A 144,179-nucleotide genomic window follows, 5' to 3' on the forward strand; every position below is an offset into this window, starting at 1 on the left:
TTGAACCAGTAGATGAGTATTGCCTTTCTTCCCTCCCAAACGAAGGGGATGATGCCAAGCGTAGTTAGGCCAGCAATGCGTACTGTTTTAGTCCTATTTCCAATGGTATTCTCCTTCCTCTACCTAAGGAAGAAATGGGCTCCCATATGTGATAAAAGCCTGTCTATAAAATGAAGCATCATATTCTTGCATTGTATCATAATAATGTGTATGTAATTAATTTGTATATGTGATGTGAACGATGATAAGTTAGAACAAACCAACAAACTGTAATAAGAGAACCCACTTAATGAAAATTTTATGACATTTTAAAACTTAAGAAATTTATGTTCATTGTATAAGCAATGAATGGAATGTCAGCCATAGGTATAAGCTATATTGATGTAACTCAATCCTTGTATGAATTTGCATTGGAAACCAAAATCCATGTGGAGAAATGAACTTGAAAGACAAGCAATTTATACAATGTTTTGGATGGCTATATGTGTCTTTCAACAAGTGGATGATCAAGTGTGGTGACATTGACATGCGCGTTCAGCGAAATAATTTCTGAATATCATGGCTCACAACGCTTAATACATTAATAAGTGAACTATAGTTGTTCAAGCCAGTACTTACCTCCTCGATGGATGCCGTTGCCCAGGGTTCTCTCTGCTGAAAATGCAAGTATGACGGTTAATAATCATGCCCGGGCCATAAAAAGGGAGATCTTCTGCCACAGTGTCAGATTTTGAACAATAAGCACCCACCCACTGCACCCAGAATGAAGACAAATGCCACGGCAATTCTTTAAAAATGTGGTACTCAGGTGAAATATAAAAACCAACACTAAGAAAAGGAGTGCATGCACGTGTGATGGTAGCAAGTAACATGTTGACCATTAGCGACTGGTTCTTAGCCGCCAAATCTTCCAGAGCGCAAGTGCGAAACCCTGCAGCGAGGCCAAAGCAAACTGACCATTTTTATCCATGTGCTATATTCAAATATGTAATGGACTATAACATATGTATATAAACTTTTAATTTCTTGTAGAACTTGTAACATACATAGGATAACCTGACATATACATTCCGTTAACACTTTCGCTGCGGCATTGGTGCACGCGAGTAACCCTCCAGTACGGGCCGATAACGCTCGAGTGCGGGCTGGTAACACACTGAAATGGCAGGTACTGCTCAGAGCCAACGCTCCTAAGCACACCTGGGCTACAGGCTGACGTCAGGACCTTGTAAGATCTGTAGGATCATGTTCTATACTAACTTAATGATGACACCTTAGATGCTTTACTTCAAATAAGCTTCGACTGAATTGTGGTCATGTTTTAAAGTCTGTTTGCTGTCTGACACCTATAGGGGTCACAGGCGTCATTCAAATGTTCGTGATTTGTTGATAATGTAACAAAAAATACAATTTAAACAAGCAACAAATCCACCGCATTCAGGAAAAATTTGGATTCCAAAATGCAAATTCTAATGAAGGGAAAAAAAGGAAACTGGATTCATTTGAAATTATATCTACTTCAAATGTGCATTTTAAAGATTGACTGATAGAGGTCTTCAGTTTAGTAGTGGAACTGTCACGAAGCAGATTCAAAAGCTGTGCTTCCACGCTATCATCACTCTGCAATTCTTCTGAAGCCTCTAAATGACGATCTCCGTGGTTTGCCTCGTCCTCACTACACAGAAAATCACTGTCGTTTAGTACACTAAGTAACTGTTCCTCTGTCAATTTAATACTTTTCCTGCTCCTTTTCACATTGGAAGGACCATGTGTCGGATCACTAGCCGACATTACGAACAATATACGCTCGATAACTGACCACACAAAACAAAAGTTTACACGCTTTGATGCTAGCTTAGACGCTGCAACTAGACTGAATAATCAGACAATGAGTGCGGACGCTTACAAGTGTCAGCCGCACTGGCTCGTGGCTTTTTGTGACGCTCATAAGCGTCAGCCGCAGCGAAAGTGTTAAATATAAGAGAAGTCATCAAATAAAGTGCATTGACCCAGATCGGCAAATGTAAATGTGTACAATCAAAAAACACTGTACGTCTCTATACCATGTCAATGTAGTGTGGGGGGCAATTGTGTAGGTACACAGTGAAAAACCCTCCGGATACAGTAAAGTTAAAATTTATTAGAAACAAAAATTTAACACCGATCGACCAAAAGTATTGGCAAAGATATTAATTACAAATACACAGTACGGCACAGACAAATTAAAAAAAGAAACCCTCATTCATTTTTCTTTATGCATGACTTTGTTCCTCACTCTCTCATATGTAGAAGTTTCCGTTAAGATGTGCGGTTCGGAGTATGAGGGGTTACGAATGTTTCGTATCGTAAATGTTGTGAAATAAGAGAAGATTTGATATCAGTATGAAGTATTTTTTATTGAACTGAAGTGGAACCACGTAAGGAGGATTTTCTTATTTTTGACACACGCTGGTGTCTGCTGCCTGCATCTACAATTGAAATGTAAGTGAGGGAGTCTGATTAGCCAAAAATTGTACAAACACGACATTTCTAATAATGCAATTGTAATATAGTTTAATTTTTTTCACATGTCTTGTTTATGGTAAGTAGCATTCTATCTTTTCCTACATTGTTAATTTAAAATTAGGACAAGTCAGAATTTATGTTGACATTCGCCTCCATTCTGTTTACATCACAGTTATAATAATGTCTTTATACTAATTTATACTAATTTTCACTGATCCGTACGTTTGTTTTCCAATTTCCTCTAGCAATTCAGGTCATTAATTTTTCCTTTGCTTGCTGAGTGTCGCTCAGTTTTTGCAGCAACAAGTCCATGTGAAATACTGGTAAAATATGCACTAATTGCCATCAGATGATTTGAGTTTCCTTTAGGAGATAATTTTATTCAGACCACTGTGAATTGTCACATATCCCAATGTCTAACCTACCAAGCTGTTAACAGTTTAGTTTTTTGCGTGTTCTGTGGATACTTTTAGCTACAACTCACCATGATGTCTCGGTAGATTTACAAGTAAGATGCACTTTCGCTGTGAGAACAGGTGCATACTGGCCATTTACACAACTGATTTTATCTTACTCTACATCATAGTTTCATTAATGTAAGTGACCCTCAGAGGTACTATTTTCTCAGAAATTCAGCTATGGAGTAACAGTCATCAATAAGAAATTATTTCAGCTTTAAAAAAAACTTTATTTGCTGACATCTTTAGTTCACACGGAAGGTGCTCAAATAATTTCATGACTGCATACTTTTCTCCTTTCTTTGCAACAGCTGAGTTGTGGCTAGCAAACGTGATTTTTATTCCTAGTGTGATATTTATGAATACTGTGTTATTTTCAGGTTTGCCTCATTCTTCACAAATAAGTTCATAATACAGCACATGTATTGTGAGGCTGTTAGTACACCCAATTTTTTAAACAGTTGCACGCAAAACATTTCGTGATGCACACTGTATATTCATACAACATGATCATGAGCAATGAATACTTTGTGTCTATAATTGCAATAGCCTCAGAGAAAAAATCCATACAACATCAGGGCCTAAGTGCTCAAAGTAAGCTAATTTCCTAATGCTTTCATCAACAAAATTAGCTATTACACATACAAGAAACATTGCTTAGCTCTAGTGTTTGAGAATCTATTATACATGATATCCAATTCAAGTTTTGATCAATTTGCACACCAAGGAACTTTGAAAAATCCGTAGGTCGCCATTGTTGTTAATACATTTATCCCACTGTGAGGCAACGCTGCCAACACATTCATAAAGAAATGCTGGTGGTTGCCTACAGAGGTGTACTCTAAGGCAAATTCTTCATCCGAAGCAAACTGAGGGCCACGAATGTCTTCCTTCAAGGCTTCAAAAATATGTGGCGGTATCAGGACCATATGGAAGGTGTGTACGGGCCTTCCAGTTAAATTTCTGTATAATACTCTAAACAACCTTGGCACATGTAGGCAGGCGAAGGTTGTCTAGACTCCGATGCAAAAGTTTCGTTGGGAACCCCTTACAAATTTTCCATAAAGCCCCGACCTCCCCTAATTCCATGTCTGTGGTTTTGGGCCCTGAGGAAAGGTATTCATGGCTGTCCATTTGCTTCAAATAAAGAGGTGCATGCCTGGGTACTATCATGGTTCTGTAGGCAACACAATATTTTTCCATGAAGGCACTGATTGTCTTGTCTCACAGTGGGATGAATGTATTAACAGTTTTGAAATAATAAGCAGTTTACTAACTTTTTCCACCTGTCTTGTTTTCATTTGACTGTCATTTATGTATTTCCTTTCCCCCTTTGTTGTATTGTTATTGATGATATATCTTACCTTGTACAAAACTGAATGAACCCTTTTCTAAGTTAATTGACTGACCAGTTACAGAGAATCAATGAATATTTGCATGCCCTGAAATTGGTGAAAGTACTTTATCTACTGGAGACGAAGTTCTTAGAGAGGCGGACATGTATAGTGGAAAAAACATATTTTACTATTTGTGTAGGTACGAATTTTTCAAGGAAATACAGAGTTAAGGATGGGTAAGGGAGATAGTAATTCCCATTATGAGGAAGATAGGCAGAACCTTACGTGAGACAAAGTGGTCTTGAACATCATGAATATTACACGTGAGATAAATGTTGATGTGAGACAAAAACTGGAGATCTGTAAGTGCAACGTGCAGACTACTAATTAAGGAATTCAAGGGAAAGACAGTAATAAGAAGTCATCAGAGAAGCTGCATTGGATTTAAATTACTCAAGTGTTCAAGATTACCAATGGCATGCAAGTGATATATTAATTAATGGCGTCGGGTAGACCGCTCGCCTGGTGCAAGCCTTTCGATTTGACGCCACTTCGGCGACTTGCGCGTTGATGGGGACAAAATAATGATGATGATGATTAGGACAACACAACACCCAGTCCCTGAGCGGAGAAAATCTCCAACCCAGCTGGGAATCGAACCCGGGCGCTTAGGATTGACAGTCTGTCGCGCTGACCACTCAGCTACTGGGAACAGACATGCAAGTGATGAGAAACAGTAACTGACCTACAAAGTGTCGTATAAATATTAGTAATTTTCAGCATGAGATTTCTGGAATTGCACGAACACAAGTGAAATAGTAATGCAAAGCAGCGACTAGTCCAAGTGCTACCTGCAGCATTATTAGTTTTTAGCTGTTGTCTTAATAAAGAGTGATCACAACTACAAGTGTCATCATCAGAAAATACAAACCACGTGCATCCAACCAACTGTGAATCAGGTTGTGTTAAAACTGAAACACGGACATAGGGTTGGTACAAGACATATGACCACAGCACTTAACCTTCGCTTGTCAATCTGTAACTATTTCACTCCCAAATTGAATTTGGACTGCTACTCATGGTCAAAATATCGTGAGAGGTGGTGGAAACTTTACAAGTGCAGCTCATCTGAACAAGTTACCGTTGGGAATACAGAACATCAGTCAATATAATGCACTTAGACTTCATCACAGCAAAATTCATTCAGCTCTCAAAAGTCTGGAACCAGTTCTACGGTACATTAGTTATATTCTATAGGACCCCATGGACAGGAATCTCTGGGATGTAAAAAGAAATCGAAGTTGTATACCTTATTGAATGGTAATACACTGTAAGAACTTAGTTATGAAAAATATAATCATCAGACAGTTTGTATGCACTGACATTTCAAAGTCTCTGACAGACTTCTCTATATATTCTACATTTATGTGCACCCAAATCTCTTCTTATATCTTGGAATCAATCACAGAACTTGGCCCATCTATGCTGCCTTTCATTTTAATCTGTCATAATCATTACATCTACCATTACAGTCCATTCCCTGATGCATATGTTTGTTTTCCTGTCTCTGTTAGTAATTCCAAACTTCTCCCTCAACTGTTCATTCAGCATTTCTCAGTTTTTAAACAGTTCCCACAGTAAAAGTCCAAATCACATATCATATATAAAAACTGCCAGTATATACAGATTGTAAACTTTTATTTTCCATCCAAAGGTTAGTTTTATAAACTTTCTTTATTTTCACTAAATGAAAATCAATTGTAGTTGGGCACAACACTTAGCCAAGTGAACTGATGGTAGATCTAGATCAACATCTACATCTGGACGGATACTCTTCAAGCCACCTTGAAGTACATAGCAGTGGGAACCCTGTATCACTACTTGTCACTCCCTTTCCTGTTACACTAATAGAGTGAGGAAAAAACAAATGTCAGCATGCTTCCATATGAGCCCTAATTTCTCATATCTTACCTTTGTGGTCCTTATGCATGACATGTGTTGGCGGCAAAAGAATCATTTGGCAGTCAGTTTCAAATTCCGGTTCTCTAAATTTTCACAATAGTCTTTCCCTTAAAAAAATGCCACCTTCCCTCCAGGCATTCCCATTTGAGTTCCCCAAGCACCCTTATGTTTTGTTTGAACCTACCGGTAACAGATCTAGTAGCCCTCCTCTGAACTGCTTAGATGTCTTGCTTCAATCCGACCTGGTATGGATCCCAAACACTCGAGGAGTACTCCAGAATAAGTCACACCAGCATCCTTCATGCAGTCTCCTTTACAGGTGAACCACTCTTTTCTAAAATTTCCCCAATAAACTAAAGTCAACCATTTGTCTTCCGTACCACAGTTTTCACATGCTTGTTCCATCTCTTATCACTTAGCGATGATATGCTCAGATATTTAAATGACTTGACTGTCAAGCTGGAAACTAGTAATACTGTATTCAAACATTTAATCATCCACATTGACTTACATTTTTCCACATTTAGGGCTAGCTGCCATTCTTCACACCAAATGGAAATTTTGTCCAAGTCGTCTTGAGTCTTCCTAGTCACTCAACTTTGACAACTTACAGTACACCACAGCATCATCAACAAACAACTGCAGACTGCCGCCCATCCTTCCTGCCAAATCATTTATGTATATAGAGAACACTGGTCCTATCACAGTTCCCTGAGGCACTCCTAATGTTACCCTTGTCTCTGATGAACACTCGCTATTGAGGACAACATACTGGGTTCCATTATTTAAGAAGTCTTCGACCCACTCACATATCTGCCTGAACTTATTCCATATGCTCATACCTTCATTAACAGCCTGCAATGGGGTACCATGACAAATGCTTTCCAGAAATATAGAACCTGCCTTTTGCCCAACATCCATAGTTCTCAGTATATAATGTGAGAAAAGGGCAAGCCAAGTTTCGAACGAGCGATGCTTTCTAAAACCACGTTGATTCGTGCATATAAGCTTCTTAGCTTCAAGAAAGTTTATTGTACTCAAACTAAGAACGTGTTCAAGGATTCTGCAGCAAACAGAAGTCCGGGATATTGGTCTGTAATTTTGCGTGTCCATTCTTTTACCTGAACTTTTTTCCAGCTGCATGAGACTTTGTGCTGGGTGAGAGATTTATGATAAATGCAAGCTAGGTAAGGTGCCAATACTATAGAGAAGTCTTTGTAAAATCAAACTGGGATTCCTTCCGGACCTGGTTATTTATTTGTTTTCAAATCTTCAAGTAGCTTCTTTATTCCAGGTATGCTTAATTTCAATGTCATCCATAAGGGAGTCTGTCCAATGGTCAAATGACTGCATGTTTGTATGGTTCTCTTGCATTAACCAACGAAGAACTTTGCTGGCTCCCATGATGTAAAGACCGAAGGTGGCAACCTAACTGAAAGCAAGCAGATGACAGAAAATTTGCAGGAACAAGACTGTAACGTTGTAAGTGGTCTGCAAGATGTTATGTGAAGAACGTGTGTGTACGTAAATGTATACAATAGAACTTTTGCAAATACCCAATATGGCCTAAGCTGTTTACCTTTTTTCCTTCCATTAATTGATAGCTTGACTCTAGTTCATTGATCAGGAGTTATGTTAATTATTTGACCATTCTGATTTGTGATAGCAAAATATTAATAAATGTTTACATGTGCTGAAGTATTGCACACTAAATTATAATTCAGTTTCAATAAGTCTTCCATATGAGAAAAAAATGTTTTGAAGTTCTTTTTCTTCTTCTAATTTCAATGGGAGTGTTAGAATTATAGCAGAGAAAATAGATAAAATTGTGTACACCCATATCTGTATCTTTTTTGTTTAATATATTATAAAGATTAATATTTTTCTAAAGTTTTTGCAAATTATCTTTGTGTCTGAGATCAAGATGGGCCATGTATGTATGTGACAAAATCTCACTTACAGTTATATATTTTACAAGACTTTATTTTGTTTTGGAAAGGTGAAAATTATATTATTACATTCCTAGGATCTATCAGCTACAGTCATTCGAATGTAAAATATGTGTCAGTGTATGGGAATTTTACATTATCTACAAATATATACTCCATCAGCACACACAATTACTCATCTGTGAAACATTCTTTCCTTCCTCTACATAATATGGACGAGTTTCAGTTCAATGTACAATCAATTAACAAAAGGTAACTCTCATATTATAGAATACCGTGATACAGTGTTATTGTATAAATAATAACAAAGTTTTAAAAACAGCTTCTTCAGTGGTTTTTATTCAAATCTTATGCATTATGACTTCACTTCATTTAAACTCTCACATGTGTGTCTACACACACACACACACACACACACACACACACACACACACACACACACACACACACACACACACAAAAGCCACAAGTGTGGCCTTCTAAAATAAAAAGTAAATACATTTAAATCTTCACATTTTTACACACACAACCACATTCGTGTTTCCTGCAAATGTACAGTTTTGTAAACCTGAATTACTTCCATTGCAATCATAATTTATTTTACACAAACTGCATTCTAAGAGTTAGTTTTCAGGTTTTTGAGAATCCACTTGCAAGTTACTGTTTCAAACAGTCTTTTGTATTTTATGCAACATAATTGTACTGATTAGGATTGTCCTTATCACGCTCCATGTAGTCTCTGTCAATTAAAGATTCAATACGTTTCTTCAGATCAGCAGGCTGAAAAGAAACAACAAGATGTGAGATCTTTGTTTACCACCGCATACTTACAGGAAAGAAAGAAAAATTTAATTAAACAGATCCATGAATGTTTATTGATAATGGCCTCTTGAAAAGAAGTGTTGTTTTTCAATTACTCTGATTACAAGGTATTTTTAAAGATAATATGTCTATAAATCAATTTACTTTGCAAAAAAAATTTTTTTTGAATCTGTTTCTGAACAAGGCATTAACAATCTTGCAGATCCTGAGTGATAGCTGATAAAAGAACCTTGTTCCAGGGTGTGTTACCCCCCAGAGATGTCCTAAAAGTACATATTTTCCTACACGTACATATATGATAGAATGAATATTATGTTCATATTCTTTATCAGGTATCACTATACAGGTTTCTGTTGGTTGCCATAATAATCCTTGAGTGTAAGTATTCACAAGTGATCATCCAAGAAAGAAGTAGCTAAAAATCTGCGCTTGAGCAATTCTTGAGCATTGCTCATAGTCTGAGGCCTTTAGCAGGTGGATTAATACAGAAAATTCAATTACAAGCTGCATGTGTTGTTACAGATTTGCAGAGATGCTCATCCAAATCCAGAGAGAAATGCTACAAGAGAAGTTTCATTTTAAGCCCATACGTTCCAAAAACAAAAGGACTACCTATTTCATCCCGCATACAACTTACAACATGAACCATGAAGAGAGAGAGAGAGAGAGAGAGAGAGAGAGAGAGAGAGAGAGAGAGAGAGAGAGAGAGAGAAATTTGAGATCATACAGAGTAACCAACTGTATTTCCACGCATCATTCATAACTGAACAGGAAATTATAGTGGTTTCCAAAGTAACCAAACACTGTAAAATGGATTGCAGAGGTTATGATAAATATTTGTGTAAAATGTCCTTTCATTAACCATGCAAAACATTCCAACTGTCTGCTTTTGTATTATTAAAAAAACGTTATCTATTCTCTGTGTTTCCAGAGATTATTAATTCACTATACGGAAGGAAAGCGAATTTCTGCTTGATCTAAATTTCCCTAATTTGCTATTTTTGGGTAATAACTTTGTTAATTCATAAAAGGCCCATTTAATTTATGTGTTGTTCTTAAATTAAAAAGACCTTAAAACACTGAATAGCACAAAATACTCTAATACTTAATGCCTGAACACTGTGTGCAGAATATTAGGATCTCTGGGTAATTTGTGCAGTTGTTTGAACTATGTCTGTAACTGAGGCACTTCCTTTTAGATTCTGTAATATCCAGAGAATATTTTAATAACTGGAGCTTATCCACACAAATTCCCAATGCTTTCTTGTCTCTACGTGTGGAAGTTAAGTATCCTCCTCTTTATTCTAAAAGCCTGCCCATATTTTCGTGAAACATTCAAGACATATTTATGTTTGATATATCTTTCATATCTTGGCTTGTCGCATACTTTCAGTAATAATGATAGTGTTTGGTAACTGTCTCTTCTTCACCCTAAATAATATGGTCATAGGAAAATATAGCATTTGGAACCATACTGCGTAGTTTACGTGTCATTTGTGTGCCAAATTTTCATTACAAACTGGGATACCTGTGCTTTTTTTTTCCTATAGTGGTCAGACAGAAGACCTAGTGTCAATAACATTTCATATTTAGAAGAAATGCGTTGATACTTGAGTTGCTAACTTAAACGCATTACCTTATTAAAAGTTCAAAAAGAACCCAATCCTGCAAAAACAACAGCAAGCCCAATTACTTAAAAACTTCATATTTTTGTGTGATGTTTTCTGAAAGAGAATGGATCAAATATAAATAAACCTTTGTAAATTCTGTCTTTTCATCATGTCCAAGTTGTAGGCAAGGTTACATAAGGAGGGATACACAGCAGGGCAAGTGGAACAGCCATTCTACAACCAGCATCTACTGTTACGAAGAGAGAGGACAGCAACTCATGAAAATAAATTTTCTCATGAACAAGAATATTAGTACAATTGAAAATCATAGTTAAGCTCACAGTTTGAAGAAATCACTTTTTATGAGATTGGGAAAAGTATAACAAGGTGATCAATTTTTCTAAAGTTACCTGCACAATGTAGCAATGGCACATTTGTGAAATGGTTACTCAGTAAAAACACACTTTAAAATTGCAATTATTTGCCAAAACACATTACATACTAGGTAATTTAGATAAATAAACATTGCAAGCCTGCAGCAATTTTTTTATACTTACAATGATCCCAGCATAATTAGACTTTTAGTTTTTTAAGCTGTGAGCGACACATTACAAAACTGATGTGTAAACAGTCAACTAAAATTTAACACGTTTATAAAAAAATACATATGTAATTTATTTGGCAGCATTTACCTTCACTGGGAACTTTAGCTGATTGTATAACTCACTGATGAGCAAATTATGGCTGAGTGTTTTTCGCATCTTCATTATCCTAACAATAGCAGCATCAATCTGATATTGTCTGTCCTGGAAAACACGTTCTTCTGTGGCCTTCTGTTCTTCAGTCTGCAAAAGGCAACATTTGAGATCAGTTTCTTCTTACCAAATAGTAAATATCACACACAAGCTACATTTATGATATTATTCACCATTTATTTACAGCAAATTCTAGCATTCGTACTAAAACAGAAATGCCAATTTCCATCATCACAGTTTTATCTTTCTCATGCAAATTACCCACATTCTATTTTATTACAGGAATTATAAGTAAAATCAATTACAGAGATGTGAAGAAAGTCTTTTTGAGGACAGCTAGTTGGTGGCAAAACACAGGTCTGGCTGGTAATATACTATCAAATTTCTTTGTCAAAGATTTTATCAAAGATGTGATCAAATATTCGTCAAATATATTTGACAAAGATCTTTGACGTAGCGCTAAAAAAAGGGTATTACTCTGTGATCATATTTTTCGTCAAAGTTCAAGATAGCTGACAACAACTAGTTATTGACCACAGCAGTTGCATGTACCACAATTGCACTGTGTGCACATGCAGAAGAGAAGCTAGGGGGAAAAGTCGTACATCAATTACTTAAGAATGGATGAGCACACATTTCTGGATGTGCTCAGTGATGTGTATCCTCTTATCACAAAGCACAATACTCATTTAAGAACTGCTATATCTGCAGAAGACAGGCTCACTGTAACACTCCTTGCTACAGGAGAGAGAGGTTAGGTTAGGTTAGGTTAGGTTAGGTCAGGCCAGGTCAGATCTCCAATCATTAATTTTGTATTCAGGATGCCTCATCAGTTTCGTACATCACTATTAATTTTGTAGTTGTAGGTACACACTAATTGTATTTACTGGCAATGTTTATAAAAACACTACAGATGACAGAATGCTGCAGCGATGCTAGCACTCCATGTGGTAATATGTCACATTGCAGTGAACAGAAGACGAGCGACTTCTTTGAACAAATCTACAGTCTACAGCGAGGCCCTAGATTTGATAAAATATTTGATGTTATTTGACAAAGTTCCCTATTACACCATCAAATTTCTTTGACAAAGATATTGGACAAAGAAATTTGATAGTGTAATACTGGCCTCACCACTGCATGCTTCTGGCCTGGAGGAGGAAATGTGACTTTTCAGGGTCAAGGCAGGGAAATCAATGTAAGTCTTAGCTCTCTTTTTCCTTATCTCAATAAATGCCTATTGCTCTCAAGAAGCCTTCACCAAAAATTTGGAAGCAAGTTTCAGCTAGGCACCCTCCAACTTCCATCACCGCTTTAATTCAAACAATTACCTTTATCATTAAATCACTAGTAATTGCACTAAGATGGCTACCCTCTCAAAAAAATCCCGTAAACAATTTCAGAATATTTGAGTTGATATTAGAATTATTTGTGAATAGTGCCAATCTTAGAATATATACTGAAACAACCTGGTGATGATACCTTTTATTTCCCTCTAGGATGTACAAACAACTCAACCATGTTACTGTTGTCACAATTCTTTTTAGTGAGAGAAGGAGATGAAAGTAAGGTTGAAGGAAATGATGCTGTTCAGGGTACAAACATAAAAGTCTCCTAGATTTCATGGTCAGAAAGAGACAACAGGACAAGATCTGAGAAAAATAACTAATTAAAATATCAGCAAATATTTTACTTGCACATTCTACTGTCTTCCATGACTCCGTGTCAAGAGCAATCTTACTATTTTTTCCTGAGTAGTTCCTTTTCTCTCAATATCATTATAAGCAATACACAGAGTTAAAGAGGCTGATAAATGACAGCAAGTTCCAATACAAAATAATATGGCAGATTTTAATACTAAAGTAACACAAAAACTACAAATTATTATTTAGTGAGGAACCTCAGATTTTACACTAGAAATGACAGCAATCTTAAGTCAGTAGTTTTCGTCAAGAAGGACATATATTCTATAAACATTATCCAGAAGAAACCAAAGAGAGAATGGACACAGAAATGATCTCACTAGACATGAAGTACAAATTGTACATTATGAGAATTTGTACATGCTGGTGAGCAAAAAACAACCACCAGCTTAATAACATGTTGGCCCACCTCTGAAACACAATACAGCAACCATTCTATGAGATATGTATCTGATTAATTAGTGGTAGGTTTCTGGAGATATGTGGCGCCACATCTCTACAATATGTCATACAATTTCTGTAAATTACAGGCCAGTAGTTTGCAGCAATGGAGCTGGAACTCAACAGCATGCCAGATGCACTACACTGGATTCAGATTAAGAAAATCTGGTGGCAAAGACATCAGCACGAGTTCACTATCAAGTTCTTCAAACAAATGTAGCAAGTCTTTCGTCTTGTGACAAGGACATTTATCCTATAGAAATATGCCATTTGCCTTTATGAAAGTCATCAGTTTGAAGGGACGCAGGTGTTCTGCAGTAATGTTCACATAGTCCACAGATGTCGTGGTGCCTTCAATTACTATTCCAGCTCAAGTGGAGGTCCAGATGAAAGTAACACTTATTATAATACTGCTCGCACTGGCCTGAACCTGTGGCAATTTTGAGTTGAGAAAGTAATAAGTGCAAGCTCATCACTTCAACAGAGTGTTTATTTATGTAACTAAAAAATCAGACAGTCAACAGTATTTTTAAAAAAAATAGGTACGAAAATAAGTGCTCAGGACACCAATGTACAATATGCTGATCTTCCACATAGTGTATGTTTTGAGCTACCATTTGCTTGTATGGTGGCATATCTAGGAGCAACCATCGATCTAACATAACAATAAACTATGTTTACTTGACCAGAAGATGCATTTTCACTGATACACAATCCAAATTTGATGATCCTGTGCCCACTGCAATCATAACTGACGATGTCATCAGATGAACATAAAAAGATGTATGGGTTGTCAGCTGAGGAGCCCCACATTCAATAAAGTGTGCTGACCAATATGCTCCACAACCCTTGTGCCGACACCAGCAATGAACTATTGTCAGATGCGCCCTGATTGCTGCCTATCTTGCTTTACAGAGTGAACAAACCTCCGACATCCACATCTTGTGATGACTCATGGATGTCCAACACCTTGCTGTCTATTTGTGGTTTCATCATCTTTCAACCACAGTCTGAGCTGCTGCTTCACAGCCTGAGCCATATTGATCCTTCCCACCAACACCAGCTTTTCTGAATTGCACAGGTGAGAACTTTCCCTGCAATATATCCTACTTTCCCATAACCCTCCTGGCCTTAACCTTCGTTAGTCATTGTCCTCTCCCATCCAGCCCCTTCCCTGTTTCCATTCCAGCACTACACAGCCATCATCCTCCATTGCACACAGTCTTTTTACTTCTCTCCTATTCTGCTATTCCCCCCACCCCAATCCCTCCCCACCGCTCCACTCCCTCCATCCCAGACTGCACACAGCTGCCCTGCCATCTTTCCACCTCATCCTTCCACCCTCCCCAACAGCACGACACCGTCTGCCACACCTACCATACTATCTGTCCCCCTCCCCACCCCTGCATTCTCCTTACCCCCACCTAGTCACCACTCCCATCATGCACTGGTGCTGTGCTCGCAGTGTTGCCTCAGTTGCCTGAGACCGCAGTTGTGAGTGTGAGTTGCATTTACGTGAATGTGTATGCGTGTGTTTGCCGTCTAATTATAACGAAGGCCTTATGGGCTGAAATCTATATTTGTCACAGTCTTTTTGTTGCGGCTATCTGCGACTCAGCATCTCTGCTATATGGTGAGTAGCAACTTTCCTTTTCACAATATTGTTACATTCCATCCTGGATTTTCCACTGTTTGATTTCAACCACATTCCATAGGTGCTCACAACATTAGCTCAGGAACAACCGACTAGCTTTGCTGTTTCCGAGAAATATCATTACTGGGACCAAGCTATAAAAATTTGTCCTCAGTCCAAGTCTCTTGTATGTCAGTGGATTTTCCCATTTGTCTCTGGCAACTTGCATACTTTCCTTTCCATGTCACATGTTTGCAATGTCACCAAGTGGTACTCAGTCTAGTGGTAGATAGTGGTCACAATTCTTTGGCTTATTACTGTATACAAAGAGGAGGATATACCAGATTAAAATAAGAAAAAAAGCTTAGCATCTTAGAAAATCAATTTTATGTATAAAAAAGTAAGAATTAAGAGAGGTACTTATATAATGGCCCCCACAAACCATGGGCCTCGCAGTCGGCGGGGAGGCTTGCATGCCTCTTCGATATGTACCGTAGGTGCAACCACAAGCTGAAAGCAAGGGAGGAACTACAGCCGTAATTTTACCTGAGGGCATGCAGCACTACTGCACGGTCAAATGACGATGGCATCCTCTTGGGTAAAATATTCCTGAGGTAAAATAGTTCCCCCAAGCAGAGACTACCCAGGAAGATGATGATGTTGTTGTTGTTGTTGTTGTTGTTGTTGTTATGTGAAACAAAAGTAGCATTCTATGGATGAGAGCATGGAATGCCAGAGCTCTTAATCAAGCAGGTAGATTAGAAAATTTAAAAATGGAGATGGATAGGTTAAAGTTACAGGGTGTTTCAAAACTGACCGGTATATTTGAAATGGCAATAAAAACTAAACGGGCAGCGATAGAAATACACCGTTTGTTGCAATATGCTTGGGACAACAGTACATTTTCAGGCGGACAAACTTTCGAAATTACAGTAGTTACAATTTTCAACAACAGATGGCGCTGCGGTCTGGGAAACTCTATAGTACGATATTTTCCACATATCCACCATGCGTAGCAATAATATGGCGTAGTCTCTGAATGAAATTACCCGAAACCTTCGACAACGTGTCTGGCGGAATGGCTTCACATGCAGATGAGATGTACTGCTTCAGCTGTTCAATTGTTTCTGGATTCTGGCGGTACACCTGGTCTTTCAAGTGTCCCCACAGAAAGAAGTCACAGGGGTTCACGTCTGGCGAATGGGGAGGCCATCCACGCCACCTCCTGCATGTTTCGGATAGCCCAAAGCAATCACACGATCATCGAAATATTCATTCAGGAAATTAAAGACGTCGGCCGTGCGATGTGGCCGGGCACCATCTTGCATAAACCACAAGGTGTTCGCAGTGTCGTCTAAGGCAGTTTGTACCGCAACAAATTCACGAAGAATGTCCAGATAGCGTGATGCATTAATCGTTTCTGATCTGAAAAATGGGCCAATGATTCCATTGGAAGAAATGGCGGCCCAGACCAGTACTTTTTGAGGATGCAGGGACGATGGGACTGCAACATGGGGCTTTTCGGTTCCCCATATGCGCCAGTTCTGTTTATTGACAAAGCCGTCCAGGTAAAAATAAGCTTCATCAGTAAACCAAATGCTGCCCACATGCATATCGCCGTCATCAATCCTGTGCACTATATCGTTAGCGAATGTCTCTCGTGCAGCAATGGTAGCGGCACTGAGGGGTTGCTGCGTTTGAATTTTGTATGGATAGAGGTGTAAACTCTGGCGCATGAGACGATACTTGGACGTTGGCGTCATTTGGACCGCAGCTGCAACACGGCGAACGGAAACCCGAGGCCACTGTTGGATCACCTGCTGCACTAGCTGCGCGTTGCCCTCTGTGGTTGCCGTAAGCGGTCGCCCTACCTTTCCAGCACGTTCATCCATCACGTTCCCAGTCCATTGAAATTTTTCAAAGAGATCCTTTATTGTATCGCTTTTCGGTCCTTTGGTTACATTAAACCTCTGTTGAAATCTTCATCTTGTTGCAACAACACTGTGTTCTAGGCGGTGGAATTCCAACACCAGAAAAATCGTCTGTTCTAAGGAATAAACCATGTTGTCCACAGCACACTTGCACGTTGTGAACAGCACACGCTTACAGCAGAAAGACGATGTACAGAATGGCGCACCCACAGACTGCGTTGTCTTCTATATCTTTCACATCACTTGCAGCGCAATCTGTTGTTGAAAATTGTAACTACTGTAATTTCAAAAGTTTGTCCGCCTGAAAACGTACTGTTGTCCCAAGCATATTGCAACAAACGGTGTATTTCTATCGCTGCTCGTTTAGTTTTTATTGCCTTTTCAAATATACCGGTCATTTTTGAAACACCCTGTAGATACAGTGGGAGTTAATGAGTTTCAGTGGTAGGAGGAACAGGACCTCAGGTCAGCTGAATTAAGGGTAATAAATACAAAATCATACAGGGGTAATGCAGGAGTATGTTTAACAATGAATAAGAAAATAGGAATGTGAAGAATCTACTATGAACAGCATACTGAATGTATTACTGTAACCAAGACAGACACAAAGCCCACACTCGCCACAGTAAGAGTAGGAAAAGGGACAGAAGGAAAAATAGGAAGTGAATATGGACTGGGGGAAAGGAATGAAAGATGAAGCCACCTGGTAGAATTTTGAACAGAGCATAATTTAATCGTCACTAACACTTGGTTTAAGAGTAACGAACGAGGGTAGTACATGTGGCAGAGACCTGGAAACACTGGTAGGTTTCAGAATGATTATATAATGGTGAGACAGAGATTTTGGAACCAGATTTTAAACTGTAAGACATTTCTAGGGGCAGATGTGAACTCTGACCAGTTTACTGGTTATGAGCTGTAGATTAAAACTGAAGAATTTGCAAAATAGTAGGAATTTAAGGAGATGGGAACCGAATAAACTGAAAGAACAGAGGGTTGTAGAGTGTTTCAGGAGCAGTATTGTAGAGTGATTGTCAAGAACAGGGGAAAGGAATACGGTAGAAGAAGAATGGGTAGCTTTGAGAGATGAAATAGTGAAGGCAGCAGAGGATCAAGTAGATAAAAAGATGAGGACTATTAGAAATCCTTGGGTAACACAGAGATACTGAATTTAATAGATGAATGAGAAAATATAAAACTGTGGTGAATTAAGCAGGTGAAACAGAATATAAACATTTAAAAAATGAGAGTGACAGGAAGAGCAAAATGGCTAGCAGGGATGGGTAAGAGACAAATGTAGGGATTTCGAAGCACATATCACTAGGGGAAAGAAAGAGACTGCCTACAGGAGTGTTTAAGAGGCTTCTGGAGATATGAAAACCACCTGTATGAATATCATGAGCTCAGATGGAGAACCAGTACAACGCAAAGAAGGGAAAGCTGAAAGGTGGAAGGAGTATATAGAGGATCTATACAGGGGAAATGTACTTGAAGGCAATATTATAGCAATGAAAGAGGACACAGATGAAGGTAAGATGGGACATATGATACTGCATGAAGAATTTGACAAAGCATTGAAAGACCTAAATCAAAACAAGGTCCTAGGAGTATACAACATTCCGTTAGAACTACTGTATTGGTAGCCTTTGGAGAGCCAGCCATGACAATACTCTTCTATTTGCTAAATAACATGTATGAGACAGGTGAAATTCCTCCATACTTCAAGAAGATTCCTATTCCGAAGAAAGTAGTCGCTGACAAGTGTGAAATTTACTGAACTGCCATTTAAAGAATCATGGTTGCAAAATACTATCATGAATTCTTCACAGAAGAGTGGAAAAACTGTTAGAAGCCGACCTTGGGGAAGATCAGTTTGGATTCCGGAGAAATGCAGGAACATGCAAGGCAATACTGACTCTCCGACTTCTCATACAGAAGATACCTTAAGGAAAGGCAAACCTACGTTTATAGCATTTTAGACCCAGCGAAAGCCTTTGACAATGTTGACTGGAATACTCTCTTTGAAATTCTGAAGGTAGCAGGGAGCAGAAGGCTATTTACAACTTGTACAGAAACCGGATGGCATATATAAGAGTCGAGGGGTGTGAAAAGAGAGGCAGTGGTTGAGAAGTGAATGAGAGAGGGTTGAAGACTATCCCTGATGTTATACAATCTGTACATTGAACAAGCAGTACTGGAAACCAAGTAAGAATTTGCAGTAGTAATGAAAGATCAGGGAGAAGAAAGAAAGATTATGAGGTTTACCGACATTGTAATTATGTTGGGGACAGCAAGTATGTGGAAGAGCGATTGAATGGAATGGGCAGTGTCTTGGAAGGAGGATATAACATGAACATCACAAAAGCAAAAGAGGATAATGGAAAGTTGTTGAATCAAATCATGGTGATGCCAAAAGAATCAGATTAGGAAATGAGATACTTAAAGTAGAAGATGAGTTTTGCTATTTGGTCTGCAAAATAACTGATGATGGACAAACAAAAGGGTATATAAAATGCAGACTGGCAATGGCAAGAAAAGCATTTCTAAAGAAGAGAAATTTGTTGACATCGAGTATAGCTTTAAGTGTCATTTCTGAGAGTATTTGTATGGAATGTAGACATGCATGAAAGTGGAACTTGGACAATAACTAGTTTAGAGAAGAATAAAATAGAAGCTTTTGAAATGTGGTGCTACACTAGAATGCTGAAGATTAGATGAGCTGATCACGTAACTAATGAGGGGATATTGTACAGAATAGGGCAGAAAGGCAACCTGTGGCACAACCTGACTAGAAGAAGGTATTGGCTGGTAGGACACATTCTGTGATGTCAAGGGATTACCAGTTTAGTGCTGGAGGGAAGTGTGGGGGGTAACAATCACAGAGGGAGACCAAAAGACTAATACACTAAGAAGATTCACAAGGATGTACGTTGCAGTAGTTACTCAGGGATGAAGAGGCTTGCACATGGTAGAGTAGTATGGACAGCTGCATCAAACCAGTCTTCAGTCTAAAGACCACAACAACACAACTTTTAGAAACAGTTAAAGACGTTATAGCAATGGAAAACCCAGGGTCGAATGTAACAATGATATTTGCTAAAGATGATGTAGGTAAGAAGTGAACAAAAGAACATCCAACAGATTGGAGCGGAAGATACAATTATGAAGATAATGAATACGAAATGGAGTTAGGTGGGATGTGCACCAAACAAATGGATTGGCAACATACCAATGAAGTTTTTTTGGTTTCCAACAGATAATAAAAAACAATTAATTTGGAAAAATATACTTTCATGTCATTGCAACTCATCTGATTTCATCCCCAATGATCCATTTATTTCATTTTGGTGTATTTAATTCATTTTATTTACACCACCTGTGGCAGGGTAGGATACTGTCCTCCATCGATTATGTACCCCAGTGGTACTATTGTCACATAATTTGTATCAGAACCTCTGGTAGTTGGGTTCAGAAATTGTAAGTAGAAATATCAGTAATAAAGAAAGTTAGCATCAGGTTTGGAGGCAGGCACTGATAGTGCAATGGTTAAATCTACTGCTTGCAGAAAGCAGACAGTTTGGTTTGAGTCTCAGTCTGGCACAGATTTTCAGTTCTCATATACCTTACACTGCAGGTTCAGCATATCTGAATGGTTAGCACTGGTGCTGTTTCATGTCACTTTATATTTTGATGATTTGACTACAATTGATTCAGTCATTACAATTCCGTCTCTTTAATTCATTTAACATTTATCATTTGCTTGAAATTTTCCCCTATTCTTTAACAGTTATCTCAGTCTGTTTCATATGTTCATTTACTTTTCACTTTTCACACCTGCAACTATTGGTGTTTGCCTAATAATCTTTCTAAAATAATTGCCCGTTTTCCGTATAGCCACATCATCTTCATTTTCTAAAATACTGAGGATTTTGTTTAATTTCATCCCATGTATATCCCAATTCTTCAAGAAGTGCTCATAAGCTATTGGTGACTTCGTAGTGGTGTAGATTGTGTAGAAGTTGAGGCAATCATATGACACACTCACTTACCTTAGTCACATGACTTATGAGTTAGGTGCGAGTCAGTTGGGTGGATAGAATTAGTGCAGTATAGTGGGTCAACATAGAGACATAACAGAATGCCAGAAAGGTGGTGGTGTATTTGGATGTGCACATGATCAGATCATGAATGAAGCTGCCCAATTTGTTTGTGTACCATTCACTCACAAGTCATATAACAAAGTCGTTAAAAGATCGGAACTGACTGGGGATGGCAAAGTTTCACACCTTTTCAATGACAGTTTCAGACCCAACAGCAATTGGTTCTGTCAGTGGAAAGCTGGTCCACCTCAAGGAGATTCTTAGAGAACAGCGTGAATGGAACTGCCTGCACCTTACAAGTGGTTAATAAAACTACACATCATCAACAGGCCAAACAACATAAAAAATGGACAATAGCAGTCTGGAGATGTGCAGTTTGGCCTGATGAGCCACAATTTTTCCTCTTTACAAATGATGCAAGGCAATGACTGCACCAATGGCTCAATGAGACATTTAATATGCTGTGCATGGAGGTTATACTTCAGGTCAAAGATGGTTCTGTGATGTTTTGTGGGACATGTATCATACCTGTACTTTGTCCCAATCATTCAGCTTACCATAAACATGAAGTTGGAAGTTTATTTTAACATTCTTTGTCACAAAGTGTTGAACTTTCTCCTACATCCTCAGCATGACTATGCTGTGCACACTCCTATCTTCCAAGACAACAACTGTGTTCAAAGGGCTGCAAGCATATGTTCCAGTTTGAAGAACACTCAGGTGTCCTATTGCACTTTCACTGGCCCACTAAATCACCAAATCTCAATATCAGTCTGTGCATGACAGTACATGGTACCACTAAAAATTACCATTTTTTCAGGGCTTATATCACGGATTCTACTGATCACAGAGATAAAGGGTCAAGTGTTTTGGACAGTTTTTGACCTGGCGGTCACTTGTGTACCTATCAGAAGAACGGGCTTACTGTAGGTACCGTACAGTACAGTACAGGGTCAACATTCAAATATTACACACTTCCTCCATCACAGGCATGTTGAGCAAATCAGATGGATATTTTGCACTAGTCGTGGTCTACAGCAGACCTCAAGTGGTTTATAAAAGAACCAACTGTTCTTGGGCAGTTCCTTCGAAAACCCCAAAAAACTGAAGTAAATACATTAATTGTCAAAACTTTACTGATGAACAAAATTCATTATATACAAGCAGCACACACTGCTGTAACTTGGAAAAGAAGGGAACCAGCTAAAATATGCTCCTGTCAGAGCACCAAACAGGCAAATGTGCTCCTCTTTAAAGCACTGATGGAAAAAAGTGAGGAACCAGTTGTCTAAATTTTCATGTTGTGCTGAAAGATAGCAGCAGTGAGACAGTGACAGGAGAAGGGGGAGAGGAATAGAGCTGGCCTAATAAAATGAGAAAATGGCAGTGGGAGACAAAGAGAGAGGAGATACTGATGATCAGTGAGAGAGAGTGGCATGAAAAAAGAGGGGTGGATAGAGGTAGAAGCAGCAGAAGCAAAAGAAAGAGAAACTGTGAAAATGAAAGATGAAAGAGAGAGAGAGATGAAGAGATGAGTTGAGACAATATATAGGTTTGGGGGGGGGGGGGGGGGGAGGTCTCAATAATTAAGCCTATACCTGATTTTCCTCTTTAGTCTGTAATGAAATGTACGTCCTTACTTTAATTCCATTTGGACTTCATTTTTCCACTGTCTCTCTGATTACCTTACCACGTCCATTTTCATATTATTTGACTACTATTGAACGCCTATACACCTTTAACTAGTTCCTGAACTTTTAGTGCTACTATGACATATGTTAATTATTTTTTGAATGATGCTGCCGCCATTTGACTGTAATAATTTTTATTTTATTCTTATATGATCTGGATTTTGGCCTTAGGCCATTTTCAAGTACAAAAACTTATTTGTATGTCATAATACATCAGACTGGTATGAGGTACAAGCCCTTGTCAAAACAGCATATCTGGTCATATGGGCCAGATTTGCCATTATTAGAAGTGAGAACATCACTAAAATGCATAAATATATTGACGACTTTCATTTCTGGACCCCATAGCATATCTGTTACATGAAACAGCTAACCAATAATACTTGTTTAGCGTTCTCATATCACATCTGAGTTATAGAGAGCAGAAATGAGAATCTGCAATATACTTTGGTGTTTTAGAGATATTCCCACTTTACTAATGAAAGATCTGGCCTATATGACCAAATATGCTATTTCAACAAGGATTTATTTCATACCAGTCTGGCATCTTTTGACATATTAATAAGCTTTTATACTCGAAAATGGCCTAATGTTGGACTCTCTATGATATAACAATAAAATAATAGTTATTAATCAAATGGCAGCAGCACCATTAAAAAATTTACCATGACTGTCGTTCCAGCAAAATAATAATAATAATAATAATAATAATAATAATAATAATAATAAACATCAGACTCATGGGGCCACATGAGTCAATGATTAAGGTTCTCCACCCCAGTTAATTTCCTGCAATCCTCTTCCAGTTGTCACCGAATTCAGCAGTTGAAAGGCCTTTTTCACTATCCTCTCTTCTTAAATCTTCATATACGTCTTATGCCATCTGGTCCACATCCAGAGAAAAATTTTACCATTAGTTTTTTTCGTTCTAGCCATTTGGTCAACCCAGCTCTATGGTACTGCTTCAACCATCTCTACTATGTTGGACTGCTTCATGGTGGAAAACTGTCCACTCTTCAGATTCACTGTCTCTAATAAGACCATAGTTTTTCTTGAGGATCCACCTCTCAAACATGAAAAGCTGTTTTAGTTCTTATGTTTCTCAAGTGTGACATTGATACAGAACAAGAGAGTATGTAAGTCTTCCAGATTCTCATCTTGAGCCCTGTTAACACACTCCAGAAGAGTTCAGTAGTTAGCCATGCATCTATTATCAAGCAGGATTCTAATTTTAATCTCTGCTTCACTTGATCTGTTTCTGACAGTACGGTTCCTCATATTTAAAATTATTTTCCCATTTATATTTATCGTCATGATTTTTTGTCATTGCATTCCTCAAATTTCTTCCCATCTGTTAGCAGATTAATTTGCTGGCACTATCTGACGAACGATAAGATTTGTTACACGCATATTTACAAGCTAAAAACCGTTACACGAACTTTTGCGCAATACAATTTTACAGAATAAAAACACACATCTTCCTTGGTTATCAACAGCAGTGCAAAAGATTATTTAAGGAGTGAGGCATAGTTTCTAAATTCTCACTCTATCACCATGTACTGTGCTTTTAAAGTATTAACTTTTAACTCAGTCTTGCTACTGCTGTTGATAGATCAGTGTACAAAATCACTAAAATATCATCAGCATAAGCTAATGAGTGTGCAAAAACTTGGAAGCCTGGAACAACATAATTACTTACAAGGGGACTTACAGATTGACAATCTGCTATTTTCTTTATACTCATAGCATTTAAAGTGCAGTGCTCAGACATTAATTTTCAAAAAAGAACCCTCACAAAAATTCAGGAAAAGAAAGAAAGAACATTGTGAAGTAACTAGTTCAAATCTCACTAGTAGCAACTTTATTTACTCCATTTAAATTTCATATATGTTAACAAATGGAAATATTTAATCACAGTTCTTTAATAAAGATAATATCTTTTTATTTTTAATTATTAATCGTATGAAAAATGTGTGTGTTCGCAATTAATTCAAATTTTGTATAAGAATGAGGAACATTGAACAGAAAGTGAAATAAGATTTTATTTGTTACTGAACAGTATTATTACTGTACAAAATCTTTTTCCTCTAACAATATGGCACTTTGCATGTCTGTACCAAATTTTAATTAACTTTCATACAACCAGTAATTAAAAATAAAAAGATGTTATATTAAAAATTACAATTTAATATCTATTGATTAACATTTCCATTTTATAATTAATATATAATTTAAATAACAGTAACAAAGAAGTTGTTAATAACAAGAATCTGACTGACTTAATGATTACCAGACCTGTACATTATGCATTCAGTAAGCTACTGGCAATTATGTCAATGAGGTCAAAATTTTATCTGCTTAGAATGTATTCCAGAATATTCATGTATGTTTTTTTTTTTTTTTTTTTTAGAAATACGTTGTACTATTTTAGGAAATTCACATATGGGCACTGACCTCCAAATCATGTAAGAATGTAGGGAACGGAAGGGGGCAAAAAAGCCCGCAAGGTTCCCTTGTTGGTTTAATCTTCACTTCTGTATCTGACACACTCAACTTACGAGAAACTCTGGAATATCTTGGTACTAGTGTGTGGGTATTTTAGGCAAGAGGTCTATCCGTGGCCTTTAGATGCTCAGATAATTTTTCATGCTCTATAGACATTCTTTAGCTGTCATACTGGTAAGAGTGGGAAGGAGGTGCACAGGCTCATGAAAGTCCTCTTGTTCTTCTTCAACTAGAGCTCTAACAAACCTCATTTTTCTCTTCTCAAAGTAGCTAGAGCTCTCCTCACTGCAACTGTGTTTGTGTCCTTTTGCCTTTCACTTTCCGTGTTTCCTTTTTTATCTTTACCTTACTTTACTGAACCACATTCGATTTAGGTTTACTTGTTTTAATGTAATTTTTGTAATATATCTTCGTAAGAGTCCAGATATTTTTTAAATCAAACAATGGAAAATCCAGGATGGAATGTAATATTATGAAAAGGAAGTTGCTACTTGCCATACAGCAGAGATGCTAAATCGCAAACAGGCACAACAAAAAGACTGTCACAAATATAGCTTTCGGCCAATAAGGCATTCGTCAAAATTAGATGATAGACAGATACATTACACAAACACAACACATACACTCGACTGCAGTCTCATGCAACTGAGGCCACATTGGGAGTAGCAGCACCAGTGTACGATGCTGCTCGCAGTGTGGCCTCAGTTGCCTGAGACTGCAGTCATGTGTGTGTGTGTGTGTGTGTGTGTGTCGTATAATTTTGACAATTGCCTTTCTGGCCAAAAGCCACCATTTGGTGAATAGCAACTTTCCAGATATTTTTAGGTTTTCATAATTTGTACTGTAGCTAATTTAGGTATCAAAATGATTTGCCTAATTTATTCTAAATGTGCCTTATATCTTCTTGTACAATAACTTATCACAGTTAAATTCGTAACTTCTGAACCACCTTCAGTTCCCACTGAACACTCAAATAGGTGGTGACTAGAAAATCAGAGCTACATTCCACACCTGTTTCTGATGCTGACTTTACATTTTGTAACCAGTTTTTGTTTTGTTATTCAATGGCAATGTGATCAATCTGATTAATTGTTCTCCCATCTGAAGAGATTCATGTTTATTTGCAGAATATTATCCTATCACAAATATACTGTACCAATGATAACATGCTTTTTGAGGTGCCAAAATAAATTTAACTTATACCACTCTCATTAGTTTCATCTTTCCTTCTTTTCTGACTGTACCTACAAAAATAGGTTCTCACCACCAATTTTTGCACACACACACACACATCTCCCATTATTATTATTATTATTATTATTATTATTATTATTATTATTACCTTGTAATAAAAAGTGTCTTTAATAATGCCGTTGCTTTCTTGAGTAGAAACATAAAAATTTTTGTTTACCCAGTTTAAAAAAAAAAGGTATTCTAGTATTTATAGATCTAAAATCCAATATTTACTTCCCACATGCGATTTTCTGATGATGATCCATGAAACAAAACTGAGTTTTCTATTTCTACTAAATCCATTTGAGATCATCTTATCACTATAGTAGTGTGCATGTAAGAAGGTGGTTATGTGATGCATTCTGTGCAGAGACAGATGGCATGTGCCCTGTCTCATACCCCACAGTTCAGCGCCATTGCCTACCCCGATAAATGGCAACACTAGGGCGACTGCTACACTGGGTTTCTGCTTCCGACTCTCTCATGTAGAATTTATATGCTCGGAAAACTGTAAATGACCCTTCTTAACATAATACTTCTTGTGTTTACTTTATGCCCCCATAATAAATGCTACAGTGGTTAAGCAACCTCAGCGTACCTAAACTAATGTGAAAATCAATGCTATATGTTGTACATGCAACCCAAAGTGCTCGCTATGGGAGGATGTGGCAGAGTGATGCTACTGACTGGAGCATCACGTGGTACACAGTGCACACAACTAAAGATTTAGCACATATTTATCAACTTCTCTTGTCAAACTCACTAATGCTCTGAGCTATCAACAAAGATATTCAATTCATGAAAATACAACACAACTGGATAGATGAAAAAAACTCTACTCATCAAGTGGTGTGGGGAAAAAAACACATCTACACTCCTGGAAATGGAAAAAAGAACACATTGACACCGGTGTGTCAGACCCACCATACTTGCTCCGGACACTGCGAGAGGGCTGTATAAGCAATGATCACACTCACGGCACAGCGGACACACCAGGAACCGCGGTGTTGGCCGTTGAATGGCGCTAGCTGCGCAGCATTTGTGCACCGCCGCCGTCAGTGTCAGCCAGTTTGCCGTGGCATACGGAGCTCCATCGCAGTCTTTAACACTGGTAGCATGCCGCGACAGCGTGGACGTGAACCGTATGTGCAGTTGACGGACTTTGAGCGAGGGCGTATAGTGGGCATGCGGGAGGCCGGGTGGACGTACCGCTGAATTGCTCAACACGTGGGGCGTGAGGTCTCCACAGTACATCGATGTTGTCGCCAGTGGTCGGCGGAAGGTGCACGTGTCCGTCGACCTGGGACCGGACCGCAGCGACGCACGGATGCACGCCAAGACCGTAGGATCCTACGCAGTGCCGTAGGGGACCACACCGCCACTTCCCAGCAAATTAGGGACACTGTTGCTCCTGGGGTATCGGCGAGGACCATTCGCAACCGTCTCCATGAAGCTGGGCTACGGTCCCGCACACCGTTAGGCCGTCTTCCGCTCACGCCCCAACATCGTGCAGCCCGCCTCCAGTGGTGTCGCGACAGGCGTGAATGGAGGGACGAATGGAGACGTGTCGTCTTCAGCGATGAGAGTCTCTTCTGCTTGGTACCAATGATGGTCGTATGCGTGTTTGGCACTGTGCAGGTGAGCGCCACAATCAGGACCACATACGACCAAGGCACACAGGGCCAACACCCGGCATCATGGTGTGGGGAGCGATCTCCTACACTGGCCGTACTCCACTGGTGATCGTCGAGGGGACACTGAATAGTGCACAGTACATCCAAACCGTCATCGAACCCATCGTTCTACCATTCCTAGACCGGCAAGGGAACTTGCTGTTCCAACAGGACAATGCATGTCCGCATGTATCCCGTGCCACCCAACGTGCTCTAGAAGGTGTAAGTCAACTACCCTGGCCAGCAAGATCTCCGGATCTGTCCCCCATTGAGCATGTTTGGGACTGGATGAAGCGTCATCTCACGCGGTCTGCACGTCCAGCACGAACGCTGGTCCAACTGAGGCGCCAGGTGGAAATGGCATGGCAAGCCGTTCCACAGGACTACATCCAGCATCTCTACGATCGTCTCCATGGGAGAATAGCAGCCTGCATTGCTGCGAAAGGTGGATATACACTGTACTAGTGCCGACATTGTGCATGCTCTGTTGCCTGTGTCTATGTGCCTGTGGTTCTGTCAGTGTGATCATGTGATGTATCTGACCCCAGGAATGTGTCAATAAAGTTTCCCCTTCCTGGGACAATGAATTCATGGTGTTCTTATTTCAATTGCCAGGAGTGTATATGAGGATATTTATTGTTAGAGTGTCAGAATTTGGTGACAATATACATCAAATGTATTGTCCATGTCTTATTTTTCTATGCAGTCCCCATCATGTTCTATGGTGATATGTCAATGTTGTGGAAGGGCATGTATTCCCTGCTGGTAAAAGCTCATCATGTAGGCGTAGCAATGTTTTCACTGCATGACTGACAGTCTCTTCAAAGTGTGTTCCCCATAGAGAATCTTTAAGCGGCCCAAAGAGATGGATGTCTGAGGGTACCAGGTCTGGGCAGTAGAGTGGATGAGGCAATGATGTCCAACCCAATTTGGCAATGTGTTCCCGGGTTTTCAGACTTGTGTGTGGGCGTGCATTATCATGTTGGAGCAAGATTTCTGCTCAATTCTTATCCAATCGAACACGTTGGAAATGGCTCTTGGATTTATTTAGAGTCTTCATGTATGCCTCTGAATTGATGGTTGACTCTCATGGCATCACATCAATGAGAATGACACCATCACAATCCCAGGAGCCTGGCACCACGACTTTTTTGGCAGAAGGGGTTGTCTTGAATTTCTTCTTCTGTAGTAAAAGAGGACGATGCCACTCCATGGACTGCCTTTTTGTTTCCAGCGCAAAGTGGTGCACCCAGTTTTCATCCCCTGTAATGATCCGTGACAGAAAGGAGTCTCCATCGGTCTCAAAATGTTCCAACAATTCAGATGAAAAGGCCTTTGTTTGAATCTTGTGGTCTACTGTGAGCATTCATGAAACCCATCGTGAGCACCACTTTGAATATCCGAAAGTCTTTGTCATTGCACACACACTTCCAATGCTGACTGACAACTGTAGAGCCAATTGTTGGGTTGTGATGTGCTGGTCGGCATGAATAATGGCATCCGCACGACTCAGCATGTCTGGAGCAGTGGCTGTGACAGGACATCCCGAGTGTGGCTGATCATGGAGCTCTGTCTCTGCATTTCCTGGGGCTGTAACTTTCTTTACCTATCACCCAACTGTACTCCCATCAACTGCAGAATCACATATTAATGTTTTTTTTTTAAGGGGCAATACTTATTGCATGATCCTCGTAAGTTATGGAAATGTGCAAGCTTCCAGAGCCAATTCTTCCTCCTCCAGGCAGTAGAGGAAGGAAGAGAGATGAAGGAAAAGGACTGGAGAGGTATTTTCCATAATTTGCCCCATTTCCTAAACCTCATCAGGCCTTTTCCTTCATCTCTCTTCCTTCCGCTTCAACCCCTCTCTCAGAAGAAGGAGCCACTGGCTCTGGAAGCTTGCACATTTTCTTAACTTTGTGTGTCCTGTTGTCACTAGAGAGTAGATTTTTTTATATATCATGCTATATCAGAAAAGCTCTGATTGGTGAAAGTTTCTTACGCTTTAGGTTTCTGACTACAGCCTAGATGGCTGTCCATCACATTACTTGTGTTGGTATCCTACATTACATTCTAAACTCATAGGTCCTAGTATAAAATTGGTATCATCATGGAGGGCATATATTTGTGTTCAAGAGTTTTAATCTCCTGTATCAGTTGCTGTCAACAGGCTGGGAGCCTTACCTATCACTTGTTTATTCTTTAAGTTCCTTCTCCTCACATGTGAGCAGGTAACTGTCTATACAAGGCAGTATGGGACAGCACTTTGATAGTATCACTTATTCAACATGTCACTGGACTTTGTGGTATTTTTTAGAAGTTACCCTGGCTCAAATGAATATCCCAACACACTCGTGATGGTGCTGCCTCAGTTCTGGGCTGCCAATTAGGGTTCCCCTTGTTCCTAACTAACCACAATATCTGTCTTACACTTAATTTTTGAATAGATTACTGCAGTAAGTTCAATAGGTTCTGATGTTCTATGAGAAGTGTACCAACTGTGTTAAGATTTTAATCACAACCCATTATTCGATACTTTCAAATATTTGACAATGAGCACTGCACTTTTACCATTTTTTCCTATACTGGCTCATCTGAAAACAAATTTGCATATTGTGACAAGGCAAATAAAACATTAATAATGAATATTAGAAGAAACAAAGGGTGTAACAGATAAAACTTGGGTGTACTATATCCAACTGCTTCAAATTCAAGAGTGCGTATCTCTCAGTGATGGTGTCGCATTATGTTGGCGAGATAAGAACTTTAATAGTTGAAGTAGTAATACTGTAAAAAATTAATCAAGCTACTACACTTTCTTCTGTGGTTCCTCTTTAAGGCCCCTCCCACACTACAAACATTATCATCAAGATTTGTATACACATAGTTATAATCGGTCTACATATAACGATTTAATGAATACAATCTGATTCACTTACAGTTTCCTTCATCTGAATCTGATTGATTTTTATTCGGAAAAGTTTGTTGGAGAAATCCTTGTTGAACTGGAACTTATCAGTGTCTTCCACATCTCGTCCTCTTGGTTGTTTCTGCAGTACTCGCGCTTTACCACATGCCAGGGACTGCAACGTCCGACGCAGCTCAATATCCTGAACAAACAAATTGAAGTCGGGACACTTTAATTCACTACTGCATTTATTTTACGGATAAATGTGATGTTTAAACTAATTTTAATTTTATCACTATCCATATTCAGTAAACAGAGAGACAGCTATGTATAATTAAGAAAATAAAAGTTACTCTGAATTATAGCATACAGAACAGAGCCTTGATGCTAAACCATAACACTGAAATAATGTAAGAGTGACATTTGTTAGTAACCTCATGTGAAATTAATAAAAACCTGGACTTTCTTTCCATTGTTTGAGGTCAACTGAAGGAACATTAGTCTGAGAGAAATACATTTGTTTCACATTATCTGCAGCTAGTCAGTATGAGTTGTTCCAGATATACTCAAAGTTAGTCTAAGACAGAAAATATTGTGAGGAAAATAAAAAGGTCAATCAAAGATTTGAAGAATAATAAAAATTTCTACCTGCCAGAACACTTACTTTTACATATATCTTTCAGTTGTCTACAACAGTTCCTTCTCTCAAACAATTTAGTGAGGACTGCATTACAAACGTTACGTAGATACCGTCTCCTTCAATGACCCAAACCAATGAATTGTTGTTTTGTTGTGGTAGGACAAGACACCACACTCACCTTACTTCAAATGTTGAATGTCTTATTCCCAGTTTAGATAGTATGGTGTACCTGAATTGCAAAACTTTCCCTCCCGTGTAAGACATTAAAGATGGCTGCTCGTCTATTTCCAAGAGTACAATGAATATGCTAGCACATCTATTCAACTGTACAAGACATGAAACCCAAATCCTTAAAAGTGGACGCTGTTGGAGACACAGACCAACTTCCATCGTGAAGAAAATTTGACAAACCAGTAAAAGACTATAGTGAAGAGAGAGTCCCCACTTTGAAATTGACAAAACAATCATGGAAATTTTTACGTTCCACTTCTATAGGCTGACAGCAAATGAATTCTATGTACATCACAACAATGGAGGCCTATCCACTACCTCAAATAGCTGAAACATCAAAAAATAGATACAAGTATGGCACACTGAAAGTACTGGCTGGGAGCATAATGTCAATTCTGCAAATGGTCATGTTCTTTAGTTTTAAACTGCCATTTAGAAGCATTTTGTTCCATCTTTGATTGTAAAAAACATGCTGCTACCACAGAATCACTTCCACTATGGCCAACACCAAAGTAACATTATACCAAAACAAAGACCCTGTCACTGTTCAACACTGCTGTATGGTATCAGTGCTTAGTATTTGTTTGTAGAGAGGGCTTCCATTTTCCTCGGGTATATTCCTATTCTTTTTTAAGACTCACAACGGAACCATCACGCTGAAATATGCTGTATTTTTTCCACTGTTACAAAACTGCAAAAATGTCTCTATGCAAAATTTTAGCTGTCACATGACCTGGAAGTTACTCAAAACATTTTTCGCATGGTTTCTGCAGCTGAAACTATCTGGCACACAGCCCTGAAATCTCACATTGCCCTGAAATCTCACATTGCACTACACTCTTAGCATTGCTTCCAATGGCTTATGAGGTGAGTGTAGAATCACTGACTAATAACAGCTATTAAAACTAATTACATACCCATAAAGAGAAAAACTTATCTTTTATTCGTAGTGTTCCTTCTCAATTTGTAAGGGGTTGGTTGGTTGGTTGTTTTGGGGAAGGAGACCAGACAGCGAGGTCATTGGTCTCATCGGATTAGGGAAGGACGGGGAAGGAAGTTGGCCGTGCCCTTTGAAAGGAAACATCCCGGCATTTGCCTGGAGCGGTTTAGGGAAATCACGGAAAACCTAAACCAGGATGGCCGGACGCAGGATTGAACCGTCGTCCTCCCGAATGTGAGTCCAGTGTCTAACCACTTTTTTAAGGAGAACATATAAATAAATACAAGGTTACCGACATGTCAAAATTAATTTTATTCCGTGTAACTACTATAAAAATGTGTAATATTTCAAACACAATTATTTGTCCATCACGAACACATACTAGTGTTTGCAAATTGAGAATATGGTCACAATGGAAGATAGGAAACTGCAATGAGTTGCCCATAAAAATTTTCTTTGGGATTGATAATGATACAGAATCTTTTTGATCTAATGAAGAGTCTACACAGAGAAGGAATTTGTTACACCAAGTGAAAGAAAAGTCTGATACACAAAAAATGTAATGTTTCCGTCTCCCAGACTCTGATGAATCTACCACAAGGTCATCTGTTCAGAACATTGCTCTTTCCGTATATGCCTGAAACTTTCAATCATTTCTTGAAGAAAAACATATAACACAGGTAACAACTAACCATACAGACAGATTATGGGCATTATCGGAAACTGCAGATGTGTTGGACTGCTGAATGTGTCCCTTTAGTACCACTTCTTTTTCAAAACCATACTGATTAAAAACTATATACAAAAGATTCACAACAACTAGTGATCTCATCCTTTGAATTTCCAACAAAATCTTCGAAGTTCAGCCACTCTGTTAGTTCCCCTTCTTTGTAAGGAGCAGAATATGAAAATCAGGTGGATGTCGAAACAGCTTCCTTACACCCAGCATTTAGTTATCTTGCAGCCCATAAAGAGCTGTACTCCACAGGAGCCATAACCCCAACCTCTGCTGCTAAGAGTTAACTAGCATTACAAGCCACAGCCCTAAGTCTACTACCTGTTTAAAAACTTCTTGTCTGAACTGGTCATCATCCATGTTTTGCTTCCATGCATGGCTACACTCCATACAAATACTTTCAGAAAAGTCTTCCTGACACTTAAATCTATGTTTGATGTTAACACATTTTTATTCTTCAGAAATACTTTTCTGGTCACTTCCAGTCTACATTTTATATGCTCCTTATTTCAGCCACCATCAGTTATTTTGCTGCCCAAATAGCAAAACTCTTCTACTACTTTAAGTGTTTTGCTTTCTAATCAAATTCTCCCAGCATAATCTGATTTAATTCAACTAATTTCATTATCCTTGTTTTGCTTTTGTTGATGTTCATCTTATATCCTCCTTTCAAGACACTGTCCATTCTGTTCAACTGTTCTCTTCCATGTCCTTTGCTGTCTCCAACAGAATAAAAATGTCATCAACAAATCTGAAGTTTTTATTTCTCCTCCCTGAACTTTAATCCTTTTGCACTGCATTTTGCATTGCATCCAGCCTGTCCTACCAGCTGAGAGAGGCGATGTACTGTGCGCCTTGCCAGCGGACCTCTGACTCAGCCCTATGATTGTTGCAGGTTTCAGCCACTGTCGGCTAATCGCTCTTTCAGTGCGCATAGAACCACTCTTCGATAACATTCTTCATAAAAATGGTATCACACTGTAAAGTCACAGTGATTGCTATATTTTATAACCACGAAAGAGAACTTTAAATCAAACTGATCTTTCTGTTAGAAGTTTATCCTAGTCTGAGAAAAAGTTAGTTTGGAGAAACAGTAAGAACGCTTTTTACTTGTGATTCAACAATTCTGTACTGTGAGATTTACACTAGAAACATAAGTGCTGATAACCTATAAAAACTCATTAATATTGGACCAATAACTTTATATCTATAAAGTTTTAAAATGAATAATTACTAGCAAAGATACCCAAAATTCAGATAGTTTGCTGTTCCACATGGCAGCGAGTTGCTGAGAAACTGCACATATTTTTCTGCAATGCTTGCCTTCTGTGTCATTTGAGGAGTGATTCTGTAGGATAATTCATCCGCTTTCACATTTTATTTGTTTGTGTCAAATGCACTTTAGATTAGGAAGTCAATTTAGAGTTACTTATGTGTGCTGTTTTCTGTTCCATGCAGCCATGATAGTTGCTGAGATACTGCAACTGTTTTGACACACTGTTCATCTTTTGAAAGCTCTGATACATCAGTTCTGTAGGACAATTCATGCCCTTTCACATTATAAATAATTATATCATGTACATCAGGAATTCAAATTACTGTTACTTGACCATTTGTGCAATTTTCTGTTCAGCTCAGACATTTGCTGAGAAACTTATTTGAAACTTCCGATACTGTAGTTTTGTAGGGTTATTCAGGCCCTTTCAAATTATGTACTCTTATGTTTGTATCATGCATACTACGAGATTAAAAAGTCAGTTTACATTTACTTGGCTGTCGAGAGTTACTGAGAAAATATAATTATTCTGCTACATTTTTCGCTTTTTGAAAGAGTCATATGTCAGTTCCGTAGAATAATTCATGGCCTGCAGATTATATATGTTTCTATTTTTTGTCTTGTGTACTTTAGGAAATCAAATTGTGTCTATTCAATTGACTCATAAGCAGAAATGAACCAGGAGCAGATGAAAGCTGTAGCACTTTCCGGCATTACAAAGAAGAGCAGGTAACAATGGCATTGGCAGGAATGTTGAAATGTGTACGTCAGCAAGTCGTCGTCCTATTGTGCATGTTTACCTGCCTCCGTGCTCAACCGTTAGGCCTTCCTGCATACCAAGTTTAAATGAATGCCCTTGGCCATCTGGCCATTATACATGCTGGGCATACATGTACACTGTAGCTGTCTAGCACTCAACCTACTGGGCATATACGTATGCCCGCAGCTGTGAAAGGGTTAATCCCTGCTCCAAATTTTAATTTTGTTTCCTTTACTGGTTGCTCAGTTACAGTCCCCTCTCAACCACTGCTTCCCTTTCGTGCTCCTTAACTTGTACAACTGCTGTCTGGGTGTTGTAAATATCCTTTCACTCCCTGTATTTTACCCATTTCAGAATTTCAAAGAGAATATTCGAGTCAACATTGTCTAAAACTTTCTTTAAGTTTACAAAAGCTATAAACAAACATCTACATCTACATCCATGCTCCGCAAGCCACCTGACGGTGTGTGGCAGAGGGTACCCTGAGTACCTCTATCGGTTCTCCCTTCTATTCCAGTCTCGTATTGTTCGTGGAAAGAAGGATTGTCGGTATGCTTCCGTGTGGGCTCTAATCTCTCTGATTTTATCCTCATGGTCTCTTCACAAGATATACATAGGAGGGAGCAATATACTGCTTGACTCTTTGGTGAAGATATGTTCTCGAAACTTTAACAAAAGCCCATACCGAGCTACTGAGCATCTCTCCTGCAGAGTCTTCTACTGCAGTTTATCTATCATCTCCGTAACGCTTTCGCAGTTACTAAATGATCCTGTAACGAAGCGCGCTGCTCTCCGTTGGATCTTCTCTATCTCTTCTATCAACCCTATCTAGTACGGATCTCACACTGCTGAGCAGTATTCAAGCAGTGGGCGAACAAGCGTACCGTAACCTACCTCCTTTGTTTTCGGATTGCATTTCCTTAGGTTTCTTCCAATGAATCTCAGTCTGGCATCTGCTTTACTGACAACCAACTTTATATGATCATTTCATTTTAAATCACTCCTAATGCGTACTCCCAGATAATTTATGGAATTAACTGCTTCCAGTTGCTGACCTGCTATTTCGTAGCTAAATGATAAGGGATCTATCTTTCTATGTATTCGCAGCACATTACACATGTCTACATTGAGATTCAATTGCCATTCCCTGCACCATGCGTCAATTCGCTGCAGTTCCTCCTGCATTTCAGTATAATTTTCCATTGTTACAACCTCTCGATACACCACAGCATCATCTGCAAAAAGCCTCAGTGAACTACTGATGTCATCCACCAGGTCATTTATGTATATTGTGAATAGCAACGGTCCTATGACACTCCCCTGCGGCACACCTGAAATCACTCTTACTTCGGAAGACTTCTCTCCATTGAGAATGACATGCTGCGTTCTGTTATCTAGGAACTCCTCAATCCAATCACACAATTGGTCTGATAGTCCATATGCTCTTACTTTGTTTATTAAACGACTGTGGGGAACTGTATCGAACGCCTTGCGGAAGTCAAGAAACACGGCACCTACCTGTAAACCCGTGTCTATGGCCCTCTGAGTCTCGTGGACGAATAGCGCGAGCTGTGTTTCACACGATCGTCTTTTTCGAAACCTATGCTGAGCTGATTCCTACAGAGCAGATTTCTAGTCTCCAGAAAAGTCATTACTCTAACACAATACGTGTTCCAAAATTCTACAACTGATAGACGTTAGAGATATAGGTCTATAGTTCTGCACATCTGTTCGATGTCCCTTCTTGAAAACGGGGATGACCTGTGCCCTTTTCCAATTCTTTGGAATGCTATGCTCTTCTAGAGACCTATGGTACACCGCTGCAAGAATGGGGGCAAGTTCCTTCGCGTACTCTGTGTAAAATCAAACTGGTATCCCATCAGGTCCAACGGCCTTTCCTCTTTTGAGCGATTTTAATTGTTTCTCTATCCCTCTGTCGTCTACTTCGATATCTACCATTTTGTCATCTGTGCGACAATCTAGAGAAGGAACTACAGTGTAGTCTTCCTCTGTGAAACAGCTTTGAAAAAAGACATTTAGTATTTCGGCCTTTAGTCTGTCATCCTCTGTTTCACTACCATTTTGGTCACAGAGTGTCTGGACATTTTGTTTTGATCCACCTACCACTTTGACATAAGACCAAAATTTCTTAGGATTTTCTGCCAAGTCAGTACATTGAACGCCTCTCGCATAGCCCTCCTCACACTACATTTCGCTACGCGTAATTTTTTTTTGTCTGCAAGGCTTTGGCTATGTTTATGTTTGCTGTGAAGCTCCCTTTGCTTCCGCAGCAGTTTTCTAACTCGGTTGTTGTACCACGGTGGCTCTTTTCCATCTCTTACGGTCTTGCTTGGCACATACTCATCTAACGCATATTGTACGATGGTTTCTAGCTTTGAGCATTGATACTCAACACTATCTGTACTTGAGACAAAACTTTTGTGTTGAGCCGTCAAGTACTCTGTAATCTGCTTTTTGTCACATTTGCTAAACAGAAAAATCTTCCTACCTTTTTTAATATTTCTATTTACGGCTGAAATAATCGATGCAGTAACCACTTTATGATTGCCGATTCCCTGTTCTGCGTTAACTGTTTCAAATAGTTCGGGTCTGTTTGTCACCAGGAGGTCTAATATGTTATAGCCACGAGTTGGTTCTCTGTTGAACTGCTCAAGGTAGTTTTCAGATAAAGCACTTAATAAAATTTCACTGGATTCTTTGTCCCTGCCACCCGTTATTAACATTTGAGTCTCCCAGTCTATATCAAGCAAATTAAAATCTCCACCCAGAACTATGACATGGTGAGGAAATCTACTCGAAATATTTTCCAAATTATCCTTCAGGTGCTCAGCCACAACAGCTCCTGAGCCCGGGGGCCTTTAGAGACATCCAATTATCATGTCTGTGCCTACTTTAACCGTGACCTTCACCCAAATCATTTCATATTTCGGATCTCCGTCAATTTCCTTCGATAATATTGCACTTCTTGTCGCTATAAACATGCCTCCCCCTTCACTGTCCAGCCTGTCTCTGCGGTATACATTCCCATCTGAGTTTAGGATTTCATTACTGTTTACGTCTGGTTTCATCCAACTTTCTGTCCCTAGTACTATATGGGCATTGTGACCGTTTATTAATGAGAGCAGTTCTGGAACCTTTCTATAGACACTCCTGCAGTTTACTATTAGCACATTACTATTATTATTCCCTGTTGCATTTTGCCTACTCCTACCTTGCCGCATCTCAGGAGGCGTCTTGTCGGGCTTAGGGAGTGAATTCTCTAACCTAAAAAACCCCATGTGCACTCCACACGTACTCCGCCACCCTTGTAGCCGCTTCTGGCGTGTAGTGCACGCCTGACCTATTCAGGGGGACCCTACATTTCTCCACCCGATAGCGGAGGTCGAGAAATTTGCACCCCAGATCTCCGCAGAATCGTCTGAGCCTCTAGTTTAAGCCTTCCACAATTGCTTTTCCTTAACCTATAATCTAAGATAAGTCATAGGGTCAGTACTGTCTCTTGGGTTCCTACATTTCTCTGGAATCTACACTTATCTTCCCTGGGCTTGGCTTCAACCAGTTTCTCCATTCTTCTATAAAGTATCTGTGTTTGTATTTGCAGACCATGACTTATTCTTTTGGACAGCTCCATACTCATAGCCTATATCTACAAACTGTGCTCAGAATATACAAACTTTCAAGCAATATTACTTCTGTTAATGTAAAGGACTTTTGTTCCAAGGACATTTTTTCTCACGGTGTACAGTAGTGTGTAATGTAGAATACAAATATGATTTTTTTCATAGTAGAGTTTAAAAATTTAGATGGAACATCTCACCTCGATACCAGTTGCCACTTTCAGCTCATCAAATGAAAGCTCATCTGATTCATTGAAGAGAAGTAAGACTAAGGCTTGGAAAAGTGATACCATCAGTTCTTTCTTGCCCTGGAAAAAAAAAGTATTTATAAGAGAACAAGCTCATACATTGTTCTGGGACAATTAAAGTGCTGAAGATAAATATACAAACCTGTGTGAATGAAGCTTTCAGAACGCAGTGTCCTAAAGTAGGCTGCCACTGTAGCTTGCGCCCACTGTGCTTACCGAGATAAAATTTGTTAAAAATATTCTGATATTGTATCATCTCTACCGGCAAGTTAACATCCAACACGGGGTATGTTGGCCAATAACCCATAGTCAGAATATTCACAGTCAAATCAATATTGGCTAGTTGAGGATAACGTAAATTCCCCATATGCTGAAAATGATATGCACATCATTACAGATCTATTTTTTAAACACTACAAGATCTGTTAGAAAAGTAGCTGACCTTATTTATTTGCGATAGACTTGAATGTGGTGTGCTTGCATGTGCTGATCTTGAACCTTCCTGCATATAAGTGAATTTTTACCTGCCTGTCAATAGCATCAGTTGCTAGGAAGCAGAGGTTGAGTGAGGTGGTATGTTGTGCTTGCGTCGGTGTTTTTCACTGCAAGGGAAAGGAAAGAACGCCCAGAGCAGCGATACTGCATAAATTTTTTCTAGAAACTGGGCAACAGCCGGGTGGAAACCATTCCGAAAATTAAGATGGCTTTTGGTGACAGTGCTATGAGAATTACACAGATTACGGAGTGGTACAACTGGTTTGAAGACGACTTTACATTGGTGGAGAGCGAGCCACACTCCAGTCAGCCACAAATGTCCCGAAATGACTGGGTCACTGCCAAAATGAACATTGTGGTGGCGTGGGACTGTCATGTGACTCTAAGAGAAGTTGTGGAAGAGATGGGTATTGGCACATTCCACTGCTGCCGAATATTTGGCTATGAAGAGATTGTCAGTGAAATTCTTGCCAAAGCTGCTGACGGCGGAGCAAAAGCAACTTCGTGTTAAAGTCTCACAGGACATGCTGGTCTCCACAAACAGTGATCCTGACTTTGTTAACACCATGATCATTCCTCGTCACCAAGACCAAAGAGAGCCTCCTAAGCACGCAATGATATCAGAGTGATGCTGACTGCTTTCTCTGACTCCTGTGGTGTGGTACACAATGAGTATGCACCACAGGATCAAACAATCACCAAAGAGTATTACAAGACCAGATTCATGTGCTTCTACAGGTTTCTTACTCTTCTGATTTGGCCGCCTGTGACTTCTGGCTGTTCACAAAACACAAGATGCCATTGAAAGGAACATTAATTCAGACAAGAGGAGACATCACGGTAGCAATGACAGCTGTGCTAAACTCCATTCCAATAGAGGCTTTTTTGGCATGCTTCCAACAATGGCAGCACTGCTGGGAAAAGTGTATGGAGTCCAGAGGGAACTTCTATGAGGATGATCAGGTGTCAGAACTCCAGGTAAGCAACTCCCCCCCCTCCCGACCACCAAAGGTGGGATACTTTTCTAACAGACCTTGTATATTTGTATCTAGACTTTGTCCATAATACGTGTACATAATGATCCATAATTGTTTACAATACACAATATATTAAAACTCTCTGATGAATGGTGGTTGAGTAACCAACCCCTAATTTTCAGATTAGCTACAGCCGCCAAGGCTATGTTCTGAATGGCCTCAAAGTGAGCCTGCTCCCTCTCCTCAGAGAATAGTCAAACTGCAACCCCCACCTCCCATTATCGAAAATCATATTTTGGGCTTCTGCTGCTAACTGGTGCTCTGTGCAGGGGTATATCTTCCCATATCCTAGGTACAGCCTGAGTAGTTAATTTATTATGAATTTAGTATTGATACCTATTAAAGATTCTCTGTACAGGACGCTGGCATTCTAAATGTTTGCTCAATAGTACTGTCTTAGTATAGCATTCAGTAAACAATGTAAATGAAATTCTTACAATTCTAATAAAAAATCCCACATATTACAGAACATAATTTGTCAAGTGTTGGCTTTTGAGTGCCGAACAGTCATCCCCCACCATATATTCACTATATGCTATACAATAAACTGAGGTATTTAATAATTATACTTAACAAAATTTATCTCCTCTTTTGTTCACTGAGATGAAACTTACAAGTTTAATGATGCCAATATAAATTGAGATGTCATGCACTGGTGTGCAGAAAATTTTTGATTGCTTTATATCAAGCAAATAATAGCACATCATTAATGTGAGAGAGTAATTCAAGAAGACAAACCTTCCAAAGAAGCATACCTGCTTGAAAGCAACATTGATATCCTTACTGAGCTCCATGTCTTTGAACATGCCTTCCAGTTTAGAAGTAAAACCACCACCGCATTCCTGTTTCAGTTTAGAAAGCATGCTCTTCTCCGCATCCACACTAGCTGACTTCCCAACTAGTAATCGTTTAGCTAAATCCTGCAGAGCAAAACATCTTTATTTATACCATATATCATAACTGTAATATAAAGCTATTTGTCATGTAATATTACTGAAGAAAAAAATATGTATTGTTTCACTGTGAAGGTAACTAGACACATTCTATAAAATATTTTAACATTCTTCTACCATGCATAATGAACCAATTATTCCATATTTCCTCAGGGGGTCTCTGAATTCATCATCAAGTGCATTTATCTAACCTGTTTTAGAAAACTACACCTCATGTATGCCAACTGCACATAATCATATGGTGTGCAGTCGGAGAAAGGGGTATCTGGTACATAATTCAAGCTGAATTACTTGAGAACTGTGGGTCATGGGAGACTTGCCGTACAGTCGTTCCTTCTCATCCTGTAAGGTAAGTCTCCACTGACCCGCAATTCTGGGTGACTTTCTCAAAATCTACCCCTTTTCCTAGATCTCTCCAGTCCTTTTCCTCCACCCTTCTTCCCTCCCCTTCAACCCTTCTGCCTGAAGAAAAAGCCACTGGCTCCGAAAGCTTGCCTATCACAACAGTCTTATGTGTGTGTTTTGCCACCGCTTGGTGAGTAGATTGTTTTATCCATCCAATTAAATAATTTTATCAATAATTGATTGTTTTCATTGTTGGACTACTTGAGAGATGCACGAGAACACAGTGGTGGAGGAACAACTGCAAATTTACCTTTCAAACTTGGTAGACATTTTTGACAGTCCCAACAAATGAGTGGTTATACGGGTACCATCTAACAGTAAATGTCAATTTTTCAGTGTAACACACTTCAAAACTCTCATTGGTCCTGAAGAAAATTGTGACAATTCTCTGTGAAGGTTTAAGTCGTCAAACTCCTCAGTTTTCTTCTAGACTGTAATGGGTGTGGGAATACCTGTTGACTTACAAGTTTCATACTTAAAAACAATGATACTTTTTTCTATAGCTGAGAGACCTCAGATTTCTGAAATGTGTCTTTGGATTAAATTTATCTCTGTGGTTTCCGACAACATTGGAATAACGTGGCCTGATGAGAACAACCATAAACCAACATGCAAGCAATTTCTAGTAAAAACTCTCAATTAGATGAAAAGGCCAATTTATCTCCACATGAAAGAATGTCTCACTGCAATGTAAAGGTTACCTAGTAACATTTTGTTTTAAAGTTTTTGTCCTCCAGTCATTTCACAAAACTGAAGACATGTTAAACATCTAAATAAATGCTATTCTATTCTATTCAACATTATTACTTGGAGGTGCAAGCCTATAATTGATTTTAACAGGGAAAAAAATTATATAAAGCTGGATTATCTTGCTAAATCCAGGAATCACACAAACACACTCACCTTTTTATAAAAGGCTTCAAATACATCTTTTCCATGAATGAAACGAAACAACACCATGATTTTATCCAACAGTCTTTCCAGCTCTTCTTCAGTTGATTCTTTGTTGCCAGCACGAAGCTTTGAATCCACAAATTTGGCTGAAAAATGTAAGATGGAACTGTAGCAATATTTAGGACATATATGTAATTAGCACAAAAGTAACTTTTTATTATCTGAGTTAACCTAATACTAGGAGCTTCAAATGCCACAGTTTGTCCAGTAAAAACAATGTGACTGATTTTAAGAGTTTCCCATGGACAAAGAAAATATGCAGTGTAAGGTATGAGATTTGGAGTACTGTTGTGATAAGGATTGAAACCCTTGCATGTTTATCAGTGCATTGAGGATGCAATGTTCATGAACCTATGGCAGTACCAGCTGAATCTGCAGCAACAGCAGCACAATCAGGAGAAACACCAGTTTCTGACCTGCAGAAAAAGCCAATGAAGTACACAGGTAAATGGGACAATATTCGGCATGTAACAGTGACATCACCAGTTGCTACACTTGTGTTAACATCATCTATGTTTCTAGCTTTTGACGAGAGAAAGCCTGGAATACCTATCTGGAACAGTTTTTGCTGTTTACCCAATGCTAGTGATCAACAAGCATTGCATTTTTCTTCTGGTAAACATATTTATAAAATATAAATTACGGCCACTCTTTGCTCAGCAGCTTGTTGCTTGATGACTTGTGCAGTTTGTTGTCCTCAAATTTTAAGATGCAACCACATATACTGGCTGCTAGTGGGAGCGTAATGGACATATTGGAGATGGGTGTGCTGTGGGGTGGGGTGGGAGAGGGGAGGGGAGGGTAGAAAAGGAGAAGGGGGGTAGGAGGTGTGGGGAAAAAGGGAAGGAGAGACATGAATAATTAGTTTGGGTACGATGTGCATGTGAACTGGTAAAATTTTGGGTCACACTCAATATTTTGAGGAACAGAAATACAGAGCAAGTGAGAAAGTCCTTACTGGACAAGAATAAGCAGAAATTATCAGTCAACAGTGCAAGGCAATCTAAACAACCAGAATGTCATGGTAAGTGATGATTTCAGTATAGAGGTATGTACTTTATCATTATATGAAGTTAAAAAAAAGTGGAAGAGGAAGACGAAGATCAAAAGCTTCTGAAGTTGCCGGTGCAAAAAATGAATGAGTCCAAGTTAGTATAGTGGAGAAGCAGGTATTTGATATGTTAGTATAAGGAGTACAGTTTCGTGTAGTAGCAGTTGTCCCATATTTATATACAAGTGTGACACTAACTAAGTAAGGATTGATTGATAAGCAATGTAGCAACATTATCTCTCAGGTTTTCTCAGCATTGAGCTCACTAACACACATTTGGATGTAGATGCAGGGACGATCCTTGATGAAGAGCTAAACTTCATGCCAACTCCAAAAATGTTACAAATAGCAGATTACATCAGCTATGTCGAGTATGTCACATCATCTTTCCTGCCAGAAGCAACAGATGAGGTTTGTCATGAAAACTGTAGAGCACTTACGTAGGTGCTAATGCTGATGTCCAATCTCTCGAAGCAAGAACAAGTAACACTGAGAACTCTGTGGGAGGACAAGGAACCTAATTCTGCCAGCCTACAAGCACAACACTATGGTCCTAATGTCGTTTGTGGACTGCAATAAGATTTTCAATATTTTGAATGACACTGCACACAGATAGGTAGATGTTGATCCTACGAGTCTTAGAATAGCGGTGCCACCACAACTATATGGTCTTCCTAAGGTACATTATGGTTTCTCTCTCATCACGAGAGTTTCACTTTCTGATTTCTTGGAACTATTTGGAGAAAATTTTAATGATTATTTCACAGAATTTTTGAGACCTGTTCTGATGTCAACCCATTTCCTGTTCAACATAAAATATTATGAATAAACACATGGCATGACAATAGTTGTGGAGAATCTGTATGTGAATAACTTTGCTTCAAAGGCACTAGAATCAGTCAAATTGAAACCAACAAGTTTCTATCAGCACATGGCCATTTGTTTGTGGTGTGGCCACGTGGATCAGAAAAACTTGAATGCAAATGTAGCATGCATTACTTGGATCACATTACCACAACAATCGAAGAGAGGGGCAAGCAACATACTGTCTGAAATAACCAAGCAACCTGGTTGCCACAGAGTGCTGCATTGAATATCATCATGAAATGAAATACGAGGAGACCAGTATCATGTTCCACACGACAAATTTCTGGGACAGTGTAATTAATGATTCCAATGAAATAAAGACGTCAGAAAGTTTAATGAAGAGGGACTAAGGTTTCATTTTAAACAAAGCTTCTGACCAGGTGCTCCTATTATTAAAATCACACCAGCCATTACCATTTTCCAGCTCTGGCGGATGTAAGAGAATTTGCAGTTAACGGAATGCCAATGTAGGCTCTGAAAAAACAAGAGTACCAAATGGCATAGTGGTCGCCGAGACTCAAACTCGGCTATAAATAGTGGTGCAAGACCAACAAAAGCCCAGTCTGATTGGAGTTCGGGCAGTGACAATAAATAACAGCGAAACATGCTGCACGGCTGGGTTGATCATCGAAATACTGTGCATAAAAGTGAAACAACTCAGCAGAACACCTGGAAGCACACAATTAATTCAGCAATAACTGGTTTTGAAGATGCCCTGCAAGAGCAAAGGAAGAATGGAATGAGAATATGAAGAGGAGGATGTGCACAAAATGCAGAAGTAAAAGGTTCAACAAGATACAAAGAAGACACACTCAGGGACATTAATGCTACAGAAAAATGAGACTAAAGGAAATATTTAGCTTGAGAGCAGAGAGTTAAGTACCATTAAACAAAAAATGCCAACAACACACTTCCATCATATATGGGGGTAAAGTTATAAATTCAAAGTGTTCAATTTTCCTTGAAAAAACATGTGACAATTTTAGGTAAATGTTGACATATTACTGAGAGAAAGTACAGAAGAATATTATCTTCTGTGTCGTCGATATTTTGATGGTTGCTAAGAGATTGAAAGAGAACAGCAGTATTTTGACCAAAGCTTTAGAAACATGTACTACCACTAACAGTTAGAAAAGTCTGAAATGTGCTAAAGGAGAGGTAATTCTGGATTCATAACAACAGTGAATGGGATTGTACACAGAAAATGAAATGCTATAAATATATTTCCGAAGCCAGCAAACAAAAAGTCTGGTGAATACTTCCTTTCTCTGGCTTGTGTAGATTTTATGGCAAAATTGTGAAAAACTCGGGTGACTGATGGACCATCCATGAATAACAGAACAAAGAAATATACTCCATGGTTATGGAGTGAAAACTTTCAGAACTTTCTGAAGTCATATATCCAGATTGGAAAAGGGAGACGCACATCAACAAGTTTTGCACGCATCTTATTATCAAAGATTGGAGAGTGCGTCGGGGCACATTCAATAGCTCAGAAATCAGCATTGTCAATGTACGTGCCCTTGGGTGTTTGCAGTGCTACGCTTGCCAGGAAAGAAAGTGAATGTGTATGGACCAATGGCTACATAATGTATTAACAGTTATTTGTTGACACTAGTCTTACAGAAATTTAAGATTAAAGTACATTATTGATGAGCAGATAAGTATTGAAGACATAATCATGAGTGAAACTTCCTGGCAGGTTAAAACTGTGTGCCCGACCGAGACTCTAACTCGGGGCCTTTGCCTTTCGTGGGCAAGTGCTCTACCATCTGAGCTACTGAAGCACGACTCACGCCCGGTACTCACAGCTTTACTTCTGCCAGTACCTCGTCTCCTACCTTCCAAACTTTACAGAAGCTCTCCTGCGAACCTTGCAGAACTAGCACTCCTGAAAGAAAGGATACTGCGGAAACATGGCTTCTTCTACAAGGTTCGCAGGAGAGCTTCTGTAAAGTTTGGAAGGTAGCAGACGAGACACTGGCAGAAGTAAAGTTGTGAGTACCGGGCGTGAGTCGTGCTTCGGTAGCTCAGATTGTAGAGCACTTGCCAGCGAAAGGCAAAGGTCCCGAGTTCGAGTCTTGGTCGGTCACACAGTTTTAATCTGCCACGAAGTTTCATATCAGTGCACACTCCGCTGCAGAGTGAAAATCTCATTCTGGAGATAATCATGATTACTTGTAGGACTGGATAAGATGGTACCCGCCGAAATACACACACATGAAATGAAAGGTGTAAGAACGAGTGTGCAAAAAGTGAAAGACAATACTTCTACATGTGTGCTGTAAGCAAGGACTACAATTTATTTCATGTAACGTCGGTGTGTTACTCACATTTACAGAAAAACTCTGCAAACCACTGGAAAGTGTATGACAGAGGATGCTTAGTGTGGTACCACATAGTAGGGTTACTACTAATTCCAATCGCATATGGATTGACGGACAAAGGGCTGCTTAAATGCGTCTGTGAGTGCTGAAATTAGTCTAGTTTTTCTCTTCATGGTCCTTACAAGAGTGGAAGAAGTGGGCCGAATACTACCCCTACGTTCTCCCTTAATAGTGGCTCTTGAAATTTGGTGCAGGATTGAAAGAACAATTTGTGTCTCTCTTCAACGATCTGCCAATTTATGTAAAATAAGGGAAAGGCAATTGCTCACGTATAGCAGACCAAATGCTTGGTGCACAGAAACAGGTAACAGGAAAAAATACTCAAACTAGCTTTCAAGCTCTTGCTCTTTCCATTGTTAAGTACACACACTCATACATAAGGCCACACAGACATCCTAAATGTAGTTCCACAAAATTTTGGGAGAACTGGTGGATATCTGTAACTTCATGCCACAATATTTTGGTGCAGAGTCTTCTGGCCATCTTCAGGTGATACTGGCAAAAACTCGTGGAGCTCTGGTATTCTAGGCCCTGCCAGCACATGTGTGGTGGATTCACTTGGTGTTGCACCTGCACTTCTTGAGCACATTTGATTCTGCTGTGTCGCACACTCTCCGTGGTGAAAACTCACCGTATCAATGTCAATTCGATTGTCTTTCCATGGTTCCTTTTTCAATGACTGGATTCCATGCGGAATTCAACAGAAAACCGCCATCAGAGTTAATAAGAGACTCACTGTCAGACAGTGGTATTTCCATGGATTCATTAATAACAGAGCTCCAAAAGTTAGACATGTGGACCACAATTTTTGTCTCATTGCAATTCATTACATGACCCGTGGAAATACAATGTTCGCCGATGGCAGACTTACGAGGCTGAAGGAGGCGAGTATACCGCTGATGATGTACAATGTGAACCTGCACAGTACGCGTCATTTCCCCCATATAAGATTTGCCTCATTTGCACGGAATCCTGTAAACACCTGCCTTGTGCAGCTCTAGATCGACTTTGACAGCTCTCAACAGTGACAGAATTTTTGCAGGAGGGTGAAAGATTGCTCCTAATTTATATATTTTTTAAATTCTGCCTATTTGCACTGAAATACTACCAACATATGGTAAACAGGCAGTTGTTTTAAAGGCCTCTTCCTCTTATTTGCTCTGTCTATTATAGGTCTGCAGCACTCTCTCCACTTGCTGGGACGAATACCTATTCTTCAGAAATACAGTTTACAGGCACTGTAGTTCCACTTGCAAACTATCAGCATCAGAGATAATATGAGCTCGGTGAATCAAGATCTTCAGAACACCCACTGTTTGTGCCGGATGGTAGCAACTAGCAGCTTGCAAATAAAGGTCTGTATGAGTGGGCTTTCTATATACTGAATGACCAAGTCTGTCAATGCTCTTACATTGCACTAAGATGTCTAAAAACAACAAGCAACCCTTCTTCTCCAACTCCATAGTAAATTCCATGTTTTCATGTATGGAGTTCAAATTTTGTAGGAAAACTAGCAGACAATCCAAACCATGAGGCCAAACTACAAAAGGCCAAAATACAGTTGGTTTAAGAAGACCACACCATGGTTCAGGTCGAAAAAAATCAATTATCAGTTTTCATCATATTTCAATAGATTAAGGTTTTATTTAAGCACTCTGAAAAGGATTTTGCTGAAAAAATTTTTTTCAAGCATTTAAAGAGCATTTTCCTACCACGTGTGTTTATGTGCCACGTCCACTTTTCTGCATATATTTTAGATCTTTATATCCCCTACATTGCAAATTAGGGTTAGGCAGGGTGTGGTTCCCATAAAAGCGGCTGAATCAAGTGCTCGCTCCTCAAAATCTTCGATAAAAAGAGTGGCCACATCCTAAATGTACATTTCTGCAGTTGCGGAGGGAGGCAGCATCGTGGAAAATCTGTTTGTGTGTGTGTACATTTTTGCTAGAGAAACAGCACCATTATTGTTATAACTGGCCAGTTTAGGTTTTTCAACATTTAACTAGTACATTAGGTAAATGTCACATAGTGGAAGCTGCAGCTACCAGCTGGAAAGCACAGATGTTTTGATAATGTGTGATAGCAACAACTTACATTATTAACCAAATAAATTCATTTAGAAATGGGGACAGTCAATAAGGCAGCATGGTTCCTGAAGGAGACCACACACTGACTTCAGATGAAGTGAAGATCACAGTTACTTGTGCAAGTTGCAATGTACACAGTACAGAATGGATGGAGAACTGACGCTGTGAAACATCTATGGACTTGGGGCAATCCAAAATTAACAATAAACTGTTACATAGAGCTTGTGATGTGAATGTTAACTCAATGCCTGAGTGAGAACAGCAATGTGCTGTGTAATGAACATTTTCAGTTAACATTTTTGTATTGTTTCTCTGAACAATGGAGCAACGGAAAAATAAAGCCAAACAATGGAAAATACAGGATGGAATCCGATAATATTATGAAGAAGATAGTTGCTACTCATCATATAGTGGAGATGCACAGATAGGCACAACAAAAACACCGTCACAAAATAAGCTTTCAGCCAACAAGCACTTTGTCAGAAACAGACAACACAACCACGTGCGAACACACACAATCACAGTCTCTGGCCGCTGAAGCCAAGCTACAAGCAGGAGCAGGAGCAGGAGCAGGAGCAGGAGCAGCAGCAGCAGGAACAGGAGCAGCAGCAGCAGCAGCAGCAGCGCATGATAGGTGAATAACTGGGAGAGGGTAAGGAGGTAGCTGCAGGGGGGGGGGGGGGGGGAGAGGGAGGGACAGAAGGGTAGGGGGGGGGGGGGGATGGTGAAGTGCTGCCGGAGAATGTGCAGGGATGGAGATGGAGCTAGGGCACCTAGGTGGAGTTGGGAGGTTAGATGGAGGACGGGGGAGAAAGGAGAGGTTACGGAAAAGGAGAGAAGTAAAAAGACTGGGTGTGTTGGTGGAATAAGATGCTGTGTAGTGCTGGGATGGTAACGGGCTAGATGAGTGATGAAAATGACTAATAAAAGTTGAGGCCAGAAGGGTTACAGGAAAGTATAGTATATTGCAGGGAGAGTTCCCACCTGTGCAATTCAGGAAAGTTGGTGTTGTTGCGAAGGATCCATGTGCCACAGGCTGTGAAGCAGTCACTGAAATGAAGAATGTCATGTTGGGTGGCGTGCTCAGCAACATGGTGCTCCATGTGGCCATTCATGTGGATAGACAGCTTGTTGGTTGTCATGTCCTCATAAAATGAAGCACAGTGGTTGCAGCTTAGCTCGTAGATCACATGACTCGTTTCACAGGTAGCCCTGCCTTTAATGGATAGAAGACGATTCGGACCGGAATGGAGCAGCTGGTGGTGGGATGATGTATGGGACAGGTTTTGCATTCAAGTCTATTACAGGGATATGAGCCATGAGGTAAGGGGTTTAGAGCAGGAATTGTGTAGGGCTGGATGAGTACATTGTGTACGTTGAGTGGACGGCAGAATACCACTGTGGGAGGGATAGTGGGCTAGACACTTTTCATATCGAGGCACACCAAGTGAGAGTCAAAACCTGGTGGAGAATGTAACTCAGTGGCTCCAGTCCTGGGTGGTATTGAGTTATGAGGCAAATGCTGCTCTGTTGCTGGACAGTGAGACTTTGGGTGGTGGTGGTGGTGGTGGTGGTTGGTGACTGGAAAGATGAGGCATGGTAGATTTGTTTTGTACAATGTTGAGAGGATAATTATGGTCTGTAAAGGCTTCAGCGAGACCCTCAGTATATTTTGAGAGGGACTGCTTGTCACTGCAGATGCGGCGGTCATTGGTGGCTAGGTTATATGGAAGGGACTTCATGGTATGGAACGGGCAGCAGCTGTCGAAGTGGAAGTATTGCTGATGGCTAGTAGGTTTGATATGGAAAGAGGTACTGATGTAGCCATCTTTGATGTGGAGGTCTAGAAAGGTGGTTCGTTGGGTTGAGTAGGACTGATGTCACACAATCTTGTATCTCATCATGCGACCCCCCCCCCCCCCCCCCCCCCTCTGTTCTATCCCGTCAGTTCACACCTACAAATTTGACCCCATCCAGTCACATCTGCCATCCCCCTTCTTCACACTTATCCACCCTCAGACCTACAACCCAATAGAAAAATATTTTTCTATTTATATTTTTTCTTTGACCTCACTGAGACTTAAAGCCAATTTTAGTGGCTTTTCACCTTTGTATTCCCTATGATTTCGTCTTGTTTCCCCTTATTTCAGCCATTTCAAACTTTTCATGATTTTGCTCATGTTTTGATGTATTTTTGCCAATTTTTTCGGATGTAATTTATGTTATTTTCATATTTTTTTGCGTTTTTTCCGCTAAAATGGATCCTTGCTCCTTCCATCTGCATCAATACAGGAATGTTTCCTTATCCCTAGCCAGAATCCAGTCCCACATACTTTTCCTGCATTGTTGCTTGGCTCGAGGAATTCCCTCCCAACTCCCCAGATGGTCTTACCATCAAATTAATCATATCCGGGTGCCAACCTTCCTTCCACAATGACCTCCATCTGTTCAGATTCTGCCAATCCTTAGCCCTCACCAACATAGTTCTGCAAAACCATATCAATCAAGTCCAAACCTCCATCCATAAGATTCTCCTGCTATGCAATCCCAAATCCCTGGACCTTTAACATACATTGAAACACCTTCTCTCCATGAACTACAGGAACATGCACAATGCCAACTCAAAAAATTCTTCAACCTGCTTACTTCCTATTCCTGTCTTGGAGTACCATTGTCCACCACCACTACGACAAACTCCAAACCTCCTCCCCCCCCCACATACCCTCGTAGCTGACAAGCCCCATCTCGCAGACATACTACATTTACCCAACCACACAAAACTCCCATCACCACAAAGAATCCAGAAACTAAACAGACCTCACCGGGAAACAGCATCTTGACAAAGCACTGTCCTTCTGGGTGGAGAGGCTTGCATATCCCCATGAAGCTGATGGCTATGCTGAAGGTAGAGGACCTACTGTCGGAAAGGCCTCAGCCGATGGATCAAACTAAGAGCGTCCCACAATGTCCCATCTTCCCTATCCACTCCTAGTCCTACCCAACTCCCTGACCCGACCCAAGGTGTGATGCAATCCACACCGAGGGGTGTGTGGCATGTGGGAAGATGTGTTGCAAATCTAGCCTCAGGGATACTGGGCGACCTCCATGAGTAAGTAGCGTTACACTGTGTGGGGTATTCGTGGTGTGGACCTTGTAGACTCCCAAATCTTGTGGGACCAATATAGACACGACTAAGAAAAACGTAGAAAAACATACTGAGGGAAAAATTGAGACATCAGATATCCAAACATCGGGGTCAGTGCTGATGGAAGGCATTTCCACTACTGAATCAGGGTCTAGACCCAAGTCAGAAGAGGGACCTAGATCGGAGGCTTGTCTGGGGACCAGAGGAGGAAACTACTCAGGGAACAGAGGGAAAGGAAGGGAAAGAATGGCATCCAAAAGACAAGTGGAGGGAATTAAAGGGACTTGAACCTAAGACACCCAGGAAGAAACTGTCTCAGGTTGAAGGGGATACACAGACCCACACTACATCAAAGACAGGTAGCAAGCAAATAAGGGAGGAAGCAAAGACTCCCTTCTCCCTGGATAAGCGAGCCCAGAAAAAAATGGGCAAGAAACAGGGAAACAGACCTATAGCACTGCAATCTCTGTTTTCAGGATGGCAGTTATTCAGGAAGGCTTTCCACTGGTGGCCATCAACTCGCAGCAGGAGGAATCGGTACAGATGGCCCTCTTTGAAGAGATTTCTTTTTGGGGGGCGGGGGGGGGGGGGGGGGGGGGGGCAATTCTGGCCCAGTGCCCAACTTCAGGAGGGTCTATCCAGATTGTTGTGCTCTCATTTTTGTCTGTGAGGAGGTGCACATGGCGGAATGGCTCAAGGACAAGGTTTCCATAACATCCCCATAGTAAGATGCGAAGCTGCTGGTTAAGACAGCAGCGGAGCTTCTTAAGGCTGCAAAGATATCAATATGGGTACCAAAGATACAGATTAATCTGCAGCACAGTAAAAAGGCCTCTGCTGCCCTGAGTCGCTGCCTGGGGAGGCAGGATGTGGATGTGGCCCTGATACAAGAACCCTATTTATATAAAGGGGGTGTATTGGGCCTCGGTGGCACTGGAAGCACGTTGATTTATGCAAAAAATCAAAGAAATTACGGAACATGCATCTATGTAAGAAATGGCATCTCTTTCATGCCAATGATGGATTTCTGCTCTAGGGACTTCGTGACCATTAAAATGCAGTAATAGGAGGAAGGTATCTGGAGGAAAATTATTTTGGCCTCAGCATACCTTCCTTACAAAGACAGCTCTCCTCCTCCCTTTGAGGTGAGGAGACTGGTAGAGACTTGGCATTGGCAAGGTGACCAACTGCTGGTGGGTTGCAACACCAATGATCACAACCTAGTTCGGGGCAGCAAGAACACCAACAGTAGAGGTGAGTACCTTCTTGAATTTCTTTTAGCTAACAACTTAGAGGTCCTGAATAGGGGCAATGAACCTACATTCAGGTATAGTAGAAGGGAAGAAGTAATTGACACAACCTTTAGTTCCAAGATGATGGGCACTTATGTCGAACAATGGCATGTCGTGTTGGAGCCATCCTCATCAGACCACATGTACATTAAATTCAAGGTTGAAATGGGAATCAGACAGACCATGACCTATAGGAATCCCAGGAAAACAGACTGGGAGACGTATTGGAGGGACCTTGATGTAGGGTTATCGCAAATTAAAACCTCGATAAAGAATCCAATAGAATTTGAGGAAGTAGCAGAAGCTGTTACCTCTGCCATAGTGACCTCATATCAGGACAACTGCACAATCACCAAGAAGTGCACAAATAGGAGTGTGCCCTGGTGGAATAACAACTTGGAAATGCTAAGAAAACAGGTACGGAGACTGTTTAATATTACGAGACGTAAAGGACAATGGGCAAAATATCGTGAGGCCCCTGTCAACTACAACCTTGCAATCAGACAAGCAAAGGAGGGTTCCTGGAAGTCACTCTGTGAGGAAGTGGAGAGCACAGCTGCTAAGCCAGACTTCACAGGATCCTCATTAGAGTACCAACCAATCCAGGAGGTATGTTGAGGAAGGAGGATGGGGAATATACCAAGATAGCACACGAGACATGAACTGCTCCTCAAAATTCGCTTTCCTCAACATGCTCTGCCGGACAACACAGACCAAAATGTGATCCTGGAGAGACAATGGTTCTCAAGGCATTCGAAGAGAGGACTGGGAATGGGCCAAGGAGTGTGTGAACTATAATAAAATCCAATGGGCAGTGGGAACACTCCAACTGTTCAAGTCACCTGACCTTGATGGAATTTTTCCACCTCTCCTGCTACAGGCTGGAGAGAATCTCATAAGAGTCCTATGCAGGCTACTCAGGGTTAGCCTAGCAGTAGGAATCATTCCCAATGCTTGGAGAACTGATCATAAAAAGGCTAAGGTTATGAAACCCAGTCTGCTCTCCTTCATTTTCAGAGCAATGGAAAATCTGTTTAATGCATACGTTGGGGAGAGGAGGCTAAGAAGAGCCCCTCTACATTCAAACCAACATGTATATCAACCAGTTAAATCATTTAAGGCAGCTCTCCACCAGCTCGTCAGGAAGGTGGAAAAAGCACTTCACTATCAATAAATAGCCCTCTGCATCTTCCTGGATATCGAGGGGGCCTTCAGTAACACGACCTTCAATTTCATGGTAAGGGCAGTAGAGGTGCATGACCTGGGGACCACTATATGCAGGTGGACCAGGGCCATGCTTAGTAGAAGCAAGATAGAGCTACCATGATGAAAAGATGGTAATTAACGCCACTAGAGGCTGCCCACAAGGAGTTTTGTCCCTTCTATTGTGGAATTTAGTGGTGAACGAGCTCATTGAGGAATTAAATTCCAGACAATGCTTCTGCCAAGGATATGCAGATGACCTTGTCATAGTAATACTTGGCAAATTTACTGACAAAGTTATAAATATGTCACAAGGAGGATTGGATATTGTGCAAGACAGGTGCATTAAACAGGATCTAAGGGTTAATCCTAAGAAGACTCTTGTGGTACTATTTACGAAGAGACATATTCAACACTTAAGTTGGAATCTAAAACTCTTTGATGAAATTCTACCTGTGAAGGGGATAGTGAAATATCCAGGGGTAACCTTAGATGAGAAGCTAATGTGGACCCCTCACATTAAGAGTATCTGCTCCAAAGCAAAAAGTACTCTAGTGAGTATTAGAAGTGCTTGTGGCAGAAACTGGGGCCTAAGCCCCAGAGGTATGCACTGGTTATACACCACAGTGGTCAGACCTAGGATTTCCTATAGGGCCGTAGTGTGGTGGAAGAAGGTAGAATAGCGGGTTGCAGCTAATGAGTTTGCTAAGGTGCAGAGATTGGCCTTCTTAGGCATAACAGGCAGAATTAGCAGCACACCAACTGCTGGAAGGGAAGCCATGCTGGGCATGCTCCACTACACATTTGGGTCAAGGTGGAGGCAGCAGCTGGGGCACACAGACTTAAAAGTGGCAAAAACTGGGTTTCATTCGGATATCCAGAATCACACACTAAGATAGTGAGTGAGGTAAATATAGGAATGGCTGGGGAAACACCTGCTGACTATATAATAGCTCCCAACTGCTTCGACAAGCCTTACAATATAAGAATTTGAAGAAGGGAGTAGTGGGAAAAAAAAGTTCGACACTGTACGGGGGACATCATTTGGTTCACTCAAAAATGGCTCTGAGGACTATGGGTCTTAACTTCTGAGATCGTCAGTCCCCTAGAATGTAGAACTACTTAAACCTAACTAACCTAAGGACATCACACACACCCATGCCTGAGGCAGGATTCGAACCTGCGACTGTAGCGGTCGCATGATTCCATTTGGTTCACTGATGGGTCGAAAATAGACTTAAGGCATTGGGGCAGGGGAGTACGGGGTTCATCCAAGTCTGGAGGGCATCATCTCTCTAAGAAAACTGGCCTCCATATTTCAAGCCGAAATTACTGCAATCAAGGCATGTGTGGAGAACATGTGTAGGTGCTACAAGGCTCATAGCATCTACATCTATTCAGACAGACAGGCAGCCCTGAAATCATTGGCAGCTCCTGCAACACCCGCATTAACTTTCCAGAATTTTTAACCATGATCCTAGCATCACAATCATTCCCCAGATCCACCAACATGCAAACTAACCTCACATCTGCAGAACCCAACCACCCAGGATGCTCAATTGTGGCTGGTTACTGTATCCCCACTCAGATAATCTCTGCTCTCATAGACAAACACGTTCAGTCTATTACCCAGAATCTACCTTCCTGCATAAAAGATACCAATCATTTCCTCCATCGACTCTCCAAATTTTTGTTCCTTTAACACACTGTGCCCTACTCGCCACTATTGATGTCACCTCCCTTTACACTAACATCCCTAATGCCCATGCCCTTATCACTACTAAACACTCCCTTTCCCAATGCCTGATGGATTCCAAATTAACAACCTCCTTCCTAGTCACCATGACCTACTATATCCTCACCCGCAGTTACTTCTCCTTTGAAGGCATTACCTATAAACAAATCCAGGGTACGGCTATGGGCACCTGCTGACACCATCCTATGCCAATCTATTTATGGGCATGCCAATCTATTTATGGGCATGCCAATCTATTTATGGGCCATCTAGAAGAATCCTTCCTAAACACCCAGAATCCTAAACCGCTCACCTGGTTCACATTCATTGATGACATCTTTGTGATATGGATCGATGGTGTGGACACCCTATTCATGTTCCTCCAGAACCTCAACACCTTCTCCCCCATTCGCTTCATCTGGTCCTACTCAAACCATTATGCTACCTTCCTAGATGTTGACCTCCACCTGAAAGATGGCAATATCAGTACCTCCGTCCATATCCAACCTACTAACCACCAGCAGTACTTCCACTTTGACGAACGGTCACTCCAACATACACAGAGGGTCTCACCGAGACCTTTACGGATCGTAATTATCCTCCCAACCTTGTAGAAAAACAAATCTCCTGTGCCTTATCTTTCCAGTCTCAACATATGGCCACAGAGCAGTTTTCCCCTCATAACTCAATGCCACCCAGGACTGGAGCAACTGAATTACATTCATCACCAGAGTTTCTACTGCCTCTCATCATGCTCTGAAATCAGAAATGTCTTGCTCACTATCCTTCCCATCCCTCCCACAGTGGTATTCTACCATACACCGAACCTACATAATATACTCGCCAATCCCTACACAGCCCCTGCTCCCAACCCCTTACCTCATGGCTCATATCCCTGTAATACACTTAGATGCAAGACCTGTCCCATACATCATCCCACCACCAGCTACTCCAATCCGATCACAAACATCTTCTATCTATTAAAGGCAGGGCTACCTATGAAACAAGTCATGTAATCTACAAGTTAAGCTACAACCACTGTACAGCATTCTATGAGGGCATGATAACCAAAAAGCTGTCTATCCGCATGAATGAACACCAACAAACTGTAGCCGAGAAACAAGTAGACCACCCTGCTGCTAAGCCCATCACCCAACACGACATTCTTCATTTCAATGACAGCTTCACAGCCTCTGCCATAAGGATCTTTCCCAGCAACAGTTGCTTTTCTTATAGCACAGGTGGGAACTCTCCCTGCAATATACACTATGTACCTGTAACCCTCCTGGCCTCAACTTTTATTAGTCATTGTCCTCACCCATCTAGCCCATTCACTGTTCTCCTTCCAGCACTACATAGCCCTTTGTTGCACTAACACATCCAGCTTTTAACTACTCCTACACCATGTTTCCATGTTTCACTTACTGATAAACACCATGTTTCAACACAATAAGTTCACAACAATGCCCTGACAGCTGAATGACCAGTTCCGAAAATTGTTGCTGGACAATTAAGTTTGCTTGGCGAAGCAGAGCAACTGATCAAAAAGAACAATAAATACTAAGAAATTATAACTATTAACAGATTGCTACAACTAGCTGATCACGAAAAAAGCTTCCTCATGAACTATTTAACTTATCAATACATGAATAATTGACAGACAAGCCATTAAGTAATTCATGATGTAAATACCTATAAGTTCTGCTGGTTTATTTGCTCGTTGATTAATGAAGTGTTCAAATGCTTCCTTAAGACTGTTGGCAAACTTTTCATTTTTCTGGAAGCAATAATTAACAATGTTGTCCATTTTATCCTTAAAATCGAGTAGCTCTTGCACCATTGTTTTGTCCTTCTCTGGATCAATGACAATTGTTCTTCCCTTTTTCTGCAATAAAATTTTCACATTTAATCCAAAAAATTATCAAACATATATGTTGAAAGTATGAGTAACAAAAAATAAAGATTCTGTGATGAGGACAAGCAACAATTGTCACGACAAATTCAATAGCCACACTTGGAAATAAAAATCATTTTTGAGCTTACAGTAAAAGCATGGGGAGGTGACTAATATTAGGGTACGCCATCAGGAAGTATTGGACCACAAAGCCCTCTTCTCTTTCTCTGCTGCTGATAATGTCTCTCTCCTGATCCACTGCTGGCTTTCCAGTATTATCTACACCATCTCTTCCAGTCTTTTACTTTTTTTAAAGAGATATTTATAAACATTAGCAAAGGCTACTCATTCTCAAATTATTTCATCTACATAATACATATTGATTAATTTACAAGACCAGTGGGTTTATATTTATTCACTTTACCTTATTTGAGAAGTTGGTGTACAATACTGGGAAGTCCTAATAGAAGGAATTTAAATAATGGAAGGTGAAAAGGTTATTACACTCTGTATAACTGTGCTGAGCAGTTGGCACGCATAAAAACAACACTGGTATGGTCACTTTGCTTTCAATGTCTTTGCATTGCCCCAATGCAGCTCTCCAATTCTACACGTATCTGTGAAGTATCTAAAAAGCCCTCTGCAACTGGTAATGCACTCACAGAAGGCCATCTGTGTTCTTCCACATTTAACTTCAATCATAACAGAAGGAAAGAGAAAGAGAGAGCGCTTGCTTCACCACATTTCACTATGCTTATTACCTCACATGCTTCTGATTATATTTGCTATCATTACGGAGATCACTTTTCCATCCTGGATTTACCACTGAGACTTCAACATGAATATTAGGACACAATGAAGAAAGTAGGGAATTGTACATGCAATTGAGTGATCACCAAAAAATCTTGAAAAATATTATGTCAACACGGTTGCATCAACAATACAATCATACTTCAAGAAAAATGTAATAATTCAAATTCCACAGAAGGCAGATGCTGAACGATGTGAATATTGGTAAACTGTGATGATTGCAAAATACTGATATTAATTGTTTACAGAAGAATGGAAAACTGCTAGAAACCAACCTCAGAGAAGATCAGTTTGGGTTTGAGAGAAATGTAGGAACATTCAAGGCAATACTGACCCAGAGACTTGTCTTAGAACTTACATTAAAGAAAGTCAAATCTACACCTATAGCCTTTGTAGATTTAGAGAAAACTTTTGCCAATGCTGACCACAATACACTCAGATTCTGAAGGGATCATGAAAAGTACACTTTGGTTGAGAAGAGAGTGAGATAAGAAAGTGACGTATCCCTCGTGTTATTTAGTCTATACATCAAGCAATAAAGGAAATCAAATAAAGGAAATCAATCAGAAATTTATAAAGCAAATTTGAGTTTAGGCATATCCTGTGCGGTTTGTCAATGCTATTGCAATTCTGTCAGAGACAGCAAAGGACTTGGAAGATCAATTGAATGCAAAGATAGCAAAAAAAGAGTGATTGTCAGATGAACATCAACAAAAGCAAAACAAAGGTATTGGAATGTATTCTAATAAAATGAGGCCACGATGAGAGAATTAAGATCCAGAAAGGACACTAAAAGTAGACAATGAGTTTTGCTGTTTGGGCAGCAAAATAACTAATGACAGCAAAAGTAGACAATGAGTTTTGCTGTTTGGGCAGCAAAATAACTAATGACAGCAAAAGTAGAGAGGCTGGCAACGGGAAGAATTGCGTTTCTGAAAAAGATGAATTTGATAATATCTAAAAGAAAATTAACTGTAAGGAAGTCTTTTCCTGAAGACATTTGTCTCACGTATAGCCTTGTTTGGAAGTGAAATGTGGACAATAAGCAGTTCAAGAGAATAAAAGCTTTTAAAATGTGGTGGCAGAGAAGAATGCTTAAGGTTAGGTACGTAGATCAATAAAAGAGGAGGAGGTGGTACTGAATTAAACTGGGAGGGGGGGGGGGAGGGGGGAGGGGAGTATTGCACAACTTGTCCAAAAGAAATGAATGTAGGTTGCTGTAGTTATTTAGAGATGAAGAGTCTTGCACAGGATAAACCTGTGTGCTGAGCTGATCAAACCAGTCTTCACCACCAAAACCGTTGCCCCATTTACCTAATTAAACGATTCTAAAAGAAAATCAAGAGTTAAAATCAACTTTTGGCTCTGAAACACATCAGGTTTTCTTTGTACACTCCATTCTATAAGTTACTTTTTTCTTTCTTGTGTGTGTACTGGGTAGGGAGGGGGGTTTCGATTCACAGATTAACAGAAGCTTTTAAGCACAAGGAGCTGGTCGAGAAATGCTCTTTATTTTGTGGAATGAACAATATGATGCAAATTTACGCAATCCTGCTCCTGCATTCAACAGTGTATCAAGACAAATAATTTATTTATTTTAATGGCCACCATGATGCAAGAATACATTGAAAGGACAAAAATGTGGTAACATAGGACAGATTAACCATATTAAAAGCATGTTAACAGCTGAAACTATGTGGGATGCTAATTTCAGTGAGATGTTTATATTTCAGGGTCTCGTAAATTTGTCAGTAATCATCACCTGTAATTTGTTACACAACAAGACCACAGCCTGATGTCACTTGAACAAAAAATTGAGACGAATTGTAAATAAAACCACAAAAGGAAAAAATGCATTAATTCCTAGCAAATTGTAGCTGCCAGCTGAGATGGTTCCTTGTTCACCAACATCCAAGAATTTTGAATTGTCAAAAAATCCTTACCCTATCTCAGAAAACTTAACATTAACAGAGGCTTTTCAAAAACCTTTATTTACTGGTACAATCACAAGATAGTTCAGAGAATTAGCTACTTTTAGCCAAGTTTGGTCATATTCTTATCCATAAAACAAAATAAAATAAGAGTGTTATTCTAGTTTCTAAAATCAATAAAAAAAGACACACCATGAAGGAATTATCTGAATAGGATGGAAATCTGTAGATCTGATGTACGTACATAGACAAGCAAACGATTACAATTTCAGAAAAAATTGATGTTTTATTCAAGAGAAAGAGCTTCACAAACTGAGCAAGTCAATAACGTGTTGGTGTCCCCCTCTTGCCCTTATGCAAGCAATTATTGGGCTTGGCATTGATTGATAGAGTTGTTGGATGTTCTCCTGGGGCATATCTAGTAAAATTATATCCAACTGGCACATCAGATCATCTGAATCCTGAAATGGATGGAGGGGGGGGGGGGAGGGGGGCCTTGCTCATAATGCTCCCAATGTTCTCAACTGGGGAGAGGTCTAGCAACCTAACCTGACTGAATGGACAGGCATTATCTTGCTGAAGTGTAAGCGCAGGATGGTGCTGCAGATGACAATCAAAAGGGTCCTGCTATGAAAAGAAGTGGCATCCCAGACCATCCCTCTAGCTGGCGAGCCGTGTGGCAGGCGACAGTCAGGGTGGTATCCCACCACTGTCTGTGCACCTCCAGACACATTTATGCAAGTCATCGGGGCTTAATTCAAAGCTGGACTCATCAACTGAAGTCAATTCTACTCCAGTCAAGGAGATTGCAGGCTGGAGATGTGCAGACAGCAGTGAGATACCAACCTGACTGTCGCTCGCAATACGGCCCGACAACCACAAGTGATGGTTGGAATGCCATTTCATTCAATAGCAGGACCCTTTGGTCATCATCCCTACCTTAGTCAGCAATGTCACAAAATTTCTCCCCAATTGAGAACATTTGGAACATTATGAACAAGGCCCTCCTAACAGCTCGGGATTTTGACAACCAATTGAACAGAATGTGATACGATATCCCTCATGAAACACGCAAAAACTGTTAGCCAGTACCAAGCATAATAACTGCTTGTGTAAAGGCCAGAAGTGGACCAACATGTTACCGATAGGCTCAATTTGTGAAGCTCTTTCCCTTGAACAAATTATCGAATTTTTCTGGAACTGTAATCATTTGTTTGTCTGTACATGTACATTACATCTACTGATTTTCATCCCATTCCAATGATTCCTTTGTGGTGTGTCAATAGAGGGTAAATAAATATGGAATATTAAACTTCCTGGCAGATTAAAACTGTGTGCCCGACCGAGACTCGAACTCAGGACCTTTGCCTTTCGCGGGGCAAGTGCTCTACCATCTGAGCTACCGAAGCACGACTCGCACCCGGTACTCACAGCTTTACTTCTGCCAGTACCTCGTCTCCTACCTTCCAAAATGGCAGAAGTAAAGCTGTGAGTACCGGGCGTGAGTCATGCTTCGGTAGCTCAGATGGTAGAGCACTTGCCCGCGAAAGGCAAAGGTCCCGAGTTCGAGTCTCGGTCGGGCACACAGTTTTAATCTGCCAGGAAGTTTCATATCAGCGCACACTCCGCTGCAGAGTGAAAATTTCATTCTGGAAACATCCCCCAGGCTGTGGCTAAGCCATGTCTCCGCAATATCCTTTCTTTCAGGAGTGCTAGTTCTGCAAGGTTCGCAGGAGAGCTTCTGTAAAGTTTGGAAGGTAGGAGACGAGGTACTGGCAGAAGTAAAGCTGTGAGTACCGGGTGTGAGTCGTGCTTCGGTAGCTCAGATGGTAGAGCACTTGCCCGCGAAAGGCAAAGGTCCTGAGTTCGAGTCTCGGTCGGGCACACAGTTTTAATCTGCCAGGAAGTTTCATATCAGCGCACGCTCCGCTGCAGAGTGAAAATCTCAATATGGAATATTATTTACACTTAACGTGCAGCTGAAGTAATGTTATAGTGACTGTGGGAAACGGGGATGTGCAGCAGACATACTATGTTATGCAGTTTACGATTTTTTTTTTTGCATCGAATATATATATTTCCAATTCCTGCAAAGATGTGTAAAGTCGGCACTTACTTTGTAGTTTCTACTATGACCACTAGGTGGCAGTAGCAGAAACACCGCAAAAATTGTTTTATGAAACCTTCATTACTGTCGCTTGCTTCATAGGTGTTAATTGATGTCTGATCTTTCTCCTTTTCATGTGTTTTGTGTGCTTTTGTGTGGATTTTGTGTTCAAAATGTGCAACAAATGGGGGAAATGTTTGGAGCAAATGATTTACAAAGTCCTTGGTGAGTCTAAGATGGTGAAAGCGTAGTATTTGATGACAATTCAGATTACATGCAGTCTGAAAGTAGTACTAATTATAGATGTTTGTGTACGCAATTTTGAGTTTATACGCACATTCAGAAAAACTTAATCTTCACACTATTGGTAGTAGTGAAGCTGTTGTGCACAGATTCCAAATACATAGATTTTTTATTGAAAGACTGAAGTGACACTGATTTATCCAAGATAATGGTGGTTTAACTTCATGACTGCAGATTAAATTACTTGAAGAAATAAAGCAACAAGCCACTTTTTATTTAGATTTATTTATGCCAAGACATTCCAGACTTTTACTTACCTTCAGCTGGCTTAATACAATATCTTTATCAAGACAACATTTTTGTTGACTGCATTTTGAATGCTGCAGCTGCCCCACAAAAATTATAATTCGTTTACCCACTATGTTTCTCTGGTTGTACACTTATGTTTAGTTAATAGTTAGGTGCACATAACTTTTATTCAGTCACTTTAACTCCTTTTTTCCCACTTTTATATGCATAATGCGCTTACTTTTAGCTCCACTGATGCCGCGCACCATTCCCCATGCAGTTGATATATGCATTTGTTTACATCAGAAATTACACCTAAAACCAAGTTACAACCTTCTTATACACTGTGAAACTACATCTGAATTCAATTGTATTTACATACTTAATATTGCTAACCTTAAAACGTGATACATGCCCCTGTATGGCCAAAAAGTGAATGGACTCATAAACCTTGCTCACTAACCATACTGGAAGCAATCTTGTAAGGTTATTTTACACGTAGTGTTTTTCCTCCTCGGTTAATGTTATAGAAGAAAATATATTAGCATTTAACATGAATGGTTGTCTACTGAGCAGTGTAGTGACTTGGTAGTATTAACAGAATAGAAGTCATATAAGCATGCTGCAATTCTGATGAATTAATTACTTTCAGTTCTCATGAATTAATTACTGTTATCAAGATTGGTCATGCTGGGAAGAATAGTGGGAGGAATATTTCACACATCAGCAAACACTACATAGGACGCACAGGTTTTGATATTCCATACCCACTGAGATTAATTTATAAATGGTGGAATGACACACCTCTCCCCTATTACTTTGTAGTGAATGAAACATTTTGTTTCTGTAACCATTCTCAAAACAATCTGGGCAAAGTGAAAAGAATTTTTTATATGGCAGTTTAAGCAGAAAGAAGGGGGGGGGGGGAATTCTGAATACGTTTTTAGGAACTTTTCCAAGCTCACCAAAAATTTTTTGATTTAAAAAACCTATTCATTCACCATCACAAAGATCCACAAGCTCTCTCAAACATTGCACATCCTCTCTCAAACCTGAGGAATTTGAGTCTCAGAACTGAGGAACTAGTCAGCAGTGAGCAATACGGTTGGTCACCTGCAGCTGCTTGCTTATTAGTTTTTAATTTCATTCCACTGAACTTTACAGGAAGAGACAACAATGCCTATTGGCAATTCACATCAAACTTGTTCATTGTGAGCAGATTTGTATGCACCTGCTCTGAAATCAATACCAATATGTTCTAAAGAGCTGCATGTGAAAATGCAGTTCTTCACACAGTCATATCTTCGGTTCTATCGATCACAGAGATACGGGGTCAAGTGTTTTGGATAGCCCTTGGTCTAGAGACTGTTTGAATATCTATCAGAAGAATGGACGTACTGTAGCTGTACTGCAGCACAGAGTCAAAATTAAAACTTAGGTACCTTATAAAAACACCTTTTTGACATGAGTAGTTCCTGAGAAAACCCTGAAAAATCAAGATTTTTAGGCACAAAAAGTACAAATTGTGGGAATGGACACTGCTATAATTTCTATTCATGGCAGATTGTCGAAATTTTTACCATGTGTTCAAACGATGATGATCTCATATAACCTTGTACATTTTTTGAGCTCAGTATCCATGACAGAGATCCATATGTTCAAAGTTACCATACTCATGGAAATAAATCATGCACATAATATCTGGCCTGCGGCATAAGTGTAGTTTTAACTGATATAATGAACACATGATAAGGCTTCTACGGTCAGTGCTATGGTTCTGAGATCACCAAGCTAAACAAAACACAGGTATAAGAGAAGGTGCATTTTGGAGCAAAATTTTAAACGTTGTTATAGGAGAAACATAAGTTAGACCCCAGAATTTTTAAGCTGCTAAGGCATAGTGGAGACAGTGATAGTGGGAGTGGGAAAAAAAGAAAATAAGAAGGGTGACAGTGGCAGTGGGATGTATTGTAAATCTAAGGCGGGCATGGGGGATGGGGGAGGAGGAGACAGTGTGGTAGACAATATACACAGACAGTGGCAGTGAGAAGCAGACACTGAGTATGAAGGCTGGACTACAAATATAGACTGGGGGGATTTAGAATGTTCTGCATTAAAAGAGCATAGATATGTTTGCATAACAAAATTTTTGGTGAGGGAGGTGGAGTGAGGATTGGGTAGCTCGTCCCCCACTTTCTTGTCAGAATCATTTAAAGAGAAACACGTTCACCTTTTTTGTGCTACGGCCACAGTATTTTTCCACTGGTTTTCAACAGGATAATGATGCATTCCAGTGGCGAAAACATGAACCCCTTGGAGGAATAGAAAGTTCAGAATACTGATGTCACAAGATTACAACTTAAAAAGAATGAGCACGATCCTTAGAACAACTTTGTGCTATAACTGAGAGAATTTAGCTCTACATATTACATCAAACCGCAAGAGCAAACAATAAAAAAATGGTTTATCTTTCAATATGTTAAAAAATATGTTTACCTCTCTTGTTTTTACATGGCATTGCCATTGTAACTGAACCAGCTGATTTATATTGTGCAATACTCATATGTCTGTACAAAGACAAGTTTATACTTCCTTTTAGTTTCATTAAATGATATATTAAAATATTACTTAACAACATGCGAAGCACACATGAAAGAGAGTGACAATATCAAGCAACTAAAATAAATATTAATACTAACCTTGATATATGTATTGAAATTCAGACATAGTTCCACTAAACCATTTTTCACTCTTGTAAACAAACTGTACAGCAATGTCAAATCAGAAACTCTGTTTTCTTCTAACAAGTTATCCAGTCCTTTGTGTAAAATACTGCTTAAGTGCTCTGATAATAACTGCTTTTCTACTGTATGTATAAGCTGCCACCTAAGGATTTGATAAATAAATTAAAAATGCTATTTCAAACACTTCTTATCTTCCTTATTAAATCATTAATGTATTCAAACAAACAATATGTGCAAGAAAAAACACACCAATTGAAGTACCACCCTGTTATTTAATAAACTTACTTTGTTGATGGGTCCAGGTAGTGTATAAGTCTTTCCATCTCCTCCTTGAGTCTCTGATCAACATGAGCTAAGTATTCAGGAACATCATGCTCTTGCATTAATCTCTGCCCTTCAGCAGCATACAATCTGTCTGTCGCAGCTAGGAACCTACAATTGTTTTATAAATTATTTCCTAATCCAGCAATCACTTTGGTACTTTCTTACTAATTCCACTGAACTTGCAACCATTTTTTTCCCCTAAACACAACCCACATAAAGTAAAGAGTATTCTAGTAGGCACAAGAGATGCAAATGTTTTAGTAATTCAGAAACTTACTTGCTCTCAAAAGCATCTTGATATATCTGGAGATCTGATAGCATTCTTAGCAATGATTTTAATAGTGTCCTATCAACAGTATCTCCTTGCCTCTCCTTCTCAATTAACATAAGAAGGCCCTCCACAGTTCTTGTTTGCACAAGAGTGTTTAAGACTATGTGCTGACGGAACAAGTCTAGGCCCATATCCCTAGTAAAGAAAAAAAAGGAGAATGCTATCAGTATTACGTACAGCAGCCATAGAAAGAATGTCAAACCATATGAAAACTGCTGGTAACTAGATGACAAGCACTGTAAAAACAAATATGTACTACTTCGGAAAACACAGAATGATCAGCCAATCTGTTAAGTGTCCAAAACCACATGCAATTTTCACATACACAATTTATTCAAAGTTTTCCCATCACATGTTACGTTTTATTAAACTGAGGACGGAAATAGAAGATAATTATTACAGACTATTAACATAGGTCAGATCAAAACTTTAAAAAATGATGAACAGGTCAGATAAAATTAAAATACATAATACATATTTACGAAAGAATTGATATGCTGATATAAACTAGCCGTATTGCCTTAGAGCTTCAGATGAAAAAAATACAATAAAATAATTTTACTGACCAAGTGGCCACAGGAGAACACACATATCAAGGCATACAGATTATTTTCGAAAATAAAATAATTCTGATATGCAAATGGTCTTCACACAGATCCTAAGTCAGGAATTACACAGAAATTAAAAAAATCTTCCCACAAACATTTAAATGTATTCACTCTAAGGTACATAATAAGCATACCAGATAAATAATTCACTCACAGAAGAAATCACGCTAACACTGTGTAACACTGCCTTTAGCCTTGACACTAATCTCAATTTAGCAAGTAAGAGTGCCTTCTAGTTTCTTCAGGTGTCCAGACTCACAAGGTCCATCCACAAACTTTACTTCTGCCAGTACCTCTTCTCCTACCTTCCCAACTTTACAGATGTTCTGATGCATACCTTGCAGGACTAGCACACTTGGAAAAAACAATCCTTTACGCTACAGTTAAGCCATTTCTCCAAAATCCTGCGAAGTTTGAAAGGTAGAAGAAGAGCCACTGGCAGACATTAAGCTGTGAGGAAAGATCACAAGTTGTGCTTGGACAGCTCAGTCAATACAAGCCTTCCCCAAGAAAGGCAAAGGTACCAGGTTAAAGCACCAACCCTGCACACATTTTTTAACAGCCAGGAAGTTTCTTTTGGCATCCTGTATCCAGCTGAAGTCACTCATTAATGGTTAGATTCTCTAAAGTTATTAAACCGTGGTGATGTTTATTACTATGTTTCATCCGCTGCTTCAAATAGTCCCAGACATTCCATGTGGGATTAAGAACAAGCTGTTTGATATGCAATAGGGTGCCTAAGTATCTGTCAAACCAGGAACGTACAGTTGCAGCCTCATAAACAAGTCGGTTGTCATTTTGGAAAATGGGACAGTCCACAACAGACACATGATGAAGATGGAGAAGAAACGACAAAAGTTTGTCACCGAGAAACATCCTGGTTTGTCTCGACGCTAACCTCAATGAGTGACACCAAGCCACAGTATGAAAAATATCCTCTAAATATCATGGACCTTGAATTAACAATATACTCTACATAATGCAATTCATAGGTTTCATTCGGCTATACCTTTTATCATTTCAAAAGAGGCAAAAACAACTTGGTGGACCAAACTACATGCTTCAAGTCCACTATTGTCTAGTTTCTGTGCTGTTTGGCCTACTGAAGACTTGCAGCTTTATATGCCGCCGTGAGCAATGATATTTTGAGAGGTGCCCAACTCCAAATGTCCACTGCATGTGCTTAGCTTTGCAATGTTCACTGGGGAACAAGTTGTGATGGACCCACATGAACAGAAATCTCAGTGGGCCTGAAATCGCTTGTCACTGACAAGGCATGATACTCTTTCTCCCACCCCAGCAAGGGGTGCACCATTTCTCGTGGATACATTGCACAGTCTATTGATGCATCAACAAGTGGGGTAATTTCTTTAACAGTGTAGCTACCAACATGTCTGAACACAGTACCTCTTTTCTGTCATTCTATCAAGGCTCCATGTCCACCCATCTTATGTGCCTATGCGTACAAATGACTGGCACATACATACCACCTCACTGTCACAAATCACATTCATGGGGTAGGATCACGTGACAGTCTGATATCTGTTATGCACCATCTGCACCATTCCAAAGCAACCAGTGTGCTCTTTTAAGGGGGTATCTAATATTTTGTACGGTGAGCTTTTAATTCCTAAGCTACAGTAACCAATTATCTTTAAAATGAAAACAGTTAACAAGGCTTAGTAAAACAGATTTCTATACTACAATGAAGTTACACAGACATTAGGTATTATGTAGGACTCATTTTAAATTCGGCAATGAAGTAGACGTTGGTCACCATTTAATCCTTAACATCCTCTTAAGCTGGACATTATTCCTAACAAAACTTTTTAAAGTTGCTGGTAAACTACTGAAAAATGTTTGTTCCGGAATGAGTGACTAAGTTTTTATGACAATTGTTTTTATTCCTGGTTTTATTCTGTGAATTGAGCTACTAGTCTCAAAGAGAGCTATATCACTTATGGCTAATATTATCAATTAATAAATATACTGAGAAGCAGCAGTGCATAACCTGTTCTTAAAGAGACTCCTACTATTAATTCTTGAATTTACACCAAAAATGCTTTGTGTTACATTGTTTCAATACCTGTAAAACTTCAGCTTCGTTTGATGGTTGGCTTAAGATAGATGTCTGCAAATGATTACGACATTATAAAATACCACTAAGAGCTCTGTCATTCAATTACAATAAGACATATGATATCAAATTCCTGAAGTCGTCTAGATTAGAACTGAGCTATCATTTGCATACAATGAACGAGATGTATTTCGAATACAGAATGGAGGAGAAAAGGAATATTAGATGACCCCAGCAGCAGCTGCTACCTGAAATGAAGAGCATGTGTACAATCAACTCTGTAGAATGTTATGTATTTTATGATTGCCCTATTCCGAGATATATCACTTCAATCCCAAACGATTTTTTTAGACAACTACTTGCATCATATGATTTCTATAAAATAAATAAATAAATAAATATGCATAGCAGTTCTGAGTTAAAACAGAATCTGTCAAAGTGTATTTGCTCACTCCAAAGTTTCACAGTTAAAAATAAATATATCTCATTTTTAAAAACTTTTGCAACCACTCTGGAAATCAGCACTATGCATATGTTTTCTTGGAATGTGCATTCAATGTTTTAAGATCTTGTCAAAAGTGACAAAAGAGATTATTAAGTTTCTTCTTTTTTGTACATTTAATGTCTACAAGTAATCCAGATTAATGTAGTTTACTACTTTGCATATGATACTCAGTAAAACAATCAAGATAGGAGGAAAACACTGGATGTACAACCGTACTTGACTTTCTGTGATTTTTTTATATTGTTCTGCTGAATTAGAATTGTTAAGAAATCTGACATGTGCTTTGGAATGGTGTGGCCCAAATCACCAACAGAATGCCCTGTATTAATGATTCTTTAGTCCCCCAAGATCACCTTGGACAAATGCTGAGACTGCCATTTCAACAGATCATGGTTGATTCCTGCCCTCACAACTGAGATAGCATTCTGTCTCAAATAGATTTGATGTGAATAAGAGATCAAGCACTCAATTTTCTTTGTTTCTTATCAACTGCAACAGCCACCTATTTCTCCAGATGTCTACACTGCAATCTGTTATTTTCTTATTTAATTCTTTTCCCGTCTACCTGTATCATCCTCATTACAGTGCTGAACACAGAATATTAGTAAATTGTCATAAATACAAACTAAAATATTTTACTTACAGTCAAGATTAGCTTATTGATACTTGCTAACTGATCATGTGCAAAACATTCACAGACTGAAGCTAATAGTAAGTATGCATACCATGTAATAAATATGAGTGGTTAACATTATTTTATATAGCACCATGAGGTGAAAGCCACTGCATCACAGTGAATAGAAAACCATTACCACAGCTAGCCAAATTTAAGTACTTTGTCTGTCTTAAATTAGAATGGAAAGATGGAAGAATAATCTTGGAAAGCCTCATCAGAATGTATAGAAACTGTTTCATGAAATTAGACATAACACTTCCTTAACAGAAGAGAGACACTGAAGGAGAAAAAAAGCTCAACGTTGCTCCAAATGTAACCATGGAAAGTCCAACCTCCTACCTTCAACATATTTCCTTAATCTCACAAACCCAACTGCCCATGATGCCCCATTGTGGTTGGTTACCCTGCTGCCAAAGAGAGAATCTATGCCCCTGTGTACCAACATCTTCAGCCTGTAATATGTAACCTATCATCCAATACAAAAGACGTCAATCACTTCCTCCACCGACACACTGCACTTCCTGTTTCTTCACTATCTGGTGCCCTACTCATCACTTTCAATGCCACCTTCCTCTATGCTGACATCCTCAATGTTCAAGGTCTTGCTACTATTTAACACTATCTTTCCCAATGTCCACCTGACTCCAAACCTACAATCTCCTCCCTGGTCACCATGACCAACTACAGCCTCGCCCACAATTACTTCTCCTTTGGAGGCATCACCAACAAACTAATCAGTGGTTGCAATGGGCACCGGTATGGCAACTCAAATGCTAAACCCCTTACATGGTTTAGATTCACTGACATCTTCATGGTATGGAGTGAGGGTGATGACACCCAATTCGAATTCCTCCAGGTCTCGGCACCTCCTTCCATTTTCACTTTGCTTGGTCTTCTTCATCTCAACAATCCACCTACCACGATGTCAACCTCCACCTTAAGGAATGCTACATCAGTACCTCTGTCCACATCAGATCTACCAACCACTAACAACACATCTACTTCCACAGCTGCTACCCATTCCACATGAAGAAGTCCCTACTATACAGCATAGCCACCCCTGATTATCACATCTGTAGTGGCAAGCAGTCCTTCCCCAAATACTATGCCAAAGGTCTCACTGAGGCCTTCGCAGACTGAAATTACCTTCCCAACTTTGTTCAGCCAGAAAACTGAAATATTTCTAGAATTCTTTTTTTTTGTGCCTTCATGTGTAAGTAGCAATCAAGTCTTTTCATACTGTTGTTATAAGTTGCTCTAAATCTGGGATTTTTTATTGTGAGTGAGAGCAATTACGTTGGAGTCCAGCTGTAAAGTTAATGTACATATATGGAACATAGAGGAACAGATAAAATCAATCAATGGAAAATCCAGGATGGAAAGGAACAATATTATGAAAAGGAAACTTGCTACGCACCATATAGCGGAGATGCTGAGTCGCAGATATGCACAACAAAACGACACTGGCAGCGTGGTTTCAGTTGTCTGTTGAGTTGCATTTCCGTATGTGTGTGTGTTTGACGAAGGCCTTACTGGCCGAAAGCTTTATTTGTGACAGTCTTTTTTGTTGTACCTATCTGTGACTCGGCATCTCCGCTATACGGTGAGAAGCAACTTTCCTTTTCATAATACTGTGAGAAACAGATAATGTGAGACAGAATGGGAAGCACAGTCACTCATGCAAACTGCAAAGCCAATTGAGAAGATTATCCAAAAGCAATACCCGAAGTGGATGAGACTTGGCCAGAGTGTGTCAAAGATCAGTTGCTGATACAACAAAACAGATACAGGTGAACAGTAACAAAGGATGACAAGCACCAAAAATGATATGGGAACACTGGTCAGCTGTCACTGGAAAAAGTAGCAGCTATGATTGCAGACATGAACGGATGGAGGTCTCTTGCAGTCTAAACCAGAAGGTAGATGATGCAACTGACTAACTAAATAAAACACAGCATTAAGATAAAGGTGCACATCTTGACTTCCATTTTACCTAAATAAATATCTGTAATGGGGTATGTAACACAGTCAGGAACAATTCATATTTTTAGCACAGAAACCAATTCGGTTTCATGTCGGTAACACAGAAAATTTGCCACACCATAATTCCAATGGAATCAATATAAAAAAGAGGAATATTAATCAAAGAGAGAAATAAACATATAAAATGAAAGCCAATCCATCATTGGGTCAGTGGTGAATGTAAGGCATTTACCATGAATTGTGTGGGGTTCTTTCACCTGAAATACATTCTGTAAATCTTTCCTACTTTCTCCTGGCCTTGTCTCTTACCTTCATGGGGTCAGCATATTAATCTAGATTTGGCAATATCAGTGGTAGACAGTTGTTGAATGCCCTTCCTGTCACCACCACAGAGATATATTTGCAACCTGTGCAGAACCAGACTGCAATTTTAAGAATTGAAGGACATAAAAGGGAGACAGTAATTCAGAAAATAATGAGACACAGTCGCAGGCTGAGACACAGTTGCAGGCTATACCCTATGTTGTTGAGTACAATGTAATGCTGTCAAGAGAGAGAAAGGAACTAGGAAGATATACAGAACAGGATGGACAGCGTCTTCAAAAGGGCTTATAAGATAAATATGAATAAAATAATCAAGGTTTACGGAGTGCGACATAAATCAGATGATGATCAGGGAATTATGTTAAGAAATGATACACTAAAAGCACTCAATGAGTTTTACTATTTGGGCAGCCAAATGTCTAATGACGACAAATGTAAAGAAGACAGAGAATTGCAAGAAAAGCTTTTCTGAAAATATCTGTGTGGTGTTTAGTATTACTTGGAAGAGAAATATGGATGATAAATAATGCTGAAGAGAGAACAATAGAAGCTTTTGAAAAGTGGAGTTATGGAAGAATATTGAAGATCAAATAGAAAGATTGAGATAATAATAATGAGACTAAATTGAACTGGGAGAAAAAAAGCTTTTGGGTACAATTTCACTAAAAGAAGTGATGAGTTGATAGGACATATCCTGAGGTATCGAGCAATAGTTTATTCAGCAATCAATGGCAGTATGGGGATAAACACTATACAGAGTGATCAAGGCTCCAATAAAGTAATCAGGTTCAAGTGGGTGCAGGCTGCAGTAGTTACGTAGAGACACAAAGACTTGCACAGACAGACTAGCGTGGAGAGCTGCATGAATCTCTGCCTATGTTTCCTGAACTTTGGAAGTTTTATTCTATTTTAATTTGTAATTTAAGAGTGGGATTCCTTAATTCTAACTTTTAAGAAGCACTAAAAATCTAATTTCAATTTCTAAATTTCACTTACCATATAGAATGAATTGTGGGATTCTGTAAAACATAAGTCCTATCGAGGTATAAGAAGATACTTCTAACCATTATCATCTGCTGACAATGGGACTGCCAACATTCATTCATCTTCTTTAAAAATATTTGTCTGTCCATAGATTCTGCCATGAACTGTTCGATGTTTGCCTTCACATGCTGTTCTGTGAGAGCTGTATAGTAAGAATAGTTTCCAACTTAACAATAAATGTACATGAATGTACAAGATTACACACATATATAGGTACAAAGCCAAGAACATACCTGTAAGATTAACATACAGAGTAGATGCCATTTTGTGATTGCACATATTTTCAACTGCCTGATACAGCTCTTCAAGACTATAGCGTATGGATTTTGATGTTTGAATTGCAATAACAGCTTCTTTCAGTTTTTCCCATGTTCTTTCTTGATAATTATCTGGAAGTTTTGGTTTTTCTGAAAACAAATAACAATGAAATGAATGTCTAACATTATAGAATATTATTTCATCATCAAGTTTTTCCTACTTATGCTGTTTTACAGAATGATCATAATAACTGAGCAAAAATGTCTTATAAACAGAAAGTCTTTTACTACTAAAATATAAACAGAACAGTAAAATTTAATATCTTAACTGTCCCTGTTTCTTGCCAGTTTCTTTTTATTTGAGTCAATAACAAAATATAGTGTCTACTTATTATAGGCATACATTTATACAACTGGTTACCATGACACAGGAATTGTATAAGGAAAGTCCTGCTAGTGAAGCATAAAAACATCATCTCTACTTTAACATCACATTACTTGTGTTTCATTGACATGACGGCTGGAAACTATTCCAGCATTACCTTCTGTCAGTCTGATTATATCTGCTGTAAACCATATTAATCCAAGCCTGAGAATCTGAAATTTTCTGTATTTCCAATTTTACTTTTTTCAGATAAGAAACCAAGCAGTTCAACACGCTGTAGGCCTACTATTCTGGGACACATCGCCAGAACTATCCCTTCGTCTTTTACCCAAATTCATGTATAATTGACTTCATAATTAGTGGACACAAGCACATATTTGTTGATAAATTTTTGCCTCGGAGACTACTTTGATGGATACAATAATTATTAAGAGAGTCTTGGTATAATTAAGCATTAAATAACAAACAAAGCATATATTATTGCTATGCTTGTAGGCAGTACACCACAAACATGTCAGCCTTGTACATCCAGTGAGACATCTACCATTTATCTTTGACTAGCAAACAATCACAACTGAATCAACTCAAGTGTCTCATAAATTTATTTAACTGGAGCATTAGTATATGGGGCAAGTGTTAACTGCCTCTTGTCTGCATGCAAATGAAAGCTGTTTTGTACCAAACAACCTCTTAAAATTGATAGTAATCTGTATATCTCTCCACTGACTATTTTTCATTATTGACTTGCTGTTCTGATTCTCTAGATCAAGTTTCTCTGCTATCTTGCTGTATCCATAATTAATCTGTCATTTGAAAAACAGCAAAAGAGTGTACATTCAATCACACAATGCTAACCAGACCTATAATGAAGCGTGCACCTTTTTATAAATCCACATTTATACTCTGCAGGCCTTGTTCCATTAACAAAACATGGCACAAAGAGTGACTGCAGTTAAGCCTCTATATTGAGCTTTAATACATCTGATTTTGCCACAGTCAATAATTCACAAGTTGTATGTTGAGGAGGCTGCCCTCCCCCTCTCTCCTTTCCCTTCCCCCATGAATCAAGGACCTTGCTGAGAAAGGGTGTCTTGTGTGCCTCAAAAATACAGATGAATAAACTGAAGTTAGATATAATGGGAATTAGTGAACTTCAGTGGCAGGAGGAATAAGACTTATGGTTAGGTGAATACAGGGTTATAAACAGAAAATCAAACAGTGGTAACGCAGGAGAATGTCATCAGCATAGTGAGCCCACTATTGTAGCCAAGATACATGTAAAGCCAACACCCACCACAGTAGTACAAGTTTATATGCGAACTATCTCCCACAGATGAAGAGATTGGAAAAATGTAAGATGAAACAAAAGAAATAATTCAGATAGTTAACAGAAAGGAAAATTTAATAGTGATGAGGGACTATATGGGCTGGTGCAAAGCAATGAAACAAAAACTCCACATGGTAGAATTTTGCATAGAGCATAATTTAATCATGGCTAACACCTGGTTTATTAATCATGAGAGAAGTTTATATATGCGAAGGAGACGTGTAGGCACTGGACGGTTTAAGGCTAATACATAAAAGCACCACAAAGATTTTGGAACCAGATTTTAACTGGTAACACATTTCCAGGACAGATGTGAACTCTGACCATAATTTAATAGTTATGAACTGTACATTAAAACTGGAGAATTTGCAAAAAGATAAAGAATTAAGCAGACAGGACCTGAATAAGTAGAAAGAACCAGCAGTTGTTGAGAGTTTCAAATGAGGCATTAAGGAACAACTGAAACAAGGGAAATAAATACAGTGGAAGATGAATAGGAAGCTCTGTGAGTGAACACATCAGAGGAGCAAGTAAGTAAAAAGACAAAGGTCTAGTGGAAACCCTTAGATATCAAGGGATATATTAAACTTAACTAATGAAAAGAGAAAATATGAAAAGGTAGCAAATGATGTACGCGAAAAAGAATACATCCATCCAAAAATTAGTGACAGATAGTGCAAACAAGCTAAGCAGGAATAGCCAGAAGATAAATGCAAGGCTACAGAAGCATATATAGCTATGAGACAGATCTACATCTATATAATTGCTCTAAAATCCACAATTAATGACTGGCAGAGGGTTCATCAAAGCACTTCCAGGTTTTTCCTCTACCATTTCACTCTCAAACAGCACAAGAGAAAAACAAACACTTATATCTTCCCATGTGATTTCTGATATTTCTTTTTTTTTATTATGATCATCATTCCGGCCTATGAAAGCAGGTGCCAACAAAATATTTTTACACTCTTAGAAAAAAATTGGGGACTGGAATTTCATGAGAAGATCCTGCCATGACAAAAATCATCTTTGTTTTAATGACTGATATCCCAATTTGTGTATCATATCCACAGCACTCTCCCCCCTACTTTGCAATAATACAAAACAAGGAACTTTTTCAGTGTCCTTTATCAATTCTATCTGATGTGGGTCCCACATTGCACAGCAATACTTACTGCATTTTCTACATGTTCTGTTAATAAATTGCTGCGTTTGGCTTGCTTTCCCCATAACATTATTTATGTGATCATTTAACTTTAAGTTACTTGTAATTGTAATCCTCAAGTATTTAGTTGAATTTACAGCCTTCAGCTTTGTGTGTTTTATACTGTAACAGAAATTTAGAGGAATCCTTTTAATATTCATGTGGATGACAATCACACTTATTAGTTATAATCATCATCTGCCCTTTTTGTGCTATACAGATATCTTGTCTTAATTGTTTTGCAATTTGTTCTGATCATAAGCAAACAATCTAAGAGGACTGTTCAGGCTGTCTCCTAAATCGTTTATATACAGATTAGGAACAGCAAATGGTCTATAATACTTTTTTGGGGAACATCTGGCATTACTTCCATTTTACTCAATGACTTTCGGTCAATTACTACAAACTGTCACCCTCCCAACAGGAAACTACGAATCCAGTTGCACAACCGAGATGACACTCCATAGGCACGTAATTAAATCAGAAGCTGCTTGTGAGGAACAGTCTCAATAGCCTTCTCGAAATCTAAAAATATGGAATCAATTGCCATCCACTGTCAATAACACTCATATAGGTACTGCCTACAAGAAAATTAAAGAGGCCGTTGGAGAAAAGAGAACCAACTGTATGATTATCAAAAGCTCAGATGTAAAACCAGTACTATCCACAGAAGAGGTAGCTGAAAAGTGGAAGAAATACACAGAGGCGCTATACAAGGGAGAGCAACCTGATGGCACTCTTATAGAGAGGAAGAGGGAGTAGATGGAAGACAAGGTGGGAGATATGGCACTGCGAGAAGAATTGGACAGAGCACTGAAAGCCCCAAAGTGGGGGGGGGGGGGGGGGAGGGGGGGCTGGACTAGACGACATTCCCTCAAAACAACTGATGTCCTTGGGAGAACCACCCTCAACAAGACTAATCTGCCTGGTGTAAGAATGTAACAATTTCAAGCAGGTGCTGATAGACGTGAATATTACCGTACCATCAGTTTAATAAGTCATATTTGCAAAACACTGAAATTATTTACACTAAAACAAAACCCTCAAGGAAGATAAGTTTGGGTTCCAGAGAAACTTAGGAACATACAAAACAATACTGTCCTTACAATGTATCTTAGAAGATTAGTTAAGGAAAGGCAAACTTAAGTTAGTAACTTTTGTAGATTTAGAGAAAGCTTTGGACAGTGTTGCCTGGAAAGCACTTTTTGAAATTCTAAAAGCAGCAAGGTTAAAATACAGGGTGCGAAAGTTATGCACAACTTGAACAGAAACCAGACTGCAGTTCTAAGAGTCGAAGAGCATGAAAGGAAACCAGTGATTGAGAAGAGAGTGAGACAAAGTTGTAATCTATTCATGATGTTATTCAGTCTCTACATTGATGCAGCAGTGAAGAGAAACCCAGAAAAAATAGGAGAAGGAATTAAAGGTCTGGGAGACGAAACAAGAACTTCAATGTTTGCTGGTGACACTTTCATTCTGTTAAGAGACAGCAAAGGACTTGGAAGATCAGCTCAATGGAACAGACAGTGCCTTAAAAAGAGGATTAAGATAAATAGGAACAACAGTGAAACAAGAGTAAAGGAATGTAGCCGAATTACATCAGGTGATGCTGAGGGGATAAGATTACGAAATGAGGCACTAACACTAAAAACAGTAGATGAGTTATTGTATTTGGGCAATAAAATACCTGATGACGACCAAAGCAGAGATAATATAATCTGCAGACTGGCAAAGGCAAGAAACATGTTTCTGAAGAAGAAAAATATAAATTTAAGAGTTATGACTCTTCTGAAAATACTTATCAGATGTATAGTGAAGTGAAAACGTGGACGTTTAGCAGGTCATAAAAGGCATAATCTGTATCATTTCAGGTAGTCTGGTTACCTTCATAGTCTCGGATGTTATTGAATTTAGCATACGTTAAAATTCACGAGCAAATAAATTTAAAAAAAAAAAAAATCCTTCCCGGGATACAGGCCTCACAAATGAACTGTGATCATCATTTTGAATATGCGAATTATGAAAAAAATTTCTAAAACATCTCTGGAACAGTTCGATATTTTGTTGGAGGTTTTTTTTAAAAAAAATGATAACTGCTTTATGATTACAAAGAAATCCTCCATTTGGACTTATATAACATTGTTTTTCTGTTGATTAGTACCGTATAGTTCTACATTCCCTGAAAAGGAAAGCTCCGACTTAAGTTGAACATGTTTCATTTCAAAAAAAAAAATTTTTTTTTAACTTTCAGGTGTAAGGTATGTCTTTACTGAAGTTGTTTCTTGCTAATTTCTCTGCTATAATGTCTATTTCTATTGTCTTTATTGCATTTATTTCTTAAACTTTGTTTCAGTTTCTTGTCAGGGTATTTTTTTGGGGTGGATGTTCATTGCAGGTTTCTGTATTTTAGTTGTGCAGTGTTAATTTGTTTATTGAAGAGACTTCTAGGAAATCTGTGACTATCCAGTGAGTTCTGTGTTTTAGTGATAAATTTGCCAGTTGACACAGTTGCAGTGTGTTTTGTGAAAAGAACTGTTTGAAATGTCTTCTGACTGAGTCCACAGGAGAGTGAAATGTCCTGACTATTTGTGTATAAAAAAAAAAAAAAGGGACAGACAGACAAACTTTGTTCAGGTTGGGAATAAGTGTTCTCATTTGAAGACTCTGTTTCAAAGTGAAGATGTTTCCAGTGACGACTTTTTGTGTTCTACATGTTTCGACAGAATAACAACAACGATAGTATCTGAACAAGGTGAGGCCTCCCATGGTGCAGATTTTGCATCAAAAGACTAAGAATTAAATACCATGAATCACTCAACTAAAGAGGTACGTATTAGTGCTTTTAAAAAACTGTGGTTAGCGAAGTCGAGTCGTAAGCTCTACGGATCAAGAAAGCGCATAGAAATTACTAACGCTATGGATGAGTACACTACAGCAAAACTGACCACACTCTTCAAAGTAAGAACTCCCTCTTCGGAAGAAAATGAACCAAAGCACTCTTGGACCTTTTGCAAGGAATTTTTCACAAATATCAATTCAGATGTTGAATATTGTGCATCCTACAGTGAAAAGGTGCAAGTTTTAACTATTATTCCTGAGACATATCAAAGAAAATAATTTTGAACCACATCAATCAGTATCAAAGTACATGGTAGACAAGTCAAGAAATGTGAGGTCTGTAAAAGGAGTCTTTGGAAGACCAGGCCCCTTTGCTGAGAACTGGTCTGTAATTCTCCCACAAGAAGTACAAGAGCATAATTGGAGTAATGACCAAGTTTCCATTTTTACAGGATTGACATATTTTCAAAACAAAACCACAAGTGTTGCAGTTATAAGTGATGACACAGGACATGACTCAATACATGCTTTGCCAGCAATGTGCAAAATTCTTCTACTGCAAATAGGAGCAGAGAAGATGATCATTATTACTGATGGTGCCCGCAGTAATTTTAAATATTATTACCAGCTGTTTGAATTGAGTAAGTCACTTGTGCCATCTGACTGGGTATACAGTGCTACTGGTCACAGGAAGGGCCTTGTGATGGTGTAGGAGGCCTGCTAAAGCACTGTGCTACAAAACATAATCCTTCCAGACCAAATACAGCAGCAATTCAGAACACTGAGGATTTTATGAGAGTTGTGGAATCTGTAAAAGGAGTCTTTGGAAGAGGAAATTGAAAAATTCCATGAGCAGAAAAAAGAAGAATGGTCCAAACAACAACTCCTGTGAAAGAAATTCAGAAGACACATTTCTGGACTGAAAGTAATGGGCGAATTCATACTGCACGCACTTTAAAGAGCAAGAAAGAAGAAATTTCGATTGTTTGGCCAACACCTCAGAAACAGCAGGATAATATTCAGAGTCACAACCAGAGAAGGTGTGTGTGTGTGTGTGTGTGTGTGTGTGTGTGTGAGAGAGAGAGAGAGAGAGAGAGAGAGAGAGAGAGAGAGAGAGAGAGAGAGAGAGAGAGAGAGAGAGACTGGTGGATTGCAGAGATTATAGACACCAGTTATGAGTTAAATGAAATTGTAGTGATCTTTATGCTACCACGTGGACCAGCTGCTGAATATAGGTTTCCAGCTGAAGGACAGCACCAACGCCATCAGTGCTCACTTCCTGTTCACAGTGTTTTGAAGATTGTAAGTGCGCCAGTTCCTATTGGTTCAACAGGAAGGCATCACTCTATATCAAAGGAAGATGCTGAAGAAGCAGAATACTTTTAGTTCATTGACTGTCTAATTTCAGTACAAAACAGAGTGCACAGAAGTTGTATAAATTGAAACCTTTAGGTCTTTGGACCTTTCACAAATATTTTGAAACCATTTACAATGCTTGAAAAATGAGTCTCTCACTACCCTTCCAAAACTAAAATTATGTTAAATAAGACTAGGTTTTGATTTTTATGAGGCTTATGTGGCAATGTGGTCATAAAAAATGTTTTATGTATGGCAAAAATTTCAATTGTTTATAAAACCTGTTCATCCTAAAAGTAAAAGCTCTCCTTTTCAGTGACTATAGAACTGTATGGTACTAATCAACAGTAAAATAATCAAAATATTATGACTTGGTTTTTTTTTCGAAAAAAAATTTGCATGTATTATAAAAAAAAGATGAAAATGCTATAGTAAAAGAACATTGACAGATAAGCCCAAATGGAGGATTTGTTTTTGATCATAAAGCAATTATCTTTCAAATAAAAAGAAACCAACAAAATATCTAGAACTGTTTCCTAAATTTGCATCTTCAAAGTGGTATGCACAGGATTATCTTTGGACGGCTGTATCTTGGAGCAGAATTATATATATATATATATATATATATATATATATATATATATATATATATATATATTTTTTTTTTTTTTTTTTTGACGAAACATAAATATACGTTTTCCTTACTTAGTCCTTCATTTTAATATATGCTAACATCCAAAACTATGAAGGTAAGAGTTTTTCCCAGCTATCTGAACTGGTATGAGCTATGCCACGAGAAAAAAATAATAAAGGTAGAATCTCTTGAAATGTAGTGCTACAGAAGCATGTTGAAAATGTGATGGGTAGGTAGAGTAACTTGTGAGAGATACTGAAGCAAATTGGGGGACAAAATAAATCTGTCACAATACTTGACTAAAAGAAGGGATCAGTTAGTAGGATATATTCTGAGACATCTAGGAATCATCATTTTAACACTGGAAGGAGGTGCAGAGGGTAAAAATTGTAGATGGAGTAATACAGTAAGTAGGTTCAAATGGACTGTAGGCTGCTGTAGTTACTTGGAGATGAAGATACTTGCATAGGATAGAGTAACATGGAGAGCTGCATCAAACCAGTCTTTACACTGAAGATCATCAACAACAACACCACATGTAAGAGGGAAGAGTAAAAAGTTGCTCCACTCATTTTGGAAATCGAGTTCAAGAAATTATATCTACATATCACACACAGCCTATCCTACAGTCTACTACTACAGTTAGTTTAGCATCTCCATAATGTTCTTATGCTTACTACACAAATCCGTTACAAAATGCTCTGTCTATAAATCCTACCTGGAGAATGTCCTATAGTGATGAACAGTATTCAAGAAATGGTCATACAAGTTGTTATCTAAGCTATCTTCTCATGAATGAATAACAAATTCCCTTCTGATTTTCTGAATGAATCTCAGTACAATACCCACATCTACATTTATACTCCACAAGCCACATTTCGGTGTGTGGTGGAAATTACTTTCTTCAGGGTCTTCTCGCTGGATGCACAGAAAGCAATACATCTGTCGAGTCTTTGAATTTTAACAATATACCATGCCAGTGTACAGAATGCCTCTCTTGCAGCACCTGCCATTGGGTTGGTTGACAATCTCTGTGACGTTTTTGTGCTCACTAAATGAACCTGTAACGAAATATGCTGCTCTTCTTTGCATCTTCTATATTTCCTCTGTCAGTCTTATCTGGTACGGATCCCATAATATGAGCAATTTTCAATTACTGGTCAAATAAGTTTTGTAAGATGCTTCCACTGTTGATGGACTACATTTCCTATGAATCTTCCAATGAATCCCAATCTGGCATTTAAAACTGAAGTGATATCAGGTGTTCCCCAGGGAAGCGTCCTGGGACCTCTACTGTTCCTGATCTATATAAATGACCTGGGTGACAATCTGAGCAGTTCTCTTAGACTGTTCGCAGATGATGCTGTAATTTACCGTCTAGTAAGGTCATCCGAAGACCAGTATCAGCTGCAAAGCGATTTAGAAAAGATTGCTGTATGGTGTGTCAGGTGGCAGTTGACGCTAAATAACGAAAAGTGTGAGATGATCCACATGAGTTCCAAAAGAAATCCGTTGGAATTAGATTACTCGATAAATAGTACAATTCTCAAGGCTGTCAATTCAACTAAGTACCTGGGTGTTAAAATTACGAACAACTTCAGTTGGAAGGACCACATAGATAATATTGTCGGGAAGGCGAGCCAAAGGTTGCGTTTCATTGGCATGACACTTAGAAGATGCAACAAGTCCACTAAAGAGACAGCTTACACTACACTCGTTCGTCCTCTCTTAGAATATTGCTGCGCGGTGTGGGATCCTTACCAGGTGGGATTGACGGAGGACATCGAAAGGGTGCAAAAAAAGGCAGCTCGTTTTGTATTATCGCATTATAGGGGGGAGAGTGTGGCAGATATGATACACGAGTTGGGATGGAAGTCATTACAGCATAGACGTTTTTCGTCGCGGCGAGACCTTTTTACGAAATTTCAGTCACCAACTTTCTCTTCCGAATGCGAAAATATTTTGTTGAGCCCAACCTACATAGGTAGGAATGATCATCAAAATAAAATAAGAGAAATCAGAGCTCGAACAGAAAGGTTTAGGTGTTCGTTTTTCCCGCTCGCTTTTCGGGAGTGGAATAGTAGAGAGATAGTACGATTGTGGTTCGATGAACCCTCTGCCAAGCACTTAAATGTGAATTGCAGAGTAGTCATATAGATGTAGATGTAGAATTTGTTCGGAATTCATTTTATGTGGTACCTCCACTTCCAGTTACTCCATACACATACTCCTGGATATTTTATGGAAGAAAATGCTTCCAGTGATTGTTCTGCAATTGTGTAATCATACAATACAGGGTCTTTCTACTGATGTATTCACAATACATTACATTTGTTTATGCTGAGGATCAATTGCCATTCTCTGCACCAAGTGTCAATCATCTGCAGGTGTTCCTGCATTTCGCTACAATTTTCTAGTGTCTAAACTCCTCTACATACAACAGCAACATCTGTGAGAAGCCTTACAGAACTTCAGGTGTTATCTACTAGGTCATTTAAACACACTGAAAATAATGGTCCTATAATGTTCTCCTAGGACACACATGAAGTTAGTTTTATGTCTGAAGACTTCTCTCTGTTCGGAATGACATGCTATGTACTGTTTGCCAGAAACTCTTCAATACAATCACACAGTTGGTCTGCAATGGCAATGGCGAACTGTGTTGAATACCTTCTAGAAGTCACCGAACACAGAAGTTATCTGGGCACCTGTATCTACTGCTTTCTGGATTACATGGATGAATAGAGGGAGTTGGGTTTCACGAAATTATTTTTTTCAGAACCCATGTTGGTTCCTAGAGGGGAGATATGTAGTCATTTCACTTTAAATGACTCCACTTTGAATATTAATAGCATTAGCCCACCAAACATAAAATAAAACGATAGCTATATCTTCATTCTATGTATGTAAAATAGGTTTCATTTGCGTATGTTGATGGTCACGTGTCACTTCCTGCATCATGTGTCCATCTTCTGCATTATTTCTGCATTTCTATATGAATGTCAAGTATGGTGATGTTTGGTTTGTGGGGCGCTCAATTGCGCAGTCATTAGTACCCATACTAAGTCCCAATTTTTACACAGTCCAATCTAGCTACTGTCAAGAATGATGATGATAAAATGATAAGGACAACATCCAGTCCCTGGGCAGAGAAAATCCCCAGCCCGGCCAGGAATCAAACTGGGAACCCATAACGTCAAGTGTAGTGACAGGCCATTCAAAGGAATCCTCTCTGAAAAATCTCGAGGATTTTGCAACATTATCCACCATTTTAATGAGGGCTGTGAGCCAACTGTAACTTTCTTTAACCAAATCTTATACTTACGAGATCCAACTGCGGGTCAGGTGTACCCTCAGGAGGCTAAATTCTTAGTACTCCTAACAGTAACAAATAATGGTATACGAAACTACCCTAGGTTTCACAATTATTAGCTGCCTCCTTGAAGAAGAAAAGGAAACAGTTTGAAGAAAGTTTAATATGTAAGGAAGATCACCCAGAATGTCTGACCACCTCATCCCCCCCCCCCCCCCCCCCAAAAGGGAAAAAGAAACACAGGTGGCTTTCTTTCAAGAAAATGATTTAAAAGTCAGCACATACATCTATGCTCTGCAAACCACCATAAGTGTAAGGCAGAGGGCACATCCCATTGTACCAGTTATTAGGGTTTCTTCCTGTTCTATTCACATGTGGAGTGTGGGAAGAATGATTGATTGAATGCCCCTGTGTGTCCAGCAATTATTCTTATCTTGTTCTCACGATACCTATTTGAGCGATATGTAGGAGGTTATAGTAGATTACTACAGTAATCATTTAAATCCAGTTCTTGAAACTTTGTTAATAGACTTTCCCAGGATATTTTATGTCTATCTTCAAGAGTCTTCCAATTCAGTTCCTTCAGTATCTCTCCGACACTCACCTATGGATCAAACAAACCTGTAACCATTCGTGCTGCGTTTCTCCGAATACGTTCAATATAATACCCTGCAAGGCCTGTCTGGTATGGGTTTCACACACTTGAGCAATATTCTGGAACTGATTGCATGAGTCATTTGAAAGCAATCTCCATTGTAGATTGGTTGCACTTCCCCAGTATACTTCCAATAAACTGAAGTCTACAACCTCCTTTACTCTTGTCTGAAACTATTTGATCATTCCATTTCATATCTCTACAAAGTGTTACTCTCGCATATTTGTATGAGTTGGTCAACCCCAACAGTGACTCACTGATATTATAGTCATAGGACACTACATGTTTTCATTTTGTGAAGTGCAAAATTTTACAAAGCTGCCAATTTCTGTACAACTTTGAAATCTTATCAAGATCTGACTGACAGTTTATGCAGCTTCTTTCAGATAGTACTTCATTACAGGTACCTGTATCATTTGCAAAAAGCCTGATTTTACTATTAATATTGTCTGCAAGGTCATTAATATGCAGAATGTACAGCAAGGGTCTCCACATACTTCCCTGGGGCAGTACTGAAGTTGCTTCTACACCTGATGATCAGTCACCATCCAAGATAACACCCTGCTGTGTTGTCCCTAACAAATAGCCCTCAATCTGGTCAAAAATTGTACTTGATATCCCATAAGATTGAACTTTTTACAATAAGAGTAGGTGTAGTATTGAACCAAAAGCTTTTTGGAAATCAAAAACTACTGCATCTACCTGACTGCCTTGATCCAAAGTTTTCAGCATGTAAAAAAAAAAAGGGGGGGGCATTACAGAGGTCATCGTGTTCAAAATACCTCATTATGTTTGGGCTCACAATATGGCCTAAGATTCCACAACAAATCATTGTCAAGGATATTGGATGGTAGTTCTGGGCTCACTTCTACTACCCTTCTTGTAGACACGTATAACCTGGGCCCTTCTCCAAGAACTGAGCACAGTTTTTATTCAAGGGATCTACAAAATATTATAGTTAAATGAAGGGCTAACTCACCAATAAATTCAGTATAGAAACTGACCGGGATTCCATCGGGCCCTGGAGCTTTGTTCAATTTTGAAGATTTCAGCTGTTTCTCAACACCTCACCACCCTCAATTTTTCCTGTCTCATTCATTACAGACTGTATGTTAACTTTGGTGCCACTAACAGCCTTTACATGTGACTCTAATTTCTTTCGGTTCTGTGAAAGATCACTTGACAATATTCTGGTTGGTGAAAGCTATCTTCCTTTTCCTGGTAGCCTTTACCCACTTTATCAAACATTCTTTCAGGATTATAGCTGTGATCATGAATACGGAAACTATCTACTGGCTAATTAAAGCTTCCACTTTCTTGGTCTGCGTGCACATGACTGTATTTTTATTTTGACTGTTACAGGAGTTACGAAATGGGTTTCATTTACACCATTTTCTGGCTCCTGGGGAAATCAATAGAGCAGAGGCTACTTGACTACATCCTTTTTTTTCTTTGTTTCATGCCAAGCATAAAAAGCAACCCTTTCGTTTGTCTGGGCTTGGGAATCAATCGTTATGCACAAATTGTACAGACAAACCAATATGGAGAGCTTTGGTATTGGCCAATTCTCTTGTACATCAAAACTTATTTTAGCCCCATTTGTATTTTCTTCCTTTATTGTGGAATGCAACTTCTTTTGTGTGAAGTTTGTACAGTCTGTGGTTGTATTAACTGATTCTTTTTCTCCACATCTTCCTTTAGAGAGTCTGTCTTTGGACACCCTGGATGTTGCTTGAAATGTTGCAGCACATACAGGTACTATCTGGTCACCTTTTTCCCTTATGCTGTATGTTACTGAAACATTATTCCTGCATTTTGTTTCTTTTTTGATGTTCCTTCTCCCTGACAAAGTTGGCTCAAACTGAGAAATAATCAGGAGTTCATGTTTTTGTGTAAACTACTAACTTATTTCTATTGTTGGTTCTGGTGGCTCTAGTGGCAAGTGCTTTTGCAAAAAACACTCTGACATTCTCACTGACAATGATGTCCTACACTGCTATTCTCCCCTCAGGTCTCCCAGAAGAAAAGCACAGTTTGCAGTTATTGACTTTTGCTTCAACTGGCTGAGAGCAAGTATCAAGTTTTGCAAAAACTTATACATCTCAACACCCTATAATAACAACAAATATAATCTTTTGACAAATCTGTTTCAATACGTCATGCCTGACAAAAAACTTTATTTGTAACTACAGAAATCTAAATTTTGAGCACCTGAGAATCCACCAACTTTTGGAAAAAATGATCCTCGATTGTCACTGTCAAGATTAGCCTAATACGTTCACACTGTGTGCAGTATTTTATCCACTTTGTTGCTTCTAAAGTACTAAATGAATTTAAACAGAGGACGAACAGGCTATCAAAGTATCATCTCATCTATATGCCAGCCATGACTGTTGCTTCTGTATTTGCCTTTATAAACACATATTCTGCTGATAAATAATCAAAACACAATGCTGGAAAATAAAACTCAACAGTAACCCTTGCTTAGAGTCATCAGCACATTTATGCATGTGCTGTAACAAGAAAAGATAACCTAGAATAACTGAGCTCTAAGTTTTAGCAACTGAAGACATCAAATTAATATAAGTCATTTTGAAAGTTTTGAGAAAGCAAATGAAAACTGTGTTTGTCCCAAATGCACCTCGTCGTCTCAGTGCACTAACTTCTGCATTGTGTGCAGCAGTAGGTTCTCTTGAAAGCATTTACTGAATGTATCATAAGGGGCCCTTATCATAAGGGGTTAAAAGTGTTTACACAAGCAGGTTCTGTCAATGTCGACAATCGTTCCTTTTCTACATCTACACTGCAAATCACCTGATTGTGTGTGGCAGAGGGTACTTCTGATACCACCAATTGATACCCCTTCCCTGATCAACTCTCAAATAGCACAGGGGAAGAATGACTTGTCTTTACACCACCTCTGTATTAGCTCTTAATTCCTGAAATTTCTCGTCATATTCATCTCATGAAATGTATGCTGGAGGAAATATGTTATCGGACTCTTCCCAGAAAGTGCTCTCTCAAAATTTCAAAAGAAAACCTCTCTGCAATGCACAACAACTTTCCTGTAGCATCTGTCACTGGAGTTTGTTGAGCACCTCTGTAATGCTTTGGCACTGACCAAATGACACTGCTCTCTCTCTCTCTCTCTCTCTCTCTCTCTCTCTCTCTCTCTCTGACAGTTAGATAAGCCATGACAAAGAAATCACATTTCCTTGAACATAAAGATTCCACAGCTCATATTATGAGCGTTACTAGGAAGAAGAACAAAACATTCAAACATTAGTTTCCTCTACAACAAGTGGTGAAGTGGACAGCTTTAATCTCAACATGTAAGAGGCTTTCGTGTCTACTAATGTGCCATGGAGCATGCTAAAGAACCCTACTTTTAAGAGCTTCCTGGATAATATCAGCAGTTTACCAGATGAGTCAACATTGCACAAAAATTATTTGTAACAGGTATATGAAAACACTACCACTGATACTAAAAGTGACATTGGTGACCATTGTGTTTGGTTTTTCACTTGACAACACCACTGACAGTTGTGACAGATTTATAGCTAATGTCATGGGGGAGGGAGGGAAATCACATACCACAGCACCAGGAAAATCCCACCAACTCCTGTGTAAACAATTGGAGAAGACAAAATCACAATACTGCAGCCCACTCTGTCATGGAATCCCTACACATACTACGGCCAGAAGATACAGATGAGCAATTTCTGTTGTTGGTGACAGACTGTGCTGCCTAAACATTTAAAGAGTAAGTAACACTGGAAGAATTCTATCCCAATATGATCCAGTGCACCTCGTTTATACCTGTAGCTTACACTGTGTATCAGAGGTAGTGTTGTTTGTTGTTGTTGTCTTCAGTCCTGAGACTGGTTTGGTGCAGCTCTCCATGCTACTCTATCCTGTGCAAGCTGCTTCATCTCCCAGTACCTACCGCAACCTACATCCTTCTGAATCTGCTTAGTGTACTCATCTCTCGGTCTCCCTCTACGATTTTTACCCTCCACACTGCCCTCCAATGCTAAATTTGTGATCCCTTGATGCCTCAAAACATGTCCTACCAACCGATCCCTTCTTCTAGTCAAGTTGTGCCACAAACTTCTCTTCTCCCCAATCCTATTCAATACCTCCTCATTAGTTACGTGATCTACCCATCTAATCTTCAGCATTCTTCTGTAGCACCACATTTCGAAAGCTTCTATTCTCTTCTTGTCCAAACTAGTTATCGTCCATGTTTCACTTCCATACATGGCTACACTCCAAACAAATACTTTCAGAAATGACTTCCTGATACATAAATCTATATTCGATGTTAACAAATTTCTCTTCTTCAGAAACGCTTTCCTTCCCATTGCCAGTCTACATTTTATATCCTCTCTACTTCGACCGTCATCAGTTATTTTACTTCCTAAATAGCAAAACTCCTTTACTACTTTAAGTGTCTCATTTCCTAATCTAATTCCCTCAGCATCACCCGATTTAATTTGACTACATTCCATTATCCTTGTTTTGCTTTTGTTGATGTTCATCTTATATCCTCCTTTCAAGACACTGTCCATTCCGTTCAACTGCTCTTCCAAGTCCTTTGCCGTCTCTGACAGAATTACAATGTCATCGGCGAACCTCAAAGTTTTTACTCCGTCTCCATGAATTTTAATACCTACTCCAAATTTTCCTTTTGTTTCCTTTACTGCTTGCTCAATATACAGATCGAATAACATCGGGGAGAGGCTACAACCCTGTCTCACTCCTTTCCCAACCACTGCTTCCCTTTCATGCCCCTCGACTCTTATGACTGCCATCTGGTTTCTGTACAAATTGTAAATAGCCTTTCGCTCCCTGTATTTTACCCCTGCCACCTTTAGAATTTGAAAAAGAGTATTCCAGTCAACATTGTCAAAAGCTTTCTCTAAGTCTACAAATGCTAGAAACGTAGGTTTGCCTTTTCTTAATCTTTCTTCTAAGATAAGTCGTAAGGTCAGTATTGCCTCACGTGTTCCAACATTTCGACGGAATCCAAACTGATCCTCCCCGAGGTCCGCATCTACCAGTTTTTCCATTCGTCTGTAAAGAATTCACGTTAGTATTTTGCAGCTGTGACTTATTAAACTGATAGTTCGGTAATTTTCACATCTGTCAGCACCTGCCTTCTTTGGGATTGGAATTATTATATTCTTCTTGAAGTCTGAGGGTATTTCGCCTGTCTCATACATCTTGCTCACCAGCTGGTAGAGTTTTGTCATGACTGGTTCTCCCAAGGCCGTCAGTAGTTCTAATGGAATGTTGTCTACTCCGGGAGCCTTGTTTCGACTCAGGTCTTTCAGTGCTCTGTCAAACTCTTCACGCAGTATCGTATCTCCCATTTCGTCTTCATCTACATCCTCTTCCATTTCCATAATATTGTCCTCAAGTACATCACCCTTGTATAAACCCTCTATATACTCCTTCCACCTTTCTGCCTTCCCTTCTTTGCTTAGAACTGGGTTGCCATCTGAGCTCTTGATATTCATACACGTGGTTCTCTTCTCTCCGAAGGTCTCTTTAATTTTCCTGTAGGCAGTATCTATCTTACCCCTAGTGAGATAAGCTTCTACATCCTTACATTTGTCCTCTAGCCATCGCTGTTTAGCCATTTTGCACTTCCTTTCATCAATTAAATTCAATATTTCTTCTGTTACCCAAGGATTTCTAGCAGCCCTCGTCTTTTTACCTACTTTATCCTCTGCTGCCTTCACTACTTCATCCCTCAGAGCTACCCATTCTTCTTCTACTGTATTTCTTTCCCCTATTCCTGTCAATTGTTCCCTTATGCTCTCCCTGAAACTCTGTACAACCTCTGGTTCTTTCAGTTTATCCAGGTCCCATCTCCTTAATTTCCCACATTTTTGCAGTTTCTTCAGTTTTAATCTACAGGTCATAACCAATAGATTGTGGTCCGAGTCCACATCTGCCCCTGGAAATGTCTTACAACTTAAAACCTGGTTCCTAAATCTCTGTCTTACCATTATATAATCTATTTGATACCTTTTAGTATCTCCAGGGTTCTTCCACGTATACAACCTTCTTTCATGATTCTTAAACCAAGTGTTAGCTACGATTAAGTTGTGCTCTGTGCAAAATTCTGCTAGGCGGCTTCCTCTTTCATTTCTTAGCCCCAATCCACATTCACCTACTATGTTTCCTTCTCTCCCCTTTCCTACACTCGAATTCCAGTCACCCATTACTATTAAATTATCATCTCCCCTCACTATCTGAATAATTTCTTTTATTTCATCGTACATTTCTTCAATTTCTTCATCATCTGCAGAGCTAGTTGGCATATAAACTTGTACTACTGTAGTAGGTGTGGGCTTCGTATCTATCTTGGCCACAATAATGCGTTCACTATGCTGTTTGTAGTAGCTTACCCGCATTCCTATTTTCCTATTCATTATTAAACCTACTCCTGCATTACCCCTATTTGATTTTGTGTTTATAATCCTGTAGTCACCTGACCAGAAGTCTTGTTCCTCCTGCCACCGAACTTCACTAATTCCCACTATATCTAACTTTAACCTATCCATTTCCCCTTTTAAATTTTCTAACCTACCTGCCCGATTAAGGGAGCTGACATTCCACGCTCCGATCCGTAGAACGCCAGTTTTCTTCCTCCTGATAACGACATCCTCCTGAGTAGTCCCCGCCCGGAGATCCGAATAGGGGACTATTTTACCTCCGGAATATTTTACCCAAGAGGATGCCATCATCATTTAATCATACAGTAAAGCTGCATGCCCTCGGGAAAAATTACGGCTGTAGTTTCCCCTTGCTTTCAGCCGTTCGCAGTACCAGCACAGCAAGGCCGTTTTGGTTAATGTTGCAAGGCCAGATCAGTCAATCATCCGGACTGTTGCCCCTGCAACTACTGAAAAGGCTGCTGCCCCTCTGCAGGAACCACACGTTTGTCTGGCCTCTCAACAGATACCCCTCCGTTGTGGTTGCACCTACGGTACGGCCATCTGTATCGCTGAGGCACGCAAGCCTCCCCACCAACGGCAAGGTCCATGGTTCATGTGGGGGGGGGGGGGGGGGGGTCAGAGGTAGTCACAAATCATTTTCCTGAAGCTGACACTACCATTTCCTCTGTTAAGGAAGTATTTCGCAAAGCTCCTACCCACACTCAGTACTTCAAGGAAATAGCTCCAAATATTCCCCACAATTGGACTCATACTTACACATTGAAGCACCTGACTATCGGTGGCTTTAATACTATGCCAAATGCTACCAAAAAGTCAAAGAGGTAGTACACACATTTAACTAGTGACAGCTTTTACTGAAAATGTCAAGATGGCCCTTAAGAATTACAAGTATGTTGCATCCTTAGCATTTTTAAGAGCTCACTTCCAACATCTACTTGTTACAATTCAATGTCAACAATCCACATCTCTATCACTGAAAGGTACTGTAGATGTTACCTCATAGGAGCATATATCTAGAGGAAATACCTGGTTCAGTGGGTACAGGTATGTATCACTAAATTAAGGAATATCTTTATAAGGAATTTCAGACATGAAGAAAGTGTCCGCCATTATTCAGGAGGAGGTGGAATGGATTGGAAAGCCACAAGCAACTCTGTCAATGAAGGACACACCACTGGCCTCTTGTGGTGTAGAGAGCTCTTTCTTTCTCAGCCCACAAATATTTACTGAGAGATAACAGATAAAGCTACACTTTACAAAACTTTGAAATGTGGTTAACTGTGTACTGAAATACCAAAAGTTAATATAAAATTGCTTGTTAGTTGGAGCTTTGGGCCACAGATAATGGTCACATATAAGTACACAAATCAACTGTGTTTTTTTATGTGAGTAATACCCCTTGCGGAGTTGCTAGTCTCCCATCGGGCACCTCCCTATGTGGCGGATCAGGGAAAGCCTCTTGGATATGGGTCACACTGGGGAATTGAAATATCAGAGCTGGACCACAAATAACAACATAAGGGGTGTCTGCACTCCAGAGGAGTCTGAATTCCACATTAGGGGTGGCCTGGAAAATAAGATTGACATTCTGTTCTGAAGCAAACAAAGTGATTATGCTTCTTACCTTTGATTCATGATGTGTGGCAGTAAGACAAAATGATCTGGACTTAAACTAGCCCCAAATTCAGATACCACTTTCAAATTTGCACCTATAGTTGTCATCGTTAGCAGATGAAAAGTCAGCAGAAACAGATGAAAATTAACTGGAGCATTGTTGGGTTAACTGCATTCAAGTAATCTCTCAAATTACTGTGGTGAACCAAATGGAAAACCAGATGGAATCGAGTTTTTATAAACAAAACCATAGTACACAAGATAGCGGCATTAGAAGGAACTTCAAACAGAATTGCACATTTGGTCATCAAAATATCAGAAAGATATAACATCCAAATAGTTCAAGCACACACACCTACCTCTAGTCAATCAAATGAAGAAACAGAATCCCTCTATGAGTGCCTGAAAAAAACATTTGATAAAGGGAGAGTGTGCTTTTATAAATTAGTAATTGGTGACTTAAGTGCTGAAGTTGGAATGTGAAATGAAGGTGATCCACTCACTAGCAACTATGGAAGAGATGAAAGGAATGATGGAAGTGAGAGACTGGTTTAATTTGCAAACTGTATGCAAACATCTCTTATGAATATGTTCCACATGAAACATACTAGTCGCAAATGGTCTTGGAGAGGTCCTAACTGTAAAGCAGAAAATTAAATAGACTTCAGTTTTACCAACAGGCCTCAGAGGTTTAAAGATGTCTCTGCACTGAACAGTTTCTGATTATTAAGAGCAAGATTTGAATTGAATACAAAAGATAAAAGTTTGAAACTAATTAAAGGAAAAAGAAAAATTTTAAATTTCAAAAATCTTGAGGAAGGGAATGAGGAATTTCAAGAAAGAATTTAAAGAAAAATAAAAATAAAATAAAAATGTAACGCTGAAGTAGTAACAAGGTGCTAATCACAAAAGCTGACGAAGTGGGACACTTATTCAGATCTCAAAACCAAAAAAAGAAGCTGACAAATAAAACAATAAGTTTGATGGCCATTAGAAAAAAAAAAAAAAAATAAAACAACCGAAGATGATAATAAGACAGAATATACAGAAGTGTGCAAGGCTCTGAGAAACAACATGAAAGAAGACATTGAAAAGTATGAAAAAGACACACTAAAAACCAGGCATGGAAAAAAACCCATCTAGTTTAAATGTCGCCAAGCAGAAGCTTATGATTGGAAAGAATCAGCTAATGGCATTAGACACAGATCAAGGTCAAATTACAGATAAAGAAAGAAATACTTTAATGTACTGAGAATTTTTAAAGTAGCTGCTAATGTGAATGATTATACATTAATCCTAGACTAACTGGATGGCAATGTTTCCCAAATCCCAGAAATTCTCCCCTCAGAAGTCAAAAAAGCTAGAGAAAAGATGAAAAAAAGGAACTGTTCCAGGAAGTGATGTCCTCTCAGTCAATATTTTAAAGGTGATGGATGAGAAATCTATAAAACAGTCAAAATATTTTCGAGGCATTTGCACAGTGGAATATCACCAAGACATTTGCAATGAACCCAAAATAATCCTAACGTACAAGAAAAGTAATACTAAAGATATACAGATCTATTGCCCTATCAGCCTCCTGCTCATACTGTACAAAGTTTGTACTAGAATTTTGACTACCAGGCGACCTAGCAGGGTTTAGTACAACTGATCATATAATCATTCTAGACAAAACAATTATTTGAACAAATGAGTAACATCTACTTCTTTGCTTTGCCTTGCAGATTTTGAAAATGCATTTAATTTAATCAGTCACCAAGCTGGGTTTGAGGCTCTAACAGAGCAAGTAATAGAACAGGCCTATATTAAAATCTTATACAACATACACAAAACCTCCACAGCATTTGTGAATGTTGTTGAAGAAACCATTCCCATTTTATGGCTGTGAGACACAGTCAGTAAATGAATTCATTGTTAGAAAACTAAGAGTAACCTAAAGAGCAAAGAAAAGATCATTTTTGGGCTACAGAAAAAAGCAGTTGATATCAGACAGACAACAAAGGTCAGTGCCATAATAGAGAGAGTGAATGCTTAGAAATGGCAGTGGACTGGAAGACCAGCAGGCAGATGGGACAGAAGCTTCGGAAAGAACTGACTATGCGAAGAAAAAGATTGGCAGAAATGGAAGAACCTGCAAAGATACTACGTCACATGCCAACCGAATGAGGCCATATCGTCAAGTAATCGAATTGGATCACGATGATGATGATGATGATAACGATACATTAAAAGAACTCTTCAGTAGAAGAGTTATCACTGAAATACTATATTAGAAAAAAAGAAAATAACTATTGCATGGGTTAAAACTACAACAGTTTAGGAACTTTTTCAAATGCCAGTGTAAGAAATAGTTAAATGTTTATATTCCACAAAGATCTAGAACAACAGAATTTAATTACAATATTCTCAATGTTAATAATGGCATTCCTTGGCATAATCCATATCAATACAGACAGGCCAGGAAAAAATCTTACCTCCATTGTCTCGATGTTGTTGAATATAGTGTATGTCAAAATGAAGAACTAAGCAAGGAACACATATTTCTTTGTTTTCTCCAAAAAATTTCTGCTAGGAGATACAGCCGTCCAAAGATAACCCTGCGCATACCACTTTGAAGATGCGAATTTAGGAAAAAAATTTAAAATTTTGTATCTCTGTAATAGTTCTAGATATTTTGTTGGTTTCTTTTTATTTGAAAGATAACTGCTTTATGATCAAAAACAAATCCTCCATCTGGGCTTATCTGTCAATGTTCTTTTACTATAGCATTTTCATCTTTTTTTTATAATACATGCAAATTTTTTTTCGAAAAAAAAAACCAAGTCATAATATTTTGATTATTTTTCTGTTGATTAGTACCATACAGTTCTATAGTCCCTGAAAAGGAGAGCTTTTACTTTTAGGATGAACAGGTTTTATAAACAATTGAAATTTTTGCCATACATAAAACATTTTTTATGACCACATTGCCACATAAGCCTCATAAAAATCAAAACCTAGTCTTATTTAACATAATTTTAGTTTTGGAAGGGTAGTGAGAGACTCATTTTTCAAGCATTGTAAATGGTTTCAAAATATTTGTGAAAGGTCCAAAGACCTAAAGGTTTCAATTTATACAACTTCTGTGCACTCTGTTTTGTACTGAAATTAGACAGTCAATGAACTAAAAGTATTCTGCTTCTTCAGCATCTTCCTTTGATATAGAGTGATGCCTTCCTGTTGAACCAATAGGAACTGGCGCACTTACAATCTTCAAAACACTGTGAACAGGAAGTGAGCACTGATGGCGTTGGTGCTGTCCTTCAGCTGGAAACCTATATTCAGCAGCTGGTCCACGTGGTAGCATAAAGATCACTACAATTTCATTTAACTCATAACTGGTGTCTATAATCTCTGCAATCCACCAGTCTCTCTCTCTCTCTCTCTCTCTCTCTCTCTCTCTCTCACACACACACACACACACACACACACACACACACACACACACACCTTCTCTGGTTGTGACTCTGAATATTATCCTGCTGTTTCTGAGGTGTTGGCCAAACAATCGAAATTTCTTCTTTCTTGCTCTTTAAAGTGCGTGCAGTATGAATTCGCCCATTACTTTCAGTCCAGAAATGTGTCTTCTGAATTTCTTTCACAGGAGTTGTTGTTTGGACCATTCTTCTTTTTTCTGCTCATGGAATTTTTCAATTTCCTCTTCCAAAGACTCCTTTTACAGATTCCACAACTCTCATAAAATCCTCAGTGTTCTGAATTGCTGCTGTATTTGGTCTGGAAGGATTATGTTTTGTAGCACAGTGCTTTAGCAGGCCTCCTACACCATCACAAGGCCCTTCCTGTGACCAGTAGCACTGTATACCCAGTCAGATGGCACAAGTGACTTACTCAATTCAAACAGCTGGTAATAATATTTAAAATTACTGCGGGCACCATCAGTAATAATGATCATCTTCTCTGCTCCTATTTGCAGTTGAAGAATTTTGCACATTGCTGGCAAAGCATGTATTGAGTCATGTCCTGTGTCATCACTTATAACTGCAACACTTGTGGTTTTGTTTTGAAAATATGTCAATCCTGTAAAAATGGAAACTTGGTCATTACTCCAATTATGCTCTTGTACTTCTTGTGGGAGAATTACAGACCAGTTCTCAGCAAAGGGGCCTGGTCTTCCAAAGACTCCTTTTACAGACCTCACATTTCTTGACTTGTCTACCATGTACTTTGATACTGATTGATGTGGTTCAAAATTATTTTCTTTGATATGTCTCAGGAATAATAGTTAAAACTTGCACCTTTTCACTGTAGGATGCACAATATTCAACATCTGAATTGATATTTGTGAAAAATTCCTTGCAAAAGGTCCAAGAGTGCTTTGGTTCATTTTCTTCTGAAGACGGAGTTTTTACTTTGAAGAGTGTGGTCAGTTTTGCTGTAGTGTACTCATCCATAGCGTTAGTAATTTCCATGCGCTTTCTTGATCCGTAGAGCTTACGACTCGACTTCGCTAACCACAGTTTTTTAAAAGCACTAATACGTACCTCTTTAGTTGAGTGATTCATGGTATTTAATTCTTAGTCTTTTGATGCAAAATCTGCACCATGGGAGGCCTCACCTTGTTCAGATACTATCGTTGTTGTTATTCTGTCGAAACATGTAGAACACAAAAAGTTGTCACTGGAAACATCTTCACTTTGAAACAAAGTCTTCAAATGAGAACACTTATTCCCAGCCTGAACAAGTCTGTTTTTTTTTTTTTTTTTTTTTTTTTGTTTGTCTTACTTATCATTCATTTATGGATATGCAAATAGTCAGCACATTTTCACTCTCTTATGGCTCCAGTCAGAAGACATTTCAAACAGTCCTTTTCACAAAACACACTGCAACTGTGTCAACTGGCAAATTCCTCGCAAAAACACACAACTCACTAGATGGTCTCAGATTTCTTAGAAGCCTCTTCAGTAAACAAACTAGCACTGAACAATTAAAATACAGCAATGAACAACCACGATAAAGAAATTCAAAAGAAACTACAAGGAAGAGTAAAAAATATCTGCAAAAATTGAAGTGAAAGAAATAACTACAACAAAGACAACAGAAGTAAACATTATAACAAAGAAATTAGTAAGTAACAACTTTAGTTAAGTCATAGATCCCCCATGAAAGTTAAAAACAAATGTAATAATACAACTTGTCCAACTTAAAAGTAGTCACACTCTTTTACAGAGTACATGGTACTGGATGGTACTAAGCAACAGAAAAAAAAAAATCTTTCTGAATCTTTATTATTGAAGGGAAAAAAAAGAATTCTATAAACCATAAAAAAATCCAAAGGAGACGGTGAAAGAACTTTGACAGGTATGTGCAAACAGGGGATACCATTGTAATCATAAAACAATTATCTTTCAAGTAAAAAAAAAACTCTAACAAAAGATCAAGTACTTTTACAGAGATACGGCATTTTAAATTTGTTTTGCCAAATTTGCATCTTCAAAATGGTGTTCACAGTGTCATCTTTGGAGGCATGCATCTCAGGGCAGGAATTTATTTGAGGAAAAAAAAAAAGTGTGTTTCTTGTTTCTTACTTACTCCTGAATTTTAACATATGCTAAATTCAGTAACATCCAAGATTATGAAGATAACTGACTGCCTGAAGTGATACATATTAGGCCAACAACTTCTCCTGGACATTGACAAAAGGTAAAATTCCAGCTGCAGAAACAAAACTACACTACAACAACAAAACCTATAAAACACATCCAATGAATGTGGTCCACTTGGATTATCAGGTGGTAGTTGACACTTCACGATGAAACTGTTACTTTCATTTTATTAACCTGTCGAGAGATCCACTGGCAACTGCTGTATTCTTCCTCATCTGATCTACCATTTGCTCATCTACCCATACTGCTTTACTCAACACGTCCATCACCAACTAATGGTAAATAACAATAAATGACACTAATTATCTTTCTGAGCAATTCAATGCACTAAATGGCTTCTTTTTAGATGTGCAACAGCATGTGCCTAGTATACAAAGGACGCATAGATGCATTTGATTACTGTGGAGCTTATATTATAATAGGCTAAATGGAACCAAACATTATTGTCAAAATTTCAGAAACACTGGGTTCAAAGTCCAGTATTGCAATTGTCGTATTATTAGCAGGTAACTGTTTTATATTAAACAATGATGTTATACTGGTAGTCTAGAAAGTTTAGGTGTCACAGATGAACAGAAGATCAATTACTTAGAATTTTTCCTTGCTGTATATCATGTTCTTATATTCATAATAGCTCAAGGCAAGTTATTTAGTAAGACAACATTTATTCTCTGCAGCAACAATTCATAATTTTTACAGTAATAGCTGGTAGCATTCAAACTTAGTTCTGTCTTACTTATAATTTAAGAATGTGTTTCAATAGACTGGGTTCTCATTATAAGGTTGCAAAAAATTAATCATGAGACAAACACAAAAAAGTTTACCAACACAGTAGCTGCCCCAACTCACATCACACACTATACCAGCACATGTTCTGCTGAGCTCTTGTGGTCTTCAATAGTGTCAAGTTGACACTCTTTGAGCCCACAGCACATCTGCAGGACAAGGCCTGGTGTAATGTGCAGTGTGAACAGCTACTGACAGGAGTCTATGTTTCTCATGTAAGATGAGACCCACAGTCCAATTTGTCTTATTCTATTTTATTAGGAATGCCACAATTGTGCTGATAAAGTTCTTAGTGTTCTAATCTTACGAGTTCAAGCATTTACAACCTGAATGAGAGCACTGTCTGTCAAAATGTGTGGTTAAGCTGCATGTAGGATAGAAATATGGTTAACAGGAACCAAAAGATAACTACCATTACCTCACACCCCTGATGGTGATATTAAATTTATAGTTGCTCGATACTTATCACCAGATGCTGTGTTGCTAAATATAACAAATGAACATGATAGCATTGTTATAAGCCATCATTTGTTGCTAATTTATAAGCATTCAATTCTTCTCCCAACATGCTGCAATGTCACAAATGTAAAACCAAAAGAAAAAATCTGCAGGTATCAAACTACATCTTTATTCCACTTCATTTCATTTTTATTTTCACAGCAACACTAAAGGAAGACAGATGCTCACCAAAAGCAAAGAAGTATCATCCGTTCCAGAGAGAGAGAGAGAGAGAGAGAGAGAGAGAGAGAGAGAGAGAGTGTATTTAATGACTACTTAATGTTTCCAACTGCTTAAGTTGGAGAATGGAAAAAATAGGGAATATCTGTTCAACTAATCTGTGCCTTTTACCTTGAACAATGCACACCACCATAAATGATAAACAGTGAGCAAAAAAAGCATTAGACATATTTTTTGGCTTATTGTTCTTTTCCATACTCAACAGGTCAAAAAATTATCATTTGGGTAACAAATAAGATCATGACTTAAGGTAACTATAATTAAATAAATATGAATTGAACCTACTTAAAATATGGACAACAAGCAGTTCAAGAAGAGAATCAAACCTTTTCAAATGTGGTACTGCAGAAAAGTGCTGAAGATTGTATGGCTAGAGAAAATAGTATATGAGGAGGGACTGAATCAAACTGCGGAGAAAAAACAAATGTATTGCACAACTGACAATGAGAAAGGATTTGTTGGTAGGACACAGCCTGAGGTGTCAAGAAAGTATCAACTGGTAATGGAAGAAGTGTGTGGGGGAGGGGGATGGGGTAAAAATCAGAGGGCAAGACCAAGCCTTGAATATAGTATGTATGTTGCAGTGTTATGCAGAAATGAAAACTTGCAAATGATAGACTTGAATGGACAGTTGCACCAACCCAGTCTTTCAACTGAAGACCACCCCAGCAACAAAAACATAGAAATAAGGGAACAGAGCACTAATAACATCACAGTAACAAAATAAGAAGTGTTCAATGCAAAGTATTTTTTGTTATATACGTGGTATTATTTTAAATGAATGAACACTAGAATTCAGAAGGAATGTAAATAACTCGTCATCAGTGAAAGTAATTTTAGATTAGCAATCAATAAGAAAAAACCACTATTAACAAGACATATGTTCAACATATGGCGTCTTCTTCTCATCAGCAACCTGATAACGTAAACTTTGTTTACACAACAAGTAACAACACTCTTGTGTTAACGGTGTTCCTGCATAATAATATTACTGTTCTGTATCAAAGCAAGCTACGGTATTATTACCAATCTCTGACGACTGAGGTAGTGAGGGCAGAAAGAAAATAAGATATTCGGAAGCTATTCAACGTCAGCATGTTACGGCCGCTAAAAATGGGATGTGTTCCATCATGATTAAGCTGTTTATACTCCCTAAGCAAAATATTCAGATCTAGTGGGTGATTTTATGACGTCCAACAACATTACGAGTACTGTATGATGAATTTCAGAACTCTTTGCTTCGTCAAGCGAAATGCTGGTAAAAAAGGCATATCGCTTTACGAATTTCTGATAATCCTTGTGTGCTTCGACAAAATTAAAAGGCCGTCAAGGTATGTGTCCTGAATGATTTGATCGTAATGCATTCAAACACAATCAGAAATCAAACCTTAATACAACGCATACTACTATAACATGGTTGCTAAACTCTTATTCTTCGGAAATCAGGGACGTCGATGTATAGCTTGTCATTAATATTTGATAATTTTTGCAATAAAAGTTAAAAATCTTCCAAATTTGCCTCTGATACGTTCATGGAAGCGTTGCCTCACGTACAGATCTTGTAACAAGCTACTGCTCAAGATCACAGACTTTAGAAGCTATAACACACTAGTTCTTTTCTAGACTATTCGCAACACATAACCTCAAAATTAATAGCGTTACCTTTAAAATTTTTAATCACTAGTTTCTTGGCAGCACCGGGCTTTGTTGTGACTAGCGACGCCTTGTTTACTCCATTCTGATTTGACAGAGCTGAGAAGTTAGCTCTCTTCTGATTATTCGTTGTTGTGTCATTCATAGTTCTTTCCTCCTCCTCCACCTCCTCCAGTTTCAATTTCTTACTTATGTTATCACTGTCAGTGGTTGTTTTTTTTCTTTTGGGGCTCACACGGTCCTCGGCCTGCTGGGCTTCATGAACATGAATCCTTGTGTAACTTGACATAGAAATGCATGACACGGCCGGAGCCTCGCAAGTAGTTCTTATTTCAAACTGTAACCTATTAACTTGACACAATCACAAACTCCATTCTTCTCAAAGACCAATCGGAATAACCTAATAACTGCATTAGATGGTAAAATCAATGATTATATAAATTTCTGTAGTCTTTGGGTCCACACAAACTTTGCACCTCACTATTTAGTTCACCTCACTCCAAGAAGGTGACACTAGTAATCAAAGAATTGTCTTGTACACATGAATACCAAAGACGCACCACGGTATTGTATGCCGATCGCACAGATGGCAATCTGCCGCAACTGCGTTATTTCAGAGATAATAGATGGCAAAATTAACTATCCGCTACTATACTCAGCAGATGACCGTGAACTACAACACAGAGTAAAATGATAACTATGCCCCCACTAACAGTTTTGTTCCAGCATCAGCCCCGACGGAACATGGGAAGAATGACGATCACACATTTCTGACTATACTGAAATCGTAGTCTGCATTCGCTCGGGCTCTATATAAAGAAATTCGTACATGCGTGAAAGTCGTGTGTTATGGAAGATCAACGTCAAAACTAATTTTACTTCTATTTTGTTGGTACTTCTCAACCATGAATGCCGGTTATTTAACAATCTGATAAGTTCATTACCCACTGCAAATCGAATTTGTCCGAGAACTTGGTTGACTTAAATGGTTCAAATGGCTCTAAGCACTATGGGACTTAACATCTGAGGTCATCAGACCCCTAGACTTAAAACTAATCAAACTTAACTAAACTAAGGACATCACACACATCCATGCCCGAGACAGGATTCGAACCTGCGACTGTAGCAGCAGACCGGTTCCGGACTGAAGCGCCTAGAACCACTCGGTCACACGGGCCGGCGTGGATGACTTACCTGTGCATAGATATAATCTATTGAAATGCTACAGTATGGATCTGATATGTTCTATCAATAATTCATGTATTTCAATATTTGCATTACTGTTGGAAAACTGTCACTATAGTTGTAAAAATGTAAAACAGTTGGCGTCACATGTTGTTGTGGTCTCCAGTCCAGCGACTAGTCTGGTTTGATGCAGCTCTCCATGCAAGCTTCTTCATCTCCAAGTATCTACTGCAACCTACATACTTCTGAATCTCCTTATTGTATTCATAGATTGGTCTCCCTGTACAATTTTCACCCTTATCGCTGCCCTCAAATACTAAATTAGTGAACCCTTGATGCCTCAGAGTATGTCCTACCAACCAGTCTCTTCTTCTAGTCAAGTTGTGACACAAATTCTTCTTCTCCCGAATTCTGTTCAGTACCTCCTCGTAAGTTACATGATCTACCCATCCAAACTTCAGCATTCTACTGTAGCCACATTTCGAAAGCCTCTATTCTCTTCTTGCCTAAGCTATTTGTCGCCCAAATTTCACTTCCATACACGGCTACACTCCATACAAATACTTTTCAGAAAAGACTTCCTGACACTTAAATTTATACTCGATGTTAACCAATTTCTCTTTTTTCAGAAACGCTTTCCTTGCCATTGCCAGTATACATTTTATATCCTCTCTACTTCGACCATCATCAGTTATTTTGCTCCTCAAATAGCAAAACTCATCTACTACTTTAAGTGTCTCATTTCCTAATCTAATTCACTTGGCATCAACTGATTTAATTCGACGACATTCCATTATCCTCGTTTTACATTTGTTGATAAGCATCTTATATCCTACTTTCAAGACACTCCATTCCATTCAATTGCTCTTCCAGGTCCTTTGCTCTGTCTGACAGAATTACAATGTCATCGGCAAACTTCAATTATTTTATTTCTTCTCCATGGTTTTTAACTCTGGCTTCAAATTTTTCTTTAGTTTCCTTCACTGCTTGCTCAATATACAGATTGAATAACACCAGGGATAGGCTACAACCCTGTCTCACTCCCTTTCCCACCACTGCTTCCCTTTCATGCCACTCAACTACTATAACTGCCATCTGGTTTCTGTAGAAATTGTAAATTGCCTTTCGTTCCCTGTATTTTACCTCTGCCACCTCCAAAATTTGAAAGAGAATATTTCAGCCAACATTGTCAAAAGCTTTCTCTAAATCTACAAATGCAAGAAACGTAGGTTTGTCTTTCCTTAAGCTATCATCTATGAAAAGTTTTAGGGACAGTATTACCTCATGTGATCCACCGTTTATACGGAATCCAAACTGATCTTCCCCAAGATCAGCTTCTATTAGTTTTTCCATTTGTCTGTAAAGAATTCGTGTTAGTAATGTGCAGCCATGACTTATTAAACTGGTAGTTTGGTACTTTTCACACCTGTCAACACCTGCTTTCTTTGGGATTGGAATTACTATATTCTTCTTGAGGTCTGGCGGTATTTCGCCTATCTCATATATCTTGCTCACCAGATGGTAGAGTTTTGTCATGGCTAGCTCTCCCAAGGCTATCAGTAGCTCTAATGGAACGTTGTCTAGTCTTGGGGCCTTGTTTCGACGTAGGTCTTTCAATGCTCTGTCAAACTCTTCAAGCAGTATCATATCTCCCATTTCATCTTCATCTACATCCTCTCCCATTTCCATAATATTGTCCTCAAGTACATCGCCCTTGTATAGACCCTCTATATACTCCTTCAACCTTGCTTTCCCTTCTTTGCTTAGACCTGTTTACCCATCTGAGCTCTTGATAATTATACAAGTGGTTCTCTCTTCTCCAGAGGTCTCTTTAATTTTCTTGTAGGCAGTATCTATCTTACCCCTAGCAATATATGACTCTACATCCTTACATTTGTCCTCTAGCCATCCCTGCTTAGTCATTTTGCACTTCCTGCTGATCTCATTTTTTAGACGTTTGTGTTCCTTTTCGCTCGGTTCATTTACTGCATTTTTATATTTTATCCTTTCATCAATTAAATTCAATATCTCTTCTGTTACCCAAGGATTTCAACTATCCCTCGTCCTTTTACCTACTTGATCCTCCACTGCATTCACTATTTCATATCTCAAAGCGACCCATTCTTCTTCTACTGTATTTCTTTGCCCCATTCTTGTCAATAGTTCCCTGATGCTCTCTCTGAAACTCTCTACAACTTCTGGTTCTTTCAGTTTATCCAGGTCTCATCTCCTTAAATTCCCACCTTTTTGCAGTTTCTTCAGTTTTAGTCTGCATTTCATAACCAATAGATTGTGGTCAGAGACCACATCTGCTCCTGGAAATCAGTTACAATTTAAAACTTGGTTCCTAAATCTCTGCCTTACCATTATATATTGTATCTGAAACCTTCCAGTGTCTCCAGGCCTCTTCCATGTATACAGTGTTCTTTCATAGTTCCTAACCCAAGTGCTAGAGATGATTAAGTTGTGCTCTGTGCAAAATTCTCTTTCATTCCTTACCCCCATTCCATATTCACCTACTACTTGTCCTTCTCTTCCTTTTCCTACTATCGAATTCCAGTCAGCCATGACTATTAAATTTTGGTCTCCTCTCATTATCTGAATTATTTCTTTTATCTCGTCATATATTTCTCCAATCTCTTCATCATATTCAGAGCTAGTTGGCATATAAACTTGTACCACTGTGGTAGGCATGCGCTTCGTGTCTGTCTTGGCTGCAATGATGCATTCACTATGCTGTTCGTAGTATCTTACCCATGCTCCAAGTATTTTATTCATTATTAGGCCTACTCCTGCACCATCCCTATTTCATTTTGTATTTATAACCCTGTATTCACCTGACCAATCCTGTATTCACCACATACGACATCAGAAATAAGAGGTGATACAGTAGAGCTACTAGAATCTTCAGAGGATTGCATATTATGTTTGTCTTTAAGACGTTCTTCCAGATGAAAATCAGTACAAACTGGACTTAATAAGGATGGGAAATAAACATGAAAATTCTAATATTTTGTGAAATATCACTGAAATTGCATAGCATGTGGTCGTTCTAGAGCACTTGAGAATTTCAAATGGTAGTAGACTCATAAGAAGCAGAGTAAAGATAATGGAAATGCACAAGGAAACAGACTCATTATATACTAAGTCAGATGACCTTTATGAAAGTTTATTTATGAATAGGAAGTGATAACAGATGAAATTAAGCTTAAGGAAAATGAAATTTTATGTACAAGGAAAAAAGCAGCATTTATATTAAAGACCTTAAAGATGTCATAGGTATAAATAAATGAAGAAAAAATAAAAACGTAACTAAGGATCTGTTAAAGAGATAGCGAGATTCAGAAGAAAACTATAAGAGGCATATGACAGAGTACACTGAATTAAACAAGACCATTCAGAAATATCAGTAAGAGGATGTGAGAAGCTACAATGGGATTTTTGTTATGGCAAACAAATTTAAACATCTAAATTGTGAAGATAAAGAAAAAACATAATATTAGGTTGGGAAGGCAATACATATCATCATTTAAGATAGCAAACGAAAACGTAACTAACAGCAGAGGGAAAGTGATAATGACATTCGAAAATTTCATTCAATATTTGTATAGTTGAGACGATTATATGTAAACCATATTGTTAATAATGTAAAGAAACGTGTGCTGGAAATTATGTCAGGTGAGATATGTAAAATTGTTCAAGGTATAATGAAAGGAAAGGTGACTAGAGATGATGGTGCTTCAACAGAAATGATTAAACCTTAAAAGCAATGAGATGAAAGTAATTTTCAAAATTAATTACAGAATATCTTTCAGTCAAAGTACTTGTCATAACTGTTTTAATATTGTAATGCTGTGTTGACACTGCTTCGACCAGTCACATGTGGTTTGCCATGTACGACTTTTTAGCTCAACTTTTGCTCTTAGTTTAGAAATGGAGGTTGAAGAGGTAGCCACTCTGTTTTCCCATAATGCTCATTGTCATAAAAAGCAAATTGACAGTACTGGTAACACTATGTTCTTGGAACGCACCACAAAAGGTGCATTTGGTCATATGACCACTGGATAAAACAGGGTGTCTGTTCTTTTGAACATGTCTGAAAGAACACACACACACACACACACACACACACACACACACACACACACACACACACACACACACATTTACTCTTCTCTTAGATCCTTAATCAGCCATTAATTGTGTCTACCTCCACCGGTGATTTTCAGGTTTTCATGGGTGTCATGTCCATTCTAGTAGTGCAGTAAAGATCAATAAAGCACAACTGACAAATCCTTCCTTATTTCTCATTGTGTGTGAGTGGACATCAATATTTTTCCCAGTCCACTCAATAACAGTGTAAATAGCAATATGTATAGCGATTGCTGCATCAAAGTACGTCAATCACATCATGATGAACAACATGGGTTCATGCTTGCATCTTAGGACGTACAGTAACGACGTGTTCCGTTAATTTCAACTTCGCTTTGCAATTTTCGGGATGTTACTGGCACATTGTGAAGCAATCAACAAAATTCGTTAGGCGATTTAAAAAAAAATCCATTTAAAAAACATAAGGTTGCACTCAAAATAATATTTGTTTAGGTTCTAGACTGTCTCATAGCATTTACTTTCATGAGCTCCCTCACACACCCATGAAAGTCGTTTTTTTAATATCTATTGCTGTTCTAGAGATGTTTGCACTAAACCGTTTAAGTGGCCTGCACTATACAGGGTGGTCCATTGATACTGACCGGGCCAAATATATCACGAAATAAGCATCAAACGAAAAAACCACAAAGAACGAAACTTGTCTAGCTTGAAGGGGGAGACCAGATGGCGCTATGGTTGGCCTGCTAGATGGCGTTGCCATAGGTCAAACGGATATCAATTTCGTTTTTTAAATAGGAACCCCCATTTTTATTACATATTCGTGTAGTACATAAAGAAATATGAATGTTTTAGTTGGACCACTTTTTTCGCTTTGTGATAGACGACGCTGTAATAGTCACAAACGTATAAGTACGTGATATCACGTAAAATTCCCTCAGTGCGGACAATATTTGCTTCGTGATACATTACCCGTGTTAAAGTGGACCGTTTACCAATTGAGGAAAAGGTCGATATCGTGTTGATGTATGGCTATTGTGATCAAAATGCCCAACGGGCGTGTGCTATGTATGCTGCTCGGTATCCTGAATGACATCATCCAAGTGTCCGGACCGTTCGCCGGATAGTTGCGTTATTTAAGGAAAGTGTTCAGCCACATGTGAAACGTCAATCACGACCTCTGCACCAGATGATGATGCCCAAGTAGGTGTTTTAGCTGCTGTCGCGGCTAACCCACACATCAGTAGCAGACAAATTGCGCGAGGATCGGGAATCTCAAGAACGTCGGTGTTGAGAATGCTACATCAACATCGATTGCACCCGTACCATATTTCTATGCACCAGGAATTGCATGGCGACTACTTTGAACGTCATGTACAGCTCTGCCACTGGGCACAAGAGAAGTTACGGGACTATGACAGATTTTTTGCACGCGTTCTATTTAGCGACGAAGCGTCATTCACCAACAGCGGTAACGTAAACCGGCATAATATGCACTATTGGGCAACGGAAAATCCACGATGGCTGCGACAAGTGGAACATCAGCGACGTTAGCGGGTTAATGTATGGTTCGGCATTATGGGAGGAAGGATCATTGGCCCCCATTTTATCGATGGCAATCTAAATGGTGCAATGTATGCTGATTTCCTACATAATGTTCTACCGATGTTACTACAAGATGTTTCACTGCATGACAGAATGGTGACGTACTTCCAACATGATGGATGTCCGGCACATAGCTCGCTTGCGGTTGAAGCGCTATTGAATAGCATATTTTATGTCACGTGGATTGGTCGTCGAAGCACCATACCTTGGCCCGCACGTTCACCGGATCTGACGTCCCCGGATTTCTTTCTGTGGGGAAAGTTGAAGGATATTTGCTAACGTGATCCACCGACAATGCCTGAAAACATGCGTCACCGCATTGTCAATGCATGTGCGAACATTACGGAAGGCGAACTACTCGCTGTTGAGAGGAATGTCGTTACACGTATTGCCAAATGCATTGAGGTTGACGGACATCTTTTTGAGCAGTTATTACATTAATGTGGTATTTACAGGTAATCACGCTATAACAGCATGCGTTCTCAGAAATGATACGTTCAAAAGGTACGTATATCAACTTGGAACAACCGAAATAAAATGTTCAAACGTACCTACACTTGTATTTTAATTTAAAAAACCTACCTGTTACCTACTGTTTGTCTAAAATTGTGAGCCACATGGTTGTGACTATTACAGCGCCATCTGTCACAAAGTGAAAAAAGTGGTCCAACTAAAACATTCATATTTCTTTACGTATTACACGAATATGTAACAAAAATGGGGGTTCCTATTTAAGAAAACGCAGTTGATACCCGTTTGACCAATGGCAGCGCCATCTAGCGGGCCAACCATGGCGCCATCAGGTTTCCCCCTTCAAGCTAGGCAAGTTTCGTTCTTTGTAGTTTTTTCGTTTGACGCTTATTTCGTGAGATATTTGGCCCAGTCATGATCAATGGACCACCCTGCATACAGGGTGTTACAAAAAGGTATGGCCAAACTTTCAGGAAACATTCCTCACACACAAATAAAGAAAAGATGTTATGTGGACATGTGTCCGGAATCGCTTAATTTCCATGTTAGATCTCATTTTAGTTTCGTCAGTATGTACTGTACTTCCTCGACTCATCGCCAGTTGGCCCAATTGAAGGAAAGTAATGTTGACTTCGGTGCTTGTGTTTACATGCGACTCATTGCTCTACAGTACTAGCATCAAGCACATCAGTACGTAGCATCAACAGGTTAGTGTTAATCACGAACGTGGTTTTGCAGTCAGTGCAATGTTCACAAATGCGGAGTTGGCAGATGCCCATTTGATGTATGGATTAGCACGGGGCAATAGCCGTGGCGCGGTACGTTTGTATCGAGACAGATTTCCAGAACGAAGGTGTCCCGACAGGAAGTCGTTCGAAGCAATTTATCGGCGTCTTAGCGAGCACGGAACATTCCAGCCTATGACTCGCGACTGGGGAAGACCTAGAACGACGAGGACACCTGCAATGGACGAAGCAATTCTTCGTGCAGTAGACGATAACCCTAATGTCAGCGTCAGAGAAGTTGCTGCTGTACAAGGTAACGTTGACCACGTCACTGTATGGAGAGTGCTACGGGAGAACCAGTTGTTTCCGTACCATGTACAGCGTGTGCAGGCACTATCAGCAGCTGATTGGCCTCCACGGGTACACTTCTGCGAATGGTTCATCCAACAATGTGTCAATCCTCATTTCAGTGCAAATGTTCTATTTACGAAAGAGGCTTCATCCCAACGTGATCAAATTGTAAATTTTCACAATAAACATGTGTGGGCTGACGAGAATACGCACGCAGTTGTGCAATGATGTCATCAACACAGATTTTCTGCGAACGTTTGGACAGGCATTGTTGGTGATGTCTTGATTGGGCCCCATGTTCTTCCACCTACGCTCAATGGAGCACGTTATCATGATTTCATATGGGATACTCTACCTGTGCTGCTAGAAATGTGCCTTTACAAGTACGACACAACATGTGGTTCACGCACGATGGAGCTCCTGCACATTTCAGTCGAAGTGTTCGTACGCTTCTCAACAGCAGATTCGGTGACCGCTGGATTGGTAGAGGCGGATCAATTCCATGGCCTCCATGCTCTCCTGACCTCAACCTTCTTGACTTACATTTATGGGGGCATTTGAGAGCTCTTGTCTAAGCAATCCCGGCACCAAATGTAGAGACTCTTCGTGCTCGTATTGTGGACGGCTGTGATACAATACGCCATTCTCCAGGGCTGCATCAGCGCATCAGGAATTCCATGCGACAGAGGGTGTATGCATGTATCCTCGCTAACGGAGGACCTTTTGAACATGTCCTGTAACAAATTGTTTGAAGCCACACTGTACGTTCTGTTGCTGTGTGTTTCCATTCCATGATTAATGTGATTTGAAGAGAAGTAATAAAATGAGCTCTAACATGGAAAGTAAACGTTTCCGGACACATGTCCACATAACATATTTTCTTTCTTTGTGTGTGAGGGATGTTTCTTGAAAGTTTGGCCGAACCTTTTTGTAACACCGTGTATATTAGTCTGTCCACGTGTAAGTGATGTTACATCACTAATGTGTAACAGGACGGGAATTTTTGTTGATCGGAAGTGCGCTCAGATGGCCAAGGCAGTTAAGGCATCAGCTCGCATGAAGAGGGAAATCTAAGTTTTATTCCTGGTCCAGCACTAATTTTCATCTATTATCATTGATATTTTTCAATCCCCAGAAGCATCTAACATCAACAAAACCTTTGAACAATAACAAGTCTTACAATTTCGTAAGAATGCCTGTGAAATCTATTGATCAACTGTACAACTCATAAACTATCAAATTGAAGAAATGGATACAGATTTTCACCAGAACATGTGCCCATAAGAGAAACTCATGCTCACCTTAATCAATTTAGGTGCAATTGCTGTAATTATCTTTCCGTACCCACAGGAGAACATAGACTGAAGCGCCAAAGAAACTGGTACAAGCATATGTATTCAAATACATGTAAGTGTAAACAGACAGAATACGGCGCTGAGGTCGGCAACGCCTATGTAAGACAACAAGTATCTGGCGCAGCTGTTAGATCGATTACTGCTGCTACAACGGCAGGTTATGAAGATTTAAGTGAGTTTGAACGTAATGTTATAGTCGTCGCACGAGCGATGAGGGTAGCAACGAAGAGGAGATTTTCGTGTACAACCATGAATATCAGGAATCCAGTAAAACCAGTAAAACATCAAATCTTCGACATGGCTGCGGCCAGAAAAGGATCCTGCAAGAAAGGGACCAATGATGACTGAACAGAATCGTTCAACGTTACAGAACTGCAACCCTTCCGCAAACTGCTGCTGATTTCAATACTGGGCCATAACCAAGTGTTAATGTGCAAACCATTCAACGAGACATCATCGATATGGGCTTTCAGAGCCGAAGGCCCACTCGTGTAGCCTTGATGACAGCACGGCATGCAGGTTTACGCTTCGCCTGGGCCCATCAAGACCGCCATTGGGCTATTGATGACTGGAAACATGTTGCCTGGTCGAACGAGTCTCGTTTCAAATTGTATCGAGCGGATGGACACGTGTGGGTGTGGAGACTACCTCATGAATCCATGGGTCCTGTGTGCCTGCAGGGGACTTTTCAAGCTGGTGGAGACTGTGTAATGGTGAGGGGCACGTGCAGTTGGAGTGATATGGGACCCGTGATAAATCTAGATACGACTCTAACAGGTGACACATACATTAGCATTCTGTCTGATCACCCACATCCATTCATGTCCATTGAGCATTCCGACAGACCTGGGCAATTCCAGCAGGACAATGCGACACCCCACACGTTCAGATTTGCTACAGAGTCTCTTCAGAAAAACTCTTCTGTGTCTAAATAAGTCTGCTGGCCACCATACTCCCTGGACATGAACACTGTTGAGCATATCTGGGATCCCCTGCAGCATACTGTTCAGAAAAGATCTCCACTCCCTCGTACCCTTACGGATTTATGAACAGCCATGGAGGATTCCTGGTGTCAGTTCTCTCCAGCACTACTTCAGACATTAGTCCAGTGCATGCCACATCATGTTGCAGCACTTCTGTGTGCTTGCAGGGGCCCTACACGATATTAGGCAGGTGTACCAGTTTCTTTGGATCTTCAGTCTAGTAAAAGTAATAATACCATTTACATATTAGTATACATAATAGATTTCACTATTTTCATTACATTAATCAACAGAGAAAGTGCAAAATAATTCTTAGTCATATCTTTTTGTGAAGGCTCAGATTAAAAAAAAATTCTCTACTTACATCAGCTTTTCCATACAACACAAAATAACAAAATTCATTTGTATGTTTACTTATATGTGTTAATGCAAAAAAAATCAATGAAATAATTCATTGCCCTTAGAATCTTGCAGATTAGTGTCTGGGGATACAGCAGAATGCTCAAAGGAGGGGTCGCTACTCAGTGCCCCACTACATATAGTGATAACTACGACCTCGATGGTATGAGCAACTCTTGGTAGCAGTATCACTATTTACACTCCCCTGGGAACTGGTATGAGGCACATGTTGTTGATGGTAGTTGTGGAAATCTGTTTGAGACTTACAATGTTGAATCGGTTTTATCAATTCTTTTGATGCGATTATACATTGCAATGTCAAACATGATTAAGATGCAAAGTTTTTACGCTCCACAGCCTATCTGATGATACATTTTTATTCTTTGTTTTATATAATTATTCCTTGGCTTTGTCTTTCGATTTTTTCTGTGGTTTTTGTGTGTCTTTGTATGGCACGTCATATTATTAAACGTTGCCAATAAAGTGAACGCTTTTAAACAGCAGCATTTTTGGTTACCCCAACGTGATCTAAGGCCATTAACCGACGTACAATGCTGCTCCAAACAGAAAACACAAAACACTGTGCCAACTGCACAGTTCACCTTCTGCATATTGAACTGTAATACTGCAATGCAGGACTCCCCACCGAATGTAGGTGTGCCTATGAGTGCACTTATTTACCTTGTTAAGGTCAAACAACCACCATTCTGTCAACAAAACCCAGTCATGTGTCTTGCACAATTGGAGAACTAATTTGTTCTATCTCACACGACTGCCAAAGAAATAAAGCCCAATTACATTGTCACTGCATTGGATGAAGATGTGGGCTATGGAAGTACAGGACATTTTGGCTTCACCGCCAAGTATCGATCGTAATCAACCATTAAAAATGCCTTACTCAACTGTCGCAGTCCGAAACAAAACACCTACAAAAGTTACTTCGTACCAGTGAGTTACTCCAGCAAATAACCCCATCAACAAAGATATTCCATGGAACATCTGACAGTTTCGCCGACCACCAGATGCCCACAAGATACTTACAGTATACGCTGGGGATCATGATGCACTTGCACAAAGTGCTGAAAGTATCACAGAGATGTACCTGTCCACACGTGTGACAGCTATTTGTCCACAGTCAGACAATAGTCCCGCATCATTGCAAGCACAAATCACTGAACTTACTGCACAAGTCGCTGCTCTGCGAACATAGTGTTCCATCCGCCAGCCACAGCGCCACTGCTCGCCAAGAACATGCCACCGATTGACTTCAACCACAAAAGTTTGTTGGTACCACAGCGGTTTGGCTCTGGTGGGTGGAAATTCTGTCCCCCATGTAGGATGGGAATTGTGCACAGAAGTCAGAAATAATCGCGGCTGGCTCTTTAAAAGGCAGCCATTGGCTGTTTGTCACAGAGGCCTACACAAAACTACAGTTGCTAGTGGTTACAGGTGCCACAGTATCATTGACCTATCTTCCCATTTGCCTCGCCACAGAAGTGATGACTGTCTCCTCTTTGCTGCCAATGTCTCTACTATCCAGACATATGATTGTGCGAATAGAAACAAGTACTGTATCACTGTAAGAGACACAGAGGGGACTGAGTGTGCTGGGGCTTACCCCTCTTCACTACTGTGAGCACCTCATCATCATAACATGCCCGTGCTTAACATACAAAGGACTGCACCATAATTTAAGAATGACATTAAAATAACTTTTCCAAAATTTGTCAGTGTATGCCTAAGTGTGTTGATGTTAACATGGTAAAGCCTCAGAATGACGAAATGAATATGTTACATAACCTTAAGAGAGAAAAGTAAGTGATGCTGAATAATAAAACTAGGAAACTATAACTTGGTCAGAATATGTAATAATTAAAAGTTACAACTCTTAACGTGACCAGAGCAATATTTGGGTTAAAACTGGCATTTTTATGAAAAACTGAAGCTGAAAATGTGTATGTAGCTTCAGTTTCATGTAAAAACATAAAAAATATAACATCAAAAAGCTACGTCTATTATTTTTCAAGTTATTTACTAAAAGCCCAATTTGGAACGAAAATGTCCTTATTCATGGTAGATTAAATATCATTTGTATTTATAATAGAAAGTACTAGTTAGAGTGCTCGATTACATTCATGAAATAATACAGCCGTATTACAAGTAACAATGGTTACAAGGAACTTAAAGAGGCAGTAGAGAAGTCATGTTCTACTTTTCGTTCCGTTCTAAAAATTCTAGCTGGTAAAGTTGAAATGCAGTGGAGCTAAAATTTTTCAGTAACTGAGGCAAACTGAAGTCTTTTTACACAAAACTTATGAAGATCGCAAATTGTTTAACGACAGAGCTGTTAGTGGCTAAGTATCCAAGAAAGGGGGCATTTAAGTACTCCTACCTGTGCCTAGAGTGGTTGATAGCAAATGTTTCATTTTGTGGTCCTCTGTGTTCCTATATAAATACAGCCAGAGATGCAGTGGTATGACACACACTTTACACCAAGATATCAAACTGTCCATGTCAGTCAAAAGCCCACGTGTGTTATGCCCGGATGATATCAGAGCTGGCAGACTTGACTGTTTTCGGTAAAAATAGGAAGTTAACTCACAATGACTGCATGTCGCCCTGGACTGTATAGTTTTGTTGGAGGTAACGGTTTGTGTGCCACCCGTAGTATTGACAAAACAGCACAGCAAGTGGCGAGATTATTTTCCACTTTGAAGGCGAGCAATTACTTGGAGATTCCTATAGAAGTTGCCTCTGAACTGTTAATAGTGCTGTTTCTAAAAGGGACATTAGTTACAATTTAAAACTTATATTTGGTGCAAGTGAACTTTTACAGAACATATCAATCAGTTAAAACTCAAAACTTTTATTTATAGTCACAATCCCTGATCCCACTAAGTGAATAGCAAGTAGGTACATTTTCTTTCAGTGAGCACAAAGAGTAATGTGGAGCTGCAGACTGGAAATTATGGTCAGTATGTGCTCCATTGCTTTCTGGTTGACCGCAGAAATGGTTTTCAGGCTCTTGTAGACAGTGAAGGTAGGTGGAAAGCAAGCTCAGACACTTTAAGAGTCTTTTCATAACGACATAACCTAGTAACGGCCATCTGATCACTACCTGCCGCTTCACGATTTGACAGTGTTACTAAACTCAGGCCTCTGTCACAATTCTGATTGGCAGTTCCTTATGGCAGATGTGGTGCAGCCTATTCTCAGAGTAGTCTTTCTGTTATTTTACGGATTGCTACTGGTTCTTCATCATCGACACCTCTTCCTCTTCGACACTACCACTAACTTAGTCAGCCATGGACGTGTATGCTGTGTTGAAGACACTGCTGCATCTGAGGCTGCATATTTAGAATTTTTCAAGCAGTTTCCAGAGACCACTCGGCAGCTATCCACGCTAACGCCGGTATAGCACTTAACAGCGCATTCCTTCAAAATATTCCAGGACCAGTGATTCACGCTCGATTTCGTTACTCAGCACCAGAGAAATTGAATACTAGCGAACCAAGACTATTCCTTCATACTCGCTCATGGAATCTGCCGCCTGTTGAGCGTTAACTGCGCCTTACCTCCGCACACAATTGATAATGGATGGCACCCATATGGTGGTTATAGACAGCTTAACGCCAGAACTATTCTTGGACATTATGTGGTCCACGTACATTGAAGATTTTGCATCTAATATCCACAGCAAACACATCTTTCCCATGTGAGTACATACGTTTTAATCAAATATCCGTAGTTCCAGAAGACATAATTAAAACCGCTGTCTAACATTATTCGGTCTCTTCGAATTTACTAGGATACGATTTAATTGATGCGATCCTGTGCAAACCTTCTAACACTTTTTGGACGAAGTCATGCATGATGTTGCCTTCAGCTATGTCTTTGCTGATGATGGCTTGGTGACGTCGAGCTCTGAAGTCTAATGTCTGGAATATTTACACCAAGTATTTTCTCTCCTCCGTATGCACTGATTACTCATACACTTTTGAAGTACATATTTGCATCTTCAGAAGTCCATCGCCTGGGTTATACCATCAATGCCTAAGGAATATGGCCCCCACAGGAGAAAGTAGAAGCCACAACCAACTCCCCCCAGCTTGTGACATTTCGTGAATTTTGACGAATCCTTGGTGTCTATTATTTCAATCGCTGTTTGGTGTGCAAACTTGCACTCTTGGCTGCTCCACTGAATGAACTCTCGTGAGGCTCACCAAAACCATATGATAAAATGCTAGGGGCTACTGAAGCTGAGACACCTTTATAAAAGTGAAGATGACTATTGCTGAGGTTGAACTTTTAGCACACCCAGTTATGAAAGCATCTCTCACTTTAATGGTTGATGTGGTTGCAACTGCAGTAGGTACCATACTTCAGCAACGAGTAGACCAACAGCGACAGCCCATGACGTTCTTCAGCAAGCAGTCGTTTTAATTGCAGCCAAGTTGGTCAACATACACTACTGGCCATTAAAATTGCTACACCACGAAGATGGCGTGCTACAGACGCGAAATTTAACCGACAGGAAGAAGATGCTGTGATATGCAAATGATTAGCTTTTCAGAGCATTCGCACAAGGCTGTCGCCGGTGGTGACACCTACAATGTGCTGACATGAGGAAAGTTCCCAACCGATTTCTCATACACAAACAGCATTTGGCCGGCGTTGCCTGGTGAAACGTTGTTGTGATGCCTTGTGCAAGGAGAAGAAATGCGTACCATCACGTTTCCGACTTTGATAAAGATCGGATTGTAGCCTATCGCGATTGCGGTTTATCGTATAGCGACATTGCTGCTCGCGTTGATCGAGATCCAATGACTGTTAACAGAATATGGAATCGGTGGGTTCAGGAAGGTAATACGGAATGCCGTGCTGGATCGCAACAGCCCCGTATCACTAGCAGTCGAGATGACAGGCATCTTAAGCGCATGGCTGTAACGGATCGTGCAGCCACATCTCAATCCCTTAGTCAACAGATGGGGACGTTTACAAGACAACAACCATCTGCACGAACAGTTCTACGACGTTTGCAGCAGCATGGACTGTCAGCTCGGAGACCATGGCTGCAGTTACCCTTGACGATGCATCACAGACAGGAGCGCCTGCCATGGTGTACTCAACGCCGAACCTGGGTACATGAATGACAAAACGTCATTTGTTCGGAATGAATCCAGGATCTGTTTACAGCATCATGACGGTCGCATCCTTGTTTGGCGACATCGCGGTGAACGCACAATGGAAGCGTGTATTCGCCATCGCCATACTGGCATATCACCCAGCGTGATGGTATGCGGTGCCATTGGTTACACGTCTCGGTCACCTCTTGTTTGTATTGACGGCACTTTGAACAGTGGACGTTACATTTCTGATGTGTTACGACCTGTGGCTCTACCCTTCATTCGATCCCTGTGAAACCCTACATTTCAGCAGGATAATGGTGGACTGCATGTTGCAGGTCCTGTATGGACCTTTCTGGATACAGAAAATGTTCGACTGCTGCCCTGGCCAGCACATTCTCCAGGTCTCTCACCAACTAAAGACGTCTGGTCAAAGGTGGCTGAGCAACTGGCTCGTCACAATACGCCGGTCACTACTCTTGATGAACTGTGGTATCGTGTTGAAGCTGCATGGGCAGCTGTACCTGTACACGCCATCCAAGCTCTGTTTGACTCCATGCCCAGGCGTGCCAAGGCCGTTATTACGGCCAGAGGTGGTTGTTCTAGGTACTGTTTTCTCAGGATCTATGCACACGAATTGGGTGAAAATGTAATCAAATGCCAGTTCTAGTATAATATACTTGTCCAATGAATACCCGTTTATCATCTGCATTTCTTCTTGGTGTAGCAATTATAATGGCCAGTAGTATATGATTGTGAGTTGTATGTTGACTAAGCTTCCATCAACAATTCCGTCATTTGTTCGAAGGACAACGCTTTATGCTGGTAACTGACCACAAGACACTGATGTGTGCTTACTATGAGAGACCTGATGAAGCATCGCGACATCATATGCGCCACTTGGACTACATAGGGCAATTCACGGCTTACGTATCCCAAGTTGAGGGAGAAGTGAATTGTTCACAGGTGACATAATTATGCTAATGCGCGTTTAACCACATCAGAAATTGTATGTTCAGAAATTCTCTTATGTATGGATGTGTGTGGCTTAAGAAACATTGTGTCAGTTCTGAAACATAGAATGAAGATTAATTCCTTTGAGTTTTGGTGTACAGCTTGACGTTTTTCTTCTCTCTCCAACAGTGAACAACAATGCTGGCGTGGCTGCAGCGGCTATTCCCTCTTCGTGTTGACACCTTCTACGAAAAGGTCCTTTTAAAAATGCATGTACTCATCACATCGAGAGGTGGAGCATAGGAAGTAGCTCGGTAGAAGAATCAAAAGCTGCGTCTTCTGAATGTTATAACTTTTGATTAGCATGATACTGGGAGATAGCAGTTACCTATATATATCAAGAGATGGACAGATACCAAGATTGGTGGAAAAAAAGGAACACAATGAGGAACATAAAATAATTGATAGCTTAGCTTTCAATTTTCTGTTATTTTACCCAGATATGTTCGTACCTCTTCCCCGCCCCCCCCCCACTGTATTATGACGTAATCCATATCACCTGTCGTTAGCATACAGTGGTGGTGCATTACACTATTTGCACCTTTTTTCTACTTTAAACTCTTGGCCTGTCAGTATACTGAGACCTTTATACATGACCATGTTATCTCATTTACTCCAGAACATGTCATCATGTAATATGTTTGTCTAATTTTATTTAATGCACACTTTAAAAAATACTACTATTGTTACTTCCAAAAAGTTTAAGTGTTGTGTCAACAGGCGCATTTGAATTCGCAGTCAATAGTTTGATTATTGGAACCTAACTGCTGTTATTGCAGTGTGGTCCTGTTCATGCACTTCATGGTACGTGTACTGTATGCAGACTTGAGTTTGTTAATGCTGTAGTTAAGTTGTGCTCTCCATGTGTCTGCTACAATTTCACTTATTTACTCGAAGTCAATAAAAGTGTTCAGCCCATTGCTGCAACGTGGTGTTCTGAGGCTTGTGCATAGTGGAACCCTCGATGATGTGGCGAGGATGTTCATCATTTATGGCCCAGACATTTGTTCCTTTCGTAATCCACATGTTTCAGTGGTTGAACCAGGCTATCAGCATCCTGAAGACACTTGAATTGGTTCAAGGTAAGTCTCTAATATCTTTATTCATTTCTGTACCCTCTCTGTGGTAGAATGTTTTGTCGATACCTGAGTCCACTGGGAGTATAAATGTTCGTTACTGCCCAGCACAGACACACATTTTTATGGGAACACTTGGAATTACAGGTTTCAAACCTTCACAAAATGTTCGTAGCACATTCACAGTTATTAGTTCACATATCCAGCCCTGGAAAAAATATTCAGCTTTACATTAAGTCTTAGTTTTTACATTTCATCATTGTTAGAATGATGTAAGAATTCACATTTCAAAATATATTAACATGCTAGATTTGCACATTTCTTACTTCATATACATACATTTTCATATTGCAGTTATATTTATTTACATAAATATTGTATAAAACTTTACATAAACTCTGTACATAAATTAAATGTACAAGATAGTTAATATTACACACATTTCTTGTGATTTTATGTTATGTAACATGTTTCAGTTTTTGCATTATCAATTTTGTCGCAATTTACTCTCAGGCAGTACTCTTTTGAGCATTCATTTGCGAACAGTCTGTATTCATAATCTCATCTTACTTTAACATAACACATGTTGTCATTTTTTCAATCTCATTCTCCAATATTGACAAAATATTTGCATACAACATTATCACATGACATCCATGAGTTTTGTGTTCATATGTCACACTTGACATGAATATCCATTGGTACAGATGCTGAAGAAAGAAAACTCCATAACTTGTAATCGCGATAAGCCTATATAACTTCGTTTAGCTACATGTCTGACCAGTTTACTAGGACGTGTCTACTGGTGTCTACTGGTCTACAGGAAATGTTAGGGAAGAAAGAAGCATTCATTTTTACTCTACTGCTGCAATATTTTCATGAGAGAACTATTGATCACATCATTTTATGACTATCTACTGGCGTTAATCCACTTATCTCGTGTTTACTATCTACTGAGAGATCCTGACAGTACAATATTGGGTTACACAAGTGTCCTTATCAACTGCAAACGATGTACTTCAATGTCAGTAACTTGTGCTTTCTTTTGCTACATGATAATACTCTTGTGTATTCTGCTGAGCATGCATATGTCTCTATGAGAATTGTGCCAATGAACAAGCATAAAAGAATGTTGAGACAACTTGTGTTCATGTGTAAACGTACTTTAATAACTCTTGCTTGCAGCTCTTCTGAGTCACATGCACTTGTAATGCTTGGTCTGACGCAATTTCATTTGGTAGCACAAGACCTAAGTTCAACCTTTTTATACAACTGGATTAATGTAGTATTTTCATACATACATTCACGCCATTACACTCACATATATTTTTATATATATAATTATTTATTTTCAGTATGGCCTTACGCTCTGGTACCAAACACGTAACTATTGTGCTTCCTATTTTCCCCAGGATGTGAGTTCATCGTTCACTGGAAGAACACTTAAATATGAACTTAAAACTAAGTGCATTGGGGCTCATATATTCAATTTCTGTCAGTATGCTGTTCATTCATCATCAGTTTTTTTCATGAGTTCTAAGAGCATACATGTTAGTACTGCAATTGTCGTTTCGACTTACCTTTTTGCACCTAGAAAGAAAAGTATTGTTGTAGATGGGACACAATCCTATTTCTCATAGTATATTCCAGATTTAATTTATATTCCTTCATTACTCATGTAGATACACCCTTTTATGTAGTGTGTAAATAGCCACTTGTATAAATGTAGATAGCTTGTACATAGTATCATAGCAAATGTTTACTTCATGCTCTATACGCATACATGTATATTTTCCTTGACTTAGTTCTTCCTAATTTCTTAACCTTAGTTTAGTTCTGCATAGCAGACTTTTTAATATCTTCATAGTCAAGTCATATTATAAAGTTTTCTCTATGTGTAGATTGCTTGGCATTACTTTGCTAAGCTGTGATTGTCATCTGGCAGCAATCCGTTGGATTATGCTGTACTGTATGCTTGCCAAGAGGCTGTCAACCTTAAAGGCAGTTACTGCACATGCACAGTTCTGTCCTCAATCCACTTCACCACTTACATGCACTGCATCTCATCACATGTCTATGGTGTGTTTAAACAATATAGCGTCAAATTAAATAATTTCTCGTGCTCAGCGAGGGTAACGTTTTACGACCTTCTCTGGCTAGTAAACATACAATGAAAATCTTACACAACTAAATCTCACATCCTAATAAGGCAAAACACACAAAATAGCCAAAATGAAATCTCTCCTTCATACTAAACTCCAGTCGTAATATGTATATTCATGTAGATAGTATGTCATCTCCTATATAAACTTACATACATTTCTCTGATCCGTGCTTGATCAGTGTCAGATTATGTTTAGTAAATCTCTGTGTAGGTAGAGCCCTTTTTCCATACCACTATTTAAGTATACTAACTTATAGGCTCCTGGCTGATGAATATTTAATAAATAAATGGCATTGTGTACAGCAGTTGCCACTTGCGATACAGTTTACCATAGTTGTCGATTTTCGATGAGTCCTGAGGTGTACTTGTTGTCAAAATCAGTTCGGCACTGCTTGGTTCATTATCAGGGGTGGTTCTTCCATAGAAGATACCATAGAGCATCACTATTTAAAAACTGCTGCGGTATAAATTTTCTGAAGAGAGATGCTAATCCAAGATATTCCTGCAACTGTTTCTTATTTTGAGGTTCACAGCAGTGCTTGACAGCTTCGACCTTCCAGGGGTCTGGAAGTATTCCTTGAGGCTATATTACATGTCCAAGGAATCTAACCTTTTCTTACTGAAATGTGTCTTCATTAGGTTGACTGTGAAGCTACATTTTGAAAACATCAGGCAGACACTACCGTCTGATTTGCTAACAGCCAAAAAGAGGTTATTGTATGCAGATAAAGATGGTTGTATGATTTCCCAGTTTAGTAACCTCCTGGCCTCTTTCCTCACAGCCTCCTTCTTTGCCCATACAATGGGGTATGACGAAAAGCGGAAGGTATCATGTGAGTACACCTCCATTTTGTATTTGCATCCTTTGATTATGCCATGGTGTCGTTCGAAAACATGAGCATAATATTAAAAACTCCTGTAATTCTTCCTTTTTGAAGCCAGCCTTGGTGGCCGAGCGGTTCTAGGCGCTTCAGACCAGAACCGTGCGACTCCTACGGTCGAAAGTTCGAATCCTGCCATGGGCATGGATTGTGTTGTGTCCTTAAGTTGGTTAGGTTTAACTAGTTCTAAGTTCTAGGGGACTGATGACCTCAGATGTTAATAGTGCTCAGAGCCATGTGTACCATTTTTTTCCTTTTGTTCATCCATAAGACACACTGAGTCACTTACCTTGGCATGCAAGGTCTCAGAGCCTATTTCCTTTTTCTGTAGTTGCTCAATTCCCTGTGTGTTTAAAAATATGATAGTAGGATAGAAAAATTGCATTCAAACTTCAGCAGTGTGTTTTGGTTAGTTTCATCTGGTGTTTAACTTGACTAGGTATGCTGATTATTGTTGCTCGTTCACAACAAAATTACACTTCTCATTACCAGTGTCAATTTGTGCTTGGCATTTCCTAAAGGTGACCATACTGATAAAGCAGTTTCAACCTTCAAACCACAAGAAAAATGCATTGAAAAGAGAGGCTATAAATTTGACTAGGAATCTGTGTCTGCAATTTTATGACTTTAGACTTTCCTCCTACAGCTGTTTGGATTTTGCAGTTTTGGACTGAAAGTGTCGGTACGTGTCCTCATCTTTGTAATTGGACAAATGGTCCCTTGAAATTGTATTTGTGGTAGCTCTAATTTCCAGTACTATGAGTACCTTTCAACCAAGTATTTGTGCATTGATTACTGCCTGTACTGTGTCTCCATTTTCATGTGCACAGTTGGTAATATTTCCCTGACAAAGGTCATCTTGGATATCAGCACAGTTGTCACATCTAAGACAACAGCTTTTCACTAGTTCCATGCCCCAAATCTATCAGTGGTCATCGAATGGGGGCTCATCGAGACCAGTTAGAGTTTTCTGAAGTACCCTGAGCCCTGACCTCCTCATATTAAAAGTTGATGTTCACATTATGTGCCTGGTTTCGGCAGTTAGTATCTTGCAAAATGTGAAATTTGTTTCATTCATCTCATAACATACAGAATTACAGAACATATGTCTGATGTACAGAAAACATGTAAGGTTACAATTCGCTTATTTGAAATTATGTCACACTTACAACATTACTTTGTGAAGAATTTAATTACTTAAATTTTGTCATGCTTACAATATTTACATCCACTAAAATTATCATAAATTTTTATTCCATTTTAGGGAAACAGCTCAAAGTTTCATTTTGTCCTCCCACAGAGCAGTAGCGTCTTTCAATTAGAATATTACGTAACTTGCTTTCTAAAATATTTATCCTCATATTTGTATGTCACACCCTTTTATTGTGCTTTGAGTTTTCATCGCTACATACTGAGGAGTCAGAGCATAAAATTTTATGCGGTGTGAGGTGAGCATTACAAGTTTTCTTAATGTATTGTGTTGCATGAGTGAGCAAAATGGTTGTTTTTAATAGGTTGGCTCTGCTATGTAAGAAAAGTATCACCTCAAGGTTGTATAAAGAGAAGACAGTTAATATTTTTATATCTTTAAATAATGGTACATATGATAGCCTCAGCTGTGTAGTGCACAAGTTATGAATGATTCTTTTTAGCAACTTTCAAAAACGTGTAACATTTCCCGAGCTTCCCAAAAAGTTATACCATATCTGATAACAGATTCAAAGTAGCTATAGTATGTTATTTTCCTGGTGTCCATATGAGTGGCAGTGGCTAAAATTTCAATTGCAAATGCAAGGCAGTATAATTTATTTCCTACATATTGTAAATGTGAATTCCAACTCATATTTGTGTCTAAATGTATTCCTATGAATCTGACTGATTATTGTGAGTAATACAGATTTCTGAAAATGTTGTCTGTTTGGTTTTAAAATTCATCTTGTGTTTTTTTTTTATCGTTTAGCCCTAAGCCATTTAGATTGAACCTCATTTCTAAGTTACCTAAAGTATTCATGACACTCTGTGATATAGTGTCAGAATATTAATTTTGCATTATGGCAGAAGTATCAAATGAAAAAAAGGTTTAATGAGTATTTATATTGAGAGGCAAGTTATTTACATAGAACAGGAATAGAATTGGTCCAATGATTTAGTCTTCAGGATCACGTTGTGACATTGTTTTCCCCTCTGAGAAGTAATCTTTCCCAGTTGATGCGATTATTATTCTTTGTTACCTCTCCAGGAGATGTGATTCAAACCATTTCAAAGCCACATTTCTTATTCTATACCTGTTGAGTTTGAAAATTGGCGTGGTATGGTTTATAAAGTCGAATGCTTTTGTAGGATCACATAATATTCCTGCGGCTTTAGTCCTGAAATAATTTTTTCAATAAACTCTTTCATTGTGTCTACTGTGTTTTTCCTTTGTGGATCCAAATTCGTTATTTGATATGATATCATACTGCGTGATAAAGCTTTGTAACTGTAAAGCAACAATTCCTTCATATATTTTTGATATGACTGGGAGTAAAGAAATTGGGCAATAATTTCCCATATCATCTTTTGAACGCTTTTTAAACAATGGTTTTACTACTGCTTATTTCAAGAGATCAGGGAAGTGACCTTCCTCAAATGATGTGTTTTCTATGGGAGAGAGAAGATGAGCTATTATGCCGTAAACGTTTTTAATTACTTTGTCTTGTAGAGTACAACATTTTCAACAAATTTCGCTGAGACTGTTTTGAATTTTTTAAGACATTCACTGATATTCCCTTTCAACACAAAACTATTTACTTTCTGCCCATAAGTTGCTACATGTAAATCTGTCAACACAAAACTATTTACTTTCTGCTCATAATTTGCTACATGTAAATCTGAAGTACCCATTGAAGCACTCAGATACATAAACTCGATTTACAACATATTATTCCTTAAGTTTCATTTTAAGAAAGTGTTGTTTGTGTTTTTTGACACCAATTCAGACTTAAGCACAGACCATACTGCCCTTTTTTTTCCCTAGAATGACTTTATTATTTGCCATTTGTTTTGAAGCATTCACAACTTTTTTTAAAATAATTTTATAGTCCCTTGCATACATGTATTTCAAAGTTAGCATCTTTGTTGCACTTCAGCTGATAGTGTAGGTTCTTTTTCTCTCACTGGGAATTCTTATTCCTGGTGTGATCCATCTTATCTTACTTGAAGCTTTATTGCAATATGAACTTGATGGGAAAATTTCATTAAATTTTTCAAGAAAACTGTCGAAGAATGTACTATTGTTTTTATTTGTTGAATCACCATCCTAAAGAAACCACTTTATATACTTTCTCATAGAATACTTCAATATTTGTTTATTGAAATTTGTTTTAAAATAAGTTTTTCTTACTTATGTTTATCAGTTTTTGGAAGTGAGACAAACAAGGCTAAGTGATCAGAAAGTCTTAAGTCTAGACAAAATGTATGTACATTATCAAAGTAGTACTTTATAGATAGAGCATCATTTTATCACAACCCACATTGATTCTGCAAGCTGATTCGATTGATTTTACTGTCACTCATTGATCTTCTGTTTATGATTCCGCTAATATCTATCCTGGAACCAGGGTAAATTTTTCAAGATGATCAGATTAAGTTTTTGATTTGTCTATAATTTCCTTTTCACTGTATCCTCAGAGGGAATTTGTCCCAACGTTAATGTAAGTGGCTTTGTAATTTTTAATCGCTTCTTTTTCGAAGTTTTCTCTTCAATTTATAATATTTTTAAAATAGTTATTGAGCTTATGGGACCTAAATCCCAGGCACACTTCAATTTTACAGATTGGCACTACGACATTTTTCAACCAGAAATCCCCAGATATAAGAACATTTTTTTCAGCTACAATTTTAATACTATGACGTCTTTTTTTTATTCTCAAACTTTTCTCTTGTCCTTTTATACGTAATATTTATGCATACTGAATCTGCACTTCGTTTTAATTCACTTGACCAGAAGCAAGTGATCTCTATACAACCTGCATGTAGAAGTCTGGTCTGTGAATATAAAAAACTGCTACCCCAATTTTCTGGATAGCATTCATCTCACGCTAGGTGAGGAGAGCCCAACCTCATACTCTCCACCTGTCAGAAGAGTAGTTTTTTGTTTTGAGCTTTATTTCAATATGCGATATAACAGACTGATGTGGGAGCGAAATCCAAAAGTATTTTCTTCTCGTGTGTGTGTGGTTTGAGGTTATCGGGCTCTAATTTTCTCCTCGTGTTCAAGTGACATTTCCTAGCAGCCAGGTTGTAGTTTGGCAGAAAACGAAATATGAGCATCTATGGCTGGCATGATGAGACAGCTGAAGTTCAACAGCAGGCTGTATAGAGATCACTGCATGAAACGCTTGGTTCGCAGAGACCTCCCATTTGTGTCCCTCCGCAATTGAGGTACTTCCTTGTGTACAGCGATCATTTTCTGGAACTCGTTTGAGTCTCAGTTTTCTTTGTGAATAAGATCCTCATATTCATTTCTTAGCGCCAATATTTCTGATTGTCGTCGTATTGCTTCATGGGACGTGTCATTATCGTTTTTTGAAACGCATCTTGTATCACTCTGCATCCACAGATTTTCACTGTTTCTGTCGCAAAGTCCCCGTAATCACAGTCTTTTTGGCGCACAAGCTTGGTGTTTTCGTTTTTTAACTCTGACAAGTCTTTTTTGAGGGATTCAATTTCTTTTTGCAGCATTTGAATAACATTTTCTTTCGCATTCACTTCTCTTTGGAAATCAACCTTTTCGATACATAAAAAGTTAAGTAAACAATCCTGGCAGCACCACAAGGAATCATCATTTATGAATTTTAGATTCACTTTGTCACATTTTTCGTGTAGCCAGAAGCGACACTTTACACACTAAATTCCTTTTACAACACGTTTTTTTTTACGTTCCTTGCACATTGCACTGCTCAAGTTTGCTTTTTTGAGAGAGCTCCATTATTACAGTGATCTATCGGCGCCATCTTTACTATCATGCGTGGCTCTCGATTCGAAATTTCCTTGTCCCTGGGCGTTATTTGAAACGTAAGTTTGATTGTACTAATTATAGACAGGCGACGGAAGAGTATTTTGTCACCCAATTGCGTTCTTCCCCTGCTAGTTGCCTCTTGGGCCGTTGCCCCTGGTCGACGACGCATTGTATGTTTGCTTACTATAACCTCTCTGCTGTTTTTATCTATCCTTTCTTGCTCCCTTCTCATGAACTGAGTGTTTAAACATTGTTGCAAAGACATGTCTTGCACCTGTTCAGTTAGACTTTTGTATGCTGTTAGCAACATACGAACGGGACCTGCGACTGTATTTATATTCTGGTACCATTGTGATTGCTCCTGCTGCATTTTGTCTATGCCTCTAATACCTCCTTCACATTTTCCGCACGCTGTACTCCTGTCGCGACTACTGATGACAATTTTTGTCTTACATTATTCATATCTTGAGACAAATCACTGTGAAATAGTGATTTTAGATCTTTCCCCATAGTTATAAGTTTATCTGATAATTCATTTGAAAAATCAGCTTGCAGATCTGTCAAGTTATTGAGCTGTTGTGTTAAGTCGGTTTTGAAAGCATCAAGAGTTTGCTTTTGCTGCTCAAGTAGTTCCTTTAGTGTATCTGTCTGCTGTTTTGAAAAATCATTAAATTTTTCTTCAATACTTTATTTGAGAGTTTCTTTTAGTTTTCCCCGTAAACTCGTTCATGAAATCATTGAAGCTTTGTTTAAATAACTGACATAACACTGCCATCACGATCGGGATTTCTCGAGTGCGCACTGCACCCTATCCAATCGTGTTTCAATTAGGCATAAAGGTAGCAGACAAAGAATGACTTCATAAGAGCGCACTGTCGCGCTTTACATTTCACCAGGGGAAAAATACTCCATGGAGCAAATTGTGACCCCATCCCATCTACTGTCATCATCACATCATTTGGAATGATTATGTTGTTATCACCTGTGTACATGTTAATTGAAAATGTTACTGGTCATCGTTGATGCAACCAACATTTTCAATTTCGGCTTCATTTATTGTCACATTAGTAGGGGGACAAATGAGGCACCCGTGCATCTTGTGCATGTGGGGTGCCTCCATCAGGAGCAGGTATGCACACAGGGGCAAATCTGTTGTTCTCCTCTGATTGATAGGTACTTAACCTATTGTTCTTCTTTGATTGGCAGGTGCTTAACCTATTGTTGTGCTAAAAGGATCCTCCCTTTTGATTGACAGGTGCCTAACCCATTGTTACCCCTCCCACTCCAATTCCCTCCAGGAAACCTCCCTCAAAAAAATGGCTCTGAGCACTATGTGACTCAACATCTTAGGTCATAAGTCCTCTAGAACTTAGAACTACTTAAACCTAAGTAACCTAAGGACATCACACACACCCATGCCCAAGGCAGGATTCGAACCTGCGACCGTAGCAGTCCCGCTGTTCCGTACTGCAGCGCCAGAACCGCACAGCCACCGCAGCCGGCGGAAACCTCCCTCCTTGCTGCAACAGGTACACATTCAGGTCTGAGTTATTGGAATGACTCCTCTCGCTCTTATATTTGATTCACTACTTAATTAAATTAGTCAATTAATTAACCTCTCTCCCTCTGGTAAATCCCCCCTGCCCCACCTCCACCAGAAAATGGTGGAAGGTTCAAATTCCACTGAGACAATGCAACATACCAAGGCTACCTCCACTAACTTAGGAAAATGGAGGGAAAAAAGGGCACTTGGGCTACCTCCACTAACTTAAGTCATGTGACCGGCACCTCTTCCATGGAATTGGTGGGAAAAGGACTCAGCCTGTGCTGGACATAGGTCTTTATTTCAGTCTTTATTTAAACAATTAGAGGCAGTATTACCATCAAGTGTGTTCACCCCAAGGTACTGAGTCCAACTGATCTAGTACACAGTATTGCCACGAGATGGTGCTGTTGTCCCTACCATGATGTAATCCAAAACGGTGATCTGGTGGTGGAGAGGAAGGATCTCATAACAGTAAATTCAAGGGTATATTGTTTATTCATAAAAAAAGTTCAGTTTGTGTGGGTTGGATTTCTTGTGCTCATCATTCTCTGCTATAGGTGTTGTAAGAAGCAATTACATGGGGCAAACATGTTGCATAACCTAATGTTTGGCACAGTACTTCGGATGTCTTATCATAATGTTTGGGCCTTTATCAGTACTTAACCTGTTGTTCTGTTAAGTGGTTTCCCATGTCACCCCCATTTCCTTTAACTATTGTACCGCCTTTGATACCAAATTAAGTAATTAGTTATGTCCTGCCACAATTTTCTGGTACACTTTTCGAATTTCACATGCTTTTGAACGCCATTTCTGGCGCATTCTTCTTTGTCACCCACCCTCTTAAACTATTGTACTACGTTTTACATAAAAATTATGCAAATTAACCTAGTGCTCTGCACTTAACCTGCTGTTCTGCTCCATGTCACGAACTCACACACATCCTGTTTTTAACTATTGTAATGCAAACACCACACTGATGCAAAAACGTTATGCAAATTAACTAAATCAGTATTCATCACATGCATGGGGTAGTTTTTATTACTTTGCAGCATCCTGTCGGTCAGTGATATCGATGGAATATAGTCTAAACAAAAGATCGCTAGTAAGAAACACATCCAGCCACACGATGCCCAATACCTCCCCTGGAGTCCAGTGTGCATTGGTGGGCCCCGTGAAGTGGCGACGCAGCCATCAGCTGCCTAGCGACTCACAGGTGCCCGTTCGGGTCCCGCAAGCATGAGGCGGTGGCATCCCTTTCATACTTGACACCTGAGAATTTCCTGTCAAAATGCGTGTTCACCTAGGCACCGTTGCTGGTGCGATGATGCATATCTGCGGTGCAGGTTTACCGTTGAGAGATATTCCATTGCTACCCAGAATAACACACGGTGCATTGTTCCTACCAAACCTAGCAAGACAGCTTGTTCGTAACTGACTTTATCCGTCAAACTGCTGTTGCTGCTGTCAGTGTGGGAGCACTGTCCACCATGGATTTCTGCAGACGAGACTTTCAGCGGCAATATTATTTTGTACAGATCGCTACATTGCATTGACAGTTAAACCCCGCAAAAGTTGTCTACAATACATACAAGTCTCACAAGAATATTGAGAGCCAAGAACATATTTTCCAGTTCAACTACAATTAAATATTACAATTGCTTCTACAGTCTGACACCGATCAATGTACAGGTAATGTCTCCTCTTCAAGGCTGTGGTTCTGGAATGAATCTCGGTATCTATAGCGCACATAATTTTCCATGTTAAAACCTCTCTCATAACCTTGCGATTATCAATGCGCTGAATCTATACATCCCTCACAATAGGACACACACTCATTTTCTCTGCTCATGCCACAACACAAGCCACAGCAACTTTACATTGCAACATATACGCTTTTCAGACAAACAGTGCAGTTATCTTTTATATCTGTACAGTGCCTGAAAAAATTATGGTACGCCTACACTCACACCAGCCACATATCCCGATTCTTCTCAGTTCTAGGAAATTATCTGACAAAGTCTTCGAATCAGCGCTTTTGGAAGGTGCTGCATGCTGACAAGATTCTCTGAAACAAGTGTTATGAAGGACAGGAATCTGGTACTGTGCGTGATAATGAATACTGCACTCGCGAACATAATGCTTGGAAAGACATCACTGTCGCAGGTTCTATCAATAGAACAACAAGGAAAATCCGAGGGTACGTTTACGGGTGCTGATGAGGGGGTGTATTGTTACAGCCATATTGCCCATTCTGTTGAACAAGTGCGTCGCTATATTGTGCAGCCATTTACGAAATTAATCTCTTACCACTTACGTTCGGATATACTCCTCAGTGTGTTGAAATCACAATTCATCATGTTCGATCTATCCTTCCATGACGGCTAGACATTGCAATTTTTTTGTTTTTACGTGAGTAGTAGGTTGATTACTTGCCACAAACGTGTGTTGGAACATAAATCTTTATGTTCAAACAGCAACAAGTGCGCCGGCAATTAAACCCTGCAAAGTGTCCTACAGATCGTCAAATACGGAAAGACACTTACTCAATTTGACTGCTCTTCCACTGAGGACAGGAGCTTGAATATTAAGGCGTGAAAGCGATTTCCAACCCAGCAATATATCACCGTGTACTGTGTCGATGTAGTAAACATACAATTCGTATCCTGCACATACAAAAATTGCACCTTTTACATTATTCGTATAGCTATCGACCACCAGTCGTACACATACCACGAAGACAGACAGCACCCTATATACTCCTCGCAGCACTAGATATTTTCCCGCAGCCGACGGTCACAAGTTATCCACTCCCAACGCGTGACCAGAACGCCCTCAGCGGACCGATGTCACTCTCAGAACTGATCTACAAATTCGGGCTCGTTTTCCTTTGGCGCAAACGCATTACTGTTTCTGGTCCGGACCTGCTTGCTTGCGTGCTTTTCTACCCCTTCTCCAGACTCTGAGATTACTAGAACACATGTATTTTCGCGTTGTTTGCTATAATATTATACCATTTTCGAGGTACTTCTCGATATCAAGCACACAGCAGAATCCTACTGATCGCTTGTGCAGCATAATTCCAAAGATATAGACTGGTAATTATTTCTCTACAAAGCCGAAACTTTAGGGAGGTGGGGTGTGCTGTAAACCACTGAGTAACTAGAAACTTGTCCCATCTGCGAAGATCTTTACATGAGATCTCGTAAAAAATAGAGCAAACTGATATTTCCACTCGCGAATACCAATGTCAAAAAAATGGCTCTGAGCACTATGGGACTCAACTGCTGTGGCCATCATTCCCCTAGAACTTAAAACTACTTAAACCTAACTAACCTAAGGACATCACACACATCCATGCCCGAGGCAGGATTCGAACCTCCGACTGTAGCAGTCACACGGTTCTCGACTGCGCGCCTAGAGCCGCGAGACCACCGCGGCCGGCAATACCAATGTCAGTTATGTAGCAGATCAACCCCTGTAATTTAGAAAGTCAAATAAGGTCTTTCCCATATCTAGAGAACCAGCAAATGTGTCTTTCACATGTTAGATGCACACACCACAATCGATGTTGCCTCATCTAAATAAAGGTGCGAAATGTGTAGAAGCCGTCAACCTGACAAATTACATGGGAAGGAATAACGGTCAAGCACAAACACAAGTCCATATAGAATCTTCGCAAATTTCCACGCGATCACGAAAGCTATCCAACACCTACTAAGTATTAGTTCGCTATTCGGCCGTCTAGAGGACAACACAGTTGTCAGCTACATTACTACGCTCCAACAGACCTCTGCATTCGGAAGGCTCCTACAGTTAATGGGAAGCGTAAATCATTCCCGCCATAGGTCACCGGCGCTACACGCCAAACACGAATAGACAGAATAGTCCTAGGAAAAAAAACGACCTCATATATATTTGATCGCTATACTTACAATTATATGTTACGATCACGGTCTCACTTGAACGACATTCGACAATAAGCGAAATATCGGAAATACACCCTGAGGATGGCTGTGGTTCTGAAAATAGAAATATCTGTACCATTCTTATGACTTGACAGACTCTTCCCTTTGCTATCACAGTATTCCACGCCAAAACCATACCTTCCTTACCACTGGACACAGTCGTTTATTTTGCCCGTGTCAGATCACAAACACATACTTTATAAGCCTGATGCTGAAGGGGACCTATCATGAAGCCCCTACTACTAAGTATAATACTTCGCTAATAAATGATTGCCAGACATACGGAATAATAGTGACCGAGAATCAACGATGGTTGGACATCTGTCAAAAGTTTTTCTTGCGAGCGGTACCACTGTGTCGTAGAAAGAGAGGCGTAATCGTCTTACAAACCACAAGATATAAAAAAACACAACCATATTAACATCACAAACGCTCTTGGTTCTACAGATGCACACAAGTATCCATGTTAAAAGCTATACCGGCTTTATTAATCCACGTATGGCATTACCTACGAATGACATTGTTTTTCCAGACAAATAGCGTCACACTGAATATAGATGGTGATCGCCAGAGTGTATATTATCACACCAGCAGTACGGTTACACGTCGCCAAGGGTGAACACTCGTAATAAAATTACCGAATTTTGAAAGTGATTCGGCTTAGGAGCGTGGTATGAAACCGGTATTTGCAACTCCCTCACGCCACAGCCACTAGATATTTCTCCAGTATTTGTAACGGATTATGTCTCGATGCCATGTTAGAGGTTCTGCAAAACAGAGTTATAGGCGATGATTGATTGAGAATGATGACAAACAGTAGTAGATGGTGTGCTGATGGATGTCGTAAGAAATGTACACTAGCTTTTCAGATCTCTAGTGCTACGCGTTAGGTAGAAAGGATGTCTATGATTTGGAATCAAGTCTTTCCATTCAACAACATACCTGCGTTGGATCCTGTGGAGAAGTCCCTTAATGATTAGAGCCACTAGTGAATCATATTTCTGGCACTCTCATATCTCGAAACGAGCCACCTTTCTCGAACCTATCTGCTACAATAAAATTCCAACATGGTTTTAGGTTGCCCCTATGCATCTCACAACTACCCCTCAGATGGTGCGTTACCATCCCTGCAGCTTTGTACAAGTAAGTCAGAACTGAGTAGAAGTCGGAGAAAGCTATATCCATCACCTTCTGCAACCCATGTAGAAACAGGCGTAGCTGAGTTACTGTGACAGAACTGTGTTCTGACCATTCGACGGAAACGAAGCCTGCTCCTGCAACACGATGTAGTATAAAAAACATTACGGGAACTGGGGAAGGACGTGGATTTTGCTACTGCATTGGGATGCTTCTCCAAACTACAAGCAGGTACTACAGATCCACACTCCTGAGGGACCATTCACGTCTATCAACCCAAAATTATATCATCGTTATACTGTTCCATCCACCAGAGAAAAATTATGAACTATAAAAGCTCCATTAACTTCATCTGGTAGAGAACTCGATAAGATTTTTACCACATCTATCTCCTCCCATATATCGAAAACAAATATTGCGTGAGTGCTGGCATCGAGCACACGTGATGATCCTACTAAATATACAGGTATTGATCCACTGCACAGACCAGTGTAAACTTCCATCACCTGTACTGTAGGAGGATAACCGTATCCCACAGACTATACTGTAAGTCACAAGAGACGCTCCCTGTGACCCAGTGTCGTTGTTTGAAACATTGTTTTTTCTGCTGTAACACGCTTTGTACACTGTGGAACATTATTTTCCGCTACAACTTCGATGTGTGTGTCAGGTTCTAAATTGACATTAACATGTTCTGATCCATTCCCTCTCGTTGCACAGTGTAAATCATGTTGTTACTGCTGCTATCATAACAGGCCACACACATTGGATGATTTTAAAGAAAAGTCAGTGACAACATAAGGAAACTGGAAGAGTTTGGCGGCGTTGTGAAGGGTTTACAAGCCACAGTCCCAATGTGATTCACGAGTTCTACATTTAAACTCATCTGTCACAGTGACGGAATAGTTGATGGCTCTGCATTCCATTTAGATTGATTCCTCATATTGCAGTTATGTATGCGATCACTGTTTCGTTGCTAGCCATCCCCAGAAGGTGTCGCCCTCCACCAAAACTCTTTCTCCAACTCAAACTAACAATGTCAGTCAGTCATTATGTGGTAACCAACAGCGTGCCAGTGGATGGATTGGGTGAAAAAGACACCGTCGATGTACTCTAATAATAAGCATCACAGTTGATAGTGCGAACAATTTTAGGAATTTTACAGTACTTTCAACACCGAGCAATGCTGTTTCCCAATTTCAGTTTCATAGCTAAACCGCCCCCTCTCTACTTTTGCAAGTATCATTGCGAATGTAGAGAGATGACTGTGTATTATGTCCATTCATTTTAATCGTTGAACATCTACGTAATCAAAGTATACCAGACAGTGCTGTACATATTTCCAACACCACGAACATAGTGCTTAATTTGTGATCAATCTCTATGTGGATGGGAGTTGCAGATTATTCTCGCAGTCTATGTTAAAATTAGAGAGTTAAACACCCCCTCACACTGTCTTTATTCGACCAACCCGCTCCGAAGCACCGTTACCGATTTAATATGCAAGCGACCAGGATTGCACGGCTACATTTCACATCTCGTGAATGAATGGAGCTAGCCGTAGTCCTCACCTATCCAAACACACAAGATTTTTCCAGATACACCTTATCGAAGAGGTTAGTATCCCTTATCGGTGTATAGTAACAGATTTGAAAGTAATGTGACGTAATAGCAGACGCTTAAGTACAAGAAATGGGTGATTTATATGCATGCTGGAGTTGTTGATGGATGGAGTTTGAGCCATTATACATAAATCAACTATGCTATCAATTTTAAAGTGTTGTTCCAGTGTCTGGGGTCAGTACCAAGACGGTATTGGTAACAGGGAGTATAAACATATACACTCCTAAGGCTACATGGTTCTACACTTAAAACAGTATAATGTTAGATCCCTTGAGTTTCCGATCTATCAGTTGTGTGGAATGCAGTACCGTTAATATTTCACTGTAAGAAATATATTTCCAGTGCAGACATACATCCGTCTTGCACGTTTCTGCAGCCGTAAAAAGAGAAAATCACTTCCTTGAAACAATGGTTCTGTGTGATACATGCATAATGTAGCTTTCCCGAGATGTACAGCGTCCACTGTCCACATCCTATCACGGTTCAGAAATAATACTATGGTCACATGAGTCCTATATAAAATGATCATTAGTAACAGAGAATACCTCTTACAAGGAAAGAGTTAAACGCATATTGGCGGCGTCTGACAAGTGAAATTACAAGTAATGCCACCGCTAAATTTGTAAACAGCATATCTGTCAAGGTAATGCCATACATGGATTTGTAAAGCCGGTATAGCTTTTAACACGGATACTTGTGTGAACCTGTAGAACCAAGACCGCTTGTGTTAGTAATATGGTTGTGTTTTTTTTTAACATATAGCGATTTGTAGGACAATTACAAACGATTTCTTAGAATGCAAGAGACGTGTCTACCGATTATTGACTTTAGGTCAGTTTTATTTCGTATCACCAGATATCGGTTATTGACGAAGGATTATACTTAGTAGCATGGGGTGTGTGATAGGTTTGCCTTGAGCATCAGACTTATAAAGAAAGTGTTTGTGTTCTGACACGTGCAAAGGAAATGACTATTCTCAAATTGTAAGGACAGTATGGATTTGACGTGGAATACCGTGATACCAAAGGGAACAGTCATAAGAATGGTACAGATATTTCTATTTTCAGAACCACAGCCGTCGTCATCAGGGTGTATTTCCGATATTTCGCTCATTGTCGAATGTCGTTCAACTGAGATCGTCATCGTAACATTTAATTGTAAGTATAGCGATCAAATATATATGAGGCCGGTTTTTTCCCTGTAGCGCCGGTGACCTATGGCGGGAATGATTCACGTTTCCCATTGACTGTAGCAGCCTTCCGAATGCAGAGGCCTCTTGGAGAGTAGGAATATAGTTGACTTAACTGTGTTGTCCTCTAGACGGCCGAATAGCGAACTAATACTTAGTATGTATTGGATAACTTTCGTGATCGCGTGAAAATTTGCGAAGATTCTATATGGACCTGTGTTTGTGCTTGACAGTTATTCCCTCCCATGTAAATTGTCCGATTCACTACTTCTACACAATTCGCACCTTTATTTAGTTGAGGGAACATCGATTGTGGTGTGTGCATCTAGCAAGTGTAAGACACGTTTGCTGGTTCTCTAGATATGGGAAAGACCTTATTTGACTTTGTAAATTATAGGGGTGATCCGCTACATCACCGATATCAGTATCAGCGAGTGGAAATATCAGTATCCTCTATTTCATTCACGTAAACATCTTCGCAGATGGGGTAAGATTCTAGTTATTCAGTGGTTTACAGCACACTCCACCTCGCTAAAGGTTCGGGTTTGTAGAGAAACAATTTCCAGTCTATATATTTGGAATTATGCTGCACAAGCGATCAGTAGGATACTGCTATGTGCTTGATATCGAGAATGGTATAACATTATGGCAAACAACGCGAAAATACATGTGTTCTTGTAATCCCAAAGTCTGAAGATGGGTGCAGAAAATCACGCAAGCAAGCAACAGTAACACGTTTGTGTCGAGGGAAAACGAGCCCGAATTTGTAGATCAGTTCTGAGAGTAACATCGGTCCACTGAAGGCGCTCTGGTCACGGGTTGGGAGTGGATGACTTGTGACCGTCGGCTGCGGAAAATATCTAGTGCTGCCAGGAGTATATAGGGTGCTGCCTGTCTTTGCGGTATATGTATGAGTGTCTGGTGCTCGATAGCTATACGAATAATGTAATAGGGGCGATTTTTGTATGGTGCAGGATATGAATTGTATGTTTACTACATCGACACAGTACACAGAGATATATTGCTGGATTGGAAATCACTTTCAAGCTCTAATATAACAGCTCCCATCCTCGGTGGCAGATCAGTGTGAGTAAAATTCTTTCCATATTTGACGACATGTAGGCCACTTTGCAAGGTTTAATTGCCAGTGAACTTGCTCCAGTATGGCTGTAACAATACATCACCTCATAGGCACCTGTAAACTTACCCTCGGATTGTCCTTGTTGTTCTATTCATAGTGATGGTGATTACAGTACACCAACCTGTGTCGGTGATGTCTTTCCAAGCATTATGTTTGCGGGTGCAGTAATCATTATCACACATAGTGCCGGACACCTGTCCTTCATAACACTTGTTTGAGAAAATTTGGCGACATGCAGCACCTTTCAGATGCGCTAATTCAAAGACTTTGTCAGATAATTTCCTAGCACTGTGGAGTATTGAGACATGTGCTGGTGTGAGTGTAGGCATAACATAATTTTTTCGGGCGCTGCACAGATACAAAAGAAAACTGCACTGTTTGTCTGAAATGTGTATATGTTGCAATGTAAAGTTACTGTGGCTTATGTTGTGGCCTGTGTGGAGAAAATGAGTGTGTGTCCTATTGTTGGGGATGTACAGATTCAGTACATCGATACCTGCAAATGTATGAAGGATTTTGACGTGGAAAATTATGTGCGCTATAGATACTGAGATTCATTCAAGAAACACAGCCTTGAAGAGGAGACATTACCTGTACATTGATCGGTGTCAGACTGTAGAAGCAATTGTAATATTTAATTATAGTTGAACTGGTAAAAATGTTCCTGACTCCCAATATTCTTGTGAGCCTTGTTTGTATTATAGACAACTTTTGCGGGGTTTAACTGTCAATGCAATGTAGCGATCTGTACAAAATAATATTCCCCCGGAAGTCTCGTCTGCAGAAATCCATGGTGGACGGTGTTCCCACACGGGCAGCAGTTTGACAGGTAAAGTTAGTGATGAACGGGCTGTCCTGTTAGGAGCACTGGGAATAATGTACCATGTGCTAGCCGGCCAGAGTGGCCAGCGGTTCTAGGCGCTACAGTCTGGAACCGCGAGACCGCTATGGTCGCAGGTTCGAATCCTGCCTCGGGCATGGATGTGTGTGATGTCCTTAGGTTAGTTAGGTTTAAGTAGTTCTAACTTCTAGGGGACTGATGACCTCAGAAGTTGAGTCCCATAGTGCTCAGAGCCATTTGAACCATTTTTGAACCATGAGCTATTCTGGGAAGCAATGGAATATCTCTCGGCACTATACCCGCACCATAGCTATGCATCATCGCGCTAGCAATGGTGCCTAGGTGAACACATATTTCGACAGGAATTTCTCAGGTGTCAAGTATGAAAGGGATGCCGCCGTCTCTTGTATGTGGGACTCAAACGAACACCTGAATGTCGCTAGGCAGCTGACAGCAGCATTGCCATTTCTCGGCTCATGCCGATGCACCCGGACTCCGGCATCGGCGTCAGGTGGCCAGATGTGTTTTTGATTAGCAATTTTTTGTTTAAACTATATTTCATCGAGAATGAGATTTTCACTTTGCAGCGGAATGTGCGCTGATATGAAACTTCCTGTGTGCTTGACCGAGACTCGAACTCTGGACCTTTGCCTTTTGCGGGCAAGTGCTCTACCAACTGAGCTACCGAAGCACGACTCACGCCCGGTACTCACAGCTTTACTTCTGCCAGTACCTCGTCTCCTACCTTCCAAACTTTACATGGCTAAGCCATGTCTCCACAATATCCTTTCTTTCAGAAGTGCTAGTTCTGCAAGGTTCGCAGGAGAGCTTCTGTAAAGTCCCGAGTTCGAGTCTCGGTCGGGCACACAGTTTTAATCTGCCAGGAAGTTTTATATTTCATCGATTTTACCGACCAGTAGGATACTTCGAAATGAGAAGAACTACCCCATACGTGCAAAGATTACCGATTTCATTAATTTGCATTTTTTTTATATCCGCGTGTTGTTAGCATTACAGTAGTTAAGGCGAGGGTGTGCATGAATGGGTGACATGGATCAGAACAGCAGATAAAGTGCAGAACACTAGATTAATTTGCATAATTTTTATGTAAAATGCAGTACAATAGTTTAAAAGGGTGAGTGACAAAAAAGAATGCACCAGAAATGATGTTCAAAGCAATGTGAAATTCGAAAAGTGTACCAGAAAATGGTGAGAAGACATAACTAACTACTTAATTTGGTATCAAAGGCGGTACAATAGTAATGGGGGTGACATGGGAAACCACTTAACAGAACAATAGGTGTAGTGCTGACAAAGGCCCAAACGTTAGGTTAAGACACCCAGAGTATAGAGCCGAACATTAGGTTACACAACATGTTTGCCCCACGTAATTAGTTCTTACAAGGCCTACATGTTTTTAAACACACAGAATGATGAATAAGAGAAATCCGACCCCGCGCAAACTGAACTTTTTATATAAACAATATACCCTTGTATTTCCTGTTTCCTCTCCACCACCAGACCGCCATCTTGGATTACATCACGGAAGGGACCATTTAGCCCTCTGGTGACAGTACTGTGTACTAGGTCAGTCTGACTCCGGATTTTGGGGTGAACACACTTGATGGCAGTACTGCCTCTAATTATTTAAATAAAGACTGAAAATAAAGACCTATGTCCAGCACAGGCTGAGTCCTTTTCCCGCCAGTTCCTTCGGAAAGGTAATGGTCAGATGACTTAGGTTAATGAATTTAGCGCAAGTGCCCTTTTTTCCCGCCGTTTTCCTAGGTTAGTAGCGGTAGCCGTGGTATGTTGCATTGTCCTGATGGAATTTGAACGTTCCACCATTTTCTGGGAGAGGTGGGGTAGGGGGCATTTACCAGAGGGGGAGAGGTTCATTAATTGATCAATTTAATTAAGTAGTCAGTCAAATGATAAGATCGAGGGGAGCTATTCCAGTAACTCAGACCTGAATGTGTACCTGCAGCAGTATGGGGGGAGGTTTCCTGAAGGGAAGGGAAGAGGGAGGGTGTGGGGGAACAATAGGTTAAGTGCCTGTCAATCAATAGGAAGGATCCTTTTAGAAGAACAATAGGTTAAGTACCTGTCAAACACAAAAGAACAATAGGTTTGCCCCCGAGTGCATGCCGGCCCCTGATGTAAGCAACCTGCACTAAAAAATGCACTGGTGGCGCCTTTGTCCCCCTACTCACGTTCATGT

At 39.4% G+C, this 144,179-nt stretch overlaps 1 protein-coding gene across 1 annotated transcript; it reads right to left on the reverse strand.

Annotated features, from left to right (window-relative positions):
- Positions 1-8,521: 8,521 nt before the first annotated feature.
- Positions 8,522-104,745, reverse strand: LOC126357108 (cullin-4A). Its single transcript, XM_050007425.1, has 14 exons — positions 104,082-104,745; positions 75,416-75,589; positions 75,135-75,324; positions 67,912-68,100; positions 67,596-67,742; positions 67,266-67,452; positions 58,986-59,178; positions 43,476-43,612; positions 41,970-42,134; positions 39,825-40,052; positions 39,635-39,742; positions 31,245-31,415; positions 11,336-11,488; positions 8,522-8,991 (listed from the first exon to the last, which is right to left on the reverse strand). Exons 1-14 carry the CDS (start codon positions 104,359-104,361, stop codon positions 8,896-8,898), a joined length of 2,418 nt encoding a protein of 805 aa, XP_049863382.1. The 5' UTR covers positions 104,362-104,745; the 3' UTR covers positions 8,522-8,895.
- Between the last annotated feature and the right edge of the window lie 39,434 nt (positions 104,746-144,179).

The sequence above is a fragment of the Schistocerca gregaria genome, chromosome 1 (assembly GCF_023897955.1).
Source record: "Schistocerca gregaria isolate iqSchGreg1 chromosome 1, iqSchGreg1.2, whole genome shotgun sequence".
Classification (NCBI taxonomy): domain Eukaryota; kingdom Metazoa; phylum Arthropoda; class Insecta; order Orthoptera; family Acrididae; genus Schistocerca; species Schistocerca gregaria.

What these genes read in the sequence shown, in the direction of transcription:
- LOC126357108 (XM_050007425.1), bottom strand. Translation starts at nt 104,361, where the DNA reads ATGTCAAGTTACACAAGGATTCATGTTCATGAAGCCCAGCAGGCCGAG. An exon ending in TACCTGGACCCATCAACAAA is followed by an intron (nt 67,453 to 67,595) that starts GTAAGTTTATTA and finishes TCAAATCCTTAG; the next exon opens with GTGGCAGCTTATACATACAG. An exon ending in AAGTGGCAACTGGTATCGAG is followed by an intron (nt 31,416 to 39,634) that starts GTGAGATGTTCC and finishes TTGTTTGTTCAG; the next exon opens with GATATTGAGCTGCGTCGGAC.